We start from the raw sequence: 144,179 nt of genomic DNA, 5'->3' as shown, positions 1-144,179 counted from the left end.
TTCTAAGGTTTCTCCTCCATCTTTACTGATGATACATACTTTGGTGTTATTAAAGTCTGAAGGTATTACGGTGTATGGCTCTGCCTCCTACTGGTCATCTAGTTTGTGAACACGTCTCTTTCTTCTGAGTACTTGTTCTCCTGGTGTCAAGGGAACTGCAGGGGCATGTTGGTTGTAATTTCTTTCCTGCCTTTGTCTTGCTTGGGACAAACTTTTCTCCACACATTCTTGCACTTTGCGGTATTGTTTCTGCCGCTCTGTATCCCAGTTTGCATCTGGTGATGTTATCTCTGGTCTTAAGACTCCCATGTCTAAGTCAATGGGTAACTTGCCAGGTCTTTCTCTCATCAAGTAGGCCAGAGTGCAATTTGTAGCGTTTACCAGTATATGATTATATAGATCTACCAGATCTGGCAACTTCTCTGGCCACTGGTTTCGTTCTTCCAGAGGTAAGGTCTTCAATAAGTCAATTACCACCTAGTTCATCTTCTCACACATGCCATTTGTCTGTGGATGGTACGGCGTTGTTCTGATTTTCTTGCAACTGTGCATGTTACAGAACTCCTGGAACACTTCTGCCTCAAAGGCTGGACCTTGGTCAGTGAGCACTTATTCAGGGTATCTGTGCGGTCGACAAAAGTGCTGCTAGCAACAGAGTCCCGCATCTGAGTGCAGCTTTACAGCAACAGAGTCCAGCATATGAGTGCAGCTCTCTTCCAGCAACAGAGTCCAGTATCTGAGTGCAGCTTTCACCATAGCTGCCACTTCACCAAGCTTTGCAAGAACTCCTCACTGACACCATAGCTGCCATTCCACCAAGCTTTGCAAGAACTCTTCGCTGACACCATAGCTGCCACTCCACCAAACTTTAAAAACATATGTCACATGCACAAGTGTGAACATGTCGGTCAGACAATGCTCACACCACCCAATGGCTGAAACACAACAAGAAAACACAAAATGACAAATTTGCAAAAAATACTCTACAGTAAAAACATGACAGTAATCGGCAATTGCTGTATAACAAATACAGGGTATTTAGTCAATACATTTTTTGCAAAAAAATGTATACCAAGCCGCTTCACCACATCATGGTAACCCTTCACGAAGCAGTCCCTATCTAATGTATTTAAAACCTGAACATGTGAACAGTGTCTAAATGAACAGGATACAGACAGGCTCCTTTACCCAGCTTTGCTAGGCTCGCTAAATCCTGTTCATGACGCAAGTGGGAGCGCCCTGGGTGTGTGAGAGGTGTGCTGTGCAGGCAGGGCCGTTGACTTCAACGGGGGACGGTGTCACAGCGGCGGCGACCCGGTCTATTGCCCTGGGGTGTCCATTAAATAAAAAATGATGAAAGGGGAAGGGGAAAAGTTGTTGGTGATGTGGTAAAAATGAAGATAAAGTTTATAGATGGTTAAATACGTGACGGACTGGGATGCCAAGGGCCCACCAGAAACATTGAGTTTGGGGGCCCCACTTTTCACCTGCATACAAATATTACACTACCCTTGTTCACAAACTTACCTATATCTCTATATAATAGTAAGCTGGGTAGTTTTGTTACTGAATGATGAGATGCTGCTTTTTTTTGTACACAGAGAATAAAGTGAATTATGCCAAGTACTGCCAATATAGTAGGGTTGGGGCTTCAGATCAGCACAGGGGCCCACCGGGAGATTTCCCTGTTCCCCTATGGGCCAGTCCGAGCCTGTACCTGTATGCCTCTTATTAATGGTCTTGCTGCGAGAAATCTTATATTCTGTCTTTATGTTAATGATTTCTTCCAGGCTCCGGGGCATGCGGTGCTGTAAGATATCCCTGCCTCCTCTCTTCATTGTAATACTTACCCCCTCCCATCAGCATCAGTTATGGCCCCAGAATTCTGCTTGTGCGCCTGCACTCCCTCAGAAATACCTACCTCATCCTCCCTTCTGTGGGCACTACATTCAGGGATCTTCTGCCCAGGCACCAGTGAGTGACTGTGACCTCTGGAATGTGCCCCGATAAGATGCTCTCCCCTCTTCCTCCCTGCACAGTCATCACTGGGAACCATGTGTACACGGCCTAAGCTATCCCTCCACTTAACAGCCCCGGGATGCTCCATCCATCTTCTCAGTTTCCATAAGCCCCGTCCTGTCTCCCTCACACATTTGCCTGTCCAGTTTCCACTTGCTGGAAAAGAATAAGGCAAGCTTCCCAGTGCCTTGTTCAGGCTATAGGTACCGGATGTTCCAGGAATATCCACTGAAGATAGTTGTCAACGTACTCATACTGCCAGAACAGTCTGCACTTCTTCTGCCCTCCAGCCCTCTGATCTTGAACTTATATTAAAACTTTATCTATCTCAAATCTAATCTCCAACTCTACCTAACCAGGAAATACCCCCCTTTTTATATGACCCCCCATGCTGGGTTGGTCCCAAACATTTTAACTGTATATTAACCTGCAAACCCATTTCCTATATCTAATATGCCCATAACTGAATCTTTCCCATGTCTACTCTAAACTTTGAGCTTTATCCCACACCTGATGCTCTAAACTTGATCATGTACTTTTCCTGTATGCTAAACATAAACTGCAATATACAGTACATTAATCACAATATATTGCATTAATTGAGTACATTAGTGCCTATAAAACGTTATGAAGTTTCATATATCATAGCAATCACAAAAACGCAGAAAAATCACACACTTAAGCGGCGTCTTAAGATGGAGCGGCATATGACAGCTCCTGTCACACCCTTACAGAAGTAGCTTCAGTTTCTTTTATGTTTACCTGCTTTATGATAATGCCCTTGTAAATAAAAACTCATGAAGTTACTGTCAGAGTAGCCTTCCTTGTAGTTTATCATTCTCTTCCTTGTAGAGAAAGGATGCAACTGAACGTCACTCACACAAAGGAGTTAGGTGTGATTAAAGGGAATCTGTCACCCTTTTTTTGCCCCATGAGCTGCCAGCATTGACATCAGGGGCTTATCTACAGCATTCTGTAATGCTGTAGATAAGCCCCCAACGTAACCTGAAAGATAAGAAAAACACGTTAGATTATACTCACCAGAGGGGGACGGTCCGGTCTGATGGGTGTTGCTGTCTGATCTGACGCCTCCCATCTTCATACGATGCTGTCCTCTTCTTCCCTTCCTGTCGTGGCTCCGGCGCAGGCGCACTGCTCTGCCCTTTAAATGGGATCTCCATGGTGGTTAAAGTTGCAAAACAACACAAAAATTTAATCAATGGTGATAGTGAAGTAGACGGACAAGTCACTGTGTGCTACAAGATAAGCAATCTCCTCTCCCTCAGCCATTACATTAATAATATTACTGATTAAAGGATATTCAGTCATTAAAAACATCATATAAGCTCTCTTCCATAATCAGACAAAATTATATAAACAATAAATATTTTATTAAGGCAAACAATTATATAAGAAAAATTAAATTAAAATCAAGAAGTAATGAAAACAAGGGGACCCCGATGAAAGACACAAAATAATGAAGATAAAAAGACATTACAAGAGGTAGCCACCGTGTCGCAGAATACTACCAAGAAATGATGATAACAGGTACGTATATGCACATATGTATATCCACAAAGTTAATTACAATGCAATTCTGAAAGTTACATATATATAAATTTGGTGCAATGTAATGCACAAAATTAGATCAATAGCAAAGAGATAAAGATACATTATAGTCAGACATAATCTAAAAATATAAATAGAATCTATCACCCCATCAGCCTCCACCCCAGACCCCGATGCGCGTTTCGACCCTACTCTATCTGGGGATTCATTTTGTGGTAGTATTCTGCCATCTGATGGCTACCCCTTTATTGTCTTTTTATTATCATTATTTTGTGTCTCTCATCAGCCTCCTCTTGTTTTAATTGCTACTTGATTTTAATTATTAACTTTTAATTTTAATTGCATAGTTGTGTATCTCAGTAACATATTTATGGTTTACATACTTTTGTTTGATTTCTGACTATTATGGAGTAACACTTATATGATGTTGTAGTCTTGCTTTGTGCGCTCTCATTTATATTGTAATTAGTTTTTTGGATTATAGGTTTCTTTCGATATTCAGTCTCCACCTTGTTAAAAACACCGTTATAAACCGTCCCACTGTCACAAACACAATTCCAGCGGATAGGTCACTGCCTCCAACAAGATCAACACACTTGTATTCTCATACTAACTTGACAATTTTTCTTGACACTGGATGCACAGCAGAAGTCTAGTCGGGCAGCTTCACATCAATAGACACAGAACAAAAGCAGGTTACAATAGCAAAACATGCTCTGTGCTGGACTCAAAGTGGATTTGAAGGCCATGTTTTCATCGTATGGGAAATCACTTCCTTGGGGAGGCAGTTCTGAGGGACGCACACATTGTTATAATTATGGGCTTCCCTAGAGGAGCTGTCCGATTCACACACACATAGAAAATAGAGAATTCCTGGTCACATCAAAATGGATATCATATCTCAAACACAATGCAGAACCCATCACACGCGGATAAGTAGCTGGAGAGCTGGAAAGAAAAGAAAGGCTTGTCAGGAACAAGAGGAAACAACATGGACTAATCAAATGTACGCCGCACTGTATACACCTGTTTAATTCATACCTAAATGTAAATTTTTGGTAGAAATTGAGCTGTGCATTGGATTTATATCCGCACTCTAGGATTAGCTCGTTGTGAATCTTTGCTATGCAAACAATAATCAAATCAGCAGCAAACTCAGACTTCTGTATATCTGGATTAAACAGAAAATTTGGTTGTTGTCACAGAATATTTGTACATGTGAGTGTGCCCTGAAAAATGCCCAACAAAACAAAATATTTTCAAGTTATTACTAGAGATGGGCCAACACAAACAGTAAAGTTTGGTGTCTGTACCGAACACCTACTGTTCAGGCACGGACGCCAAACACGGACTTCACGAGAAAGTCTATGTTAATGTTCGGGTTCAGCTGCCCGAATACCGGGTGTTTGTCGCGCTGTCAATGTGCATGGCAGCGCGGCAAACACCGCTTCTGATCGGCGAGAAAATCATCACCACCGGTCAGAGAGCCATGGTTCCCACGCTGTCAGAAGACAGCGTGAGTGCTCTGTTTACCTCCGGTCACTGGTGTCAGCTGATGGGACTACTACTCACATCAGCATATGTGGCGCCCGCCCCTGAGGGTTCAGTTGCCACAGAGGTACTGCACCTCCTCCTGAGGTGTGGTGCCCTACCATCCAGGTGAGTTGGAGGCTCCTTACCACGCTTCAACACTCACATCCCACACAACACGGTAGTTCAGCAAAGCCACATTGCGGTTCCCTGCTTGGAGTGTAGCAGAGCACCTTTGGTGGCTCCCTGCTTGGAACACGAAATGTGCTGGGAGGCGGGTGGAGTTTAGAATACATAAAAGAGTGGGAAGGTTTAGAATTTCAGTCAGTCAGTCAGTCAGTAGTCAGTCAGTGGGTCGGAGAGTCACTCGGAGAGGAGTGAGGACAGAGGATCCCTGGTAGAGGGATGGAGGAAGGAGATGCTGGAGCGGACCTCAGTGACCTGGGTCTGCTGGCACGGGAAAGGAAAGAAGGAGAAAGACGTTGAACTGAAACCTGATCTTCCATGAGAAGGAGAGATTAGTACGGAACGAAGGAGTAAAAGGGAACAGAGGACGTGGGTTAGAGGAGAACCCTGCCTAGAAGTTCTAAGCGCAAGGCCGGGGCCCGGTCCCCGAGGTTGTATGGACGCTAATGGTTCTGCAGCAGACACCGGTGGAGTAGTGGGCTGTAAATGCACTACTCCCATCTAAGACTTGGGGGCACAACAGCAACATTGATAGTGAGCTGGGACTCAGGAGTAAGGAGTCACCAAAGCAGGCTACAACTGTCTGCCGTACAAGTAGAGTTCTTGGGAACATCTGTCAGGAGGCACTCCAGTGTAACTCAGTACTGGGAGTACTTCACACTTAAAGGCGCTATAAGAGGAGACGTTCAGAGAGGTACATGTTGGCGGAGCGTTGGAAGGGAGCATTCCATCTGACCTGGAGGTTGATTGAGCCTGTGACCCGGAGGACACAGTGCGGAGGCAGGCACCTGTGTGTACTACAGACTGTGAGTAAAGCTTTGGAACTACAAGCCCTGGTGTCCCCCATTGATTCTTGCGCCAACACACCCAGCACTGCTACATCTGGGTACCAGCTACTACACCGCTTGTGCCTCTCCTCTACCCCTACATCTACACTGCCCTGGGGCTACAGCTTCATCTGTGGGGAGCTTCACCATCTTGGCTGCAACACACCACCAGCCCCAGAGGATCTGCATGCAGCGTCGGCTTAAAATCTCCCTTGCTGAACACCACAGGTGGTGTCACGAACTATTCATCAATTCTATATCATTGTTCTTTCACCCCCTTTTTGCCATGGAGCGCCAGGGCCTTGGACCGGGTCACAGCTTCCGTGACAACTCCCATTGAGATCAAAGGGCCCGATGCCGAGTACCCCGATAGCCCTGGCTGGGCGCTCCCCCTACGCCTGCTGCCGCTATTTACAGTGAGAGCAGGAGCGGTGGATGGGAGGCTGCAACCCTCAGCTGCCAGCTTCAGCAAGGTTGTGTTAGGCATCTGGTTTCTGTGTCTGCTCTGCAGGAATCCAGAGCCTCACATCCTGTCCCGATTTTCGGTGTTATCTACCAGGACATCAGACTTGCCTTCGGACGAGTCTGAGACCTACGCCTCTGATGGGCACAAGGTGGTGGATTGGAAGGCTCAGAGGGGAGGGGGCCCTAGGGGGGTAATGTTAGGCATCTGGTTTCTGCATCTGCTCTGCAGGAATCCAGAGCCTCACATCCTGCGGTCTCCTGCTGTCTATATACTGCAGAGAAGATTACTTTGCAGCTGACCACTCCAGAGACTAAGTTCTTCTGTGCTCCTACTGGGCATGCTCACAAGGCGATCTCCCATTGGAGATCAGGAGTCATGTGCCCAGGTCCTGCTCCAGATCTCATTGGTCCATCTTGGAGATCTGGAAGGTCCCGCACGGCAATAAAAAGCGCACATGACCGTTCGGCCATGCGCTAGTATAGACTTTTCAAGCTAAATGTGTGAATGGTGACGGATTTATGACTCTGGTGACTGACTCATTTGAAACCCCTTCCCTCTGATATTACGCATGTGGATAGGGAATTAGTACAGCAGTCAGCGCCAGTCAGTGGCAAGCCTTAGGCCACTGTGCACACCGCACCTCTGCTCTAGCGTCTGACATTGCGCCTGCTTCCTAGCCTTGTCGACTAGCGGCCGTGCCCTATGCCATGCTGCAGTTGCAGCCCTCCTTGACGTCCGCTGTAGCGACGCCGCACACACGGTAGGTCTAGACGGACGCAGCTCCTCTGCCTTGGGTCCTGCTCCTGTGACCAGATACCGTGTGTGCATTTCCCTGTGGTCTGTAACACTAACAGGCTCAGCGTTTTCGTATGTTTATCTTGCGGCGCCTCTGTGTGTGAACAGAGCCCGCTTTGCACACTTCGGGTGAAGTCTGACCCATGCGCATTATACCACCATATTGCTTGTCTGTCATTACCTAGCAGCGGTGTAACACCTACTGCACGGTGGACCCCGAGCGATGAACGCACTTTATTATTTATTTTTATTTAGTGCGTTTCGCCATTCCTAACATTACACTAGTGCCAGGATCTGGCTAGTAATGGCAGATCAGCAGCAACTCCTTCAGTGCATTCGCCAGCTAGAGGGTCGGTTGGCTACTCTTGAGAGTGTTATCGCAGCGGCGAAGTCTTCGAAGGCTGCTGTACAGGCGATCGCAGAGCCGGTTTCACGTCTGTCTATGTCATCCCCTGCGCCGACAGTTTCAAGTCTCCCATTGCCCAATAAATTTTCTGGCGATTGTGCCTCGGGTTTCGTGAGCCAGTGCTCTATCCAGCTGGAGTTACTGGCTGTGCGATTCAATACGGAACGGGCTAAGGTGGGGTTTATTATTTCTCTTCTGTCGGGCAGGGCGTTGGAGTGGGCCACGCCACTGTGGGAGCATGGTGACCCTGAGGTTCGGACCGCTGCTCAGTTCTTAACATCTATCAAGCAGGTTTTCCTGGAACCACGGGTCACGCACGATACCTCGCTTCAGGTCCTTGCATTAACTCAGGGATCCCTCTCGGTCAGCCAGTATGCCGTTTGTTTTCGGAAACTGGCTTCCGAGCTGGAGTGGTCTGATAGAGCCCTCATCCTTGTGTTTTGGAGAGGTTTAGCTGAGCATGTTAAGGACACTCTATCTACCAGAGAGGTTCCTGCAAGTCTAGAGGAGCTGATTGCCATTGCCACCCGCATTGATCTCCGTTTCTCGCAGCGCGGGCTGGAGTGTGCACAATCCAGACGGAGGGTTACTCTGGCTCCCAACCTCTTTGAACCTCTGGAATCACCCGAGCCAGAGTGTTCACTCCCAGAGCCCATGGAGGTGTCTCGCGCCATTCTCGAGGCGCGTCCAGCACTAAGCTCCACTTGCGGCTATCACTGTCAGCACTCTGCTCCCCAGGATAACGGGGCCCCGCAATGGCTAAACTCTGTGCCGCTGAGCAAGACCTTTGTCCCCCCTCGCCTTTGGCCGAAGGTTCTCGCGTGGGCACACGCGTCCAGGACAGGTGGTCACTGTGGCTACATGCAGACCACAAAACTCCTCGCAGGGTCGTATTGGTGGCCGCACAGGGCTTGGGACATTAAAAAATATATTCGGGCATGCGCCTCATGTGCTCGGGATAGCCTCCATAAACAGAGAGTGGAAACGTCCGTCGACACACCGCGGCGTTCCACTTCAACCTATGCTCCGGGCGGTTTTGCCGCTCCCATTGTCTCCCACGTGTCCCTTCTTTAACCTGGCGATGTTGCCACCTCTGATACCTTCCATGTGTCCCGATTTTCCATGTTATCTACCGGGACATCAGACTTGCCTTCGGACGACGAGTCTGAGACCTACGCCTCTGATGGGCACAAGGTGGTGGATTGGAAGGCTCAGAGGGGAGGGGGCCCTAGGGGGGGTAATGTTAGGCATCTGGTTTCTGCGTCTGCTCTGCAGGAATCCAGAGCCTCACATCCTACGGTCTCCTGCTGCCTATCTACTGCAGAGAAGATTACTTTGCAGCTGACCGCTCCAGAGACTAAGTTCCTCTGTGCTCCTACTGGGCATGCTCACAAGGCGATCTCACATTGGAGATCGGGAGTCTTGTGCCTATGTCCTGCTCCACATCTCATTGGTCCATCTCGGAGATCTGGAAGGTCCTGCACGGCTATAAAAAGCACACATGACCGTTCGGCCATGTGCTAGTATAGACTTTTCAAGCAAAATGTGTGAATGGTGATGGATGTATGACTCTGGTGATTGACTCATTTGAAACCCCTTCCCATTCGGCCATGCGCTGGTAAAGTCTCTAGTTGCTACTGTGTGAATGATGATGGATGTATGAACCTGCAAATGACTCATTAAGATCCCCTCCCTCTGATATTATGAATGTGTACAGGGACTTAGATTAGAGTCAGCGACAGCGCGTGGCAAGCCTCAAGCCACTACAGCATCATCCACAGTGCTAGCGTCCGACATTGCGCCTGCTTCCTTGCTTTGTGGACTTGCGGCAGTGTTCTATGACGCGCTGCAGTTGCAGCCCTCTTTGGCATCCGCAGTAGTGACACCGCATGCACGGTAGGTCTAGACAGACGCAGCTCTTCTGTCTAGGGTCCTGCTCCTGTGACCAGATACCGTGTCTGCATTTACCTGAGTCCTGTGACACTAACAGGCTCAGCCTTTTGTGTTTACCTCTGCTGATATCTCTGTGAGCAAACAAAGATTGCTTACAGCACTTGGGTGATGTTCAACCCGTGCGCAATATACCGCCATATTGTGCGTCTGCCATTACCTAGCAGTGGTGTAACACCTACTGCACGGTGGACCCCGAGCAGCGAGCGCACTTTATTATTTATTTTTATTTAGTGCATTCCGCCGTTCCTAACATTATACTAGCGGCAGGGTCTGGCTAATGGCAGATCAACAGCAACTCCTACAGTACATTCGGCAGCTAGAGGGCGGGTTGGCTACTCTTGAGAGTGGTATCTCAGCTGCGAAGTCTACTGAGGCTGCTGTACAGGCAATCGCAGAGGCGGTTTCACGTATGTCCACGTCCTCCCCTGTGCCGACAGTTTCCTGCCTCCCGTTGCCCGATAAATTTTCTGGCGATGGCGCCTCCTGTAGGGGTTTCGTGAGCCAGTGCAATATCCAGCTGGAGTTACTGGCTGTGCGATTCCCTACAGAACGGGCTAAGGTGGGGTTTATTGTTTCCCTACTGTCGGGCAGGGCGTTGGAGTGGGCCACGCCATTATGGGAGCGTGGTGACCCAGAGGTTCGGACCGCTGCTCAGTTCTTAACATCTATCAAGCAGGTCTTCCTGGGACCACTGGTCACACACGATACCTCTCTTCAGCTGCTTGCATTAACTCAGGGATCTCTCTCTGTTAGCCAGTATGCCGTTCGTTTTCGGACACTGGCTTCCGAGCTGGAGTGGTCTGATAAAGCCCTCATCCCTGTGTTTTGGAGAGGTTTAGCGGAGCATGTTAAGGATGCTCTGTCTACCAGAGAGGTTCTGGTAAGTCTGGAGGAGCTGATTGTCATTGCTACCCGCATTGATCTCCGTTTTTCAGAGCGCAGGCTGGAGCGTGCTCAGACTAGACGGAAGGTTACTTTGGCTCCCAACATTTTTGAACCTCCGAAATTACCCGAGCCAGAGTGTTCACCCCCAGAGCCCATGGTAGTGTCTCGCGCCAGCCTTGAGGCGCGTCCGGCACTAAGTCCCACTCGCAGATACCACTGTCAGCACTCTGTTCCCCAGGATAACAGGGCCCCGCAATGGCCAAATTCTGTGCCGCCGGGCAAGACCTTTGTTCCCCCTCGCCTTCGGCCGAAGGTTCTCGCGTGGGCACACGCGTCCAGGGTGGGTGGTCACTGTGGCTACATGCAGACCACAAAACTGCTGGCAGGGTCTTATTGGTGGCCGCACAGGGCTCGGGACACTAAAAAATATATTCGGGCATATGACTCTTGTGCTCGGAATAGCTTCCTTAAAAAGAGAGTGAGGACGCCCGCCGACACACTGCGGCGTTCCACTACTACTTCTGCTCCTGGCAATTTTTCCGCTCCCATTGTCTCCCACGTGTCCCTTCATAAACCTGGCGATCTTGCCACCTCTGATACCTTCCACGTGTCCTGGTTTTCCATGTCATCAGACTTCCCTTGTTCACCCCATAGAATCCCCATGTTCACCCCCATATTAATACATATTAAAAATAAAACCACCACACACACACCTCAGTCCCATTCCCAGGGCGCCCTGCTTCTGAGATGACGTCATCGCGTCAGCTGTTTCACACCCTGAGTGGCGGAAGAAGTGGCCGGACGCCCCTCCTCCACCAATGCTGATTGCGGGAGACAGCAAGCGAGCAGGCACAGTGCGGCCGGCGGACCTCAGGCTGTCTCGGTCTGCGGGCTGGACTGAGACAGCCAGAGAGCCCAGGTCTGCTGTAGATTATATAAACAATATGTTATATATGATGCAATCGAGGGAAGGAAATAGATTAACTCAGTAATAAAACCATAACAAGGGGACATGCATTACATTACATCCAGGGGAAAGAAATCACACCAGAGATTCTTTACTGTAAGAGCAGGGAAGCGATGGAAGACCTACCACAGAGTATTAGAGCAGGACTCAATGTTTAGTAATGTCATTTTGCAGAATTGGGGTCCCCAGGGTCTCCTTAGTGTGCAGACGCTAGAAACTGTTAGATTAATGCTGACTCGTGTCATTTACTTATAATTCCTTCTCAGGGTCCTGACAGCTGATTGCAGAAATAAATATAAGGAGCGTGCGGCAGCATAGCAATACATGCAGCCGCACGCTCCGCTCCGAGTACCAGCAGCAATACCGGGTATTAACATGCGAGACTCGGTCGTATTTCTCGCATGTGTGACCCCGGCCTAAACACGAGGAGGATGAGTGCACGGGACATCGATAACTATCTCCGACCACAGGAAATCTACTGTCTTAGTTCCCTTTCCTGGTCCTGAATAAGACAATCCAACTGGTTCCAACATTTTATAATTTGCTTCTCACGGTAAGGAGATTGTGCTGCAATGTAGCAGCGACACGTAAGGAGCTTGACCCAAAGAGAGAGCTCTGCCCGCGAGCCCATCAGCAGCTCTGTATGTGACTGGATTATAAGACATGATGTAACAGCAGAATAAAGACTGCAGCTTTGAATGTGAGTGGAGTATAAGGCATGATGTAACAGCCCAATAGTGACTGCAGCTCTGGATGTGACTGGTGTAACTTGTGTAAGACATGATGCAACTGCAGCTCTGGATGTGACTGATGTAACTGCAGCTACTGCAGCTCTGGATGTGACGGAATTATGACATGATATAACAGATGGATTATGACTGCAGCTCTGGATGTGTCTGGAGTATAAAACTTGATGTAACCGCAGAATAGTGACTGCAGCTCTGGATTTGACTGGAGAATAAGACATGATGTAACAGCAGAATAGTGACTGCAGCTCTGGATGTGAATGGAGAAGACATGATGTAACAGCAGAATAGTGACTGCAGCTCTGGATGTGACTGGATAATAAGACATGATGTAACAGCAGAATAGTGACTGCAGCTCTGGATGTGAATGGAATATGACATTATGTAACAGCAGAATAGTGACTACAGCTCTGGATGTAACTGGAGTATAAGACATGATGTAACAGCAGAATAATGATTGCAACTATGCATGTGATTGGAGTATAAGACATGTGACAGCAGAATAGCGACTACAGCTCTGGATGTGACTGGAGTTTAACACATGATTTAACAGCAGTATTCTGACTACCCTCCTTTGTCTTACGCTCTAGTCCCGGCTCTCTTGTCCTTGGCTCTCTTGTCCCCAGCTCTCTGGTCCTGGCTCTCTTGTCCCCGACTCTCTGGTCCCCGGTCTCTTGTTTCCCCGGCTCTCTATTCACTGGCTCTCGAGTCGCCAGCTCTCTGGTCCCCAGCTCTCTTGTCCCCGCTCTCTTTTCTCCGCTCTCTGGTCCCCAGCTCTCTTGTCCCAGCTCTCTGGTCCCGGCTCTCTGGTCCCGGCTCTCTGGTCCCCGGCTCTCGTCCCCAGCTCTCTGGTCCCCAGCTCTCTTGTCCCAGCTCTCTTGTCTCCGCTCTCTGGTCCCCAGCTCTCTTGTCCCAGCTCTCTTGTCCCAGCTCTCTTGTCCCCGCTCTCTTGTCTCCGCTCTCTGGTCCCCAGCTCTCTTGTCCCAGCTCTCTTGTCCCAGCTCTCTTGTCCCCTCTCTCTTGTCTCCGCTCTCTGGTCCCCAGCTCTCTTGTCCCAGCTCTCTTGTCCCAGCTCTCTTGTCCCAGCTCTCTTGTCCCCGGCTCTCTGGTCCCCGACTCTCTTGTCCGCCTCTGGTTGTTTTCTTCTGTAGATTCTGTTGATGTCAGAATGTTCTGCACAAACTTTGGTAAAGAATAAAGACAAATTACAGTCGGTGCTTGTTTCTGCTGAGTACTATGGAAGAAAAGAAACATATTTTTTGCAGATTGTCTGTAAATTTATGGATGATCGTAAACCCTGGAGTCCTCCCTCTCCCCATTATTTGTATATGTGTGTGCTGTGGTGTGTGCTCTACGTGCTGTGTTATCTGGTCAGAGGGACGGGCAGAGCCACAGTTGTTAAAGGCTAAATGAAATGTTCTCTGCAGCTGGAATCAGATTAGGAAAAGCACTTATTTATGAAGTGCCTTACCACCTTTCACCACAAGATGGCAATACAAGTCAACTGACTGCAGCAAATAAACTAAATTAAAACTTTTGATGTGTTATAGGTGACCTTCAGTAGTTTTCATCTTTGGGGGTCCAGGTTTAAAACCTCCCACCAATCACTGAAACAAAGGAACAAAAGCACACAGCTAATCCTCAGAGAGCTAACCGAGTTGTGAAATCACAGGGTGCAAAATTGAGCAACAAACTTCCTTTAGGCCTTTTTCACTCATCCAGGTATTTCCAGTAACGGAGACATCAGTATTCATGTGTTTGTGTGTGTAATGCTTGCAGCATACAGTGAGTATGGAAAGTATTCAGACCCCTTTAAAATTTTCACTCTTTGTTTCATTGCAGCCATTTTGTAAATTCAAAAAAGTTCATTTTTTTCTCATTAATGTACACTCTGCATCCCATCTTGACTGAAAAAAGCAGAAATGTAGAATATTATGGGAATTTATTAAAAAAAAGAAAAACTGAAATCTCACATGGTCATAAGTATTCAGACCCTTTGCTCAGATTGAGTAGAAGCACCTTTTGAGCTAGTACAGCCATGAGTCTTCTTGGGAAGGATACAACAAGTTTTTCACACCTGGATTTGGGGATCCTCTACCATTCTTCCTTGCAGATCCTCTCCAGTTCCATCAGGTTGGATGGTGAACGTTGGTGGACAGCCATTTTCAGGTCTCTCCAGAGATGCTCAATTGGGTTTAGGTCAGGGCTCTGGCTGGGCCAGTCAAAAATGGTCACAGAGTTGTTCTGAAGCCACTCCTTTGTTATTTTAGCTGTGTGCTTAGGGTCGTTGTCTTGTTGGATGGTGAACCTTCGGACAAGTCTGAGGTCCAGACCACTCTGGAAGACGTTTTCATCCAGGATATCTCTGTACTTGGCCGCATTCATGTTTCCTTCAATTGCAACCAGTCGTCCTGTCCCTGCAGCTGAAAAACATCCCCATAGCATAATGCTGCCACCACCATGTTTCACTGTTGGGATTGTATTGGGCAGGTGATGAGCAGTGCCTGGTTTTCTCCCCACAAACCACTTAGAATTATCACTAAAAGTTCTATCTTCATCTCATCAGACCAGAGAATCTTATTTCTCATAGTCTGGGAGTCCTTCATGTGTTTTTTAGCAAACTATATGTGGGCTTTCATATGTCTTGCACTGAGGAGAGGCTTCCATCGGACCACTTTGCCATAAAGACCCGACTGGTGGAAGGCTGCAGTGATAGTTGACTTTGTGCAACTTTCTCCCATCTCGCTACTGCATCTGTGGAGCTCAGCCACAGTGATGGGCTTCTTCTTTACCTCTCTCACCGAGGATCTTCTCCCACGATTACTCAGATTGGCTGGATGGCCAGGTCTAGGAATGAATTTTTTTGAATTTGCCAAATGGCTGCAATGAAACAAAGAGTGGAAAATTTAAAGGGGTCTGAATACTTTCCATACCCACTGTATGTGTGGCAACCATTTGCCGCAGCAGTACCACATGTACCAGTGCCTGGGAAGCAGCGGTACTGTAGGTGCTGTTCCCTGTAGCTAGGTGCTGAAGACCAGTCGCATCATTCTCCCCTGCTCTGCTGGCAATCAGCGCTAGCAAGGTAGAATGTTGACAGTTATATTCAACTGATAACAGTGACAGCAGGCGTCAGCTGATGGGACTGCTACCCCCATGGCAAGCTGCATGGTTGCATGGTGCGACCATACAGCCCGACATCCAGCAGAGACACTGAGTACCGTGTCCTACCGCTGCTCAGTGTCTCACGTTGAACTCCTATAACCAGTCTGATTTCACCGCGAGCATGAAAAGTTCTCCTGCTCGCAGTGCCGTCAGAAAGGTCCTGGGAGTTCACGTCCAATGAATTCACTTCACCTATCTGACGTCCACTTAGCACCGTTAGAAATTTTCCTACCGCACTTGTGCTGACATCAGTTAAGTGAACTTAGTTCATTGGCTGTGAACTCCCAGGACCTTTCTGATGGCACCATGAGCGTATGAACTTTCTCATGCTCGCGGTGACGTTAGACAGGTAATAGTTTACCGCAAGTCACTGGGCAGCAGCAACAGACACTGCTCAGTGTCTCTGCTGGATGACAGGCTGTATGGTCACGTTATGCAACCATGCAGCCTTACATCTAGATGCAGCAGAGCTGGACCTGTCATGGGACAGATGGATTATTATCTTTTCTGCGGACAGGTGAGGAAAATTGTTTGTTGTTTTAATTGTCTTGCAGGACATAATAGCGTCACTAGAAGGGGCGATGCAGTAAGTATGGTTTAATTAAGATTTATTAAAGGAGTCCGTGTCATTCTTTTAATTAATGGACTTTATTCTGGTTGCATGTATTTTTATGCAATGACTATGGGGTTAGTATTGGGACATTTTAGACGCCTCTCCATTACTAACCTCTGGGCTCGATGTCACCAGACAATACAAAGGTGACATCAACCACCCCAACTATCACCCCAATTGCCTCTGCTACAGGGCAAGTGGGAAGAGCAAGGCTAATCAATGAGCTGATGTTTTTAGCTTGGGGGGGCAATACCTATGGCTCCTTCCTAGGCTATTAACATCAGCCCACAGCTGTCTGCATATCCTTTGCTGGTTATTAATTATAGGGGGACCCTATGTCATTTTTTTGGGGGGTCCTCCATTTTAATAGCCAGTAAAGGCTAAGTTTACAGTTGTGAGCTGATATTAATAGCCTGGGAAGCTACATGCGTATTACCCTCTTCCTAGACTATAAACATCTGCCCCCAGCCATTGGCTTTCCTTCTGCTGCTTAAGAAAATTACGGGGGAGCCAACACCATTTTTTTCAGAAAAAATAATCTTTTAATAATTATATATATATGTACAGTAAGCTGCACACACTGTACTAATTATATACATCACTGACATCTACTGTATATATATGTATCTATCCTATGTGTAAACTGTATACCTATTCGATCCTATTTCAACCTGTCAGTCTGTAATTTTACTGTATGCGGCAAATGAATTGTTGCCTTTTTAAAGGACATCTGTATGTAAAAATCTGACAGCACTTGCATGGTCCGAGCGCTGTGCAATTTTGTTCTCGCCTCTATAGGCTTGCATTGGCAAGTCTCCGTCGATATACGCGTACAACCATAGCCTGCTGCAATTTACATGCATGCCAACATCCGCACAATCTTGCGTTGAAATTTCTTGTCAATTTTTCTTTTCCGTCCACATCTAGGGAGGTTAGCCACAGTGCCATGGGCTTTAAACTTCTTGATGACACTGCGCACGGTAGACACAGGAACATTCAGGTCTTTGGAGATGGACTTGTAGCCTTGAGATTGCTCATGCTTCCTCACAATTTGGTTTCTCAAGTCCTCAGACAGTTCTTTGGTCTTCTTTCTTTTCTCCATGCTCAATGTGGTACACACAAGGACACAGGACAGAGGTTGAGTCAACTTTAATCCATGTCAACTGGCTGCAAGTGTGATTTAGTTATTGCCAACACCTGTTAGATGCCACAGGTAAGTTACAGGTGCTGTTAATTACAAAAATTTGAGAAGCATCACAGGATTTTTCGAACAGTGCCAATACATTTGTCCACCCTCTTTTTTATGTTTGGTGTGGAATTATATCTAATTTGGCTTTAGGACAATTCTTTTTGTGTTTTTTCATTTAAGACAAATTAAATGAAGATAATAATACCAAAGAATTTGTTTTTGCAATCATTTTCAGGAAGAAACTGAGTATTATCTGACAGAATTGCAGGGGTGTCAATACTTTTGGCCACAACTGTATGTAGTATAATGGTAATACAAGGATCACAAGTGGCATTATACACAGGAGCTCTGTATATAGTGTATAATGTACAGGTAATACATCACCAGTGTAATATTACCAGGTAATACATCACCAGTACATCACCAGGTAATAGATCACCAGTGGCATTATACCCAGGAGCTCCGTATAAAGTGTACAGGTAATACAGTGATCACCAGTGATATTATACACGGGATCTCTATATACAGTGTCAGTGTACAGGTAGCACACTGACTTACCAGTGAAGCCTGTAGTTGAAGTCCTTCATCTTTGCTTTTCATCTTCATCCAACACAGACCATCACTTCTTCCAAAAAGGACTCATCTCCACAGAAAATAACAGTTATCTAGAGCACATTCCCTAATTTTTTCCCAACTTCTATAATTCATATGCTGAATTAGGTGGTGCAGAGCTTCCTTAAAAATTACAGATATGTCATAGCTGCTACTGAATGTGTGGGGTGTCTGTGCGTTCACGTGTCTGTGCTGCTGCGTCACTTCTGCCTTCCTGCTCACCTCCTTATATGTTATTATTATTTATTGTTATAGCGCCATTTATTCCATGGCGCTTTACATGTGAGGGGGGTATACATAAAAACAAGTACAATAATCTTAAACAATACAAGTCATAACTGGTACAGGAGGAGAGAGGACCCTGCCCGCGAGGGCTCACAATCTTCAAGGGATGGGTGATAATACAGTAGGCGAGGGTAGAGCTGGTCGTGCAGCGGTTTGGTCGATCGGTGGTTACTGCAGGTTATAGGCTATATGTGGTATAGGTTATATGTGGCCCACCTTGCACATGCTGGAGAGACTGTACGAGCAGCAGAACGCGATAGTGGAGTTTGAGATGCAGCATGCATGGGTAAGTCGCTCTGCGGAACAACACCACTTCACGAGTGGGTCTCCATATGTGGGACGCTTGTGCTGTGTTGTGCTTGTGACGAGTGTCAGCTTACGCTGAGTCGTTCTTCTTAGAAAGAGTGGACCCTCTGGGCCGTGGCACCCACCCACCTAGGGCGAGCTGACCTAATGAGAACCACCCCCTATACAGGGATTGTCAGGGGCAAGACCAAGGGGGTGAGCTACAACGGCAGCTGGACCAGATGGCCGGCTCAGGGAAACAAGACAAGGCAAGACGAGTTGTTAATTCAAAGAAACTTAATTAAGGAAGACTTCAGGTACAACAGGTGCAAAACGTGGACACACAGAACATAAGGCAAAATGCGTGCAAGAGCACGCCGAGGTCCAAGACTTGAGGAACTCTTCAGGGTGCAACAGAAGCAAACGTGAACACAGAGTTCGTGGAACGGGGTGCGTGCAATGGCACGCTGTGGACCAAGCATGGAACGTGCAGATGGTACGCGGACATCGGACTCCGGACAACAGTCCACGATCAACCAGGGCATCAGGGTTTGTAGCTCAGAGGATGATCGGCAGGATCCGGACATCCAGAAGTCAGCCAAGGTTCCATGCAAGGAAACAAGATAGAGTTAGTGACATGGTGCGTGTCAACGGACACGCCAGGATCAGGTTCACAGAACAGAGACCTGTGCATGCCAAGGGGCATGCCAGGGACGGGTCAGGTTCACAGGACAGTGGCCTGCGCATGCCAAGGGGCGGGTCAGGTTCACAGGACGGTGGCCTGCGCATGCCAAGGGGCATGCCAGGGAGAGGCACAGAGTACGGTGGCATCGGAATCCAAATGCTGGCATCGACCGACAGGGTCCAGGTATCTGGCTACGGACATCAGCTCCGGACATCAGGCCGCAGTCATCTAGGTCCAGACCTCTGGCAGCGGTCGGCAGGTTATGGAATCCGGCAGGCAAACTAGGGAACAGAGAAGAGCAAAAGAGACAAAGGCTTTGTGCAAGAGTAGCACGAAAAGGCACAGTGCGAGAACCAGCGTGAGTGCAAGGAAGCACAAAGACCACAGCTGGGGAGCACCGGCAGGTGGTACTGACAATGGCAGTTGCAAGCGGGCACGACTAGAGGCGGCACCGCTATGGGGCCACGCAGCCAGACCACTATAGCACTGGATGGGGCACGGCTGGGGCACACAGGTGAGCACGGCTAGAGGCGGCACGGCTGAGGCACACCAGGTAGGCACAGGCGACCAGGCACGTACACAAAGGCACGGAGCCACAAGGCAGGGCTAGGCAAAGGGTAAAGGACAGAGCCACATGCGAGACAGCATGGCAAAGCCTAGTAAGAAATGTGCAAGAGCGCACGAAACAGGGACAAGACAAAGAACGAGGCAGAGACCTGCGCATGCGGAGAGCATGCCAGGGACAGGGACAGTCTAGCAGCGGAGCGTAGGCCGAAGCCCAGAGCCGGGCCAAGGAAGGACCTTGGGACTAGACAGGGTACAGAGCGAGGCCTGCACGTGTAGAGACACGCCAGGGAGAGGTTCAGAGCGGAGGCCTGCACGTGTAGAGACACTCCAGGGAGAGGTTCAGAGCGGAAGCCTGCACGTGTAGAGACACTCCAGGGAGAGGTTCAGAGCGGAGGCCTGCACGTGTAGAGACACTCCAGGGAGAGGTTCAGAGCGGAGGCCTGCACGTGTAGAGACACTCCAGGGAGAGGTTCAGAGCGGAGGCCTGCACGTGTAGAGACACTCCAGGGAGAGGTTCAGAGCGGAGGCCTGCACGTGTAGAGACACGCCAGGGAGAGGTTCAGAGCGGAGGCCTGCATGTGTAGAGACACGCCAGGGAGAGGTTCAGAGCGGAGGCCTGCACGTGTAGAGACATGCCAGGGACGGAGACAGAGGCAGGGTACCTGAAGCCACAAAGCAGAGCGAGACATGACACGAGGACAGAAACACGGAACAGAATCAGAGCAAACAAGGACTACAAGGCAAAGCAGAGCAGGGACAAGACATGGCACGAAGGACAAACACTAGGCAAGACACAAGACCAGAGACGGAATACGAGCACGGAGCGTGTGCAGAGACGCACGACAGAGCAGAGTGCAAGGGCACAGAATAGAGGGAGCGCCCCACAGACCAAGCAGCCATGCAGGGACACCACACAATACTCAGGCCCTGAGCATAGGAAGGGGCGGCCTGATATAGGGCATAGCACCTCCTCTTCCAGGTCAGGACCAGGGGAGCACTTCCGGGTTCAGATCCACAGGATAACAGAGCGTTTTCACATCATCAGAGTTCCAGACATGACGAGACGACTGCAGAATCAGTGCTGAAACCTAGACCGGTCACATGATCAGAGTTCTAGACATGACGAGATGATTACCAAACCAGACAGTGCAGGGTCCTAGGAAAGGTCACATGATCAGCGTTCCAGACATGACGAGATGATTGCAGAACCAGACAGTGCAGGATTCAGACAGGGACACCTGATCAGAGATTCTAGACATGATGAGAAGATCACAGAAGACAGAGCAGAAACGCAGGCATCCTGCAGCTCAGACATGAGGTGAGTGTGCACACTGCTCTAGGGAACGAGTAGGATAACAAACAAGATATGCGCATGCACATTGCTCCAGGAGTTCTTGAGAGAAAACAGACAGGGCAGACATGACAGACATGACAGTGCTGTTTTGAGTACTCTACGAACATGGCCAGCACTGATGACACCACCATTGAGACTCTGCCCAGGCTCCACCCAGCCCCGCCTCCACCCCTCAAACTGTCCACAGTCCCACCGCTCTCTCTTGGGAAAATTCCACTTCTCATGTAAGCATCGTTCCTATTCTGCTGTGTTCCGGACTTTGCCCTTACTGTTGCCCTTAAGCCTGGCTTCGTTCGGCCATACTGGTTCCTGTGACATCACCGCCTGTTGGTCCCGCCCGCCGGGTTTAAATAGCTTTCCTGGACGTTACTACCTTGCTTGTATATCTCGTTCTGTACCTGATCTGCTAGCTGGGAGTTGCACGCTGTGCTACCTCCTTCCTTCCTGCTGAATCCACCTGGATTACCTGCTGCCTAACTGCCGCTGCCTGGACCTTCTGACGGTGTCGGCCTGAAGGCTCCTTCCAGCCCTGCCTCCACCGCTCACCGCTACTACAGCACTCACGGTATGCGCTGAAGATCTTGACTGCTGTGTGCGTTCCACCTGAGAGACTATCCCTGCTACCTTTGCACAACCAGTATCTATTACCTAGTGACTTTCTCTGCCACTGCACTGTGCCCGAAGATTCCCCTCCCGCAAGGGAGAGGGCTAAGTGACTGTCCTTGCCTGCATTCTTAAGACTGTGTCTGCTTACATCTACATAGTGCTGGTGTACAACTTGCTATCTACTGGACTGAGTTCTGCTGCTGTTACCACTGCTGTCATTATCTGGCTCCGCCAGCACCTGTGCTGTTCTGTGCTGCTTGTTTAATACAAACTACTTTCACGTATACCTGTGTCTGTGACTCTATCATCTAGCCACTGTCTTCATAGAAACCTACTATACATCGTTACAGGATATACAAGCCACCAATATGGAGACCGCAGGTGTAGAGTCCCTGGAGAAACGTGTAAGCAAGCAGCTTGCTTTGATACGGCAGGATGTGGCAGGCATTAGGACCCAGCTGGACACGCTGGAGCAACGTATCGAACACAACGCCGGGGCAGCAGAGGCACAGTTGCAACGACTGGCAAATCGGATTACGGCGCTGGAACAAGCAGCTCCTCTTCAGGGTGATCGTGTTCTGGCGTTGGAGCAAGCGATTCCTATGCAGCTTGATCGGATTGCTGCTCTGGAACAGGCCCCAGCTGCGCAGGTAGCAGGTGTTGCCCGGGATACTACACCGACCTTCCCGAAGCTTCCACCCTTCCGGTTCGCTGGCGAGAGGGATAAATTCCGAGGATTTTTGAACCAGTGCCGGATCTTCTTTGCTGCTCATGCCCCACAGTTCACTACGGAACGCTCCAAAGTTCTGACCATAGTCATGCTGCTGTCTGGTAAGGCGCTCGCGTGGGCCAACCCTTTGATTGAGACCGACGACCCTCTGCTTAACTCTATGGACAATTTCATTGCCGCAATGACGCAGATGTTTGATGACCCGAACCGAGCTAATACTGCTGAGACGACGCTGCTGACCCTTCGGCAGGGGAAGCGTTCGGTGCTGGAGTATGCATTGGACTTCCGTAGATGGGCTTTAGACACCACCTGGAACGGGGCAGCCAAGCAGGCCATCTTCCGCAGGGGATTGTCCACGGCAGTTAAGGATGAACTGGCACGCGGGGACTCGCCCGTGCTTCTTGGGGACTTCATCAACCACTGCATCCGCATTGACAATCGACTCTCTGAGCGCAGACAGGAGCGCTGGTCTGATCTACGGTTTAATAACACTGTTCCGTTCTCTTCTCCCTCCAGAGATGTCACCAGCAGGAGGAATCCCGAGCCCGAGCCCGAACCGATGCAGGTGGATGCCGTACGTAGAAATCCTCCTGATGCCCGCAAGGAGCATCGCTTTAAGGAAAACCTGTGCTTCTACTGCGGGGGGACCGGTCACTTCATCTCCGAGTGTCCAGTCAGGAGACGTAAGACGGCTGCAGCTATCATTGATTGTAACTCCGAGGCGGGGGAGTCCTGCGTCCTAGATCTGAACAATTCGGGGGGCAGAGACAATCAGAGAGACCTGGACTTTGCCGATATGAATTCGCTGGCATCTCTTCCATTGAACGCAGTGGTGATCTCGATGACATCCGTCGTTTCCTCCTTCGCTACTAAGAAGAATTCCCACTATTACCTATGCTTGAGGGTCTGCTTCCAGGGTCGGTGTGTCGAGAGCGCCGCCATGTTGGACTCCGGGGCCAGTGGAAACTTCATGGATATCGCGTTTGCTAGGAAGCATGGAATCAGGGCAGTGAAGAGGGAGTCATCAGTCTTGATGGAGACAGTAGACGGGTCACCACTTACATCGGGACCGGTAACCATGGAGACTGAGTCGGTGAAGGTATGCATTGGAGAGGACCATGTGGAACATTTGTCCTTTTTACTAATATCTTCTCCTCACTTTCCTATTATCCTGGGGTTACCTTGGCTCCAGGTTCAGAATCCTCGCATCAACTGGGAGACCAGGGAAGTGCAGTTCCCTCCAAGTTCTAACAGCAACCCCGCTATTCCTAAGGTCGCTGCTATCCCCAAGGTAGTAGCTACGACTGAGGGACAATTACCAATGGAGTATCAGGATCTGGCAGAGGTATGTGATAAGAAGAGGGCAGATATGTTACCTCCCCACCGGCCTTATGATTGCCCGATAGAACTGATATCTGGGGCGGAGATCCCATTCGGGCGTATTTACCCTTTGTCTGGTCCTGAATTAAAGGCCTTGAAGGATTTCATCGACGAGAATCTCGCCAAGGGCTTCATCCGACCGTCTACTTCTCCTGCAGGTGCACCAATCTTCTTCGTGAAGAAAAAGGACGGGGGTCTGCGTCCTTGCATGGACTACCGTGATTTAAACAAGGTAACGGTCATGAATCGGCACCCGCTACCCTTAATCTCTGAACTACTGGAGAGGGTGAAGCAGGCTAAGATATTCACCAAACTGGATCTTCGGGGAGCCTACAATCTCGTGAGAATTCGGTCTGGAGATGAGTGGAAGACGGCCTTCCGCTGCCGTTATGGACACTTCGAATCACGGGTCATGCCGTTCGGACTACGAAATGCTCCTGCAACCTTTCAGCATTTTGTTAATGACATTTTCCGAGATGTGCTTGATGTATTTATGGTTGTGTATCTCGATGACATTTTAATCTTTTCCAGTGATCTCGAGGAACATCGGCTCCACGTGAGGACAGTGCTGCAACGCCTGCTGCATAACCATCTTTACATCAAGTTGGAGAAATGCGAGTTCCACAGGGCAACAGTGCAGTTCCTCGGTTATGTCATCTCTCCACAGGGTCTCCAGATGGACGATCAAAAGACCAGAGGGATCCAGGAGTGGCCAGCGCCAGGATCGGTGAAAGAAGTTCAGAGGTTTGTGGGATTCGCCAACTTCTATAGGCGCTTCATCCGTAACTTCTCTGAGATTGTGGCTCCCATCACCCAACTGACCAAGAAGGGGGTACCGTTCCGGTGGACTCCGCAAGCCCAGGAGGCGTTCACACGGCTGAAGGACAAATTTGTGTCGGCTCCCATCTTAAGACATCCAGACCCAGACCTGAGCTTTACTCTTGAGGTGGACGCATCGGATGTCGCCATCGGCGCAGTGTTGTCACAGAGAGGAGGTGAGAAGGCAGTTCTTCATCCTTGTGCCTTTCTTTCTCAGAAGCTATCCCCGGCGCAGAAGAACTATGACGTAGGGAACAAGGAGTTACTGGCGATTGTGGCGGCATTCAAGGAGTGGAGACACTTGCTGCTGGGGTCCTCAACTCCGATTACAGTTCTTACCGACCACCGAAACTTGGAATTCATGCAGTCCGTAAGATGTTTGAACCCACGTCAGGCATGTTGGAGCTTGTTTCTAAACCAATTCAACTTCATCATCTCCTACAGGTCGGGGGCACGGAATGGTAAGGCAGATGCGCTATCTAGGATTGCTGCTCCTGAGGAAGTGATTAAGTCGTCTCCTAGTACTGTTGTGTCTCCCGCTCATTTCATCTCTGCAATCCATCATCAGGATCTTCTGTCTGAGATCAAAGCAGCATATGTAGCAGATCCGTTGCTAAGGCAACCTACCCCCGAAGTAAGCCTAAATTACAATGGAGGAGTGTGGTTACAGGAGAATCGGCTGTATGTACCAGAGGTGACAAGACTTGAAGTCCTCCGACTGATCCATGATTCTAAGATTGGGGGACATCGTGGAATAACGAAGACCCAAGAGTTCCTGGCTCGGTACTTCTGGTGGCCTTCGTACCGGAAGGATGTGGAGGGATACGTGTCATCCTGCGAGGTATGTGCTCGGTTCAAGACGCCTCGTGCGTCGCCTTCCGGGTTGTTACAACCCTTGCCTATACCATCTCGTCCCTGGAGATCCATCTCAATGGACTTTATTGTTGAACTACCGGTCTCCAAGGGTAAGAACACCATTCTAGTGGTCGTGGACCGCCTCACTAAGGCAGCACACTTTATCCCTTGCGCTGGATTACCCACAGCAAAACAGACTGCAGACTTGTTGATTCAAGAGGTGGTCCGTCTGCACGGAGTCCCGGATGAGGTGATCTCGGATCGTGGGGTGCAGTTCACGTCTAGGTTCTGGAGGTGTTTCTGCGCGGCTCTGGATATTAGAGTAAGTCTGTCTTCGGCTTACCATCCACAGACTAATGGACAGACGGAACGTACGAATCAGACCCTGGAGCAGTACCTCCGTTGCTACTTAAGTCATCTGCAGGACGATTGGGTAGATCTGCTTCCCCTGGCAGAGTTCACATATAACAACTCGCAGCACTCCTCGACTAAGCAGTCACCGTTCTTTGCTAATCAGGGTTACCACCCAAGCATCTTGCCGCAGTTCCCCAAGGAGGCTGCAGTGCCTGCTGTGTCTGACCATCTTTCTTTCTTACAGCAGAATTTGGAAGCTCTGAAGACCACCTTGACGACTGCGCAGGAAAGGTATAAGAGAGCAGCAGATCGTACCAGGAGGCCGGCTCCGGTGTATAGGGTGGGAGATACGGTCTGGTTGTCTACCAAGAATCTGAGGGTGAGGGCACCGACTGTCAAGCTGGGGCAGAAGTTTGTAGGGCCATACAAGATCGTGGCTCTAGTGAATTCGGTAGCGGTGCGTCTGAAATTACCCCCTGCCTGGAAGGTTCACCCGGTGTTCCATGTTTCACTACTAAAGCCAGTTGTACCAAATTCTTTCCCAGGGCGTACTTCCTCTCCTCCAGCTCCAGTGCTCGTTGATGGACATGAACAATATGTCGTGGAGAAGATTCTGGATTCACGGATCTTCAGAAGGAAGTTGCAATACCTGGTCAAGTGGCAAGGATACTCTGTCGAGGAGAATTCCTGGGAACCGGTGGAGAATATCTGTGCTCCGCGGCTGCTGGAGCAGTTTCATCTAAGGTACCCGGACAAGCCTGGTCGAAGATTGTCCGGAGGACATTCTTTAAGGGGGGAATAATGTAAGCATCGTTCCTATTCTGCTGTGTTCCGGACTTTGCCCTTACTCTTGCCCTTAAGCCTGGCTTCGTTCGGCCATACTGGTTCCTGTGACATCACCGCCTGTTGGTCCCGCCCGCCGGGTTTAAATAGCTTTCCTGGACGTTACTACCTTGCTTGTATATCTCGTTCTGTACCTGATCTGCTAGCTGGGAGTTGCACGCTGTGCTACCTCCTTCCTTCCTGCTGAATCCACCTGGATTACCTGCTGCCTAACTGCCGCTGCCTGGACCTTCTGACGGTGTCGGCCTGAAGGCTCCTTCCAGCCCTGCCTCCACCGCTCACCGCTACTACAGCACTCACGGTATGCGCTGAAGATCTTGACTGCTGTGTGCGTTCCACCTGAGAGACTATCCCTGCTACCTTTGCACATCCAGTATCTATTACCTAGTGACTTTCTCTGCCACTGCACTGTGCCCGAAGATTCCCCTCCCGCAAGGGAGAGGGCTAAGTGACTGTCCTTGCCTGCATTCTTAAGACTGTGTCTGCTTACATCTACATAGTGCTGGTGTACAACTTGCTATCTACTGGACTGAGTTCTGCTGCTGTTACCACTGCTGTCATTATCTGGCTCCGCCAGCACCTGTGCTGTTCTGTGCTGCTTGTTTAATACAAACTACTTTCACGTATACCTGTGTCTGTGACTCTATCATCTAGCCACTGTCTTCATAGAAACCTACTATACATCGTTACATCTCACCTATCACACATTAACAGTTCCCATCACCAGATCACACATATAGCCAGCAGCTTTTGCTTTGGACAAAAGATTTTTTTAAGCCGCCACCATAACAGGGTAGACACTTTTGGCCAGGCCCTACTCTACTGTAACCTATTAAATATTTATTAAAATATGCAATACACTTTAGGTATATTTTTATTTATTTTTCAATTTTTAAAATGACCAATAATATCACATACAAGGAACAAATACCGCTACACCATGTCCAGACCAGAACAAAGAAAGAAACAACACAAATATAAAGTATAAATAATTATACAGTCAAATAAAAATAAAAATTAATAAATTAATAATTGACCGATGTGTTTCTTCCAAAAAGTGGAGGGCAGACCATCCGGTATGTATGAAAAAACCAACTACTGATGTAAAGAGAACCAGAATAATGGGAATGTATATATAAACACTAAAATAGAGGCAAAATGGGTCATATATAATAATCCCTATATATAGCAACCAAAACACATGGTAGGCACAATAAAACCAAAAATAAAATATAAAGATAAATAGTAAAAGATGATATAAATATACCCAAAATTAGTGAAAAAAAAAAAATAATTATATGTGTGTACATATATAAAAGTGATTAATGTGCACCGAAAAAATTATTATATATATGTGTATAAACAAATAATAGTGAAAAAAAGGAAAAGAAATAATTGATGTGCGCCAAATGGTAGCTATACAAAAACTTGTCCTGAGAAGCGCTATATAGCAAAAATAAACCAGGAACAGAAGCCAAACAGCACATGCGCTAAACAATGGTAAGAAGGCCACAAAAAACACCATAAAAAGCACTATATGGCAGAAATGGGCCAAAACCATAAGTCAGACAGCATGTGCGCTAAATAATGCCGCATAAGTAAAGTGGGCCACAATAAACAAGACCTAATACACCTGGCAATGGCTAACAAAGCGCTTACACAGAGGTAGTGTGCCCAAACTATGCAGCACCATACAGCACAATGCACTGCTTGGAGGACAAATGCGGAGACAATGATCAGAATAATGAGCTGCAAGGATACACCACAATGGGACGTCCATGCAGCAAAAACTGTCCTGAAAATATAACGCAATATCGCGCAGTTAGTTACCTAGAGGGTAAATGACCAGGGAGTGGTGAAGGCGGTGTGCCAAAAAGAACGCGCCCCGACGCGCGTTTCGGAAAAGCTCCTTCGTCAGGAGCTTCGAAGGAGCTTTAGCCATTGCCAGGTGTATTAGGTCTTGTTTATTGTGGCCCACTTTACTTATGCGGCATTATTTAGCGCACATGCTGTCTGACTTATGGTTTTGGCCCATTTCTGCCATATAGTGCTTTTTATGGTGTTTTTTGTGGCCTTCTTACCATTGTTTAGCGCATGTGCTGTTTGGCTTCTGTTCCTGGTTTATTTTTGCTATATAGCGCTTCTCAGGACAAGTTTTTGTATAGCTACCATTTGGCGCACATCAATTATTTATTTTCCTTTTTTTCACTATTATTTGTTTATACACATATATATAATAATTTTTTCGGTGCACATTAAGCACTTTTATATATGTACACACATATAATTATTTTTTTTTTTTTTTTTTGGTGTGGCGATATATATATATATATATATATATATATAGTATACAATGTATAGTGTCAATGTACAGGTAACACACTAACTCACCAGTGATGTCTCTAGGTGAAGTCCTTCATCATTGCTTTTCATTCATCTAGCACAGATCGCCATCACGTCTTCCAGCCAGGACTCGTCTCTGCAGGAAATAACACGGTTATCTAGAGCTCCGCTTGCAGAACACATTACTTATTTTTTCCCAACTTCTACATTACACCATATGAAGAAAAAAAGGCGACATAGTGTCACTCTGCACAGTAACAGGACCACCCCCCCAATTTAAAACAGTATCCTCAAAAAATTAAATACATCACTGCAGTAATAATATCCCTTAATTAGCCCCTATGGTAATAATATCCCCCAGCCTGACCCCCGTGTGTCTCATTCCTGGCTTTAGCCATATGTTCTTCCATCCCGCCCTCATGAGTATCCATTCTGCCCCCATATGATCTCCATCGTATCCATCCTGCCCCATGATCCTGTGCGATCTGTCTCCAATCATGCCCCGTATCTCCACTCTGCCCCCATGTTCAGCATTCTACCCCAGTGCCCAGCATTCTGCCCCCATGTTCAGCATTCTGCCCCCATGTTCAGCATTCTGCCCCCATGTTTAGCATTCTGCCCCCATGTTCAGCATTCTGCCCCCATGTTCAGCATTCTGCCCCCATGTTCAGCACTCTGCCCCCAGGCCCCCTGGATCGCCGCTGTCGCAAAAAAAAAAAAAAAAAGTTCTCCTTACCTGGCCGCGCTCCAGCGGTGGGCAAGGCTTCCTCCGTCCCTCCACGCTGCAGCGCGCTCTAGCCGGCAACTGACACTGACGTCAGACGCTGGTGAGGTACACGCTGCGGCTGACGTCAGCTGCCAGCCTCCGATTGGCTGGCAGCTGTTAACTATTGACATGCGGGCTGCCGGGCCCTCATGTCAATAGCGTTTAGCTGCCGCCCGCAGCGCCGCTAGCCAGGGCCCGGTTTACCTGCCGGTAGGGGCCCAGTGAGCAGAGAGAAGACCGGGCCCGATGCGGGCCCCCTCTAGCCACCGGGCCCCATACGTCAGTCAGGGCAGTAATGCCCTGAGAGCAGGAGAGAAGAATGTCAGCTGTGTGAAGCACCACAGGCAGGGGAACAACGGCTTACAGCAGCGCTTCTTCCCCTGCGGCCGTCCGTGTACACGGAGGACAACATGAACTGTTCTCCTTGTGCTGTGTTCTGCACATTTTGCAAACCATGCCCTCCCACAAACACTGACATGTCTCTGTGTTTTGCACACAGACCGTGTGACTGTGAAAACACGCTGACATGTGAGACACATTTATTTTTATGTGTCTACGTGTATCATTGTCTCCGGTACGTGAGGAAACTGTCACTACAAGTACCGGAGTCACTGACGTGTGAAACTGGCCTAAGCAGGATAAAGCTGATCCGCTAGGAAATCTGAAGGGTGAGCGAAGCCCTCGTCTCATTGTGATAGAAAAACTGCATTCAATAATTTATGGCACCGTCTGTGTACACACAACTGATAAGCCGCGCGGATCTCCACATTTCACAGGCGGCAGAGAATATTGATTATTTTTGCAAATGTTCAATTATTCATTTCATCCATTAAACACAGTTCTCCTGCCGCCTATCACTCAATTAGAGCCTGACTTTCGCTGATAATCCTAGACCGACGTTGTGAGTGTTGTTGTTTCTCGTCACTCCATTCTCTGCAGGCTCCTCGGTGCCAAACAAGACTGGGAAATCATTGCTCCGTTATTGCACCACTCAGCACTGTCCCAAGGCCAGTCTCTGGGCAAACAAGTGACAAACAAGCAAATGATTTGTGCCCGGGCGCATTACACTTCTTCCTGGCAAAAATGTACCAGCGCTGCAGACTGTGACTATTGGGGGGGGTTGAAACATTTAAGGCTGGGATTTGGGCAGTCCTCTAACCTGGTCACCTGGTTGTTGTACTCTGACCCCTCCTTAATATTTCCACTTAGGGCGACATAGCCCCAGACTAGTTTTGAAGAAATGAATTCATTTTGAGATAGTCTGTGCGGAGATGGCTTTGCTATTTGTGTCTACAGGTGGCCATAGGTTGTTAGCATGTACTTAAAGGGGTTGTACCAAGTTTGGAAATTATTCCCCATTCGTTGGATAGGGGATAGCTTTCTAATTGCTAAGGGTCTGAATGGGGATTTCCCCGATCGCGAGATCCAGAGCTCTGAAGGGCCGCATGTGAATGAAGTGGAGCACATTTGCTCTTTTTCTTCTTAGGCCTCCTTCACATGTCTGTATAAGGCCTCTTTCACACATAAGTTTTTTGCCTTCAGGCGCGATCCGGCTTTTTTTTGTAAAACCGGATCCGGCAAAATGCAATGCCGGATCCGGTTTTTCCCCATTGACTTGCATTAGCGCCGGATCGTGCCGGATGGCATTGCGTTTCATCCGTTTTTTGCCGGATCCGGCAACTTGTCTCATTCCGGCGTCTGGAAAAAACGGCTACTGTAACGTTTTTTGTCTCCGGCGAAAAAGCCGGAAGCGCCGGATCCGGCGCTTCCAGCTTTTTGCTACAATGAAAGTCTATGGGCGCCGGAATGCGCCGGATCCAGAAAAAGACGGATCCAGCCACCGGATCCGGTTTTTTTAAGTCTGCGCATGCTCAGATCCAATTGGCCAGCCGCCAGGAACAGAGACGGATCCAGCAAAAAACCGGATCCGTTTCTACAGTACTCCAAAATTTATGCCGGATCCGTTTTTTCTAAAAAAAGCCGGATCCTGCCTGACGGCAAAAAACTGATGTGTGAAAGTAGCCTAAAACCAGAAAATGAAAAACCAGTACTGGTGCCATCAGTGTTTTGGATCAGTGTGCCATCAGTGTCCCATCAATGTTTTGGATCAGTGTGCCATCAGTGTTTTGGATCAGTGTGCCATCAGTGTTTTGGATCAGTGTGCCATCAGTGTGCCATCAGTGTTTTCGATCAGTGTGCCATCAGTGTTTTCGATCAGTGTCCCATCAGTGTTTTCGATCAGTGTGCCATCAGTGTTTTGGATCAGTGTGCCATCAGTGTGGCATCAGTGTTTTCGATCAGTGTGCCATCAGTGTTTTCGATCAGTGTCCCATCAGTGTGCCATCAGTGTTTTGGATCAGTGTGCCATCAGTGTGCCATCAGTGTTTTCGATCAGTGTGCCATCAGTGTTTTCGATCAGTGTGCCATCAGTGTGCCATCAGTGTTTTCGATCAGTGTGCCATCAGTTTTTTTTCAGTATGACAAATGAAAAAGGAATGATAAAGCTACTACTAAACTTTGCAATGTTAATCACATACAGGACACGGCCTGTACACTGATGGCTTCTGTGTGCTGCACGTGTTGTTTTACGGACCCATAGACTTGTATTGGCCTTTGTAATCCATGCTGCTGGTAAAACGCAGACACAACAGCATAGATTATAATGGGTACACGTGGCTTCCATGAATAAACAGATACCAAACATACAACACCGACATGTGAAGGGGCCTAAATGGGAGCACTGCAGACCAGCAGAGAGCAGTGTGCAAAACTTGAGACAACCTTTTTCATTTTTATCATGAGAAATTGAAGCCCTTTCCAGGAAAGTTAATAGTGGAAATCTGAAACACAGAGAAACACAGTATAACAAATGTGTAAGGCTGTGTGCACACGTTTGGAAATGCTGCGGAAAGTTCCGCAACATTTCCGCAACTTCCGGCCGTGAAAAACAAGCGTTTTGCAAGCCTTATTCGCTTGCGGAATGCTTGCGCATTCCAAGAGATTTCAAGCATCGCTTAGATATGTGATTGACAGGTTGGTCACTCTTATCAAGCATAATGCTTGACAAGTGTGACCAACTTTTTACTATTGATGCTGCCTATGCAACATCAATAGTATAAGATAGGATGTTAAAAAAATTAAAAAATATTGAGCATGCTGCGTATTTTTCCGCTATGAGATTCTGCAGCGGAAAAATCCAAAGCATTAGCACAGCAATGCGGAATCCCATAAGATTGCATGGGATGCATTTTTTTGGTGTTTTCGTGGCGATTCCGCAGCGGAAAAACACCGCAAAAACGCAACGTGTGCACACAGCCTTAAAAATTATTCTGCTGTAATAAAAAATATATATAACAGTAAACAGCAAGTGCTAGTAAAAAGATGATAACAAAACAGGGTATTTAGTTGACACGTTTCTTGCAAAAAATGTATACTAAGCCACTCTACCAAACGTCAAGGTATTCCCATCAGAGCAGTCCCTAACCGATGTATTTAAAGCCTGACCATTAGTGTTGAGCATTCCGATACCGCAAGTATCGGGTATCGGCCGATACTTGCTGTATCGGAATTCCGATACCGACTTCCGATATTTTTTCAATATCGGAATTCGGCATCGGAATCGGAAGTTCAAAGTTGATTGACGGCCTGACGTCATCATGATGCGCGGTGTGTGCGCATCATGATGCGCCGTCATTTCGGGCCTTCCGGGGGTCTCTGCCGGCCTGCCGGGGGGGCTGTGTGGACTGCCCGGGGTCGGTACCGGCCTGCCGGGGGACTGTGCCGGCCTGCCGGTGGTCTGTGCACCCTGTGGGGGTCTGTACCGGCCTGCCGGAGGGCTGTGCCGGCCTGCCGGTGGTCTGTGCACCCTGTGGGGGTCTGTACCGGCCTGCCGGGGGGCTGTGCCGGCCTGCCGGGGGGCTGTGCTGATGTCCGGGGGTCTGTGCAAGCATCGTCCGATGGGACTACAAGTCCCATCTGGCGATGCCTGCTACCATGACAGTGATTGACACATTAGCCAATGATGGGACAGTAGTAGTCCCATCATCCGGCTAATGTGTTAAATGTTAAAAAAAAAAAAAAAAAAAAAAAAAAAATACTACATACATACTACATGCTACATACATACTACATATATACTACATGCATGCTACATACATACTACATGCTACATACATACCACATACATACTACATACATGCTACATGCTACATACATACTACATACATACTACATACATACTACATGCATGCTACATACATACTACATACATACTACATACATACTACATACATACTACATGCATGCTACATACATACTACATGCATGCTACATGCATGCTACATACATACTACATGCTACATACATACCACATACATACTACATACATACTACATACATACTACATGCTACATACATACTACATATATACTACATGCATGCTACATACATACTACATGCTACATACATACCACATACATACTACATACATGCTACATGCTACATACATACTACATACATACTACATACATACTACATGCATGCTACATACATACTACATACATACTACATGCATGCTACATACATACTACATGCATGCTACATACATACTACATGCATGCTACATACATACTACATGCATGCTACATGCATGCTACATACATACTACATGCTACATACATACCACATACATACTACATACATACTACATACATGCTACATACATACTACATATATACTACATGCATGCTACATACATACTGCATGCTACATGCATGCTACATACATACTGCATGCTACATGCATGCTACATACATACTACATACATACTACATGCTACATACATACCACATATATACTACATACATACAATACATTCATACAATACATACATAGACATACAGTACATATAACATAGAGTAACATACTTACCAATACTTGTCACATTGTTCCCCGAAGCCATTGTCTTTTCCGGAATAAATATTAACATAACAAACCACAAAAATACTCACCCACGATCCGAAGCAGTCCACGAGTGTGTCCCACGACGATCTTGGGTAGAGAACTGCAGCATCAGATGATGCTGCCGTTCTCTACGGGCTGCAGGAATCCAATGACGGAAGGTAGGTATCCTTCCGCACTGTATTCCTCCGCCACTTAAAAAAAAAAAGTCCCTAGTCTCACTTTATGCCATTGCTGTGTGGGAATTTCCCACACAGCAATGGCATAAAGTGAGACTAGGGACTTTTTTTTTTTAAGTGGCGGAGGAATACAGTGCGGAAGGATACCTACCTTCCGTCATTGGATTCCTGCAGCCCGTAGAGAACGGCAGCATCATCTGATGCTGCAGTTCTCTACCCAAGATCGTCGTGGGACACACTCGTGGACTGCTTCGGATCGTGGGTGAGTATTTTTGTGGTTTGTTATGTTAATATTTATTCCGGAAAAGACAATGGCTTCGGGGAACAATGTGACAAGTATTGGTAAGTATGTTACTCTATGTTATATGTACTGTATGTCTATGTATGTATTGTATGAATGTATTGTATGTATGTAATATATATATGTGGTATGTATGTAGCATGTAGTATGTATGTAGTATGTATGTAGCATGCATGTAGCATGCAGTATGTATGTAGCATGCATGTAGTATATATGTAGTATGTATGTAGCATGTAGCATGTATGTAGTATGTATGTGGTATGTATGTAGCATGTAGTATGTATGTAGCATGCATGTAGTATATATGTAGTATGTATGTAGCATGTAGTATGTATGTAGCATGCATGTAGTATGTATGTAGTATGTATGTAGTATGTATGTAGCATGCAGTATGTATGTAGTATGTATGTAGCATGCAGTATGTATGTAGCATGTATGTAGTATGTATGTAGTATATATGTAGTATGTATGTAGCATGTAGTATGTATGTAGCATGTAGTATGTATGTAGCATGCATGTAGTATATATGTAGTATGTATGTAGCATGTAGTATGTATGTAGCATGTAGTATTTATGTAGCATGTAGTATGTATGTAGCATGCATGTAGTATGTATGTAGTATTTTTTTTTTTTTTTTTTTAACATTTAACACATTAGCCGGATGATGGGACTACTACTGTCCCATCATTGGCTAATGTGTCAATCACTGTCATGGTAGCAGGCATCGCCCGATGGGACTTGTAGTCCCATCGGACGATGCCTGCACAGACCCCCGAAGCCTGCACAGACCACCGGCAGGCCGGCACAGCCCCCCGGCAGGCCGGCACAGCCCCCCGGAGCCTGCACAGACCACCGGCAGGCCGGCACAGCCCCCCGGCAGGCCGGCACAGCCCACCGGAGCCTGCACAGACCACCGGCAGGCCGGCACAGCCCCCCGGCAGGCCGGCACAGACCACCGGAGCCTGCACAGACCCCCTGGCAGGCCGGCACAGCCCCCCGAAAGGCCCGTACAGACCCCAGAGAGGCTGTACAAGGCAAAAACAGGGTTTTTCTTATTCCGATACCGGAAGTCCCATAGACTTGAATGGGACTTCCGGTATCGGAATCGGCGATACCGATGCTTTTTTTAAAGATCGGCCGATCCATTCCGATCCGATACTTTGAAGTATCGGACGGTATCGCTCAACTCTACTGACCATGTGAATAGTAACTATATGAGCAGGATTCAGAAAGGTAATGTCCGATGTGGACACGCTGTGTAAGACAGTTTTATATGTGCATGGCCCACAAGGGAGGGGTGGAGACCTCCCAAAAACTTGCCAAAGCAAGAAACCAATTGAATACAAACACATGGAAATCTGGAAACCTGCAGAAAGGTGTACACATCTATACATACTGATAAAGGTGTTTTCTGGGCATGGGATGCTATATATGTGACTGTGGGCTGCTGAATCATGATGGCATGTAGTGCGCTCACTGTCAGGATTCCCCAGTGTTGCTTGTGCCAATGTCTGGTTATATCACTGTAACAAGGAGGCACGGGGTGGTATTCATGGCCGAGTTTACAAAGACATAGTCAGTGAGCACCCCGACCCCTTGCACACGAACAGACAAGTGAAGTCCCAGTCCTACGGTACAGTCAGTTACCCCCATCACATGATTACTCCAGCCGCTGGGGATGAGCACTCAGGAAAATGCCACAGCCCACTGTTTTGTTCCAACGGCAAAACTTTACTGTTACAACACAATGCTTCCTGCTGTCCCTGCAACTTCAAGAGATGGCACAGTCTGAACAGCTCCCATCCAGGCTGGGAACCATAAAAGTCCTTCTGGGGTCGGTCCCACAACACCAGGGACTGCCCGACAGTCCGTGGCAGCTTGTGTCCCCCAGACTGGGGCATCCTCTGCATCTGGCAGTGAAGAGCGTCCTGCTTTGGGCAAGTCTGCCTGGGCTCTGCTGCAGGAACAGGAAACTCCTTCCCTGTCAGCCTGTTGGACCAGCCCCCTTTTTTAACTCCTCCTATCCCTAAACTAACTATGTGTAGCTATTGTAGGCAACAGCAGGTTCGCAGGATGCAGTGACGAGACGCGAGACTGGTTGAACTTTGAAAAGCAAACTTTTATAATTTAAAGCCGCTAGGGCTATACTAAGGCCGGTTTCACATTTGTGCTTAATAGCGCAGCGACGGCCTGCACACGGCCGCCGCTAAGCCCCGCCCCCTGCCGGCTCCCTGCCCGCCCCTTCCGTTCATCGCCGCCTACTAGTGCACATGGACGCTTGCGATCTGCGCACCCTATCTTTAGCATAGGGTGCGCAGATCGTGCGCTGGCCGTGCGCTAGCAGGATTTTGCCGTGTGCTGCGCACTTTTGAAGGTGCACCCGTGTGCACCGAACGCAGCATGTTGCATTTCGGCGCACACGGCGCACCTTCAAAAGGGCGCAGCGCACGGCCAGCGCACGATCTGCGCACCCTATGCTAAAGATAGGGTGCGCAGATCGCAAGCGTCCATGTGCGCTAGTAGGCGGCGATGACCGGAAGGGGTGGGCAGGGAGCCAGCAGGGGGTGGGGCTTAGCGGCGGCCGTGCACAGGCCGTCGCTGAGTTATAAAGCGCAAATGTGAAACCGGCCTAAGCAACCAAAAAGGATAACTGTGGTCCTCGCAGGGACTCAGTACAATCAAACACTATTTGAAAAGAACACGACTAACCTGGCCGAGGCCGGTTACTATGGGGCCACGGTATGGCCGTCTATGGGTCCTTATACTCTATAATGTCACTTATCCATCCTGACGTCCTTCGGTGTCTCTGTGGAAGCTGCGTTGCAGGTGAAGCTGCTTTGGCTTCTTTGAGGAGGCTGCTGTGACATCTTTGATGAGGCTGCCTTGGCGTCGCAGCCGCTGGGCCCAGCTGCTGAAGATTTGGAGTAGTCTTCGGGTGTTCCAGCGCCCAGGAGGAGTTGGGGCACAACAGGCCCTGATGGAGTCCTGAGATGAAGTAACCCCCTGTTGTAACAGCGGGGTTGCGCTTGTTAGCGAGTTCAATGGGACTCCTGTCCCCAAGCAGGGTTGTGTCGCAGTGCTCAAGAGTGGCGGTTTACTGGTCGCGTGCACAGCCTGGGGCTGTATGCAGAGTGTCTCTGTTGACGAGGAACAGGCCCCAACTGCCGACTGCAGCGGGGTGAAGGCGGCTGTGAGCGGTGATAGACAGGCCGCAACCACGAGCTGAAGTGAAACGGCAGCATCCGTGAGTGGCAGCGGGCAGGCTGCAACCGCGGGCTGAAGGGGGATGGCAGCAGCCAGGAGAGGGAGCGGACAGGCCACGTAGGGCTCGAGCTCAGCGGTAATGGCCGAGGATGACCGGGGGCAGATCGTAACCCGGGATTGGGGTGAAGAGGCAGTCCCCTGTCGGTAAGCTCGGCGCCTCCTTCCTGAGGGCCACTGCATATCTACCCTCTGCTGCTGGTCTCTTCTCTGAACTGTCAGTGTCTTTCCCGTTCTCTCACGCCCCCTCTCACGTCTCCTGCTCCGTGTCTGAAGTATCACCAACTGCCTCCTCTGCACGCTTTCTGTCCCTTTTATACTTGCCCCTCCCCTTGCTGTCCTGTCACTCTCAACAGTCCACTCTCCTCCACTGTTCCCCGGGTACTGTTTCCTTAGGTACTCAGATGGCGGTCCCCTCCCGGACATTCTGTGGGGGTCCTCCTCCCTACACTATTACACATAAAACATTACACATAAAACTTGAGGGAACCATTAGGGTGCCACATGGGCTCAGTGTGTAGGAGAGAGGAGGCAACTGAGGTTCCCCGCCATCTCTTTACATCACCACTTGCATATTTGTGGTCACATGCTGACTAGTTGTGTTTGGCTTCTCTCAATCCACTTCTATGGAGAGAAGTCAAATGCTTCTAGTCTGCATGTGACTCCAAGAATGGAGATATCATGCACACAGCCTCCTGCGGTCCTGTATGGTTATAGCAGACTTTTATCCCAAGCTTGTACAATCCCCTTCCAAGGAATGTGCAGGGATCCACAACTTTCTATTGCCTACTGTGGACCCCAATGAATGATCACACCTTGGTGATCTATCGTGGCCAAGAGCATCAGTGTAAACTCCTGGATGCCCCTTTGACACCATCTGAGCTTTATAGAATGAGGATCTCACATTTTACAGCACCACTATCAGTGAAAAATCTTCTGCAAGATCACCACGATCAAACGATATTCATAAAAAAATAAAATGAAATACACGAGTCTGGAAATAAATAGTCCTGGAGCTTCTAGGACTGAGACCACGCTGAGAGTCATCGGGGGGAAGGTATCGTGACTTTTGTGGCGAACAAAAATCTGCAACTATTTGTGATATTATGCTTCTTATAACAGTCTTAGATAGTAGGTATGAAAGTTGTCATGATTATCGACGCATATAAGTTTAATCCAGATTTATACATTTGTGAGTTTTAAAAAAAAGTTGCAAATAAAGTTATAGTTTTAATTATAGTAGATGGGGTAGAAAAAAAATATTGGAGATGTAGCTGTAACCAGACCTGTTATTTTTAAAGGGAATCTCACCAGGTTTTTGCTATGTAATCTGAGTGTAGCAAAATGTAGAGGCAGAGACCCTGATTCCAGCAATGTGTAACTTGCTGGTCTGCATGCTATCATTTTTATACAATCACTGTTTTCCTTTCTGCAGATGTAGCAGAGCTCAGAATGCTGAGTTCTGTATAACCCCGACCCCCACCACTGATTGGAAAATTTCTATGCAAAATATGCATTGACAGAAAGCTGCCAATCAGTGGTAGGGCCATGGTTTGACTAGGAGGCACCTATTGCTGCAGTAATAATCTCCTACTCATAAAACACTGATTTTATTGAAACAGCAACACACAGCCCAGTAAGTTACACATCACTGGAATCAGGGTCTCTGTCCGTACGCTGCTCTCATATTAAATAGCAAAAATCTAGTGACAGATTCCATTTAACCCATTCCCGACCTTGAACGTACCCAGTACATGTCATGGTTGTGAAATACAGGAGCTGTGTGGGGGCGGTCCCCGCTGGGTGTCAGCTGATATCACAGCTAACACCCCTCTCATTGCAAGGAGCAATGCGTGTCCCGGCAATTTAACCCCCTAAATGCTGCAATCTATATCATTCGCAGCATTTATAAGGCAGGCAGAAAGAGTGGGCTCCCTCTGTCCCCCAATCTGAGCCCCGCAACGTCGTCGTTCCATAGTGACCCTATGTCGTCATGATGATATCCGGGTCACCAGGCTACGCTTAGCTCCTTAGCCAATTAGCAAATAAAAAAGTTTAAAAAGATTTAAAAAAATTGTTAAAATATGTTTTTAAAAATCAGAAAATACTTTGGAAAAAAGTAAAATATATTGTACAGACAAATTTGTAATTTTATGTAAAAAAAAAAATAAAAAATACACATTTGGCATTTATTGCCGCTTCCAGAAAAATCTCGGCCAATAAAGTGGTCACCCTGTTTAACCCTTTCAGTGAACGCCATAAAAAAACTGTGCAAAAAAACAATACCATCAAACAAAGAGTGGAATAAAACGCGTTTAAAAAGGCAAATGTAATTAAATAAAAATGGTACTGCTGAAAACGTCATCTTGTCCCACAAAGAAAAAACAAGTTATCACACGGCTCCATCAGTGGAAAAATAAAAAAGTTATAGCTCGCAGGATGAAAAGATGCAAAAATAATTATTCTTTAAAATAGTTTTATTGTGTAAAAGCGCCAAAACATAAAAAAAAAAGCTTTTTAAAATGTGGTAACGCTGTAATCATACTGACCCAAAGAATAAAGCTGCCTTATCAATTTTATGACATGTGGAAAGGCATAAAAAACAAAACAATTCTTGAACTGCTGTTTTTTGTTCATTCTGCTGCAAGGAGGTGGCGGGGAACCTCACGTACCTCCTCTCTCCCGGGCGCTGTTCACACAGTCATCTGTGGCACCTCATGGATTATTAATATATGTGTGGTTCTCTAATGTTATTGATGTAATATTTAATGTTTACATATTGTGATGTTATGTACTGTTTATAGTCTTAGGGATAGAATAGGATCTTAGGTAGTATAGGACCATAGTTGGGTAGAACAGAGGGGGGCATTATAGAGTCAAAGACTAGAGACAGAGTATAATAGAATAGGTTAGGAGATTGGCAGCCCAGGGGTTAACTAGATGGGAGGGGCAGCACAGAGCAGGGGAATTTAGTCGGGATACTTCCTGGTTGTGTCAGACCCCAGCAGGCAAGGGCAGGACATGTGAGCAGTGAGAGAGCAGAGGACTATAGGCTGTAGGGATAAAGCTGTTGTAGCAGTAAGGGGTCCCATGCTGAGAATAGTATTGACGGGCACCAGCTGGACAAGATCATCCCTAAGCAGTAGCCGGGTTCTAAGTCCGGGGTGGGAGTAGCTAAGATGGCATTCCTGGCACCTTTCCCTATTGGAACTGGACAAGGGGCTGATAAGGAGCTGGTGACGGGAGAGAACAGATGGGACACAGACTGTCTAAAAGATACAGCCGAGATTGCAGGGCAGAGGAAGTTGCTAGTGAGAACAGGGCCTGTTCGGATGACAGGGAAAGAGAGGAAGATGACCCTGTATGTTACATGTGCTGCCTATAAGAAGAAAATGCTGCTGCCCAGTAAAGTTGTGTTGTTTGAAAAGTCTTGTGACTCTGAGATATTTTGTGAAGCTGGACCTGAGAAGAACTTGATATAAACACCAACAAGAAACAGTGTAACAAGTCCAATAATTAAAATTTGAAGTAGAAATATTTATTATAAACAGATGAGGCACAATAATGCTAAAAAGTGACACTACAAAAATAGCAGTATATAGTGAGCCACAAGTAAACAGGTAATAGATATATAACTGAGGTGACCCATTGGTAGAATAGGAATAAGCAGTTTATAGACAAAAATGGTATATAGAATTGCCATCCAAATAAAGGGAACAATCCCTGGCTGAACACACCAATAGTGAAAATACTGCCTAAACATTGACTAATATGATCACATACCTAATGAAAAAATGCAGCTCAGTATACACAGCCGTGCCCCAACGCGCGTTTCGGAGAAGTTCCTTCCTCAGGGGGCGTGTGCTAAGGCCGATATCTGCGCAATTTATAGGATAGTCACAAAGACCATTAATTATGCCCAGTATGTGTAAGACCTTCCCCCCCAATCCCAACATGGCGAGCACCGCTGGCGCTGACACACAACGGGGCCCCGTGATGTCAGACAGTGGGCGGAAGGGAGGAGGAGAAAGGTGACATCATCCTGCACGTCAACCCGCTCCTGCGCAGACCGCATTAATGCAGCGGCGGCCATCTTGGAAAGGGGCAGAACAATAATAAACAACCCAAAGCATAATAAACATGTATCACCGTATTATATAATGCGATCAGAAATTATGAAGGATGTTCTAGCGGTAAACAAGATTATTTATATGCAGAATATAAGCAAGTATGGACAATAGATCATATAGGGTCACATTATATAGAGTACAAATAAGGGCACATTTATATACTTGAAAACCTTTAGGACCCACAAATTTTCTATATGAAAATGACAATTGCCCTGAAAGCATTAACCAAACAAGAATTATATGAAACAGTAAGGTATTAAATACAATGCATAAAAGGCAGGATATATATAACACTAGTATCTAATTAAGTTTATTAATATTATAAGATAATAAGGAATCATAGAATTATATCCATAGGCTTTTTGGACTAAATGTTGAATAAAGAACCACGGGCCGGAGCTTCAAGGAGTTGGTAGACAGACATGGGGAATGAATGTAGGGAACAACAGAAGGCTGGTATATATCACATCCATCACAAAACTGCACAGACGTCGGCCACATTGAAAAACACCAGGTCACTAAAATAAAAACAGAACATATAATTAAAACACACACTAAAGGAAGTGTCACATAGGTGGACATAGGCCTAAAGAAAGGGAGCAAAGGAGAGGCATTCATTAAGCCCATATGGATGGACTGTCTTAAGCTGCCATATCCATTTAGATTCAAGCTGACCAAGTCGCTTGGATAAACTACCACCCCTGATATCAATTCTTAGGGCATCAATGCCTCTAACTTTCAACTGGGTAGCATCACAAGCATGATGATCCTTGAAGTGGCGTGGAATGGTCTTCAGGGTGGTGGAGTCCTCATGTGTGCGCGCTGCCTGGATCCCCAACACATGCTCCCTTACCCTTTCTTTAAATTGGCGTGTAGTAAGGCCGACGTAAATCAAAACACAGGGGCAAGTAGCATAGTAGATGACGTATCTAGTGGTACAGGTAATGCGTTGGCGAATAGTATACGTCTTAGTACCACTAGAATCAGAAAAAGAGCTGCTACGTAATATGTTGGGGCATGCCACGCAGCTGCCACATGGGACACAACCCACCCTGGGAGTAAGAACATTCAAAAATGTAGTCGGCTTCTCTGCAGAATAATGGCTGTTAACCAGATGATCTCTGAGATTTTTAGCACGTCGAAACGACATAGATGGTTTGTCTGTCAAAAAACTTCATAATCGGATCAATCTGTAAAATAGGCCACGCTTTCATTAATGCCTGACGTACAGAGTCATATCTGGAACTAAATGTTGTCACAAATCTAACGGTCTGATTTGTGTTCACAGGTCTAGTAAGATGAGAACGGTATAATAACTCCTGGCGGGGAGTATATTTAGCCCTATTAAAGGCCTTCTTAATAGACCTGTGACTGTAACCACGTGCAAGAAAGCGATGGCGCAGGATTTCTGCTTGCCGGAAAAAATCATTATCTGTAGAACAGATCCTACGGAGCCTTAAGAATTGACTCACAGGGACAGCTCGGATAACATGTTTAGGGTGGCTAGAATCCGCATGTCAGTCTGCAACACCCCAGCATGGTCCTTCCTAATGGTAACATCAAGGAAATCCAGCGATTTAGTACTATGTATAAAAGTAAGATGAATGTTGCGGTCATTGTTGTTCAGGAGGATCATTAACTGATCAAGGTCGACGGGCGTGCCTTGCCAGACGAAGAATATATCATCAATGTACCGCGTCCAAAAGGGGACACGGCACATTGAGATACCCTCATCTGACATAAAGAGGTCCCTCTCCCACAGCCCCAGGAATAGACCAGCATAGGAGGGCGCATAGGCCGCTCCTCCCATGGCGGTCCCCTGGAGCTGCAGGTAGAAGGACCCCTTGAACACAAAAAAATTGTGTGTGAGGGTGAACTCTAGTAGTTCCAGCAGGAGGTCCCTCAGCCCCAATGTAAGGTTAGATGTACTAAGAAAAAATTTGACAGCCTTAAGGCCGTCTGTATGTTTAATAATCGTATAGAGGGACTCTACGTCTTCTGAAACTAAAAGAGATTCACCCTCCAGGCAGAACCCGTCGACCCTGCGCAGCAGATCACCAGTATCCCGGAGGAACGAGGGAAGATTCATTACTAGAGGTTGGAGGTGGAAATCAATCCATCTGTTAACGTTTTCAAGAAAATTCCCCCGTCCTGAGACAATAGGTCTCCCAGGTGGCATAGAGGAATCCTTGTGAATTTTTGGAAGGAGGTACAGGGTAGAGATCCGAGGCTCGGGTACCAGTAATGCACTAAAGAGATCCTTGGTGATAATGCCGTCCTGTACCGATCTTTTCAAAATGGTTTCCAAGTTGGCGGAATATGCTGAGAGAGGGTTATTAGTGAGTTTTTTTATAACAGATGTTATTATTGAGTTGTCGAAAAGCCTCTCTCTCATACATATCCACCGGCCACAGGACGACATTACCACCTTTATCTGCTGGTTTGATTAAAATCCCCGGTAAATCCTGAAGTGCTCTCAGCCTGCACCTCTCTTCATTAGTCAAATTGTCATTTACTATAAAACTAGGAATCTTATATAGTTCTTCCGTAACTAGTCGTACAAACATGTCTATGTTTGCACAAGAAGATAACGGGGGAAATTTCTTGGATCTCAGACGGATAGAGGGAGGAATCTTACCTCCATCACTCTTGTTTCCAGACGCCAATTCCTCCAATATGTCTAATGCCGCTTGTTCCTCCTCTGTGGGAAATAGGGATCGAGTGTCATTAGAATGAAAATACCGCCTGAACAACAATGACCGCGCAAATAGGTGGAGATCCTTAATGGTATCAAATAAATCAAATCTAGAAGTGGGAGACAAAGAGAGCCCTCTACTGAGGAGTCGCACATCAACATCAGAAAGGCAAAAGTAACTAAGATTAATCACCTTATTGTCATATTTAGATGTAGAGGACCCCAAATTCCTTTTGTAGGGATGAAAAGTATGGTCCCATAATCTTGCCACCTCATTGTTTGTAGTAGATGCAGTAGAAGCCGAAGACAGATCCGAACGTCCACTCAAAGAAGAAATGGATAAGGCAGAAGAAGCCTTACGTATGGAGGAATGGTTATTGATATTATGTTTCCACATATACATACTAATATGATCACATACCTAATGAAAAAATGCAGCTCAGTATACACAGCCGTGCCCCAACGCGCGTTTCGGAGAAGTTCCTTCCTCAGGGGGCGTGTGCTAAGGCCGATATCTGCGCAATTTATAGGATAGTCACAAAGACCATAATTATGCCCGGTATGTGTAAGACCTTACCCCCCCAATCCCAACATGGCGAGCACCGCTGGCGCTGACACACAACGGGGTCTTACACATACCGGGCATAATTAATGGTCTTTGTGACTATCCTATAAATTGTGCAGATATCGGCCTTAGCACACGCCCCCTGAGGAAGGAACTTCTCCGAAACGCGCGTTGGGGCACAGCTGTGTATACTGAGCTGCATTTTTTCATTAGGTATGTGATCATATTAGTCAATGTTTAGGCAGTATTTTCACTATTGGTGTGTTCAGCCAGGGATTGTTCCCTTTATTTGGATGGCAATTCTATATACCATTTTTGTCTATATACTGCTTATTCCTATTCTACCAATGGGTCACCTCAGTTATATATCTTTTACCTGTTTACTTGTGGCTCACTATATACAGCTATTTTTGTAGTGTCACTTTTTAGCTTTATTGTGCCTCATCTGTTTATAATAAAGATTTCTACTTCAAATTTTAATTATTGGACTTGTTACACTGTTTCTTGTTGGTGTTTATATTATATTTATACAGTGTGTCCTGCACTGTCCCATGATGTGCTGGAATCTTCATGGTGGTCACCAGTACATTCATTGGTAATATGTGGTTGACCAGGCTTTCCGGCTCATTTTGCTACCATTTGTTCTGAGAAGAACTTGGCAGTGTTTTGTCACACATACAGCAGAGAGGATGTGGGAACAGTTAAGCCCGTTACTGTTATGATTGAGTCACTGTAGGAGGCAAAAACAGAAATGCTAGCTAAGTCCTGAAAACCAGAGAAGTTGGCAACTATCAGATTGCAGACCCCTGAAACTATCAAGACAACTAGCAGTAGCCGTGGGGGGTTCCTAATGACGGTGAAGCAAGATGAAAACACTTACACAGACAGAAAGACAGGCTGAGCAAAGACGGGGCCCAAAACCTAGATAGGAACGGATAGGAAGGCTGCTGTCTGCAATCTGCCAAAACCCTATCAGAGACAAAAGCCAACAAGCTGATATAAAAATGGCCCTGAAGCAACTAAGCTTCAAAAACTAAATCAGCACTCAGGTACCTTCAGAAGACAGAGCTCACGGAACACTGCACACTCCAGCAGGGAGTGGCAGAATCCAAAAGCAAGAAAAACAAAAACAAATCTTAGATGCAAAGGCAAAACAGAAAACTTAGCTTTAGGAGAGCAGGAATCAGACTGGTGTCCAAGAGTCCACAGAGAAATCACCCGCAGGGCAGAAAGGGCGTAGGCTGCCTTAAATCCAGTCAGTGACTCCACTCAGCCAATCGTCTTCATTAGTCCAAGGTGTCTGATAATCAGGCTCACTACCTTCCTTCACTAGAATAGGGAGTTCACCAGGCCTCAGTGACGGAGGGGAAAATGAACTCACAACAGTACCCCCCCTTGAGGAGGGGTCACCGAACCCTCAACAACGCTACCAGGGCGATCAGGGTGAGCCCGATGAAAGGCATGCACCAATCTTTTGGCATGAATATCAGAGGCAGAGACCCAGGAATTATCCTCCTGACCATAACCCTTCCACTTAACCAAATACTGGAGTCTCCGTCTAGCCAGACGGGAATCCAGAATTTTCTCTACCTCATATTCCAAGTTACCTTCAACAATACAGGGTCCGGAGGTGCCACCTCAGGCACAACTGGCTCAACAAACCTCTTCAACAAGGACTTATGGAACACATTATGGATCTTAAATGTGACAGGAAGAGCCAAACGAAAAGAGACCGGATTAATAATCTCCAAAATCTTGTAAGGTCCAATAAATCTAGGCTTAAACTTAGGAGAAGCCACCTTCATAGCAATATTTTTTGATGATAACCACACCATATCACCAATCTTAAACTGGGGACCAATGGTCCTATGTCGAATGGAAAACCGCTTGGCCTTTTCCTGGGAGAGAGATAACTTATCCACCACTTGGTCCCAGATCTGGTGCATTCTCTCCACCACAGTGTCAACACCTGGGAAGGCAGAAGGCTCCACCTGCCCTGAAGAAAATCGAGGGTGAAAACCAAAGTTACAAAAAAAAGGTGACATCAAAGTGGCAGAACTAGCTCTATTATTTAAAGCAAATTCGGCCAAGGGCAAAAATGAAACCCAATCATCCTGATCAGCGGAAATAAAACATCTCAAATACGACTCCAAGGTCTGGTTTGTTCTCTCTGTCTGCCCATTGGTCTGAGGGTGAAAAGCAGAGGAGAAGGACGACTGAATTCCCAACTTGGAACAGAACGTCCTCCAAAATTTAGACACAAATTGAACTCCTCTGTCAGATACAATGTTCTCAGGAATCCCGTGCAAGCGAACCACCTGTTGCAAAAACAGAGGCACCAACTCAGAGGAAGATGGCAACTTAGGGAGTGGTACAAGATGAACCATCTTAGAGAACCTATCACAAATCACCCAAATAACAGTCATTCTTTGAGAGACCGGCATATCAGAGATGAAATCCATTGAAATATGGGTCCATGGCCTCCTGGGGACCGGCAAAGGCATCAACAACCCACTAGAGCGAGAACAAGATTTAGACCGGGAGCAAGTCCCACAGGACTGCACAAAATTCCTGACATCATGAGACAAGGTGGGCCACCAAAAAGAGCGACTCACCAGATCTCTAGTACCAAAAATACCTGGATGACCAGCCAATGCAGAGCAATGAACTTCAGACATCACTCTCTTCTTCCACTGGTCAGGAACATACAACTTTCCACTGGGGCAACGCTCAGGTTTGTCCTCCTGGAACTCTTGCAGAGCAAGTCTCAAATCGGGCGAGATGGCAGAAAGAACTACCCCTTCGTCTAAGATGGTGGCAGGCTTGGTCACCACAGGAGAATCAGCAAAGAAACTCCTAGAGAGGGCGTCTGCCTTGACATTCTTAGTTCCAGGAAGGAAAGAGACCACAAAATCAAAACGTGTAAAAAACAAGGCCCACCTAGCCTGTCTAGGGTTCAAGCGTTTAGCCGACTCTAGGTAAATCAAATTTTTGTGGTCAGTGAGGACCACAACTTGATGTTTGGCTCCCTCCAACCAATGTCTCCACTCCTCAAATGCCCATTTCATGGCCAACAGTTTCCGATTCCCCACATCATAGTTACGTTCAGATGAAGAGAACTTACGGGAAAAGAAAGCACAGGGATTCATTTTAGATGTTACCGGATCCTTTTGGGACAACACCGCTCCTGCACCAATCTCAGAAGCATCCACCTCTACCTGGAACGGGAGTGAGACATCAGGTTGCCGCAGAACCGGGGCGGAGGTAAATCTACGCTTCAGCTCCTGAAAGGAAGCAACCGCCTCCGGAGACCAATTCAACACATCCGCACCCTTCCTGGTCATGTCAGTCAATGGTTTGGCAATACTAGAAAATTTTGCTATAAATTTCCGATAAAAATTAGCAAAACCCAAAAACTTCTGGAGGGCCTTCAAAGAAGTGGGCTGAACCCAATCATAAATGGCCTGTACCTTGGCCGGGTCCATTTCAATAGTTGACGGCGACAAAATAAATCCCAAAAAAGAAATTCTCTGTACTCCAAAAAGGCATTTTGATCCTTTGACATACAGAGAATTCTCTCTCAAGATCCGGAACACAGTCTGAACATGTTCCACATGAGAATCCCAATCCTTGGAGAAGATCAAAATATCATCCAGATAGATAATCAAAAATTTATCGACAAAGTCTCGGAAAATATCGTTCATGAAGCACTGGAAGACAGAAGGGGCATTAGTGAGCTCAAAAGGCATCACCAGGTACTCAAAATGTCCCTCCGGAGTATTAAACGCCGTCTTCCATTCATCCCCCTGCTTAATGCGGATAAGATTATACGCCCCCCTGAGGTCAAGCTTGGTAAACCAGCAAGCACCTCTGACTCTAGAGAATAGATCCGAAATCAGGGGTAACGGATACTGATATTTAATAGTAATTTTATTGAGGGCACGATAATCAATACAAGGCCTTAAAGAACCATCCTTCTTGGCCACAAAAAAACCCGGCACCTAAGGGTGAAGAGGATGGTCTAATATGACCCTTCTCCAACACCTCCTTAATATAGGACCGCATAGCCTCGTGCTCGGGTACAGATAAATTGAAGAGCCGACCCTTAGGAAATTTACACCCCGGGTTTAGTTCAATTGCACAGTCATAACTCCTAGAAGGAGGCAAGGACGCAGACTCATTCTCACTAAATACATCATAGTAGTCCGCCAAATAGTCAGGAACCTCATGCGACTGAGGAGAGGTGGAAAAAACCGGAGCCTCACTAAAGGTACACCGGCAACCCCAACTCACCACAGACACAGACTTCCAATCCAAAACTGGATTATGAATCTGCAACCAGGGAAACGCCAGAACAACGGCATCATGCAGACCATGCAACACCAAAAATCTGCAATTTTCTTGGTGGTCTGGGGCGACCCGCATGACCAACTGGGTCCAAAACTGAGGTTTATTTTTAGCCAGAGGGGTAGCATCAATCCCCCTCAAAGGGATAGGCATCTGCAGAGGTGTCAATGGAAATCCACAATGTTTAGCAAAATCCAAGTCCATTAGGTTTAGCGCTGCTCCCGAATCCACAAAAGCCTTGGCGGAAAATGTGGACAGGGAACAGATTAGAGTAATCGCCAAAAGAAACTTAGGCTGAACCCCACCAACAGAAAACGTGTGTGCAAAGCGTTTCTCACGTTTCGGACAAACAGAAATAACATGTGAGGCATCTCCACAGAAAAAACACAGCTTATTACGCCTTCTGAATTCCTGATGTTGCGCCTTAGACAAAACTCTATCACATTGCATAGGTTCAGACGTCTGTTCAACTGGTGGCAACACCTCTCGTGTAATCCTGCGTTCACGTAAACGCCGATCAACCTGAATAGCTAAAGACATAGAATCGTCCAGACCAGAGGGAACAGGAAATCCCACCATAGTATCTTTTACAGCTTCTGACAAACCCTTCCGAAAGAGAGCAGCCAAGGAACTATCATTTCAGGTAGTAAGGACCGCCCACTTTCGGAACTTTTGACAGTACAACTCTGCAGATTCTCGACCCTGGTTCAATGCTAACAGGGTCTTTTCAGCCTGATCAATAGCATTAGGTTCGTCGTACAGCAACCCCAAGGCTTGAAAAAATGCGTTCACATTAGTCAGAATAGGGTCATTTGGTTTCAAAGAAAACGCCCAATCCTGGGGATCGCCGCGCAGCAAAGAGATGACAATTTTAACCTGCTGCGCGGGGCTCCCTGACGAGTTAGGCTTCAAAGCAAAAAATAATTTACAATTATTTTTGAAACTCAAAAATTTAGATCGATCCCCAAAAAATACATCAGGTGTGGAGATCTTTGGTTCAACAGCATGTGATCGAGCAAGATAGGCGGAAATTCCTCGCACTTCAGCAGCGAGCTGCTCAACACGATCAGACACTTGCTTTATCTCCATTGAGAGAAAAAAAAAATTCCCCCTACGGCCTCAGAGATATAGAGGAAAGAATATACACTTTTTTTTTTTTTTTTTTTTTTAAACACAATTCTTTCCTGCTATTGAGTACCCCAGGATCTGCGGTTGGGCGGGTGATTCTGTTATGATTGAGTCACCATAAGAGGCAAAAACAGAAATGCTAGCTAAGTCCTGAAAACCAGAGAAGTTGGCAACTATCAGATTGCAGACCCCTGAACCTATCAACACAACTAGCAGTTGCCGTGGGGGTTCCTACGATGACCTAGACCCCTCGATCACAGCCGGAGAGATAAATAGGCCTAAAGAAGGAAAGGGGAAATCTAACTGCCCCAGAGCAGACCCCAAAGCAATAGGCAGCCCCCCACATATAATGACGGTGAAGCAAGATGAAAACACTTACACAGACAGAAAGACAGGCTGAGCAAAGACGGGGCCCAAAACCTAGATAGGAACGGATAGGAAGGCTGCTGTCTGCAATCTGCCAAAACCCTATCAGAGACAAAAGCCAACAAGCTGATATAAAAATGGCCCTGAAGCAACTAAGCTTCAAAAACTAAATCAGCACTCAGGTACCTTCAGAAGACAGAGCTCACGGAACACTGCACACTCCAGCAGGGAGTGGCAGAATCCAAAAGCAAGAAAAACAAAAACAAATCTTAGATGCAAAATGCAAAACAGAAAACTTAGCTTTAGGAGAGCAGGAATCAGACTGGTGTCCAAGAGTCCACAGAGAAATCACCCGCAGGGCAGAAAGGGCGTAGGCTGCCTTAAATCCAGTCAGTTACTCCACTCAGCCAATCGTCTTCATTAGTCCCAGGTGTCTGATAATCAGGCTCACTACCTTCCTTCACTAGAATAGGGAGTTCACCAGGCCTCAGTGACGGAGGGGAAAATGAACTCACAACACGTTACCACGACTATCACCCTGGCTGCCTTACACTGCCTCCCAAAAATCAGAATAGAAAGCGATCAAAAAATAATATGTGACAAAAAATGAATAAAAATGTCTACTCACATGACTGTTGGGTGAAATATGGAAAAATTATAGCTCTCAAAATATGACGATGCAAGACTTCTTCAAATGTCTTGGTGATTTCTGTACAGGAATAACCATTACTGGTGAGATCCGTGGTCCATGTCCGTGTGTGCTTAAGTGACATTCGTGTGCAGTCCGTGTGCCATCCATGTTTACTGTTCGTGTGTCAGTGTGACCATGTGATATATCTGTGTTATTTACAATATGACTATGGGGTTAGTAATGTGGGTGTCTTATAGATGCCTGTCCATTACTAACACCTGGGGTTGATATCATCTGACAATACAAAGCTGACATCAACCCCAACCCTATTAACTCACGTGCCACCACCATAGAGCAAGTGGGAAGAGCAAGGCTAAGCACCAGGTTTGACACATCTTACGGATGCGCCTTTTCTGGGGTGGCTGAGAGGCTGATATTGGTAGCCTGGAGGGGGCGATATCTATAATCCCTTCCCAGGCTATTAAAATCAACCCACAGCTGTCTGTTTAGTCTTTTCTGGTTTGAGTTTATAGTGGGACCCTATGTCGTTTTTTTTCTGGGGTCCTCCATAAATTCACCAGGAAAGGCTCAGCAAACAAGTGTGAGTTGTTATTAATAGCCTGGGAACCTCATGGGGTATTGTCCCTTGTCACAAGTTATTAACATCATCCCCCAACCTTTCTCTCTGATGGTTATGAAAATTGCGAGGGTGCCTAAGCAGTTTTTTTTTACTTAATTGTATTATTTTACAAAGAAGGGACACAGCTGCTGCTGAGTACAACTCCTAGCACTGTTTCCTGGTTGCACTGACATCAGTGCGATCAGGAGAAAAAGATGAGAGCTGAGATGCCTCCAGCAGCCGGCCAGCGCCAGGGAATAGCGCAAACTGTACTGCTTTTTCCCTGGCACTGGTACTTGTTACGCTGATGACAACTGTTGCCATTGTCTCCTGGTCGCGTGGACCTCAGTGTGAGCAGGAGTTAATGATGAGATCCTTTAGCAGCCAATCGGCGCCAGGAAACAGCATGAACTGTACTGCTTCTTGGACAATCGAAAAAATTGGAGTCCGGCTCAACAGGACTGGATTTTTCTCTTCTTTTTCTTTTTCAAAAGAAAATATAGTGCATATAAAAGAAAATTTTCATGGTCGATATGACCCGGTCGACATGACCCAGTCAACGCATTTTGACTGCACTAAGCAGTCTTACTCATGACTTATAAGTCATGAGTAAGACTGCTTAGTGCAGTCGAAATGCGTTGACTGGGTCATGTCGACCATGAAAATTTTCTTTTGTATGCACTATATTTTCTTTTGAAAAAGAAAAGAAAAATCCAGTCCTGTTGAACCAGATTCCAATTTTTTCTATTGACCTTGATGGGAGGCCAGGGAGAGGCCTGTGTTTGAGCCCCAGGTGGATAAGCATAGAGCAACTGGGTAAGCTGGAATTAAGTTTTTGTACTGCTTCTTCCCTGGTGCTGGTACTTGTCACACTGATGACACACAGATGTCATCTGTGTATCATCAGTGTGCAGCATGCATTTTGTCTGGGCTGCGCAAAAAAAACTGACATGTCTGCAGGTTTTACCTTTTACTAGAGTTGAGCGACTTTTGTTTTTTTATGGTCGAGTTTCGTTTCGTGAAACCCGACTTTTCCAAAAGTCGGGTCGAGCAAGATCGGCCGATTATAGGGAAAAGTCGGGGTCGTCCCGAAACACGAAACCCAATGTAAGTCAATGGGGAATAAAAGTCGGCAGTGAGAGGAGGACAGGAAACACACCTACAGTGCTCATTTGAATGCCAAAAGCATCAATTCTTCTTACTTAAGCTGGTCAACCTTAATTAACTTCATAACACAAGTTACGCACTGAAAAATGGGGGTTATTTGGCTAAAGTTGTGGGGGGGTAGGGCTGGCTCCAGGTTTTCATGTGCCCTGGGCGAAAGAGCGCCCCTTTAACACATAATACCACAACTCATCATGCTCCGATACGGCAGAGAAATAGCGGTATAGTACAATGAAAAATACTTCACTTTTTACATCTCATGACGAGGCCCATCCATTTCTCCATACAGAATCATTGGTCCCATATAATGTTTGAAACAGTATATGATGAGCTCCACATAATGCTACAGTATATGTTGGTCCCCATGGATGAAGCTCCACTGTCTTATGGGCCCAAATAATGCTCCAAACATAATGGGCCCCATTTCTAATGCTCTAGTGTATAATGGGCCTTGTAAATGCTGCTCCAGTGTCTGATGTCCACCTTTGGAATGTTCCAGTGTATGGTGGGCCCCATCTATCATTCTCCAGAGTATAGTGCTCCCCAAAAATTGCTGTCCCAACATTGAAAACAATGAAATAAGTCTCCTCGCTAGGGAATCCCTGTACTAGTCTGGACTCCTCGTCGTCCCCATCTTCCATCTCACTGCACAGTATTTCAACCTTGCAAGTGCTGTGATCCTGAGCAAGCAGGGGGGCCCACTCGTTGGCGACGGCACTGGCACAGGGCCCCTGATAGTACGGTGGTGTGTCTGATGGCGGGTGGGCCGAACCTGCACTTTCATCTGCAGCTTCCTCTTTGTCACCGTGTAAGATGGAACTGTATATGGGAAGGGTAACCTGAGTTTCATCAGGGTCAGATTCAGGCCGGGTAGCGTGCGAGGGGAATGTAGTGGTCTGGGTCAATGTACCAGCAGATTCATCGAGCAGTGGCTGGGCATCAGTGCACTTGTGTCGCCCCCAGGAGTACGGTCGCCACAGTGGCATTACCTTCCTCCTAGGGAGTGTGATGTCATGCTTGGGAGCAACGAAGGATCTCTCTAGCAGGTTAACTGATTGGGCGGCGTTATTCCCATGAGTCATGACCCTCCAAACAGCGTTCATGAAGGCAAAGTATTTGTTTTACGTGGGCAGTATGGTTGCAAAGCTGAACCTTAAAGGAATGTCCAGAAGGGCACCACCAGGAGTGGAGCCTACGGTGTAATTTGACTCAACACGGGCAACCTCAACCATGCCAGCTACAGAACAGATGCACACATTGCAAGCTTAATTCCGTTAACGAACGAGACTCCGTCATGCCCCGCGGTCCGAGTCCGGCTTACTAGAGGGACACGTGAGGCTCTGGCACATGAGATTGGCCAATAACTGGTGTGTCATGCCCTTACATGTCCGTGGCTGCATGTGCGCTACACTGAAAAGGCCAGCGTTTGTCGCTTACAGGTGCAGATAACCCGCTGAACAACGTTAGTGATGGGGATCACCGATTACAATTATTACTCGCGAACGATGATTTCCCAGTAAGTGCAGGTCAACCGCAGTTCCGGAATTAGGCCTAACCGTCATTCCTGAAAAAAATGAAAAACTTACGTGTGCAAACCACAGGTGCTGTAGCTTGCTTAACAGCTCGCCAGCCGTTCTCAGGCCCAGTATGGGTTACACGTGTTTGCACAAAGGTGAGAAAGGGTACCGTATCCCCGGATAACATGTATGGATAGCGTACACATTCAAAAGATATGTCTATACATCAGGAGGCAGGCTCAGACGGTGTTAGGCCCAGTATGGCTTGCACGTGATTGCACAAAGGTGAGAAATGGTACCGTATCCCCGGATAACATGTATGGATAGTGTACACATTCAAAAGATATGGCTATACATCAGGAGGCAGGCTCAGACGGTGTAAGGCCCAGTATGGCTTGCAAGTGATTGCACAAAGGTGAGAAAGGGTACCGTATCCCCGGATACCATGTATGGATAGCGTACACATTCAAAAGATATGTCTATACATCAGGAGGCAGGCTCAGATGGTGTAAGGCCCAGTATGGCTTGCAAGTGATTGCACAAAGGTGAGAAAGGGTACCGTATCCCCGGATAACATGTATGGATAGCGTACACATTCAAAAGATATGTCTATAGATCAGGAGGCAGGCTCAGATGGTGTAAGGCCCAGTATGGCTTGCAAGTGATTGCACAAAGGTGAGAAAGGGTACCGTATCCCCGGATAACATGTAAGGATAGAGTACACATTCAAAAGATATGTCTATACATCAGGAGGCAGGCTCAGACGGTGTAAGACCCAGTATGGCTTGCAAGTGAATGCACAAAGTTGAGAAAGGGTACCGTATCCCCGGATAACATGTATGGATAGCGTACACATTCAAAAGATATGTCTATACATCAGGAGGCAGGCTCAGATGGTGTAAGGCCCAGTATGGCTTGCAAGTGATTGCACAAAGGTGAGAAAGGGTACCGTATCCCCGGATAACATGTATGGATAGCGTACACATTCAAAAGATATGTCTATACATCAGGAGGCAGGCTCAGACGGTGTAAGGCCCAGTATGGCTTGCAAGTGATTGCACAAAGGTGAGAAAGGGTACCGTATCCCCGGATACCATGTATGGATAGCGTACACATTCAAAAGATATGTCTATACATCAGGAGGCAGGCTCAGACGGTGTAAGGCCCAGTATGGCTTGCAAGTGATTGCACAAAGGTGAGAAAGGGTACCGTATCCCCGGATAACATGTATGGATAGCGTACACATTCAAAAGATATGTCTATACATCAGGAGGCAGGCTCAGATGGTGTAAGGCCCAGTATGGCTTGCAAGTGATTGCACAAAGGTGAGAAAGGGTACCGTATCCCCGGATAACATGTATGGATAGCGTACACATTCAAAAGATATGTCTATACATCAGGAGGCAGGCTCAGACGGTGTAAGGCCCAGTATGGCTTGCAAGTGAATGCACAAAGGTGAGAAAGGGTACCGTATCCCCGGATAACATGTATGGATAGCGTACACATTCAAAAGATATGTCTATACATCAGGAGGCAGGCTCAGGTGGTGTCAGGCACAGTATGGATTTGACGGCCCAGACTACACAGCGGAGGAGCAGGGAGAGGTAAAGATTGCAAATGCTGGGGCCCTGCCCAAGCAAGGGGGGCCCACTCGTGGGCGTTGGTACTGGCACTGGGCCCCTCATAGTACGGCGGTGTGTCTGACGGTGGGTGTGCACCACCACCGTCAGAGACACTTGATTGCACTATGAGGGACCCTGTGCCAATGCCCGCGCCCAAGAGTCGGCCTACCCACCTGTCCAGGGCAACGGCACTCGCGTGTCGTGTGCTAGGTGGTGACCCCGGCCATGGGGGGGGAGGCAGCACAGTTAGGGAGTTTTAGAAAGTGGCATATGTTGATGTTGGACATTCAGCTGATGCAAAAGGCGAAATAGGTCAAGTCCCAGGAAGAGGTGGACCAAAGCAAGCCATTTTTCTGTCACCCTATGTGTCATCAGGGGAAGGTGGGACAAAATCCTTGGAAACCCATGCATGGTTCATTTTAATGAAGGTTAGATCATCCACATTTTGGGTTGACAGACGGGTCCTTTTTTCTGTCAGGATTGATCCAGCTGCACTGAAGACTCTTTCCGATAGCACACTTGCAGCTGGGCAAGGGAGCTCCTGTAAGGCATATTGTGCCAATTCAGGCCAGGTGTCCAGTTTAGCAGCCCAATAGTCAAAGGGGAATGACCTGTGTGGGAGAACATCGATATGGGAGGAAAAGTAGTTTGTAACCATAGTTGACAACTGCTGTCTCCTGTCACTTTCCATCGATGCTGTATTACCAGTTGTGTGAGCGGTACTTGAAAAATCAGTCCACAACATTGTCATGAAACCCCTGTCTCCAACGCCACTTCTGCTGTATGCACCATGAACACCTCTGCCAAGCTGCCCCCGGCCCGTACGGCTCGTGTGAGAACCATCACCGCTGCTGTGTGCTGGGAATGCCTCAAGCAACCGATTTACCAGAGTTGCTTGTTTATTAGCCAATATTAGGTCAAGGTTCTCCTGTGGCATGATGTTTTGTAATTTGCCTTTATAGCGTGGATCCAGGATGCTGGCCAACCAGTAGTCGTCATCGTTCATCATTTTGGCAATGCGGGGGTCCCTTTTTAGGATCCGCAAGGCATAATCTGACATGTGGGCCAATGTTCCCGGTGTCAATGATGCACTGCGAGTGCTGGTTGGAGGAGCACTTTCTGGCAAATCCACATCCCTCCAGTCACGCACAAACCCTGTACCAGACCTTGAACGCCAACATTTTCACTTGCCCCACGAGATGCATCCTCCTCCCCTAAGTAATCATCCCCATCATCATCCTCCTCCTCCTCTTCTTCCTCCAACTCGTCCAGGAGAGGTCCCTGAGCAGACAATGGCTGAATGTCATCAAGGATTCCCTCCACCTCTTCCTCCTCGTCAACATTGGCTGCAGACGCCTGCTCCTTAAGGTGCGTCAAAGTTTGCATGAGCAGACGCATAAGTGGGATGCTCATGCTTAGGATGGCGTCGTCTGCGCTTACCAGCCGTGTGCATTCCTCAAAACACTGAAGGACTTTACAGAGGTCTTTCAGCTTCGACCACTGCACACCTGTCAACTCCATGTCTGCTCTCAAAGTGCCTGGCCGTGTATCCTCCCACAAATGCATTATGGTCTGCCTCTGCTCGCACAGCCGCTCCACCATGTGCAGGGTGGAGTTCCACCTTGTTGCAATGTTGATAATAAGGCGGTGGTTGGGAAGGTGGAGCAATCGCTGCAGCTTCTGCATACGAACGGAGTGTACAGGCGACCGGCGAATGTGCGCGCACAGTCTTCGCACCTTATGGAGCAGGGCTGTTAACTCCGGATAATTTTTGAGGAAGCACTGCACCACCAGGTTCAAGGTGTGAGCCAAGCAAGGTATGTGGCTGAGTTTTGAAAGGGCTATGGCTGCCACAAAATTACGGCCGTTATCACTAACTACCTTGCCTGCCTCAAGATGTACACTGCCCAGCCATGACTCAGTTTGTCGCTTCAAGTACTCGGCCAGCACCTCGGCGGTGTGTCTGTCACCCAAACACATCATCTGCAACACAGCCTGCTGACGCTTTCCATTAGCTGCTCGATAGGGGGACACCTCGTGTGCAACAGTGGCAGCTGCAGATGGAGTGCTCGTACGACTGCGCTCTGTGGACGAGCTTTCGCTTCTGGAGGAGGAGGAGGAGGAGGAGGAGGGTGGAACGCCTACAGCCAACTGTTTCCTATACCGTGGGCTAGGCAGCACTGTCCCACCACCGCTGTCCCCTGTGGACCCTGCATCCACCACATTAACCCAGTGTGCAGTGATGGACACGTAACGGCCCTGGCCATGCCGACTGGACCATGCATCAGTTGTAAGTAGAGTTGAGCGAAACGGTTCGAAAAAATTCAAAAGTCTCCGACTTTTGGCAAAGTCGGGTTTCATGAAACGAAACCCGACCCTAGGATGAGGTCGGCCACGAGGTCGGCGACTTACGCGCCAAAGTCGCGTTTCAAAAGTTTGTTTTGCGCTCTTTTTCAGCCAATCAGGATCCACGGACACTGTGGGCAACGTGATGACATAGGCACGGGTCACCACCATCTTTCAGAAAGGCATGCAAGTGATTGGCTTGCTTTGGTGGGCGTCACAGGGGGTATAAAAGGGCGTGCACGCCGACCGCCATCTTACTTCTGCCGATCTTAGTATAGGGAGAGGTTGCTGCTGATTCTGTAGGGAGAGCGATATGCAGGGAAGAAGACAAAAAAACTGCTTCTGCTGCTAGCGATTTGGCCTGCACAACACACCAGTCACTGTGTGTGCAGTGCAAGGGGAGGCTATATAGTGGTGTATCAGTGGTGTTGGTTGTTGGGCTGCCTTCTAAGGCTTCCTGACATTCCTGCATTGCTGTTTACCCACTGCTCCACAAACTGCTTTTTTAAAAGCAATCCAATCTCCCTTATCCTCTAGTCACTTTTGTCACAGCTGTGCCATCGAGCCTGTCACATAGCGCTCAGATATTCATTGGGCCTCACACAATCCAAAAGTGTCCAGTGTCCAAAAGTGTGTGCAGAGATTCAAAATCTCCCTTATCCTCTAGTCACTTTGGTCACAGCTGTGCCATCGAGCCTGTCACATAGCGCTCAGATATCAGTGGGGCTCACACAATCCAAAAGTGTCCATCCAGTGTCCAAAAGTGTGTGCAGAGATTCAAAATCGCCCTTATCCTCTAGTCACTTTGGTCACAGCTGTGCCATCGAGCCTGTCACATAGCGCTCAGATATCAGTGGGCCTCACACAATCCAAAAGTGTCCATCCAGTGTCCAAAAGTGTGTGCAGAGATTCAAAATATCCCTTATCCTCTAGTCACTTTTGTCACAGATGTGCCATCGAGCCTGTCACATAGCGCTCAGATATTCATTGGGCCTCACACAATCCAAAAGTGTCCAGTGTCCAAAAGTGTGTGCAGAGATTCAAAATTTCCCTTATCCTCTAGTCACTTTGGTCACAGCTGTGCCATCGAGCCTGTCACATAGCGCTCAGATATCAGTGGGCCTCACACAATCCAAAAGTGTCCATCCAGTGTCCAAAAGTGTGTGCAGAGATTCAAAATCTCCCTTATCCTCTAGTCACTTTGGTCACAGCTGTGCCATCGAGCCTTTCACATAGCGCTCAGATATCAGTGGGCCTCACACAATCCAAAAGTGTCCATCCAGTGTCCAAAAGTGTGTGCAGAGATTCAAAATCTCCCTTATCCTCTTGTCACTTTTGTCACAGCTGTGCCATCGAGCCTGTCACATAGCGCTCAGATATTCATTGGGCCTCACACAATCCAAAAGTGTCCAGTGTCCAAAAGTGTGTGCAGAGATTCAAAATCTCCCTTATCCTCTAGTCACTTTTGTCACAGCTGTGCCATCGAGCCTGTCACATAGCGCTCAGATATCAGTGGGCCTCACACAATCCAAAAGTGTCCAGTGTCCACAAGTGTCTGCAGAAATTCAAAATCTCCCCTGTCCTATAGACACCTTGTACCTTGTTTTACATTACTATATAGTTTGTTGGATTTTGTCTACATTTCTACCAAAAATGAGGAAGGCTGGTGGAAGAGGCCGTGGAATTGGGCGGGGGTTGGCAGCTGGTAATGATGGTGTTGGTGGTGGATCTGATGGTAGTGGCAAGAGCAAAATAGGACCGAATGCAGGAGGTGCTGACCCTGCGTCATCGTCTGGCTACATAAGGCCTCGAACGCTTAGTTTTCTAGGAGTTGGCAAACCGCTTTTAAAGCCAGAGCATCAGGAAAAAGTTTTGACTTACATTGCTGACTCAGCCTCCAGCTCTATCGCCTCCTCTTCTTCAGTTGTAAAAAGTAAAAGCACTGAGTCGTCATTGGAGGCTCATGTTCATGAACCACACCTTTCCTTGTGTCCTTCACCCCAACCAAGATTGAAGGATGACGCAGGCCATACTACTGATTACTCCATGGAGCTGTTTTCACATACCATGCCTGGATTATCAAGTCAAATGGTGAATTACCCAGGCCAAGATGAATCTGACATGGAGTGCACTGATGCACAGCCGCTGATGGATGATTCTGCTGGTACATTCACTCAGAGCACTACATTGTCCTCGCAGTGTACAGAGCCAGATTCTGACCCTGATGAGACTCAGGTGCCCCTTCCCGCACACTATACCACCATACACGGTGACACAGAGGAAGGTGCACATGACATAGAAGAGGAGGTGATGGATGACCCAGTTGTTGACCCAGATTGGCATCCATTGGGGGAAGAGGGTGCTGCTTCCAATAGCTCAGATGAGGAGCATCCACAGCAGACATCGACATTGCAACAGCTGTTATCTGGCATGCCCGGAGCACTCCAAAGACAGGTTCCAAACATCAAAAGAGTTGCTGGACAGCTTGTCCAGAGGGTCAAAAGATCACAGCGTGCTAGGCCGCAAAATGTCTGCCAAAGTAGGAAGAGTGCAGTGTGGCACTTTTTTTAACAAAATCCTCATGATCAGGCCAAGGTTATCTGTAAGAAGTGCGCAAAGACCTTTAGCCGAGGGAAAAATCTGAAAAATTTGAATACCAGTTGCATGCTTAGACATTTAACCAGCATGCACTTGCAAGCGTGGACACAACACCAAACCTCAAGTGCCACATGTGCAACTGATCACAACGAAGGTAGTCAGCAACGCTACATTGTTTCCCCCACTGTAAGCCCACCGGTTAGCACAGCAGCAAATGTTGAGGTGTCGTTGCAAGACCACAGCAGTCAGGGAATCCCACAGTTATATCAACGAAAAACTGATTCTAGGCTATCAGAAAGAACACCAACTCCATCACCATCATCAACCCTCTCTCAGTCCGCCCTGTCCACCACTACTTCCACCATATGCAGCTCTCAAGTCCAGCTCACCCTCCCAGACACTATGAGTAGGTCAAGAAAGTACTCAGTCTCTCATCCGCGTACACTGGGTTTGAACGCCCACATTGCCAAACTAATCTCGTTTGAGATGATGCCCTTTCGGTTGGTGGAAAGCACAGTTTTCCGCGAACTCATGGCCTATGCAGTACCACGCTATGACCTACCCAGTCGCCACTTCTTCTCTCGCAAAGCCATCCCAGCCCTCCACCATCATGTGAAAGACCGCATTGTCCATGCACTCAAGCAGTCAGTGAGCGGAAAGGTGCACCTCACAACTGATGCATGGTCCAGTCGGCATGGCCAGGGCCGTTACGTGTCCATCACTGCGCACTGGGTTAATGTGGTGGATGCAGGGTCCACAGGGGACAGCGGTGGTGGGACAGTGCTGCCTAGCCCACGGTATAGGAAACAGTTGGCTGTAGGCGTTCGACCCTCCTCCTCCTCCTCCAGAAGCGAAAGCTCGTCCACAGAGCGCAGTCGTACGAGCACTCCATCTGCAGCTGCCACTGTTGCACACGATGTGTCCCCCTATCGAGCAGCTAGTGGAAAGCGTCAGCAGGCTGTGTTGCAGATGATGTGTTTGGGCGACAGACACACCGCCGAGGTGTTGGCCGAGTACTTGAAGCGACAAACTGAGTCATGGCTGGGCAGTGTACATCTTGAGGCTGGCAAGGTAGTTAGTGATAACGGCCGTAATTTTGTGGCAGCCATAGCCCTTTCAAAACTCAGCCACATACCTTGCTTGGCTCACACCTTGAACCTGGTGGTGCAGTGCTTCCTCAAAAATTATCCGGAGTTAAAAGCCCTGCTCCAGAAGGTGCGAAGACTGTGCGCGCACATCCGCCGGTCGCCTGTACACTCCGTTCGTATGCAGAAGCTGCAGCGATTGCTCCACCTTCCCAACCACCGCCTCATTATCGACATTGCAACAAGGTGGAACTCCACCCTGCACATGGTGGAGCGGCTGTGCGAGCAGAGGCAGGCCATAATGCATTTGTGGGAGGATACACGGCCAGGCACTTTGAGAGCAGACATGGAGTTGACAGGTGTGCAGTGGTCGAAGCTGAAAGACCTTTGTAAAGTCCTTCAGTGTTTTGAGGAATGCACACGGCTGGTAAGCGCAGACGACGCCATCCTAAGCATGAGCATCCCACTTATGCGTCTGCTCATGCAAACTTTGACGCACCTTAAGGAGCAGTCGTCTGCAGCCAATGTTGATGAGGAGGAAGAGGAGGAGGGAATCCTTGATGACATTCAGCCATTGTCTGCTCAGGGACCTCTCCTGGACGAGGTGGAGGAAGAAGAGGAGGAGGAGGATGATGATGGGGATGATTACTTAGGGGAGGAGGATGCATCTCGTGGGGCAAGTGAAAATGTTGGCGTGGCAAGGTCTGGTACAGGGTTTGTGCGTGACTGGAGGGATGTGGATTTGCCAGAAAGTGCTCCTCCACCCAGCACTCGCAGTGCATCATTGACACCGGGAACATTGGCCCACATGTCAGATTATGCCTTGCGGATCCTAAAAAGTGACCCCCGCATTGCCAAAATGATGAACGATGACGACTACTGGTTGGCCAGCATCCTGGATCCACGCTATAAAGGCAAATTACAAAACATCATGCCACAGGAGAACCTTGACCTAATATTGGCTAATAAACAAGCAACTCTGGTAAATCGGTTGCTTGAGGCATTCCCAGCACACAGCAGCGGTGATGGTTCTCACACGAGCCGTACGGGCCGGGGGCAGCTTGGCAGAGGTGTTCGTGGTGCACACAGCAGAAGTGGCGTTGGAGACAGGGGTTTCATGACAATGTTGTGGACTGATTTTTCAAATACCGCTCACACAACTGGTAATACTGCATCGATGGAAAGTGACAGGAGACAGCAGTTGTCAACTATGGTTACAAACTACTTTTCCTCCCATATCGATGTTCTCCCACACAGGTCATTCCCCTTTGACTATTGGGCCGCTAAACTGGACACCTGGCCTGAATTGGCCCAATATGCCTTACAGGAGCTCGCTTGCCCAGCTGCAAGTGTGCTATCGGAAAGAGTCTTCAGTGCAGCTGGATCAATCCTGACAGAAAAAAGGACCCGTCTGTCAACCCAAAATGTGGATGATCTAACCTTCATTAAAATGAACCACGCATGGGTTTCCAAGGATTTTGTCCCACCTTCCCCTGATGACACATAGGGTGACAGAAAAATGGCTTGCTTTGGTCCACCTCTTCCTGGTACTTCACCTGTTTCGCCTTTTGCATCAGCTGAATGTCCAACATCAACATATGCCACTTTCTAAAACTCCCTAACTGTGCTGCCTCCCCCCCATGGCCGGGGTCACCACCTAGCGCATGACACCGTGCGAGTGCCGTTGCCCTGGACAGGTGGATAGGCCGACTCTTGGGTGTGGGCACTGGCACAGGGTCCCTCATAGTGCAATCAAGTGTCTCTGACGGTGGTGGTGCACACCCGCCGTCAGACACACCGCTGTACTATGAGGGGCCCAGTGCCAGTACCGACGCCCACGAGTGTGCCCCCCTTGCTTGGGCAGGGCCCCAGCATTTGCAATCTTTACCTCTCCCTGCTCCTCCGCTGTGTAATCTGGGCCGTCAAATCCATACGGTGCCTGACACCGTCTGAGCCTGCCTCCTGATGTCTAGACATATATTTTGAATGTGTACGCTATCCATACATGTTATCTGGGGATACGGTACCCTTTCTAACCTTTGTGCAATCACGTGCAATCCATACTGGGCCTAACACCGTCTGAGCCTGCCTCCTGAGACATATATTTTGAATGTGTACGCTATCCATACATGTTATCTGGGGATACGGTACCCTTTCTAACCTTTGTGCAATCACGTGCAATCCATACTGGGCCTAACACCGTCTGAGCCTGCCTCCTGAGACATATATTTTGAATGTGTACGCTATCCATACATGTTATCTGGGGATCCGGTACCCTTTCTAACCTTTGTGCAATCACGTGCAATCCATACTGGGCCTAACACCGTCTGAGCCTGCGTCCTGAGACATATATTTTGAATGTGTATGCTATCCATACATGTTATCCGGGGATACGGTACCCTTTCTAACCTTTGTGCAATCACGTGCAATCCATACTGGGCCTAACACCATCTGAGCCTGCCTCCTGAGACATATATTTTGAATGTGTACGCTATCCATACATGTTATCTGGGGATACGGTACACTTTCTTACCTTTGTGCAATCACGTGCAATCCATACTGGGCCTAACACCGTCTGAGCCTGCCTCCTGAGACATATATTTTGAATGTGTACGCTATCCATACATGTTATCTGGGGATACGGTACCCTTTCTAACCTTTGTGCAATCACGTGCAATCCATACTGGGCCTAACACCATCTGAGCCTGCCTCCTGAGACATATATTTTGAATGTGTACGCTATCCATACATGTTATCTGGGGATACGGTACCCTTTCTAAACTTTGTGCAATCACGTGCAATCCATACTGGGCCTAACACCGTCTGAGCCTGCCTCCTGAGACATATTTTGAATGTGTACACTATCCATACATGTTATCTGGGGATACGGTGCCCTTTCTAACCTTTGTGCAATCACGTGCAATCCATACTGGGCCTAACACCGTCTGAGAATGATAGATGGGGCCCACCATACACTGGAACATTCCAAAGGTGGACATCAGACACTGGAGCAGCATTTACAGGGCCCATTATACACTAGAGCATTTGAAATGGGGCCCATTATGTTTGGAGCATTATTTGGGCCCATAAGACAGTAGAGCTTCATCCATGGGGACCAACATATACTGTAGCATTATGTGGAGCTCATCATATACTGTTTCAAACATTATATGGGACCAATGATTCTGTATGGAGAAATAGATGGGCCTCGTCATGAGATGTAAAAAGTGAGGTATTTTTCATTGTACTATACCGCTATTTCTCTGCCGTATCGGAGCATGATGAGTTGTGGTATGTGTTAAAGGGGCGCTCTTTCGCCCAGGGCACATGAAAACCTGGAGCCAGCCCTCCCCCCCACAGTCTGTAGCCAAATAACCCCCATTTTTCAGTGCGTAACTTGTATTATGAAGTTAATTAAGGTTGACAAGATTAAGTAAGAAGAATTGATGCTTTTGGCATTCAAATGGGCACTGTTGGTGTGTTTCCTGTCCTCCTCTCACTGCCGACCTTTATTCCCCATTGACTTACATTGGGTTTCGTGTTTCGGGACGACCCCGACTTTTCCCTATAATCGGACGATCTTGCTCGACCCGACTTTTGGAAAAGTCGGGTTTCACGAAACGAAACGCGACCCTAAAAAACCAAAAGTCGTTCAACTCTAGTTGTGAGGTGCACCTTTCCACTCACTGACTGCTTGAGTGCATGGACAATGCGCTCTTTCACATGATGGTGGAGGGCTGGGATGGCTTTGCGAGAGAAGAAGTGGTGACTGGGTAGGTCATAGCGTGGTACTGCATAGGCCATGAGTTCGCGGAAAGCTGCGCTTTCCACCAACCGATAGGGCATCATCTCAAACGAGATTAGTTTGGCAATGTGGGCGTTCAAACCCAGTGTACGCGGATGAGAGACTGAGTACTTTCTTGACCTACTCATAGTGTCTGGGAGGGTGAGCTGGACTTGAGAGCTGCATTTGGTGGAAGTAGCGGTGGACAGGGCGGACTGAGAGAGGGTTGATGATGGTGATGGAGTTGGTGTTCTTTCTGATGGCCTAGATTCAGTATTTCGTTGATATAACAGTGGGATTCCCTGACTGCTGTGGCCTTGCAACGACACCTCAACATTTGAAAAAACAAAAAGCAAAAAACACAAATATCCTGAACTAAAAAGTAAAAAATGTATACTGCAAATAATGCAAAAAGGTAATAATAATAAGGGTATTTAGTAAACATAATTTTGATCAAAATAATGTACAAGCCATCCCGCCACGTCACGGCAACCCTTGTGGGACAGTCCCTACTCTAGTATTTAAAACCTTTTCACTTGCCAAGTGGTGTGAATGTGAACAAGGGTCGAGCGGCTGAACCACTAGTAACAGTTTAGGCCAGACTGGATGGCTTTCCCAGCTCAGAAAGAGGGCGGTCACACCCATATATGCACTGAATGCACAATGAAATGAATAAAAAACAAATCTGAACTGAGAAAAGTAAGTTAATGTGTATGCACAATGTAAGTGCATATTAACACATGACCATTAACCAGAGAAAACAAAAAGCAAAAAACACAAATATCCTGAACTAAAAAGTAAAAAATGTATACTGCAAATAATGCATAAAGGTAATAATAATAAGGGTATTTAGTAAACATAATTTTGATCAAAATAATGTACAAGCCATCCCGCCACGTCACGGCAACCCTTGTGGGACAGTCCCTACTCTAGTATTTAAAACCTTTTCACTTGCCAAGTGGCGTGAATGTGAACAAGGGTCGAGCGGCTGAACCACTAGTAACAGTTTAGGCCAGACTGGATGGCTTTCCCAGCTCAGAAAGAGGGCGGTCACACCCATATATGCACTGAATGCACAATGAAATGAATAAAAAACAAATCTGAACTGAGAAAAGTAAGTTAATGTGTATGCACAATGTAAGTGCATATTAACACATGACCATTAACCAGAGAAAACAAAAAGCAAAAAACACAAATATCCTGAACTAAAAAGTAAAAAATGTATACTGCAAATAATGCATAAAGGTAATAATAATAAGGGTATTTAGTAAACATAATTTTGATCAAAATAATGTACAAGCCATCCCGCCACGTCACGTCAACCCTTGTGGGACAGTCCCTACTCTAGTATTTAAAACCTTTTCACTTGCCAAGTGTTTTTTAGACACCTCAACATTTGCTGCTGTGCTAACCGGTGGCTTACAGTGGGGGAAACAATGTAGCGTTGCTGACTACCTTCTTTGTGATCAGTTGCACATGTGGCACTTGAGGTTTGGTGTTGTGTCCACGCTTGCAAGTGCATGCTGGTTAAATGTCTAAGCATGCAACTGGTATTCAAATTTTTCAGATTTTTCCCTCGGCTAAAGGTCTTTGCGCACTTCTTACAGATAACCTTGGCCTGATCATGAGGATTTTGTTCAAAAAAGTGCCACACTGCACTCTTCCTACTTTGGCAGACATTTTGCGGCCTAGCACGCTGTGATGTTTAGACCCTCTGGACAAGCTGTCCAGCAACTCTTTTGATTTTTGGAACCTGTCTTTGGAGTGCTCCGGACCTGCCAGATAACAGCTGTTGCGATGTTGATGTCTGCTGAGGATGCTCCTCATCTGAGCTATTGGAAGCAGCACCCTCTTCCCCCAATGGATGCCAATCTGGGTCAACAACTGGGTCATCCATCACCTCCTCTTCAATGTCATGTGCACCTTCCTCTGTGTCATAGAATCATAGAATCATAGAATCGTAGAGTTGGAAGGGACCTCCTGGGCCATCTGGTCCAACCCCCTGCTCAAAGCAGGATTCGCTAAATCATCCCAGTTAGATGTCTGTCCAGCCTCTGTTTGAAGACTTCCATGGAAGGAGAACTCACCACTTCTCGTGGCAGCCTGTTCCACTCATTGATCACTCTAACTGTCAAAAAGTTTTTTCTAATATCTAATCTGTGTCTCCTCCCATTCAGCTTCATCCCATTGCTTCTAGTCTTTCCTTGTGCAAATGAGAATAAAGTTGATCCTTCTACAATGTGACAGCCCTTTAGATATTTGTAGACAGCTATTAAGTCTCCTCTCAGTCTTCTCTTTTGCAAACTAAACATTCCCAAATCCTGCAACCTTTCCTCATAAGACAGGGTTTGCAGACCGGTCACCATTCTGGTCGCTCTTTTCTGAACTTGCTCCAGTTTGTTGATGTCTTTTTTAAAATGTGGTGCCCAAAATTGGACACAATATTCCAGATGAGGTCTGACCAAAGAGGAGTAGAGGGAAATAATTACTTCACGTGATCTAGACTGTATGCTTCTGTTAATACATCCTAGAATTGCATTTGCCTTTTTTGCTGCTGCATCACACTGTTGACTCATATTCAGTCTGTGATCTATTAGTATACCCAAGTCTTTTTCACATGTGCTGTCACTTAGCCCTATTCCTCCCATTCTATATATGCTTTTTTCATTTTTATTGCCCATTTTATTACCACCGTGTATGGTGGTATAGTGTGCGGGAAGGGGCACCTGAGTCTCATCAGGGTCAGAATCTGGCTCTGTACACTGCGAGGACAATGTAGTGCTCTGAGTGAATGTACCAGCAGAATCATCCATCAGCGGCTGTGCATCAGTGCACTCCATGTCAGATTCATCTTGGCCTGGGTAATTCACCATTTCACTTGATAATCCAGGCATGGTATGTGAAAACAGCTCCTTGGAGTAATCAGTAGTATGGCCTGCGTCATCCTTCAATCTTGGTTGTGGTGAAGGACACAAGGAAAGGTGTGGTTCATGAACATGAGCCTCCAATGACGACTCAGTGCTTTTACTTTTTACAACTTCAGAAGAGGAGGCGATAGAGCTGGAGGCTGAGTCAGCAATGTAAGACAAAACTTTTTCCTGATGCTCTGGCGTTAAAAGCGGTTTGCCAACTCCTAGAAAACTAAGCCTTCGAAGCCTTATGGAGCCAGACGATGACGCAGGCTCAACACCTCCTGCATTCGGTCCTATTTTGCTTTTGCCACTACCATCAGATCTACCACCAACACCATCATTACCAGCTGCCAACCCCCGCCCAATTCCACGGCCTCTTCCACCAGCCTTCCTCATTTTTGGTAGAAATGTAGACAAAATCCTACAAACTATATAGTAATGTAAAACAAGGTACAAGGTGTCTATAGGACAGGGGAGATTTAGATTTTCTGCAGACACTTGTGGACACTGGACACTTGGATTGTGTGAGGCCCACTGAATATCACAGCGCTATGTCACAGGCTCGATGGCACAGGTGTGAAAAAAGTGACTGCAGGATAAGGGAGATTTTGAATTTCTGGGAGATTTTGAATTTCTGCAGACACTTGTGGACACTGGACACTTGGATTGTGTGAGGCCCACTGAATATCACAGCGCTATGTCACAGGCTCGATGGCACAGGTGTGAAAAAAGTGACTACAGGATAAGGGAGATTTTGAATTTCTGCAGACACTTGTGGACACTGGACACTTTTGGATTGTGTGAGGCCCACTGAATATCACAGCGCTATGTCACAGGCTCGATGCAGCAGGTGTGAAAAAAGTGACTACAGGATAAGGGAGATTTTGAATTTCTGCAGACACTGGACACTTTTGGATTGTGTGAGGCCCACTGAATATCAGAGGGCTATGTCACAGGCTCGATGCAGCAGGTGTGAAAAAAGTGACTACAGGATAAGGGAGATTTTGAATTTCTGCAGACGCTGGACACTTTTGGATTGTGTGAGGCCCAATGAATATCAGAGCGCTATGTCACAGGCTCGATGCAGCAGGTGTGAAAAAAGTGACTACAGGATAAGGGAGATTTTGAATTTCTGCAGACACTTGTGGACACTGGACACTTTTGGATTGTGTGAGGCCCAATGAATATCTGAGCGCTATGTGACAGGCTCGATGGCACAGCTGTGACAAAAGTGACTAGAGGATAAGGGAGATTTTGAATTTCTGCAGACACTTGTGGACACTGGACACTTTTGGATTGTGTGAGGCCCACTGAATATCACAGCGCTATGTCACAGGCTCGATGCAGCAGGTGTGAAAAAAGTGACTACAGGATAAGGGAGATTTTGAATTTCTGCAGACACTGGACACTTTTGGATTGTGTGAGGCCCAATGAATATCAGAGCACTATGTCACAGGCTCGATGCAGCAGGTGTGAAAAAAGTGACTACAGGATAAGGGAGATTTTGAATTTCTGCAGACACTTGTGGACACTGGACACTTTTGGATTGTGTGAGGCCCACTGAATATCAGAGCGCTATGTCACAGGCTCGATGCAGCAGGTGTGAAAAAAGTGACTACAGGATAAGGGAGATTTTGAATTTCTGCAGACACTGGACACTTTTGGATTGTGTGAGGCCCAATGAATATCAGAGCGCTATGTCACAGGCTCGATGCAGCAGGTGTGAAAAAAGTGACTACAGGATAAGGGAGATTTTGAATTTCTGCAGACACTTGTGGACACTGGACACTTTTGGATTGTGTGAGGCCCACTGAATATCAGAGCGCTATGTCACAGGCTCGATGGCACAGGTGTGAAAAAAGTGAATTGTAGAATTGGGCAGAATAGGAATCTCCCTAGAGTGTAGGTCTGTAAGAACGGAACAAGTCCTCCACTTATCCTTCCACAGTGACACACAGATGGCTTCACTGTGGCTGTGATAACAGCCGTTACACGGTACTGTGTGAGGAGCGTACACCGCTGTATGGTGTGAATAAATGCACGCTCAGTACCTTAGCAGGACAAAAAAAAAATTGGGATTGCTTTTAAAAAAGCAGTTTGCAGAGCAGTGGGGAAACAGCAATGCAGCTGTCAGGAAGCCTTAGAAGGCAGCCTAACAACCAACACCGCTGATCCACACAATATAGCCTCCCCTTGCACTGCACACACAGTGACTGGTGTGTTGCACAGGCAAAATCGCTAGCAGCAGAAGCAGTTTTTTTGTCTTCTTCCCTGCCTAACGCTCTCCCTACAGAATCAGCAACCTCTCCCTATGCTAAGATCGGCAGAAGTAAGATGGCGGTCGGCGTGCACGCCCTTTTATAACCCCTGTGACGCCCACCAAAGCAAGCCAATCACTTGCATGCCCTTCTGAAAGATGGTGGCGACCCCTGCCTATGTCATCACATTGCCCACAGTGTCCGTGGATCCTGATTGGCTGAAAAAGAGAGCTAAACAAACTTTTGAAACGCGACTTTGGCGCGTAAGTCGCCGACCCCGTGGCCGACCTCATCCTAGGGTCGGGTTTCGTTTCATGAAACCCGACTTTGCCAAAAGTCGGCGACTTTTGAAATTGTTCGACCCGTTTCACTCAACTCTACCTTTTACCTTATAAGTGCGCACCACCAATAAAAAAAAACTGTGCAAAAAACAATACCATCAAACAAAGAGTGGAATAAAACGCGTTTAAAAAGGCAAATGTAATTAAATAAAAATGGTACTGCTGAAAAAGTCATCTTGTCCCACAAAGAAAAAACAAGTTATCGCACGGCTCCATCAGCAGAAAAATAAAAAAGTTATAGCTCGCAGGATAAAAAGATGCAAAAATATTTATTCTTTAAAATAGTTTTTTTGTGTAAAAGCGCCAAAACATAAAAAAAAACTTTTTAAAATGTGGTAACGCTGTAATCATACTGACCCAAACAATAAAGCTGCCTTATCAATTTTTTGACATGTGGAAAGGCATAAAAAAAGCAAAAGAATTCTTGAACTGCTGTTTTTTGTTCATTCTGCTGCAAGGAGGTGGCGGGGAACCTCACATACCTCCCCTCTCCCGGGCGCTGTTCGCACAGTCATCTGTGGCACCTCATGGATTATTAATATATATGTGGTTCTCTAATGTTATTGATGTAATATGTAATGTTTACATATTGTGATGTTATGTACTGTTTATAGGCTTAGGGATAGAATAGGATCTTAGGTAGTATAGGACCATAGTGGGGTAGAATAGAGGGGGGCATTATAGAGTCAAAGACTAGAGACAGAGTATCATAGAATAGGTTAGGAGATAGGCAGCCCAGGGGTTAACTAGATGGAAGGGGCAGCACAGAGCAGGGGAATTTAGTCAGGATACTTCCTGGTTGTGTCAGACCCCAGGCAAGGGCAGGACATGTGAGCAGGGAGAGAGCAGAGGACTATAGGCTGTAGTGATAAAGCTGTTGTAGCAGTAAGGGGTCCCATGCTGAGAATAGTATTGACGGGCACCAGCTGGACAAGATCATCCCTAAGCAGTAGCCGGGTTCTAAGACCGGGGTGGGGGTAGCTAAGATGGCATTCCTGGCACCTTTCCCTATTGGAACTGGGCAAGGGGCTGATAAGGAGCTGGTGACGGGAGAGAACAGATGGGACACAGACTGTCCAAAAGATACAGCCGAGATTGCAGGGCAGAGGAAGTTGCTAGTGAGAACAGGGCCTGTTCGGATGACAGGGAAAGAGAGGAAGACGACCCTGTATGTTACATGTGCTGCCTATAAGAAGAAAATGCTGCTGCCCAGTAAAGTTGTGTTGTTTGAAAAGTCTTGTGACTCTGAGATATTTTGTGAAGCTGGACCTGAGAAGAACTTGGCAGTGACCGTATTTGTTTTGTCACACACACAGCAGAGAGGATGTGGGAACAGTAAAGCCCATTACCACGACTATCACCCTGGCTGCCTTACACTGCCTCCCAAAAATCAGAATAGAAAGCGATCAAAAAATGATATGTGACAAAAAATGAATAAAAATGTCAACTCACAAGACTGTTGGGTGAAATATGAAAAAATGATAGCTCTCAAAATATGACGATGCAAGACTTCTTCAAATGTCTTGGTGATTTTTGTACAGGAATAACCATTACTGGTGAGATCCGTGGTCCATGTCCGTGTGTGCTTATGTGACATTCGTTTGCAGTCCGTGTGCCATCCATGTTTACTGTTCGTGTGTCAGTGTGTCCATGTGATATATCTGTGTTATTTACAATATGACTATGGGGTTAGTAATGTGGGTGTCTTATAGATGCCTGTCCATTACTAACACCTGAGGTTAATATCATCTGACAATACAAAGCTGACATCAACCCCAACCCTATTACCTCACGTGCCACCACCATAGAGCAAGTGGGAAGAGCAAGGCTAAGCACCAGGTTTGACACATCTTTCGGATGCGCCTTTTCTGGGGTGGCTGAGAGGCTGATATGGGTAGCCTAGAGGGGGCGATATCTATAATCCCTTCCCAGGCTATTAAAATCAACCCACAGCTGTCTGTTTAGTCTTTTCTGGTTTGAGTTTATAGTGGGACCCTACGTCATTTTTTTCTGGGGTCCTCCATAAATTCACCAGGAAAAGCTCAGCAAACAAGTGTGAGTTGTTATTAATAGCCTGGGAACCTCATGGGGTATTGTCCCTTGTCACAAATTATTAACATCATCCCCCAACCTTTCTCTCTGCTGGTTATGAAAATTGTGAGGGTGCCTAACCAGTTTTTTTTTACTTAATTGTATTATTTTACAAAGAAGGGACACAGCTGCTGCTGAGTACAACTCCTAGCACTGTTTCCTGGTTGCACTGACATCAGTGCGATCAGGAGAAAAAGATGAGAGCTGAGATGCCTCCAGCAGCCGGCCAGCGCCAGGGAATAGCGCAAACTGTAATGCTTTTTCCCTGGCACTGGTACTTGTCACGCTGATGACAACTGTTGCCATTGTCTCCTGGTCGCGTGGACCTCAGCGTGAGCAGGAGTTAATGATGAGATCCTTTAGCAGCCAATCGGCGCCAGGAAACAGCATGAACTGTACTGCTTCTTGGACAATCGAAAAAATTGGAGTCCGGCTCAACAGGACTGGATTTTTCTCTTCTTTTTCTTTTTCAAAAGAAAATATAGTGCATACAAAAGAAAATTTTCATGGTCGATATGACCCGGTCGACATGACCCAGTCAACGCATTTCGACTGCACTAAGCAGTCATGAGTAAGACTGCTTAGTGCAGTCGAAATGCGTTGACTGGGTCATGTTGACCATGAAAATTTTCTTTTGTATGCACTATATTTTCTTTTGAAAAAGAAAAGAAAAATCCAGTCCTGTTGAACCAGATTCCAATTTTTTCTATTGACCTTGATGGGAGGCCAGGGAGAGGCCTGTGCTTGAGCCCCAGGTGGATAAGCATAGAGGAACTGGGTAAGCTGGAATTAAGTTTTTGTTCTGCTTCTTCCCTGGCGCTGATACCTGTCACACTGATGACACACAGATGTCATCTGTGTATCATCAGTGTGCAGCATGCATTTTGTCTGGGCTGCGCAAAAAAAACTGACATGTCTGCAGGTTTTACCTTTTACCTTATAAGTGCGCACCACCAATGAATACAATGCGTGTGTATATATCCGCATTTGCAGTTCTTTAAAAACAGACCACATAAAAACACCTGCTGTTGATTTGTTCATTCTGACTCCCAAAGATTGCAGTAAGGCTCAGTTCACATTTATCCTGCGCTCTAATCATAGTTTCCGCTTAAAGCTCTGAAATACGTGACTCAGACAAGATCTCAGGTAGAAGATTCCCTATAATGAGGCAGCTGGAGACACTGTGGATGGAGTCTGACCTGTGATCTGGAGGTGTCTATCTTTTTAGGATTGCATAAAAGCGCGGTCAACCACAGTCTTGTCCACTTATGAAAAGAAGGACAACACTGAAGAGAGGCTATACAGAGTCCAGAGAAAATCTGCTGCCTCATTATAGTGAGTGGATCCCTTGGGAATTTCATCTGAATCACGTCACTTGGGGATTTAGATGGAAACCCCAAAGTAAGAACTCAGCGTAGAGCACAGGATAAATGTGATCCAAAATGTTATGTAAAATGTTTCCAACAAAAGCTTCAAATCAAATCACAAAGAAAGCAAGTCCCCACTTAAGTCAGTTATCCATTAACAGAAATAATAGGGGACTTCCATGTTACCTGTAGTACAAAGGCTCTGAAAAAGAGACATGGCTCCTCCCAAAAGAAATTCAGCAAAGGTACTGGGCAATAAAATTATAGTTTGCAATTTTCACTCTGCAACATCCAATGCTGCTTATGTATGGAAAATGCCCATGGAGTCAAAATTGTCACTACACCTGTAGATAAATTCCCAAAGGGGTATAATTTCCAATGTAAGGTCACTTGAGGGGGGATTATGCTCTTCTAGCAATTAGGGGCTCTATATATGGAGTCTGCAAACTGTTCTAGGAAAATCTGCGCTCCAGGAGGCAAATAGCAATCCGTCCCTCCCGAGTCTCTCCGTATGGCTTAGCAGTACTGTACTGCCAATTATGGGGTATTTCTACATTCAGCAGAAATTGTGGGACAAATTTTGGTGCCATTTTTAGTTATTTCTCTGTGCCGAAATGTAAAATTTGGGGTAAAACAAAATTTTGTTGGTAAAAATATAATTATTTTTTCTTCACTAACCAATAGTCTAAAATTCTGTGACATACCTGTGGCGTCAGTATAACCAGTGCACCCCTAGATTAATTCATTGAGAGCTGTAGTTTGTAAAAAGGGGTCACTTATGGGGTTCTCTTGTGTTCTGCCAGTCGGTCATGGAACCTGCAAACCATAACAGTAAAATCTGCACTATAATATGGGGCCCCATCCCTTCTCAGCTTTGCACTGTGCTTGAAAAGTATTTCCCGATTACATGTAGGATATTGGTGCACTCAGGTGAATTTTTTACAACAAACTTATGTCCATTTTTTTCCATTAGCCATTAGAAAAAGTAAAAACTTGGGGCTAAAACAACATTTTAGTGGTAAAAATGTCATTATTCTTTCTTCACTGCCCAATGGTATAAAAATCTGTGTAGCACATGTCGTGTCAATATGATCACTGCACCGCTAAATTAATTAATTGGCAATGTAGTTTCTAAACTGAGGTCACTTATGGGGGGTTTCTGCTGTTCTAGAACATTAGGGACTCTTCCAGTGGGTCATGGCATGCACAAACCATTCCAGCAAAATCTGAACCCCAACATGTCGCTCCTTCCCTTCTGAGCTTTCCATTGTGCCTAAAAAGTAGTTTTCCTCCACATTTGGAGTATCAGTGTACTCAGCAGAAATTGCTCAACAAATTTTGCGGTCCATTTTCTCCTGCTATCCTTGTGAAATTTAAAATGAAAAAATGTGGGTAAGGCGCAGCGCACGGCCTCCGCTAAGCTCAGTCCCCGGCCGCGCCTCCTCCGGTCATCTCCTCCTATGGGTGCATGATGCTGCATGCGACCAGTGTACCCTATATTTAGCGTTGGGTACGCTGGTACACTTTTGATGGCGAATGAGTCCTTTTGGCGCTGCGCCGAGCGTACAACAATGCAAAACAGTGCGTTCGGCGCACGTCAGCGCAGCGCCAAAAGGGCGCATTCGCCGTCAAAAGTGTACCAGCGCACGACCAGGGTACCAAACACTAAATATAGGGTACACTGGTCGCATGTAGCATCATGCGTTCATAGGAGGAGCTGACAAGGGGGAGGCATGGCTGGGGACGGAGCTTAGAGGCGGCCGTGCGCTGCGCCCGGTAGCGCTAGTGTTAAACTAGCCTTAGACAACATTTTTGTAGGAAAAATATATTTTTTTCATTTTGACAGATCAAAGTTGCAAAATTCTGTGGAGCACCTGTGGGTTCAAGGATCTCATTAAACTTCTAGATAAATTCCTTGAGGGGTCTATTTTCCAAAAATGGGATCATTTGTGCGGGTTTCCACTGTTTAAGCACATCAGGGGCTCTTAAAATGCAACATGATACCTGCATACCATTCCATTAAAGTTTGGGTTCAAAAATGTTACTCTTTCCTTTATGAGCCCTGCTGTGTGCCAAAACAGTAGTTTTCTCCCACATATGGGGTATCAGCGTACTCAGGAAAAATTGCACAACTTATTTTCTTGTCCATTTTCTCCTGTTACCCTTGTGAAAATAAAAACTTTGGTGTTGAAAAAACATTTTAGTGGAAAAAATTTTATTTATTTTTTTATTTTCATGTCTCTATGTTATAAACTTCTGTGAAGCACCTTGGGGGTTCAAGGTCCTCACCTCATATCTAGATACCTTCCTTGAGGGGTTTAGTTTCCAAAAATGGGTGGTTTCTACTGTTTAGGCCTATTAGCATCAGCTAATGATTCCAGCAAATTTTGCATTCAAAAAGTCAAATTGTGCTCCTTTCCTTCCAAGCCCTACCATGCGCCCAAACAGTAGTTTTCTCCACATATGGTGTATCGTGTACTGATAAATTGCATAACAAATTGTATGGTGCAATTTCTCCTGTGACCCTTGATAAAATAAAAAAATGGGGCTAAAGCAACATTTTTGTGCTAAAAATGTGATTTTTTTTTAATTTTCACAGTTCAACATTACAATCTTTTGTGAAGCACCTGGAGGTTTAAGGTGCTCACCACACATCTATATTAGCTTCTTCAGGGGTCTAGTTTGGGGTCACATGTAGGGGGTTTCCATTGTTTAGGCACATCTCAGGCTCACCAAATGCGACATGGCGTCCACACTCGATTCCAGCCAATTTTGCCTTCAAAAAGTCAAATGGCACGCCTTCCTTTCCCAGCCCTGCCATCTGCCCAAACAGTAGTTTTCTTTCACAGTATCTTCATTCTCAGGAGAAATTGTACAACAAATTTTGGGATCCATTTTCTCCTGTTACACTTGTGAAAATACGGCAATAAAAAAAGTGTATCTAAAGTAACATTTTTGTAAAAAAAAAGTTAAATGTTCATTTTTTTCTTCCAAAAATAAAATTCTGTTAAGTACCTTAATGGTTAATAAACATCTTGAATGTGGTTTTGAGCATCTTGAGGGGTGCCGTTTTTAGAATGGTGTCACTTTTGGGTATATTCTGTCATATAGTCCCCTCAAAGTGACTTCAAATGTCATCTGGTAAATAAAAAAATGTTTTTTTAACACCTTAACGACCACCGATATGCCTTTTCACGGCAGCAGTTAAGGGTACTTAAACCGCAACGCAGCTTTTTAACGATGCTTAGGTTTAAGCGTATAGCGCCCCCAGAGTTGGATTTTCTCTGTGGTCTCGGCTGCTGGGGTAGCCGAGACACCACAGAACATGATTAGGGCCGGTTTTTAATGACCCCGGTGTTGTGATCGCCGTTATTAACCGTTAACTGGGTTAGGCTTGTGGTTAGGATCATGGTTAGGGTTGGGATTAGGGTTAGGGTTGTGGCTAGTGTTATGGTTAGGGTTGAGATTAAGGTTAAGGGTGTTGGGGTTAGGGTTGTGATTAAGGTTATGGTTAGGATTGTGATTAGGGTTAGGGGTGTGTTGGGGTTAGGATTGTGATTAGGGTTATGGGTAGGATTGGGATTAGGGTTAGGCGTGTGTTGGGGTTAGGGTTGGCATTAGAATTGGGGGGTTTCCACTGTTTAGGCACATCAGGGGCTATCCAAATGCGACATGGCGTCCGATCTCAATTCCAGCTAATTCTGCATTGAAAAAGTCAAACAGCTCTCCTTATATTCTGAGCTCTGCCGTGCGCCCAAACAGTGGTTTACCCCCACATATGGGGTATCGGCGTGTTCAAGAGAAATTGCACAACAAATTTTGTGGTTCATTTTCTCTTTTTTCACTTGAGAAAATAAAAAAAATAGTTCTGAAGTAAAGTGTTTGCAAAAAAAAGTTAAATGTTAATTTTTTCCTTCCACATTGCTTTAGTTCCTGTGAAGCATGTAAAGGGTTAATAAACTTCTTAAATGTGGTTTTGAGCACCTTGAGTGGTGAACTTTTTAGAATGGTGTAACTTTTAGGTATTTTCTGTCATGCTCTCCCCTCAAAGTGACTTCAAATGTGAGGTGGTCCCTAAAAGCATGGTTTTGTAAATTTTGTTGTAACAATGAGAAATTGCTGGTCAACTTTTAACCCTTATAAGTTCCTAAGAAAAAAAAAATTGTTTCCAAAATTGTGCTGATGTAAAGTAGACAAGTGGGAAATGTTATTTATTAAGTATTTTGTGTGACATATTTCTCTTATTTAAGGTCATAAATAGTACAATTTAGAAAATTTATAAATGTTAAATTTTTTTTGCCATATTTCCGTTTTTTTTTCATAAATAAACGCAAGTCATATTGAATACATTTTACCACTATCATGAAGTACAATATGTCATGAAAAAACATTCTCAGAATCAGCGGGATCTGCTGAAGAGTTCCAGAGTTATAACCTCATAAAGTGACAATGGTCAGAATTGTAAAAATTGGCCCGGTCATTAAGCTGCAATTAGGCTCTGTCACTAAGGGGTTAAATTCTGTTGGAAAAATGACAAATCGCTGCTCAACTTTTTACCCTTATAACGTCCTAACAAAAAAAATATGCTTCAAAAATTGTTCTGATGTAAAATAGACATGTGGGAAATATTATTTATTAACTAATTTTTGTGACATAACTCTGGCTTCATGGCGCAAAAATTAAAAGCCTGAAAATAGCGACATTTTCAAAATTTTCACAAAATTTTCGATTTTTTCAGAAATTGAATTAATTTTATCACTATCATGAATTACAGTACGTCACAAAAAAAACTTCTCAGAATCAGCGGGATCCGTTGAAGCGTTTCAGAGCTTATAACCCCATAAAGTGACAATGGTCAGAACTGTAAAGATTGGCCTGGTCAGGAAGGTGAAAACAGGCTCGGGGGTGAAGGGGTTAAACATGTATCACTTTGATAAGTTTGGTTTCAATGAAAGCAATGCAGTGACAGGAAAAATTGACTTTAAAAATTACCCATTATCTATAAATTGGGAATCATCTCTGGAGTCCAGCCTGTCAGCGTCAAATACAAGAAACATATATAATATCATCAAATATTCACACCTATAGACTGCTGTGGTTCATTAATGTCAATATTGCTGCTGTGCCGTAACACCCGTCCTCCCTGGGCTCTACATGTCAACTGGAAGTTAGATTTGAGGTTTGCCAGATGCTTAAAGAACGCTACCAACGAGAAAACGAGAAAACCAAGTGTAAAATTTGGTGGATGAGGAATAATGCTACTGCCACTAATTTTAGGATTTGGACCAATGTTTCCATTAAAAGGTTATGTAACACTAGAACAAAGATGTTTTACACTATTGTATAACTTCAACTTTGTAAGAACCATTGGAGTGAAACTTTTTAGTGTTCCAACATTCTAAGACAAACTTGGTGTGGAGGAACTCAAGCGAATGCACAAACCCGTGACCTCAACCCCTTTCGACAACTTTGGGATCCAACATTAGGGTATGACCTCAGAAATGCTCTTCTGGTTAAACGCGCAAAAATTCCCACAGACTCCTGCAAAATCTTGTAGGAAACCTTCCCAGGAGAGAGTAAGCTGTTAAAACAGTTAAAAAGTTGACCCGAGTCCCCACTTGGTTTTGTAATGGGCATTATCAGGCTCATGCGGTATAGTTGTGATTGGGGCTGTACATACATCTGGCCATATGGTGAACTACGATATAAATGGGATTGATTTATGATGACCTTGAGGTTGGATAGTTACTAAAATTTTGCTTCCCTTAATTAATTTTAACTAATGGTTGGTAAATTAGCTTCTGGCTTTGCATTTGCTACAAATCAATGAACATTAGGAGCCGTAATCAGAAGCTCACAGCGGCTCGTACTGTTAGCAATTCTTGGATTCAAATTTTTCTTCCAAGGATTGAACTGCTCGTCTGTGTTTGTAAGTATCTATTTAATTGGTATACTTATTTCACAAGCACAGCGTTGGCTCTAGACATATTTCTCTTGCTTTGCGGCGTAATTAACAAAATGAGGATAGATGAAACCTCAATGGCCTCAATCTTCCATCTATTACATGTAATTGTCAGTAGAAAAGTTTTTGCTGAAGAAGGAAATTGCACACACTGTATTATTATAGCAGACATTCATCTATTTCTGCTGAGGAAAGACTGACGGCTTGTCCTTACACTCGCCAGTTTCAAATGGCTGTGATATCAAAGTATTGAAATATACAGGGGTGAACTTAGCCTGTTGTGTTTCTGGCCTACCTCTGGTTACTAGTGAAGGTAGTGGAGCTGGTTATATTGACAGAGGGGTCGCGAGTTCTCTGGTGGTTACAGGAGGTAATGGAGCTGATCTAATTAACAGAGGCCTGCCACCTGATAATGAGGAGGACGATTGGACATTTGGAGTTTCTGACTGGATTTAAGACAGCCGACTCCCTCTATCCCTGCTGGTGATTTTTTCCTGCCTCCTGAGGTCTAAGTTTCCAGCTCAGTCCATGCATGCTCAGCTAAGCGTTCTTTTGTTATTGTTCACATTTGATTTGGTTTTGTCTATTTCAGTTTTGTGTGGTCAGCCAGCTCCGGCTGGGGCTGTGTTGAATTTCCATCTTTATGTTACTGCTTGTGCCAGTTTATTTTTGTCCCTTATTAGATTGGCCTCTCTTTGCTCTGCTTTCAGAATATACCAGAGTGCTGATATAGTGGGTGAAGTCTAGTGACTTCAGTATTTTTTCGATCAGACGTGTTGGGCATTTTTTGCAGGGTTTTTGCGTGATCGCAGACAGTGTCTTTCCTTTCCTGTCCTGTCTAGTTAGTGTGGGCCCCATCGTTTGCTCAGTCTATTTTCCTATCTGCATTTGTGTTTTCATCTTGTCTCACCGAAAATATATGTTTGGGGCTATCTATTCATTTGGGGTCTGCTTTGGAGCATTTTAGATTTCCCCTTTCTTGCTTTAGGCTTATTTAGTTCTCCGGCTGTGTCGAGGCATCTAGAATCATCATAGGTACGCTCCACGGCTACTGCTAGTTGTGTGGATAGGATCAGGGGTCTGCAATCCGCTTAGTTACCAACCTCTCTGGTTTTCTGTGGCTTAGTTTGGTCTTGCTTTCCTCCTCAGTGACCCAATCATAACAGAATAACAGAATCACCAGCCTAAACCGCAGATTCTAGGGTACTCAAAAGCAGGAGAGAATTGTAAAAAAACAAAAAAAAAAGGTGTCAGAATTTTTTTATATATATATATATTTTTTCCTCTTTTTCTCTGGGGCGATTTTTTCTTTAATGGAGATTAAGCAATTGTCTGATCGTGTTGAGCAGCTCTCTGCTGAAGTGCGGGGAATTTCCGCCTATCTCGCTCAATCACCTGCTGTTGAACCAAAAATCCCTACTCCTGAGGATCGGTTTTCTGAGGATCGGTCTAAATTTTGGAATTTTAAGAATAATTGTAAACTATTTCTTGCCTTGAAGCCTAACTCATCGGGGAGCTCTGTGCAGCAGGTTAAAATTGTCATCTCCTTGCTGAGCGGCGATCCCCACGATTAGGCTTTTTCTCTGACACCTGGAAATACTATTCTGACTAATGTGGATGCATTTTTTCAAGCCTTGGGGTTGTTGTATGATGAACCTAATGCTATTGATCAAGCTGAGAAAACCCTATTGACATTGAACCAGAGTTATACTGTTAAAAATTCCGAAAGTGGGCGGTCCTTACTACATGGAATGATGGTGCGTTAGCAGCTCTCTTTCGGAAGGGTTTATCAGAAACCGTAAAAGATGTTATGGTGGGATTTCCTGTTCCCTCTGGTCTTGATGATTCTATGTCATTAGCCATTCAAGTTGATCGGCGTTTACGTGAACGTAAAACTACACGAGAGGCGTTGCCGATTTTTGAACAAATGTCTGAACCCATACAATGTGATAGGGTTTTGTCTAGGGCGCAACGTCAGGAGTTTAGAAGGCGTAACAAGCTGTATTTTTGTGGGGACGCCTCTCATACTATTTCTGTCTGCCCTAAAAGAGAGAAAAGTTTTGCGCACACATTTGCTGTGGGCAGTGTACAACCTAAGTTCCTTTTGGCAATTACTCTGATCTGCTCCTTATCTACATTTTCCGCTAAGGCTTTTGTAGATTCAGGAGCAGCTTTGAATCTGATGGATTTGGACTTTGCTAAACATTGTGGTGTTCCTATGATACCCCTGCGGACTCCTATCCCTTTGAGGGGTAGTGATGCTACTCCTTTGGCGGAGAATAAACCCCAGTTTTGGACCCAGGTGATAATGCGGGTCGCACCGTCCACCAAGAAAAATGTAAATTTTTGGTGCTGCACAATTTGCATGATACTATTGTTCTGGGTTTTCCCTGGTTGCAAACTCATAATCCTGTTTTGGATTGGAAATCTGTGTCTGTGGTGAGTTGGGGTTGTCAGTGTGTTCTTAGTGACACTCCTGTTTTCTCCACCTCTCCCCAGTCTCATGATATTCCTGATTATTTGGCTGATTTTTCTGATGTATTTAGTGAGATTAAGTCTGCGTGTTTGCCTCCTCATAGGAGTTATGACTGTGCAATTGAGTTGATGCCCGGGTGTAAATTTCCCAAGGGTCGGCTTTTCAACTTATCGGTACCCGAACATGATGCTATGCGATCTTTTATCAAGGAGTTGTTGGAAAAGGGTCATATTAGACCATCCTCTTCACTAGAGATGAGTGACTTTGCCCTTTTTCGGGTCGAGTCGGGTTTCACGAAACCCAACTTTCGCAAAAGTCGGGTCGAACAAAATCGGCCGATTATCGTGAAAAGTCGAAGGCCGACTGTAACACGAAACCCAATGCAAGTCAATGGAGAAGCAAAGTCAGCAGGGAGTGGAGGACAGGAAACAAACCTACAGTGCCCTTTTGAATGCTAAAAACATCAATTCTGATTAATGAAGCTTTTCAACCTCAATTTACTTCATAATACTAGTTACGCACTGAAAAATGGGGGTTATTTGACTAAATTTGTGGGGGGTAGGGCTGGCTCCAGGTTTTCAAGTGCCCTGGGCCAAAGAGCGCCCCTTTAACACATACCACAACTCATGATGCTCCGATACCGCAGAGAAACAGCGGCATAGTACAATGAAAAATACTTCACTTTTTACATCTCATGACTGATATCCATTTTTAATAGCTCCAAAAACGGACAGTATATTACTCCATACAGTATTATGGCAACCGCATAGTGCGCTATACAGAGTAATGAGGCCCATATATTTCTCCATACAGAATCATTGGTCTCATATAATGTTTGAAACAGTATATGATGAGCTCCACATAATGCTACAGTATATGTTGGTCCCCATGGATGAAGCTGCACTGTCTTATGGGCCCAAATAATGCTCCATATATAATGGGACCCATTTCTAATGCTCTTGTGTATAATGGGCCCTGTAAATGCTGCTCCAGTGTCTGATGCCCACCTTTGGAATACTCCAGTGTATGGTGGGCCCCATATATCCTTCTCCAGAGTATAGTGCTCCCCAAAAATTGCTGTCCCAACATTGAAAACAATTAAATAAGTCTCCTCAAATAAGTCTCTGTACTAGTCTGGGCGTACAGACGTGATGTCATTGCGCTCGCTGATCAGAATATCACTGCCAGGAAACGCGGAAGACGTCATGGTGGTGGAGCAGGGAGAGGTAAGTATTTCAACTTTGCAAGTGCTGTGATCCTGAGCAAGCAGGGGGGGCCCACTCATTGGCGACGGCACTGGCACAGGGCCCCTCATAGTACGCTGGTGTGTCTGACGGCGGGTGTGCACCCCCACCGATAGAGACACTTGATTGCACTATGAGGGACCCTGTGCCAGTGCCCGCGCCCAAGAGTCGGCCCACCCACCTGTCCAGGGCAATGGCACTCGCACGGTTGCGTGCGCTAGGTGGTGACCCCGGCCATGGGGGGAGAAGGCAGCCCAGTTAGGGAGGTTTACAAAATGGCATATGTTGATGTGGGACATTCACCTGCTGCTAAAGGCGAAAATGGTCAAGTCCCAGGAAGAGGAGGACCAAAGAAAGCCATTTTTCTGGCAACTTATGTGTCATCAGGGTAAGGTGTGACAAAATCCTTGGAAACCCATGCATGATTCATTTTATTGAAGGTTAGATCATCCACATTTTGGGTCGAGAGACGGGTCCTTTTTTATGTCAGGATTGATCCAGCAGCACTGAAGACTCTTTCCGATAGCACACTTGCAGCTGGGCAAGCGAGCTCCTGTAAGGCATATTGTGCCAATTCAGGCCAGGTGTCCAGTTTAGCGGCCCAATAGTCAAATGGGAATGACCTGTGAGGGAGAACATCGATATGGGACGAGAAGTAGTTTGTAACCATAGTTGACAAGTGCTGTCTCCTGTCACTTTCAATCGATGTAGTATTACCAGTCATGTGAGCGGGACTTGAAAAATCAGTCCACAATAGAGTTGAGCGAAACAGGTCGAAAAATTTCAAAAGTGGCCGACTTTTGGCAAAGTCGGGTTTCATGAAACGAAACCCGACCCTAGGATGAGGTCGGCCACGAGGTCGGCGACTTACGCGCCAAAGTCGCGTTTCAAAAGTTTGTTTTGCGCTCTTTTTCAGCCAATCAGGATCCACGGACACTGTGGGCAACGTGATGACATAGGCAGGGGTCACCACCATCTTTCAGAAGGGCATGCAAGTGATTGGCTTGCTTTGGTGGGCGTCACAGGGGGTATAAAAGGGCGTGCACGCCGACCGCCATCTTACTTCTGCCGATCTCAGTATAGGGAGAGGTTGCTGCTGATTCTGTAGGGAGAGCATTAGGCAGGGAAGAAGACAAAAAAACTGCTTCTGCTGCTAGCGATTTGGCCTGCACAACACACCAGTCACTGTGTGTGCAGTGCAAGGGGAGGCTATATAGTGGTGTATCAGTGGTGTTGGTTGTTGGGCTGCCTTCTAAGGCTTCCTGACATTCCTGCATTGCTGTTTACCCACTGCTCCGCAAACTGCTTTTTTAAAAGCAATCCCAATTTTTTTTTTTGTCCTGCTGAGAAGAAAAAAAAACTGCTTCTGCTGCTAGCGATTTGGCCTGTACAACACACCAGTCACTGTGTGTGCAGTGCAAGGGGAACCTATATAGTGGTGTATCAGTGGTGTTGGTTGTTGGGCTGCCTTCTAAGGCTTCCTGACATTCCTGCATTGCTGTTTACCCACTGCTCCGCAAACTGCTTTTTTAAAAGCAATCCCAATTTTTTTTTTGTCCTGCTGAGAAGAAAAAAAAACTGCTTGTGCTGCTAGCGATTTGGCCTGCACAACACACCAGTCACTGTGTGCAGTGCAAGGGGAGGCTATATTGTGGTGTATCAGTGGTGTTGGTTGTTGGGCTGCCTTCTAAGGCTTCCTGACATTCCTGCATTGCTGTTTACCCACTGCTCTGCAAACTGCTTTTTTAAAAGCAATCCAATCTCCCTTATCCTCTAGTCACTTTTGTCACAGCTGTGCCATCGAGCCTGTGACATAGCGCTCAGATATCAGTGGGCCTCACACAATCCAAAAGTGTCCAGTGTCCACAAGTGTCTGCAGAAATTGAAAATCTCCCTTATCCTCTCGTCACTTTTGTCACAGCTGTGCCATCGAGCCTGTGACATAGCGCTCAGATATCAGTGGCCCTCACACAATCCAAAAGTGTCCAGTGTCCACAAGTGTCTGCAGAAATTCAAAATCTCCCTTATCCTCTAGTCACTTTGGTCACAGCTGTGCCATCGAGCCTGTCACATAGCGCTCAGATATTCATTGGGCCTCACACAATCCAAAAGTGTCCAGTGTCCACAAGTGTGTGCAGAAATTCAAAATCTCCCTTATCCTCTAGTCACTTTGGTCACAGCTGTGCCATCGAGCCTGTCACATAGCGCTCAGAGATTCATTGGGCCTCACACAATCCAAAAGTGTCCAGTGTCCACAAGTGTGTGCAGAAATTCAAAATCTCCCTTATCCTCTAGTCACTTTGGTCACAGCTGTGCCATCGAGCCTGTCACATAGCGCTCAGATATTCATTGGGCCTCACACAATCCAAAAGTGTCCAGTGTCCACAAGTGTGTGCAGAAATTCAAAATCTCCCTTACCCTCTAGTCACTTTGGTCACAGCTGTGCCATCGAGCCTGTGACATAGCGCTCAGATATTCATTGGGCCTCACACAATCCAAAAGTGTCCAGTGTCCACAAGTGTGTGTAGAAATTCAAAATCTCCCTTATCCTCTAGTCACTTTGGTCACAGCTGTGCCATCGAGCCTGTCACATAGCGCTCAGATATTCATTGGGCCTCACACAATCCAAAAGTGTCCAGTGTCCACAAGTGTCTGCAGAAATTCAAAATCTCCCTTATCCTCTAGTCACTTTGGTCACAGCTGTGCCATCGAGCCTGTCACATAGCGCTCAGATATTCATTGGGTCTCACACAATCCAAAAGTGTCCAGTGTCCACAAGTGTGTGCAGAAATGCAAAATCTCCCTTATCCTCTCGTCACTTTTGTCACAGCTGTGCCATCGAGCCTGTGACATAGCGCTCAGATATCAGTGGGCCTCACACAATCCAAAAGTGTCCAGTGTCCACAAGTTTCTGCAGAAATTCAAAATCTCCCTTATCCTCTAGTCACTTTGATCACAGCTGTGCCATCGAGCCTGTCACATAGCGCTCAGATATTCATTGGGCCTCACACAATCCAAAAATGTCCAGTGTCCACAAGTGTGTGCAGAAATTCAAAATCTCCCTTATCCTCTAGTCACTTTGGTCACAGCTGTGCCATCGAGCCTGTCACATAGCGCTCAGATATTCATTGGGCCTCACACAATCCAAAAGTGTCCAGTGTCCACAAGTGTGTGCAGAAATTCAAAATCTCCCTTATCCTCTAGTCACTTTGGTCACAGCTGTGCCATCGAGCCTGTCACATAGCGCTCAGATATTCATTGGGCATCACACAATCCAAAAGTGTCCAGTGTCCACAAGTGTGTGCAGAAATTCAAAATCTCCCTTATCCTCTAGTCACTTTGGTCACAGCTGTGCCATCGAGCCTGTCACATAGCGCTCAGATATTCATTGGGCCTCACACAATCCATAAGTGTCCAGTGTCCACAAGTGTGTGCAGAAATTCAAAATCTCCCTTATCCTCTAGTCACTTTGGTCACAGCTGTGCCATCGAGCCTGTCACATAGCGCTCAGATATTCATTGGGCCTCACACAATCCAAAAGTGTCCAGTGTCCACAAGAGTGTGCAGAAATTCAAAATCTCCCTTATCCTCTAGTCACTTTGGTCACAGCTGTGCCATCGAGCCTGTCACATAGCGCTCAGATATTCATTGGGCCTCACACAATCCAAAAGTGTCCAGTGTCCACAAGTGTGTGCAGAAATTCAAAATCTCCCTTATCCTCTAGTCACTTTGGTCACAGCTGTGCCATCGAGCCTGTCACATAGCGCTCAGATATTCATTGGGCCTCACACAATCCAAAAGTGTCCAGTGTCCACAAGTGTGTGCAGAAATTCAAAATCTCCCTTATCCTCTAGTCACTTTGGTCACAGCTGTGCCATCGAGCCTGTCACATAGCGCTCAGATATTCATTGGGTCTCACACAATCCAAAAGTGTCCAGTGTCCACAAGTGTCTGCAGAAATTCAAAATCTCCCTTATCCTCTCGTCACTTTTGTCACAGCTGTGCCATCGAGCCTGTGACATAGCGTTCAGATATCAGTGGGCCTCACACAATCCAAAAGTGTCCAGTGTCCACAAGTGTCTGCAGAAATTCAAAATCTCCCTTATCCTCTAGTCACTTTAGTCACAGCTGTGCCATCGAGCCTGTCACATAGCGCTCAGATATTCATTGGGCCTCACACAATCCAAAAGTGTCCAGTGTCCACAAGTGTGTGCAGAAATTCAAAATCTCCCTTATCCTCTAGTCACTTTGGTCACAGCTGTGCCATCGAGCCTGTCACATAGCGCTCAGATATTCATTGGGCCTCACACAATCCAAAAGTGTCCAGTGTCCACAAGTGTGTGCAGGAATTCAAAATCTCCCTTATCCTCTAGTCACTTTGGTCACAGCTGTGCCATCGAGCCTGTCACATAGCGCTCAGATATTCATTGGGTCTCACACAATCCAAAAGTGTCCAGTGTCCACAAGTGTGCAGAAATTCAAAATCTCCCTTATCCTCTAGTCACTTTGGTCACAGCTGTGCCATCGAGCCTGTCACATAGCGCTCAGATATTCATTGGGCCTCACACAATCCAAAAGTGTCCAGTATCCACAAGTGTGTGCAGAAATTCAAAATCTCCCTTATCCTCTAGTCACTTTGGTCACAGCTGTGCCATCGAGCCTGTCACATAGCGCTCAGATATTCATTGGGCCTCACACAATCCAAAAGTGTCCAGTGTCCACAAGTGTGTGCAGAAATTCAAAATCTCCCTTATCCTCTAGTCACTTTGGTCACAGCTGTGCGATCGAGCCTGTCACATAGCGCTCAGATATTCATTGGGTCTCACACAATCCAAAAGTGTCCAGTGTCCACAAGTATCTGCAGAAATTCAAAATCTCCCCTGTCCTATAGACACCTTGTACCTTGTTTTACATTACTATATAGTTTGTTGGATTTTGTCTACATTTCTACCAAAAATGAGGAAGGCTGGTGGAAGAGGCCATGGAATTGGGCGGGGGTTGGCAGCTGGTAATGATGGTGTTGGTGGTGGATCTGATGGTAGTGGCAAGAGCAAAATAGGACCGAATGCAGGAGGTGTTGAGCCTGCGTTATCGTCTGGCTACATAAGGCCTCGAACACTTAGTTTTCTAGGAGTTGGCAAACCGCTTTTAAAGCCAGAGCATCAGGAAAAAGTTTTGTCTTACATTGCTGACTCAGCCTCCAGCTCTATCGCCTCCTCTTCTTCAGTTGTAAAAAGTAAAAGCACTGAGTCGTCATTGGAGGCTCATGTTCATGAACCACACCTTTCCTTGTGTCCTTCACCCCAACAAAGATTGAAGGATGACGCAGGCCATACTACTGATTACTCCATGGAGCTGTTTTCACATACCATGCCTGGATTATCAAGTCAAATGGTGAATTACCCAGGCCAAGATGAATCTGACATGGAGTGCACTGATGCACAGCCGCTGATGGATGATTCTGCTGGTACATTCACTCAGAGCACTACATTGTCCTCGCAGTGTACAGAGCCAGATTCTGACCCTGATGAGACTCAGGTGCCCCTTCCCGCACACTATACCACCATACACGGTGACACAGAGGAAGGTGCACATGACATAGAAGAGGAGGTGATGGATGACCCAGTTGTTGACCCAGATTGGCATCCATTGGGGGGAAGAGGGTGCTGCTTCCAATAGCTCAGATGAGGAGCATCCACAGCAGACATCGACATCGCAACAGCTGTTATCTGGCAGGCCCAGAGCACTCCAAAGACAGGTTCCAAACATCAAAAGAGTTGCTGGACAGCTTGTCCAGAGGGTCAAAAGATCACAGCGTGCTAGGCCGCAAAATGTCTGCCAAAGTAGGAAGAGTGCAGTGTGGTACTTTTTTGACCAAAATCCTCATGATCAGGCCAAGGTTATCTGTAAGAAGTGCGCAAAGACCTTTAGCCGAGGGAAAAATCTGAAAAATTTGAATACCAGTTGCATGCTTAGACATTTAACCAGCATGCACTTGCAAGCGTGGACACAACACCAAACCTCAAGTGCCACATGTGCAACTGATCACAACGAAGGTAGTCAGCAACGCTACATTGTTTCCCCCACTGTAAGCCCACCGGTTAGCACAGCAGCAAATGTTGAGGTGTTGTTGCAAGGCCACAGCAGTCAGGGAATCCCACTGTTATATCAACGAAAGACTGATTCTAGGCCATCAGAAAGAACACCAACTCCATCACCATCATCAACCCTCTCACAGTCCGCCCTGTCCACCGCTACTTCCACCATATGCAGCTCTCAAGTCCAGCTCACCCTCCCAGACACTATGAGTAGGTCAAGAAAGTACTCAGTCTCTCATCCGCGTACACTGGGTTTGAACGCCCACATTGCCATACTAATCTCGTTTGAGATGATGCCCTTTCGGTTGGTGGAAAGCACAGCTTTCCGCGAATTCATGGCCTATGCAGTACCACGCTATGACCTACCCAGTCGCCACTTCTTCTCTCGCAAAGCCATCCCAGCCCTCCACCATCATGTGAAAGACCGCATTGTCCATGCACTCAAGCAGTCAGTGAGCGGACAGGTGCACCTCACAACTGATGCAAGGTCCAGTCGGCATGGCCAGGGCCGTTACGTGTCCATCACTGCGCACTGGGTTTATGTGGTGGATGCAGGGTCCACAGGGGACAGCGGTGGTGGGACAGTGCTGCCTAGCCCACGGTATAGGAAACAGTTGGCTGTAGGCGTTCGACCCTCCTCCTCCTCCTCCTCCTCCTCCAGAAGCGAAAGCTCGTCCACAGAGCGCAGTCGTACGAGCACTCCATCTGCAGCTGCCACTGTTGCACACGATGTGTCCCCCTATCGAGCAGCTAGTGGAAAGCGTCAGCAGGCTGTGTTGCAGATGATGTGTTTGGGCAACAGACACACCGCCGAGGTGCTGGCCGAGTACTTGAAGCGACAAACTGAGTCATGGCTGGGCAGTGTACATCTCGAGGCAGGCAAGGTAGTTAGTGATAACGGCCGTAATTTTGTGGCAGCCATAGCCCTTTCAAAACTCAGCCATATACCTTGCTTGGCCCACACCTTGAACCTGGTGGTGCAGTGCTTCCTCAAAAATTATCCGGAGTTAACAGCCCTGCTCCAGAAGGTGCGAAGACTGTGCGCGCACATCCGCCGGTCGCCTGTACACTCCGTTCGTATGCAGAAGCTGCAGCGATTGCTCCACCTTCCCAACCACCGCCTCATTATCGACATTGAAACAAGGTGGAACTCCACCCTGCACATGGTGGAGCGGCTGTGCGAGCAGAGGCAGGCCATAATGCATTTGTGGGAGGATACACGGCCAAGCACTTTGAGAGCAGACATGGAGTTGACAGGTGTGCAGTGGTCGAAGCTGAAAGACCTCTGTAAAGTCCTTCAGTGTTTTGAGGAATGCACACGGCTGGTAAGCGCAGACGACGCCATCCTAAGCATGAGCATCCCACTTATGCGTCTGCTCATGCAAACTTTGACGCACCTTAAGGAGCAGGCGTCTGCAGCCAATGTTGATGAGGAGGAAGAGGAGGAGGGAATCCTTGATGACATTCAGCCATTGTCTGCTCAGGGACCTCTCCTGGACGAGGTGGAGGAAGAAGAGGAGGAGGAGGAGGATGATGGGGATGATTACTTAGGGGAGGAGGATGCATCTCGTGGGGCAAGTGAAAATGTTGGCGTGGCAAGGTCTGGTACAGGGTTTGTGCGTGACTGGAGGGATTTGGATTTGCCAGAAAGTGCTCCTCCAACCAGCACTCGCAGTGCATCATTGACACCGGGAACATTGGCCCACATGTCAGATTATGCCTTGCAGATCCTAAAAAGGGACCCACGCATTGCCAAAATGATGAACGATGACGACTACTGGTTGGCCAGCATCCTGGATCCACGCTATAAAGGCAAATTACAAAACATCATGCCACAGGAGAACCATGACCTAATATTGGCTAATAAACAAGCAACTCTGGTAAATCGGTTGCTTGAGGCATTCCCAGCACACAGCAGCGGTGATGGTTCTCACACGAGCCGTACGGGCCGGGGGCAGCTTGGCAGAGGTGTTCGTGGTGCACACAGCAGAAGTGGCGTTGGAGACAGGGGTTTCATGACAATGTTGTGGACTGATTTTTCAAGTACCGCTCACACAACTGGTAATACTGCATCGATGGAAAGTGACAGGAGACAGCAGTTGTCAACTATGGTTACAAACTACTTTTCCTCCCATATCGATGTTCTCCCACACAGGTCATTCCCCTTTGACTATTGGGCCGCTAAACTGGACACCTGGCCTGAATTGGCCCAATATGCCTTACAGGAGCTCGCTTGCCCAGCTGCAAGTGTGCTATCGGAAAGAGTCTTCAGTGCAGCTGGATCAATCCTGACAGAAAAAAGGACCCGTCTGTCAACCCAAAATGTGGATAATCTAACCTTCATTAAAATGAACCACACATGGGTTTCCAAGGATTTTGTCCCACCTTTCCCTGATGACACATAGGGTGACAGAAAAATGGCTTGCTTTGGTCCACCTCTTCCTGGGACTTGACCTATTTCACCTTTTGCATCAGCTGAATGTCCAACATCAACATATGCCACTTTCTAAAACTCCCTAACTGTGCTGCCTCCCCCCCCCCATGGCCGGGGTCACCACCTAGCGCACGACACCGTGCGAGTGCCGTTGCCCTGGACAGGTGGGTAGGCTGACTCTTGGGCGCGGGCACTGGCACAGGGTCCTTCATAGTGCAATCAAGTGTCTCTGATGGTGGTGGTGCACACCCGCCGTCAGACACACCGCTGTACTATGAGGGGCCCAGTGCCAGTACCGACGCCCACGAGTGGGCCCCCCTTGCTTGGTCAGGGCCCCAGCATTTGCAATCTTTACCTCTCCCTGCTCCTCCGCTGTGTAGTCTGCGCCGTCAAATCCATACTGTGCCTGACACCGTCTGAGCCTGCCTCCTGATGTATAGACATATATTTTGAATGTGTATGCTATCCATACATGTTATCTGGGGATACGGTACCCTTTCTAACCTTTGTGCAATCACGTGCAATCCATACTGGGCCTAACACCGTCTGAGCCTGCCTCCTGATGTATAGACATATATTTTGAATGTGTACGCTATCCATACATGTTATCCGGGGAAACGGTACCCTTTCTAACCTTTGTGCAATCACGTGCAATCCATACTGGGCCTAACACCGTCTGAGCCTGCCTCCTGATGTATAGACATATATTTTGAATGTGTACGCTATCCATACATGTTATCTGGGGATACGATACCCTTTCTAACCTTTGTGCAATCACGTGCAATCCATACTGGGCCTAACACCGTCTGAGCCTGCCTCCTGATGTATAGACATATATTTTGAATGTGTACGCTATCCATACATGTTATCTGGGGATACGGTACCCTTTCTAACCTTTGTGCAATCACGTGCAATCCATACTGGGCCTAACACCGTCTGAGCCTGCCTCCTGATGTATAGACATATATTTTGAATGTGTACGCTATCCATACATGTTATCCGGGGAAACGGTACTCTTTCTAACCTTTGTGCAATCACGTGCAATCCATACTGGGCCTAACACCGTCTGAGCCTGCCTCCAGAAACCACTGGAGCCATAGGCGGAGGAGGACATGACTTGGGGATGGGTGGACCTTTACTCCTGCAGCTTTTTTGGTATAGTGTAGATTTTTAATCAAGAGTGATGTTGCTTTAAGAGTAAGAAGCACAGTATGTATGTGCCTGGGTGGGTTACTGTGAGGAGGGTGTTGCTTATATAGATCAGGAAATCTGTGTCTCTTCCTCTTTCTTGGACAGGATGAACAGGAGGAAGCATTTCCCGCCCACCCGCCCTGTTTATAATCATTGTCCTAAAACGTTTTGATTATTGCTTGTATGATGAATGCTTTATTGTATTTTTGAAATTACCATTGTATATTTTGTTCCAGGCTCAATTTTATCATGGCTATAAAGAGTTAACAGCATTAACCTCCTAAGCCCAAGGGAAGGGCCATCCTTCAGCCATGGTTGCCTAGAGGTTTCCTCCACAGGGGGTTTTTCCTCTCCTGAGTGCTGTAGGATGACTCTTCGTGAGTCGGAGGTTTGCCAAGTTAGTCCCCTTAATGCTTTTGCAGGGACTTCTAGCTTATAAGTTTACTAAAGTGATTTATTAAAAAAAAAAAAAAAAAAAAAAAAAAAAAAAGTGGCAAATGTGAATTTATAACCCGTCACAGCTTTGCGGTTTAGGAGTCAGGTGGAAGTTGCAGGCAAGTTAAGGTGGACTCATTTTAACTAATAGAGGATGTAAAACCTCATGGTGGTGAACAGGCTCGGCTTTGGTGGCCAGCCTCAAGGACGTTGTAATGGTAACGTCAATCAGGGGCGGTACAGTGGTTAAGCACAGGAGTGAGGATAATAGGGTCATTGGTGCCCTGAAAGTTTACTGGCTCTGCTTGAATGGCAAGCCAGTGCGTGCCGCCCCTTTATGGCTGTCTGTCCTGGTTCTGTATGTCAGACAGCTGGGGATATCACAGTACTTGTCAATCCCAATGTACTAGCACTTCACCTGACTCCTACTGTGATTGTGTTAATCCTGTGATTTAAATAAAGCTGTAGCCATTTTGACAACCAAAATAATGTGTTGTGTATTTATTCTAGTGCCTAGGTTTACTGTAGTTATGGTGGTTTTAAGATGGAGTGGGGGTCCGTCCCATATCCATAAGTCATGATGTATAGACATATATTTTGAATGTGTACGCTATCCATACATGTTATCTGGGGATACGGTACCCTTTCTAACCTTTTTGCAATCACGTGCAATCCATACTGGGCCTAACACCGTCTGAGCCTGCCTCCTGATGTATAGACATATATTTTGAATGTGTACGCTATCCATACATGTTATCCGGGGAAACGGTACCCTTTCTAACCTTTGTGCAATCACGTGCAATCCATACTGGGCCTAACACCGTCTGAGCCTGCCTCCTGATGTATAGACATATTTTGAATGTGTAAGCTATCCATACATGTTATCTGGGGATACGGTACCCTTTCTAACCTTTGTGCAATCACGTGCAATCCATACTGGGCCTAACACCGTCTGAGCCTGCCTCCTGATGTATAGACATATATTTTGAATGTGTACGCTATCCATACATGTTATCTGGGGATACGGTACCCTTTCTCACCTTTGTGCAATCACGTGTAATCCATACTGGGCGTGAGAACGGCTGGCGAGCTGTTAAGCAAGCTACAGCACCTGTGGTTTGCACACGTAAGTTTTTCATTTTTTCAGGAATGACGGTTTAGGCCTAATTCCGGAACTGCGGTTGACCTGCACTTACTGGGAAATCATTGTTCGCGGGTAATAATTGTAATCAGTGATCCCCATCACTAACGTTGTTCAGCGGGTTATCTGCACCTGTAAGCGACAAATGCTGGCCTTTTCAGTGTAGCGCACATGCAGCCACGGACATGTAAGGGCATGACACACCAGTTATTGGCCAATCTCATGTGCCAGAGCCTCACGTGTCCCTCTAGTAAGCCGGACTCGGACCGCGGGGCATGACGGAGTCTCGTTCGTTAACGGAATTAAGCTTGCAATGTGTGCATCTGTTCTGTAGCTGGCATGGTTGAGGTTGCCCGTGTTGAGTCAAATTACACCGTAGGCTCCACTCCTGGTGGTGCCCTTCTGGACATTCCTTTAAGGTTCAGCTTTGCAAACATACTGCCCACGTAAAACAAACACTTTGCCTTCATGAACGCTGTTTGGAGGGTCATGACTCGTGGGAATAACGCCGCCCAATCAGTTAACCTGCTAGAGAGATCGTTCGTTGCTCCCACGCATGACATCACACTCCCTAGGAAGAAGGTAATGCCACTGTGGCGACCGTACTCCTGGGGGCGACACAAGTGCACTGATGCCCAGCCACTGCTCGATGAATCTGCTGGTACATTGACCCAGACCACTACATTCCCCTCGCACGCTACACGACCTGAATCTGACCCTGATGAAACTCAGGTTACCCTTCCCATATACAGTTCCATCTTACACGGTGACAAAGAGGAAGCTGCAGATGAAAGTGCAGGTTCGGCCCACCCGCCATCAGACACACCACCGTGCCAGTGCCGTCGCCAACGAGTGGGCCCCCCCTGCTTGCTCAGGATCACAGCACTTGCAAAGTTGAAATACTGTGCAGTGAGATGGAAGATGGGGACGACGAGGAGTCCAGACAAGTACAGGGATTCCCTAGCGAGGAGACTTATTTGATTGTTTTCAATGTTGGGACAGCAATTTTTGGGGAGCACTATACTCTGGAGAATGATAGATGGGGCCCACCATACACTGGAACATTCCAAAGGTGGACATCAGACACTGGAGCAGCATTTACAGGGCCCATTATACACTAGAGCATTAGAAATGGGGCCCATTATGTTTGGAGCATTATTTGGGCCCATAAGACAGTGGAGCTTCATCCATGGGGACCAACATATACTGTAGCATTATGTGGAGCTCATCATATACTGTTTCAAACATTATATGGGACCAATGATTCTGTATGGAGAAATAGATGGGCCTCGTCATGAGATGTAAAAAGTGAGGTATTTTTCATTGTACTATACCGCTATTTCTCTGCCGTATCGGAGCATGATGAGTTGTGGTATGTGTTAAAGGGGCGCTCTTTCGCCCAGGGCACATGAAAACCTGCAGCCAGCCCTCCCCCCCCACAACTTTAGCCAAATAACCCCCATTTTTCAGTGCGTAACTTGTATTATGAAGTTAATTAAGGTTGACAAGCTTAAGTAAGAAGAATTGATGCTTTTGGCATTCAAATGGGCACTGTTGGTGTGTTTCCTGTCCTCCTCTCACTGCCGACTTTTATTCCCCATTGACTTACATTGGGTTTCGTGTTTTGGGACGACCCCGACTTTTCCCTATAATCGGACGATCTTGCTCGACCCGACTTTTGGAAAAGTCGGATTTCACGAAACGAAACGCGACCCTAAAAAACCAAAAGTCGCTCAACTCTAGTCCACAACATTGTCATGAAACCCCTGTCTCCAATGCCACTTCTGATGTGTGCTCCACCAACACCTCTTCCAAGCTGCCCCCGGCCCCTATGGCTCATGTGAGAATTCATCACCGCTGCTGTGTGCTGGAAATGCCTCAACCAATCGGTTTACCAGAGTTGCTTGTTTGTTAGCCAATATTAGGTCAAGGTTCTCCTGTGGCATGATGTTTTGGAATTTGCCTTCATAGCGTGGATCCAGGATGCTGGCCAACCAGTAGTCATCATCGTTCATCATTTTGGCAATGCGGGGGTCCCTTTTTAGGAACTGCAAGGCATAATCTGACATGTGGGCCAATGTTCCCGGTGTCAATGATGCACTGCGAGTGCTGGGTGGAGGAGCACTTTCTGGCAAATCCACATCCCTCCAGTCACACACAAACCCTGCACAAGACCTTGCCACGCCAACATTTTCTCTTGCCCCACGAGAAGCATCCTCCTCCCTAAATAATCACCCCCATCATCATCCTCCTCCTCTTCCTCTTCTTCCTCCACCTCATCCAGCAGAGTTCCTGGAGCAGACAATGGCTGACTGTCATCAAGGCTTCCCTCCTCCTCTTCCTCATCATCCTCGGCTGCAAACGCCTGCTCCTTAATGTGCATGAAAGTTTGCATGAGCAGACGCATAAGTGGGATGCTCATGCTTATGATGGCGTCGTCTGCGCTTACCAGCCGTGTACATTCCTCTAAACACTGAAGGACTTTACAGAGGTCTTTCAGCTTCGACCACTGCACACCTGTCAACTCCATGTCTGCCCTCAAAGTGCCTGCCCGTGTATCCTCCCACAAATGCATTACGGCCTGCCTCTGTTCGCACAGCCGCTCAACCATGTGCAGGGTGGAGTTCCACCTTGTAACATCGATAATTAGGCGGTGCTTGGGAAGGTGGAGCAATCGCTGCAGCTTCTGCATACGACTGGAGTGTACCGGCGACCGGCGGATGTGCGAGCACAGTCTTCGGACCTTCTGGAGCAGGCCTGTTAACTCCGGATAATTATTGAGGAACAACTGCACCACCAAGTTCAAGGTGTGAGCCAAGCAAGGTATGTGTCTGAGTTTTGAAAGGGCTATGGCTGCCACAAAATTCCAGCCGTTATCACTAACTACCTTGCCTGCCTCAAGATGTAGACTGCCCAGCCATGACTCAGTTTGTCGCTGAAAGTAGTCGGCCAGTACCGCCGCGGTGTGTCTGTCGCCCAAACACATCATCTTCAACAAAGCCTGCTGATGCTTTCCACTAGCTGATCGATAGGGGGACACCTCGTGTGCAACACTGGCCTCTGCAGATGGTGTGCTCGTGCGACTGCGTTCTGTGGACGAGCTTTCGCTTCTGGAGGAGGAGGAGGAGGGTCGAACGCCTACAGCCAACTGTTTTCTATACCGTGGGCTAGGCAGCACTGTCCCACCACAGCTGACCCTGTGGAACCTCCATCCACCACATTAACCCAGTGCGCAGTGATGGACACGTAACGGTCCTGGCCATGCTGACTGGACCATGCATCAGTTGTGATGTGCACCTTTCCACTCACTGATTGCTTGAGTGCATGTACAATGCGGTCTTTCACATGAAGGTGGAGGACTGGGATGGCTTTGCGAGAAAAGAAGTGGCGACTGGGTAGGTCATAGCGTGGTACTGCGTAGGCCATGAGTTCGCAGAAAGCTGCGCTTTCAACCAACCGATAGGGCATCATCTCTAACGAGATTAGTTTGGCAATGTGGGTGTTCAAACCCAGTGTACGCAGATGAGAGGATGAGTACTTTCTTGTCCTACTCATAGTCTCTGGTAGGGTGAGCTGGACTTGAGAGCTGCATATGGTCGAACTAGCAGTGGACATGGCGGACTGAGAGAGGGTTGATGATGGTGATGGAGTTGGTGTTCTTTCTGATGGCCTAGATTCAGTCTTTCGTTGCAATAACAGTGTGATTCCCTGACTGATTTGCCCTTGCGATGACAACTCAACATTTCCTACTAGTGGTGGGCTAACCGGTGGGCTTGCAGTGGGGGAAACAATGTAGTGTTGCTGACTACCTTCTTTGGGAGCAGTTGCACATGTGGTACGTGAGTTTTGGTAGTCCGTCCACGCTTGCAAGTTCATGGTGGTTAAATGTCTTAGCATGCAACTGGTATTCAAAGTTCTCAGATTTTTCCCTCGGCTAAAGGTCTTTGTGCACTTCTTACATATAACCTTTGCCTGATCATTAGGATTTTGTTCAAAAAAGTGCCACACTGCACTCTTGCTACTATGGAAGACATTTTGAGGCCTTGCACGCTGTGCTATTTTGACCGTCTAGCCAAGCTGTCCTGCAACTCTTTTGGTTTTTGTAACCTGTTTTTGGACTGCTCTGAGCCTGCCAGATAACAGCTGTTGTGATGTTGATGCCCGCTGCGGATGCTCCTCCTCCTCTTCTGAGATATTGGCAGCGGCACCCTCTTCCCCCAATGGATGCCAATCTGGGTCAACAACTGGGTCATCCATCACCTCCTCTTCAATGTCATGTGCACCTTCCTCTGTGTCACCGTGTATGGTGGTATAGTATGCGGGAAGGGGCACCTGAGTTTCATCAGGGTCAGATTCTGCCTCATTACACTGCGAGGACAATGTAGTGCTCTGAGTGAATGTACCAGCAGAATCATCTATCACTGGCTGTGCATCAGTGCACTCCATGTCAGATTCATCTTGGCCTGGGTAATTCACGATTTGACTTGATAACCCAGGCATGGTATGTGAAAACAGCTCCATGGACTAATCTGTAGTGTGGCCTGCCGCATCCTTCAATTTTGGTTGGGGTGAAGGACACAAGGAAAGGTGTGGTTCATGACCATGAGCCTCCAATGACGACTCAGTGCTTTTATTTTTTAAAACTTCAGAAGAGGAGGCGATAGAGCTGGAGGCTGAGTCAGCAATGTAAGCCAAAACTTGTTCTTGAAGCTCCGGCTTTAAAAGCGGTTTACCTACTCCCAGAAAAGGGAGCCTTCGAGGCCTTGTAGAGCCAGACGATGACACAGGATCAACACCTCCTGCATTAGGTGCTATTTTGCTTTTGCCACTACCAGCAGATCCACCACCAACACCATCATTACCAGCTGCCAACCCCCGCCCACTTCCACGGACTCTTCCACCACACTTCCTCATTTTTGGGGAAAATGTACCCAAAAAAACACCAACTATATGGTACTGTAAAACAAGGTACAAGGTGTATATAGGAGTGGGGAGAATTTGAATCTCTCTAGACTTCAGGACACAGTTGGATACTGTCAGGCCCTGTTTATATTACACCGCAATGTGACAGGCAGATTCTGGATGGTGTAAGAAAGGTGTATAGAGGACAGGGGAGAATTGGAATCTCTCTAGACTTCAGGACACATTTGGATTCTGTCAGGCCCTGTTTATATTACACCGCAATGTGACAGGCAGATTCTGGATGTTGTAAGAAAGGTGGATAGAGGACTGTGGAGAATTGGAATCTCTCTATACTTCAGGACACAGTTGGATTCTGTCAGGCCCTGTGTCTATAACACCGCAATGTGACCGGCAGAAATTGCCTAGTGTATGACAAACTACAAGGTGTATATAGAATTGGGCAGAATTGGAATCTCCCTAGAGTGTAGGTCTGTAAGAACGGACAAACTCCTCGGCTTTTCCTTCAGAGTCACACACTTAGATAGCTTCAATTTGGCCGTGATAACAGCCGTTACACGGTACTGAGAGAGGAGCATGCACGTACACCACTGTACGGTGTATGTAAATTTGTCAAGCTCCGTGTTTTTGTATACGGACTGACACACGCTGTCTCTCTCTAGTTTTGAATGTAATCAAACAGCAAATATACTAAACTGTTTGAAAAACGGACAAAACTATAAGGTGTAGGTCTGTAAGAATGGACAAACTCCTCAACTTTTCCTTACAGAGTTACACACGTAGATAGCTTCAATTTGGCCGTGATAACAGCCGTTACACTGTACTGAGAGAGGAGCGTACACGTTCACCGCTGTACGGTGTATGTAAAATTGTCAAGTTCCGTGTTTTTGCATACGGACTAACACACGCTGTCTCTCTCTACTTTTGAATCTAATCAAACAGCAAATTTACTAAACTGTTTGAAAAATGGACAAAACTATAAGGTGTAGGTCTGTAAGAACGGACAAACTCCTCGACTTTTCCTTACAGAGTCACACACGTAGATAGCTTCAATTTGGCCATGATAATAGCTGTTACACGGTACTGTGTGAGGAGCTTACACCATTGTACGGTGTGTGAAAAATTGAACACTCACTACCTCACCTGGACAAAAAATACTACACCCCCCTTCAGGAAGATCCCACCAAAAAATGCAAAGAGGAATTAACAAAGATCATCTATGGGTTTGACTCTATGTCATTCTCCCTACTGGATCTAATACCAGACAACCCCAAAATAGGTACCTTCTACATGTTACCTAAAATACACATCCTGCACTATTAAACCTCTAGCATACTTCCGCTACATTGATGACCTACTAATAATCTGGAAAGGCTCAGAGGAGGACTTGCTTACCTTCCACAACAACTTCAACAAGTTCCACCCAACCATCAAACTCACCCTCAACTTTTCAAAATCCCAAATCCATTTTCTGGACACAACTATATATATCAAAGACAATACCGTACAAACGACTATTTACCATAGACCCACAGGACGTCCGGCATACCTGAGGTGGAACAGCTTTCATCCGAGACACACAAAAAAATCAATAATCTACAGTCAAGCTCTAAGGTACATTCGGATCTGTTCAGACAATGAGGATAGAAAACTACAACTCAGAAAAACATTCCTACACCAAGGATATCATCCACTTGTAATTGATGAACAGATCCACAGAGCTACAAGGATCCCAAGAAGCAGCCTCCTGGATTACAAACAGAAGGTGGAAAACAACAGGGTGCCGCTTGTGGTCACGTACAACCCTCACATGAACATTTTAAGGAAAATTGGCGCTGACCTCCAACCCATATTCCACAAAGACCACAGACTGAAAGCAATATTCCCGGAACTGCCACTGCTCTCCTACAAACAGCCTCCCAACCTAAGGAATATCCTTATCAGAAGTACCCTCGCATCACCTTCAGAGACAGGCACAGTCCCCTGTAACAGTAAGAAATGCAAGACCTGCACCCACATATCACCAACACATAAAGTCCCCATACCCAACACAAATCAGGACTATAAGATCATGGACTCTTTTTCATGTACATCCTCCAATGTCGTGTACATGATACAGTGTACAAGGTGCAATGCAGGGACATACATCGGGGAACTAAGTAAAAACTACAAACAAGGATGAATCTGCATAGACATACGATAAAAAATGAGCTGGACACACCTGTAGGGATACACTTCTCTAGACTTGGACACAGCTTGGCAGATCTAAAAGTCCTAACATTGAAAGGTCATTTTAATAGTGACAGATAGAGTTGAGCGACTTTTGCTTTTTTAGGGTCGCGTTTCGTTTCGTGAAACCCGACTTTTCCAAAAGTCGGGTCGAGCAAGATCGTCCGATTATAGGGAAAAGTCGGGGTCGTCCCGAAACACGAAACCCAATGTAAGTCAATGGGGAATAAAAGTCGGCAGTGAGAGGAGGACAGGAAACACACCTACAGTGCCCATTTGAATGCCAAAAGCATCAATTCTTCTTACTTAAGCTTGTCAACCTTAATTAACTTCATAATACAAGTTACGCACTGAAAAATGGGGGTTATTTGGCTAAATTTGTGGGGGGGAGGGCTGGCTGCAGGTTTTCATGTGCCCTGGGCGAAAGAGCGCCCCTTTAACACATACCACAACTCATCATGCTCCGATACGGCAGAGAAATAGCGGTATAGTACAATGAAAAATACCTCACTTTTTACATCTCATGACGAGGCCCATCTATTTCTCCATACAAAATCATTGGTCCCATATAATGTTTGAAACAGTATATGATGAGCTCCACATAATGCTACAGTATATGTTGGTCCCCATGGATGAAGCTCCACTGTCTTATGGGCCCAAATAATGCTCCAAACATAATGGGCCCCATTTCTAATGCTCTAGTGTATAATGGGCCCTGTAAATGCTGCTCCAGTGTCTGATGTCCACCTTTGGAATGTTCCAGTGTATGGTGGGCCCCATCTATCATTCTCCAGAGTATAGTGCTCCCCAAAAATTGCTGTCCCAACATAGAAAACAATCAAATAAGTCTCCTCGCTAGGGAATCCCTGTACTTGTCTGGACAGGTGCTGTAGCTTGCTTAACAGCTCGCCAGCCGTTCTCACGCCCAGTATGGATTGCACGTGATTGCACAAAGGTTAGAAAGGGTACCGTATCCCTGGATAACATGTATGGATAGCGTACACATTCAAAATATATGTCTATACAGCATGAGGCAGGCTCAGACGGTGTTAGGCCCAGTATGGATTGCACGTCATTGCACAAAGGTTAGAAGGGGTACCGTATCCCCGGATAACATGTATGGATAGCGTACACATTCAAAATATATGTCTATACAGCATGAGGCAGGCTCAGACGGTGTTAGACCCAGTATGGATTGCACGTCATTGCACAAAGGTTAGAAGGGGTACCGTATCCCCGGATAACATGTATGGATAGCGTACACATTCAAAATATATGTCTATACAGCATGAGGCAGGCTCAGACGGTGTTAGGCCCAGTATGGATTGCACGTCATTGCACAAAGGTTAGAAAGGGTACCGTATCCCTGGATAACATGTATGGATAGCGTACACATTCAAAATATATGTCTATACAGCATGAGGCAGGCTCAGACGGTGTTAGGCCCAGTATGGATTGCACGTCATTGCACAAAGGTTAGAAAGGGTACCGTATCCCTGGATAACATGTATGGATAGCGTACACATTCAAAATATATGTCTATACAGCATGAGGCAGGCTCAGACGGTGTTAGGCCCAGTATGGATTGCACGTCATTGCACAAAAGGTTAGAAGGGGTACCGTATCCCCGGATAACATGTATGGATAGCGTAACATTCAAAATATATGTCTATACAGCATGAGGCAGGCTCAGACGGTGTTAGGCCCAGTATGGATTGCACGTCATTGCACAAAGGTTAGAAGGGGTACCGTATCCCCGGATAACATGTATGGATAGCGTACACATTCAAAATATATGTCTATACAGCATGAGGCAGGCTCAGACGGTGTTAGGCCCAGTATGGATTGCACGTCATTGCACAAAGGTTAGAAGGGGTACCGTATCCCCGGATAACATGTATGGATAGCGTACACATTCAAAATATATGTGTCACGTCCGCCATGTCTGCCATGTCTGTTTGTCTCAAGAACTCCTGGAGCGATGTGCATGCGCATGTTTTGTCTGCTGTCCTGCATGTTCGCTAGAGCTGTGTGCAGACTCACCTCATGTCTGAGCTGCAGGATCCCTGCGTTTCTGCTCTGCCTTCTGTGATCTTCTCGTCATGTCTGGAGTCCTTGATCATGTGATGTTTCTTAAGATCCTGCACTGTCTGGTTCTGCAATCATCTCGTCATGTCTAGAATCCCGGATCATGTGTTCTTCCTAGGATCCTGCACTGGTTGGTTCGGTGATCATCTCGTCATGTCTGAAACCCTGATCATGTGACGTTTCCTAAGATCCTGCACTGTCTGGTTCTGCTATCATCTCGTCACGTCTAGAATCCCGGAAGTGCTCCCCTGGTCCTGACCTGGAGGAGGAGGTGCTATGCCCTATATCAGGCTGCCTCTTCCTATGCTCAGGGCCTGATTATTGTGTTGCTTCCCTGCAAGGCTCTGGGTCTGTGGGGTTGCTCCCTCTATTCTGTGCCCTTGCACTTTGCTCTGTAGTGCGTCTCTGCACACGCTCCGTGCTCGTATTCCGCCTCTTGTCTTGTGCCATGTCTTGTGTTGTCTCTCGTGCCATGTTTGTCTTTGCCTTGCTTTGCCTTGTAGTCCTTCTGCTGTTCTTTGTCTTAGTCTGTTTTGCTATGTCTCGCCTTAGCTATGCTTTGACTTGTAGTCCTTCCTGCGTTCTCTGCCTCGCCTGTTTTGCCATGTCTTGCTTTTGCTATGCTTTGACTTGTAGTCCTCCCTGTGTTCTCTGCCTTGCTATTCCTTGCTTTGTGTTCCTCCCTATGGTCTCAGTCTTTGCTTGCTCTGCCTCGCTCTCTCCTATGGTGCTCTGTAGTGCTCCCTGGCACACGCACCATTTCTCCTCTCCTTAGTGCTCGTTTCTATGTCTAGTCCCAAGGTTCTCCCTTGGCCCGGCTCTGGGCTTCGCCTACGCTCCGCTGCTAGACTCTTTCCTATTATGCTCTCTTGCACGTTTCTAGGCTAGTCCCAAGGTTCCCCCTTGGCCCGGCTCTGGGCTTCGGCCTACGCTCCGCTGCTAGCTCTGTTCTTGCTCTGATCTGCTTCCGTTCCTGGTTCTGTACTCTGCTTAAGCCCTGCCTTGTTTCTCGTCTTGTCTTCCCCTGCTCTGTTTCTGCCTGTATTCCTTGCCTTGTTCCCTGCCTTGTCCTTGCATTGAACCCCGGCGTGGGTTCCCCTTGGCCGTCTCCTGTGCCGTGGTAAGTGCCACGTGTTTGTGTACAGCCATGTGTACTGGCCAGTGTGGCGTGCCCCCTGCGTGGCTCCTAGCACGCACCCTGCCTTGAACCCTGGCGTGGCTCCTAGCACGCACCCTGCCTTGAACCCTGGCGTGGCTCCTAGCACACACCCTGCCCTGAACCTGGCGTGGCTCCTAGCACGAAGGTTCCTTTGCCCCCTCCTGTGCCTTAGTCGTGCCTCGTGCTGGCGTTACAGCCGTGTGCATTGGCCAGTGAGGTGTGCGTCCCTGCGTAGCTCCTAGCACGCAGCCCTGCTCTGAACCCTGGCGTGTCTCTACACGCACTCTGTCTTGTGCCTTGGCGTGTCTCTACACGCACTCTGTCTTGTGCCTTGGCGTGTCTCTACACGCACTCTGTCTTGTGCCTTGGCGTGTCTCTACACGCACTCTGTCTTGTGCCTTGGCGTGTCTCTACACGCACTCTGTCTTGTGCCTTGGCGTGTCTCTACACGCACTCTGTCTTGTGCCTTGGCGTGTCTCTACACGCACTCTGTCTTGTACCTTGGCGTGTCTCTACACGCACTCTGTCTTGTACCTTGGCGTGTCCCCTACACACGCACCTCGCTTTGAACCCTGGCGTGTCCCCTACACACGCACCTTGCACCTAGTCTTGAACCCTGGTGTGTCCCCTACACACGCACCTAGCCTTGGACCCTGGCGTGTCCCCTACACACGCACCTAGCCTTGGACCTTGGCGTGTTCCCTAAACACGCACCCTGCTTGGATATCTGTCGTGCCTCCTTGCCTGAACCCTGGTTTGCCTGCCGGATGCCCGGAACCTGCCGACCGTTGCCAGAGGTCCGGAACCAGATGACTACGGCCTGATGTCCGGAGCTGACGTCCGCAGCCTGATCCCTGGACCCTGTCGGTTTGCCAGCAGTCCGGAGTCCGATGCCATCATGCCATTACCTGTGCCTAGGCGTGCCATCTGGCACGTACCATGTTATGGACCTTGGCGTGCCCACGCGCGCACCTTGCACATTTTGCTTGTTTTCTCTGTATGTGATCTTGTGTTATTCTAATGAAGATACCTTGCACCTACGTCTAGTCTCGTCTTGCTTCCTGCTCGTCCTTGTTGTCAGACACTCGTCTAGTGTCCCCTGAGCCGGCCGTCTGGTCCCAGCAGTCGTGGTGGCTCACCCCCTTGGTCTTGCCCCTGACACTCCCTGTATAGGGGTATAATACTTATGTATGGTATAAGGACTTCAATGGCGTAGGGCAATGACGGCAGAGACACGCTTAGTGAAGCAAGTGATTTATATACAATTGTGCACAACAAACGTGGAAATACGTAACGGGTTCAGAGCACAGACATACAGCAGCACATAGCAAAAGGTTCAGCAAGGATGGTAAGTTATTAAGAGTCACTGAGTACGGAATATAACTGGGTATTGCAGGCAAAGTCCAGAGTATAACAAATGTCCAGCAGGATAATGTTCAGCGGGCACCGGGTAACAACTACTAACCAGTATAGCAAACAGAAGTCCAGTTGTAGCGAGCCTCTGGTATGATGAGTCCGGTGGAGATCCAGTAAGGGGACCTTCAGTGGGCACAAACACTAACCGGGTACGGTAGCCAGAAGTCCAGCGGTATCCAGAGGTCCAGAGAGGTGAAGTCTCAAGCAGGAAGCAGGGTTGTTCCAGAGTCACAAGATCTGGGAGAGTGGCAGGGCAGGAGCACACCAGGAATCAATATACTCAAGCGATTTGCTTGTGCTTAGGGGCGGGTTTTTATGCAGCTGGGGAGGAAGTGATGTAAACGAAAACTCCATCTTAACTAAGGGCAGCTAAGAGGAAGTGATGCGACAGGACCGAAAACTCCATCTTAACCAAGGGCAAAAGTTCATTCAAAACAGACCGGAAAGTCCTAGGATCCTGACAAGGGGGTGGATTCTCACAAGGTCAGCTCGCCATCGGTGGGTGGGTGCCACGACCCAGAGGGTCCACTCAAAAAATGGGCTCAGCAGGAGCTGAGTCCGTCACAATATGTCTATACAGCATGAGGCAGGCTCAGACGGTGTTAGGCCCAGTATGGATTGCACGTCATTGCACAAAGGTTAGAAGGGGTACCGTATCCCCGGATAACATGTATGGATAGCGTACACATTCAAAATATATGTCTATACAGCATGAGGCAGGCTCAGACGGTGTTAGGCCCAGTATGGATTGCACGTCATTGCACAAAGGTTAGAAGGGGTACCGTATCCCCGGATAACATGTATGGATAGCGTACACATTCAAAATATATGTCTATACAGCATGAGGCAGGCTCAGACGGTGTTAGGCCCAGTATGGATTGCACGTCATTGCACAAAGGTTAGAAAGGGTACCGTATCCCTGGATAACATGTATGGATAGCGTACACATTCAAAATATATGTCTATACAGCATGAGGCAGGCTCAGACGGTGTTAGGCCCAGTATGGATTGCACGTCATTGCACAAAGGTTAGAAAGGGTACCGTATCCCTGGATAACATGTATGGATAGCGTACACATTCAAAATATATGTCTATACAGCATGAGGCAGGCTCAGACGGTGTTAGGCCCAGTATGGATTGCACGTCATTGCACAAAGGTTAGAAGGGGTACCGTATCCCCGGATAACATGTATGGATAGCGTACACATTCAAAATATATGTCTATACAGCATGAGGCAGGCTCAGACGGTGTTAGGCCCAGTATGGATTGCACGTCATTGCACAAAGGTTAGAAAGGGTACCGTATCCCTGGATAACATGTATGGATAGCGTACACATTCAAAATATATGTCTATACAGCATGAGGCAGGCTCAGACGGTGTTAGGCCCAGTATGGATTGCACGTCATTGCACAAAGGTTAGAAGGGGTACCGTATCCCCGGATAACATGTATGGATAGCGTACACATTCAAAATATATGTCTATACAGCATGAGGCAGGCTCAGACGGTGTTAGGCCCAGTATGGATTGCACGTCATTGCACAAAGTTTAGAAGGGGTAACGTATCCCCGGATAACATGTATGGATAGCGTACACATTCAAAATATATGTCTATACATCAGGAGGCAGGCTCAGACGGTGTCAGGCACAGTATGGATTTGACGGCCCAGATTACACAGCGGAGGAGCAGGGAGAGGTAAAGATTGCAAATGATGGGGCCCTGGCCAAGCAAGGGGGGCCCACTCGTGGGCGTCGGTACTGGCACTGGGCCCCTCATAGTACAGCGGTGTGTCTGACGGCGGGTGTGCACCACCACCGTCAGAGACACTTGATTGCACTATGAGGGACCCTGTGCCAGTGCCCGCGCCCAAGAGTCGGCCTACCCACCTGTCCAGGGCAATGGCACTCGCACGGTGTCGTGCGCTAGGTGGTGACCCCGGCCATGGGGGGGGGAGGCAGCACAGTTAGGGAGTTTTAGAAAGTGGCATATGTTGATGTTGGACATTCAACTGATGCAAAAGGCGAAATAGGTGAAGTACCAGGAAGAGGTGGACCAAAGCAAGCCATTTTTCTGTCACCCTATGTGTCATCAGGGGAAGATGGAACAAAATCCTTGGAAACCCATGCGTGGTTCATTTTAATGAAGGTTAGATCATCCACATTTTGGGTTGACAGACGGGTCCTTTTTTCTGTCAGGATTGATCCAGCTGCACTGAAGACTCTTTCCGATAGCACACTTGCAGCTGGGCAAGTGAGCTCCTGTAAGGCATATTGGGCCAATTCAGGCCAGGTGTCCAGTTTAGCAGCCCAATAGTCAAAGGGGAATGACCTGTGTGGGAGAACATCGATATGGGAGGAAAAGTAGTTTGTAACCATAGTTGACAACTGCTGTCTCCTGTCACTTTCCATCGATGCAGTATTACCAGTTGTGTGAGCGGTATTTGAAAAATCAGTCCACAACATTGTCATGAAACCCGTCTCCAACGCCACTTCTGCTGTGTGCACCACGAACACCTAGGATGGCGTCATCTGCGCTTACCAGCCGTGTGCATTCCTCAAAACACTGAAGGACTTTACAAAGGTCTTTCAGCTTCGACCACTGCATGCCTGTCAACTCCATGTCTGCTCTCAAAGTGCCTGGCCGTGTATCCTCCCACAAATGCATTATGGCCTGCTTCTGCTCGCACAGCCGCTCCACCATGTGCAGGGTGGAGTTCCACCTTGTTGCAATGTCGATAATGAGGCGGGGGTTGGGAAGGTGGAGCAATCGCTGCAGCTTCTGCATACGAACGGAGTGTACAGGCGACCGGCGGATGTGCGCGCACAGTCTTCGCACCTTCTGTAGCAGGGCTGTTAACTCCGGATAATTTTTGAGGAAGCACTGCACCACCAGGTTCAAGGTGTGAGCCAAGCAAGGTATGTGGCTGAGTTTTGAAAGGGCTATGGCTGCCACAAAATTACGGCCGTTATCACTAACTACCTTGCCTGCCTCAAGATGTACACTGCCCAGCCATGACTCAGTTTGTCACTTCAAGTACTCGGCCAGCACCTCGGCGGTGTGTCTGTCGCCCAAACACATCATCTGCAACACAGCCTGCTGACGCTTTCCACTAGCTGCTCGATAGGGGGACACATCGTGTGCAACAGTGGCAGCTGCAGATGGAGTGCTCGTACGACTGCGCTCTGTGGACGAGCTGTCACTTCTGGAGGAGGAGGAGGAGGGTCGAACGCCTACAGCCAACTGTTTCCTAGACCGTGGGCTAGGCAGCACTGTCCCACCACCGCTGTCCCCTGTGGACCCTGCATCCACCACATTAACCCAGTGCGCAGTGATGAACACGTAACGGCCCAGGCCATGCCGACTGGACCATGCATCAGTTGTGAGGTGCACCTTTCCGCTCACTGACGGCTTGAGTGCATGGACAATGCGGTCTTTCACATGATGGTGGAGGGCTGGGATGGCTTTGCGAGAGAAGAAGTGGCGACTGGGTAGGTCATAGCGTGGTACTGCATAGGCCATGAGTTCGCGGAAAGCTGTGCTTTCCACCAACCGAAAGGGCATCATCTCAAACGAGATTAGTTTGGCAATGTGGGCATTCAAACCCAGTGTACGCGGATGAGAGACTGAGTACTTTCTTGACCTACTCATAGTGTCTGGGAGGGTGAGCTGGACTTGAGAGCTGCATATGGTGGAAGTAGCGGTGGACAGGGTGTTAGGGTCGGCGGAACGCACCAGATATAAATAATGGAAGGCGCGTTCGCCGCCCGGGGTCCACCGTGCGGTAGATGACAAGACCGCTGCTGGACAATGGCAGATACGCTAGAAGTGCGATACAGCGCTCGGGTTAACGTCACCCGAGAGCCTGAGAGCGGACTCTGTTTAGTCACAGAGACGCCAAAGTATGAACTAGACGTAAAGGCTGAACCTGTTAGCTGCACAGGTCAGCCGGCGTGTGGCGTCGCAGCCGCGAACACCAAAAGCTGCTACTACTGCAGCGCGGCCGTAACTGAAGCCGCTAAGCGACGATGCCGGAGGAGCCGGGCACCGACGGACGCTAGTGTAGGTGAGGAAGGCTCAGTGGCGTGTAGCCTGCCACAATCTGGAGCTGACTAACCCAACATACTGTCACCATTCGTAATATCCGAGGGAAGGGGTTTCATAATAAGTCAGACACCAGTCCATGCATCCATCACCATACACACAGCATAATATGCTACACTAGCGCATGGCCGAGCCGCCATGCAGGCTTTTTATAGCCATGCGCTTCCGGGACCTTCCAGTACTATAGGAAGGACCAATCAGATCCGACATAGGACCTTCACATGTGACCCCTGCTCTCCACTGAGAGGACAAGTTGCGGGCATGCCCAGTCGCACGGCGTGAGGACTTAGCCTCTAGAGCAGTTCCCTGCAAAGCAGGTTGCGTTATCATTGTTGCACCAGAGGTGGCAGCAACATCCAGGCTCACAGAACGAGTCTGCGGGGAATGCCTGGTTCGCCGAGATTGCTGAGCAGGAGTCCGAGCGGTCGGAGGAGAATGGGAGACCGCAGGATGTCTGGCTCTGGATTCCCGCTGTGCAGTGCCAGGAATCCGACGCCTAACATTACCCCCCCCCTAGGGCCCCCCCTCTCTGAGCCTCACTGCGCTCAAAGGCCGCGATCAGGAGCGGTGCGTGAATATTTTCCACCGGCTCCCAGGTCCGAGCCTCGGGCCCATGACCCTTCCAGTCCACCAAATAAAATTTTTTGCCACGGACAAACCTGCGCCCCACTATGGCGTTAACCTCAAACTCATCAGACGATAAGTCTGATGACCCGGCAGATGACTCAGAAAACCGGACCATGTGAACTGGTTTGAGGAGGGACACATGGAACACGTCCGAAATGGCCAAATCTGGAGGTAGAGCCAGGCGGTAGACCACCGAGCTAAGTCGCTCGAGGACCTTGAATGGTCCAATGTATCGCGGTGCGAACTTGGGAGACTCAACCCGCAGTTTAATGTTTCGGGTGGAGAGCCATACCATGTCGCCAGGGGAGAAGCTTGGCGCAGGCCGCCGATGCATGTCGGCGGACGCCCTCATCCTTTCTTTAGATGCCCGGATAGCATCCTGAGTGCGATCCCAAATGTCCCGGGCCTCCACTGCCCAGTCTGCCACCCTGGAGTCAGTGGAGGACACTGGCATCGGGACAGGGACACGTGGATGTTGGCCATAGTTTAGGAGAAAGGGCGTCTGACCAGTGGAATCAGCCACCGCATTGTTTAGGGCAAATTCTGCCCAAGGTAGCAAGGATGCCCAGTCATCCTGCCTGGCAGAGACAAAATGTCGTAAATAGGTGACCAAGGTCTGATTGGCTCTCTCGACCAAGCCATTCATCTCGGGATGGTAAGCGGAGGATAGATTTAGCTCGATGCTGAGTAAACTGCAGAGCTCCCTCCAAAACCGAGACGCAAACTGGGGACCACGGTCACTCACGATTTTGTCCGGCATGCCATGTAGACGGAATACGTGTTTAATGAACAAGGTGGCCAGACCTCGAGCGGAAGGCAGGCGTGCGAGTGGCACCAGATGCACCATTTTGGAAAAATGGTCGGTGACCACCCAGATGACCGTACTGCCACCAGACTTGGGCAGGCCAACTATGAAGTCCATGCCAACCATCTCCCATGGTCTATCCGCCACTGGCAGGGGAAACAACAGCCCCGCCGGCCTCTGTCTAGAGGGTCTGTTCCGAGCACACGAAACACATGCCTGCACGTACTCCTTGACATCTCGAGCCATATGTGGCCACCAATATGACCTTGCCAGGAGTTCGGTGGTCCGTTTTTTACCAAAATGGCCACCCACTCTGGAGGCATGTGCCCAGGCGAGGACCTCCGGCCGTAGCTGAGGAGGCACCAAGGTCTTGCCCGGTGGTACCGACTCGAGCGCAACTGGAGCCACGGTCGTAAAACTCTCCGGCGGGAGAATTAACCGAGGCTCAGCTTCTCCTTCCTCCGCTGAGACCACTGAACGTGAGAGAGCATCCGCACGGACGTTCTTCTCTCCAGAGAGGTAGTGGAGGGTGAAGCGGAATCGTGAGAAGAAGAGCGACCACCTGGCCTGACGGGAATTCAGGCGTTGGGCCGTCTGTAGATAGACCAGGTTTTTATGGTCCGTATATACCAGAAAGGGAAACCGGGCTCCCTCCAGGAGATGTCTCCATTCAGAAAAAGCCAACTTCATGGCTAGCAGCTCCCTGTCGCCGATGGAGTAATTTTTCTCCGCCGGTGAGAAGGTCTTGGAATAGAAGAAGCAGGGGTGCTTCCGACCTTGAGCATCCTTTTGATAAAGGACTGCTCCTGCACCGACGGAAGAAGCGTCTACCTCAAGGATAAACGGCTTATCCACATCGGGACGATGTAATATGGGAGTGCCAGCAAAATGTGATTTTATAGCCGAGAAGGCCTTGGAGACATGTTCTGACCAAGCATTGGGGTTAGCTCCTTTCTTGGTGAGAGCAACCAAAGGAGCCACCAGTGTGGAAAAGTGTGGTATGAACTGGCGGTAGTAATTCACGAACCCCAAAAAGCACTGCACCGCTTTGAGGGAATGGGGTTCCTGCCAGTCCATTACCGCTTGTAGTTTGGCCGGATCCATGGCCAGCCCCTGGGCCGAGATGATATATCCCAGGAACGGCAAGGACTCCTGCTCAAACTGGCACTTCTCCAGCTTGGCAAATAACGAGTTCGCCCGCAGACGGTCAAAGACCCTGCAGACGTCTCTCCGGTGGGTGGTCAAATCTGGCGAAAAGATGAGTATGTCATCCAGATAGACCACCACCGAGGTAGAGAGCATGTCGCGGAAGACGTCGTTGACAAAATCTTGGAAGACAGCTGGGGCATTACAAAGGCCAAAGGGCATAACCAGGTATTCGTAATGGCCATCCCTGGTATTAAAAGCTGTCTTCCATTCGTCTCCTTCGCGAATGCGGATCAGGTTGTATGCACCCCGCAGATCTAGTTTAGTAAAGATCCGGGCCCCCCGCAACCTGTCAAATAACTCAGAGATCAACGGTAGGGGGTATTTGTTTTTAACCGTGATAGCATTGAGACCTCGGTAGTCGATGCAGGGGCGTAGCTCTCCGTTCTTCTTCTGTACGAAGAAGAACCCGGCACCAGCCGGTGACACCGATTTTCTGATGAAACCCCTAGCCAGGTTCTCCCGGATATGCTGGGACATAGCCTCCGTCTCAGGGAGTGATAAAGGGTAAACACAGCCTTGGGGAGGCTCTGTGCCTGGCAGGAGATCAATCGGGCAATCATAGGAACGGTGCGGTGGGAGCGTCTCCGCAGACTTCTTAGAGAAGACGTCCGCGTAATGGTGGTAGGGTTTGGGGAGCGAGGAGAGATCCGCAGGTACTTCTGTGGAAGCCACCTGAACGCTGCCCCTCAGGCACCTTCCCTCACAGTCCTTGCCCCAGCCCAGTATCCTCCCTGAAGCCCAGTCAATATGCGGGGAGTGGCAACGAAGCCAGGGAACTCCGAGGAGCACCTGATCGATGCCATTGGGCATAATTAGCAGGGACAGAGTCTCCCGATGTGAGGGTGAAATAGAGAGTCCGAGTGGGGCTGTCTGATGGGTCACCTGAGATGGTAACGGTGCCCCATTTACCACCCTGATGGTCAGAGGTTGGGGGAGTATCACCAGAGGGATAGCGTGTCTCTGGGCAAAAGTCGAGGACATAAAGTTCCCCTCGGCCCCGGAATCCAGGGTGACCTCTGCCTCCCAGGAGGAGGACCCACTATCTAATGTACCCTGGAACACCGGTTTGGGTGAAAAGGGTCCCACCTTGGATTGACCACCACCTACGGCCACTGAACGTGGTCGTCTTTTCGGCCGCTGAGGGCATGTGCCAGCCGAGTGGCCCAACTGTCGGCACTGATAACAGCGCACAGAGGTTCGCATCGGACGCAACTTAGTGCCGGTGCGAGACACCTCCATAGGCTCAGAGGAGAGGTGCTCCTGTGCGGGAAATTTCAGCGGCTCAGTAAAGGTGGGAGCCAAATTAACCCTACGTTTGGATTGCGCTCGTTCCAACCCGCGCTCCGTGTAGCGGAGATCAATGCGGGTGGAAACGGCGATCAACTCCTCCAAACTGGTGGGAATCTCCCTAGTAGCTAGAGCATCTTTTACGTGCTCAGCCAGGCCTCTCCAAAACACCGGGACCAACACTTTGTCCGGCCACTCTAACTCGGAAGCCAGTGTCCGAAACTGGACAGCATGATGGCTAACCGAAAGTGACCCTTGTGTTAAAGATAACAGTTGGAGAGCCGTATCGTGGGTGACCCGTGGTCCCAAGAAGACTTGCTTCAGAGCCGCGAGGAACTGAGCAGCCCCCTGTACCACGGGATCACCACGTTCCCACAATGGCGTGGCCCACTGTAATGCCCGGCCAGACAACAGAGAGACAATAAATCCCACCTTAGCCCGCTCCGTAGGGAACCGTGCAGCCAGCAACTCCAGCTGGATGGAGCACTGACTAACGAATCCCCTACAGGATACACTATCACCCGAAAACTTATCGGGGAGCGGGAGGCGAGACATTGTCGGCAGGGGCAAAAGTGTGGGCGCACGTGAGACAGCCTCAGCGACTGTCTGAGCAGCAGCTAGCGCAGCATTCGCAGCTGAGTTGGTGCTCTCAATAGCCGCCAACCTGCTCTCCAGCTGCCGAATGTAGCGCTGCAGCTGCTGCACGTCTGCCATTGCCAGCCAGACCCTGGCGCTAGTGTAATGTTAGGGTCGGCGGAACGCACCAGATATAAATAATGGAAGGCGCGTTCGCCGCCCGGGGTCCACCGTGCGGTAGATGACAAGACCGCTGCTGGACAATGGCAGATACGCTAGAAGTGCGATACAGCGCTCGGGTTAACGTCACCCGAGAGCCTGAGAGCGGACTCTGTTTAGTCACAGAGACGCCAAAGTATGAACTAGACGTAAAGGCTGAACCTGTTAGCTGCACAGGTCAGCCGGCGTGTGGCGTCGCAGCCGCGAACACCAAAAGCTGCTACTACTGCAGCGCGGCCGTAACTGAAGCCGCTAAGCGACGATGCCGGAGGAGCCGGGCACCGACGGACGCTAGTGTAGGTGAGGAAGGCTCAGTGGCGTGTAGCCTGCCACAATCTGGAGCTGACTAACCCAACATACTGTCACCATTCGTAATATCCGAGGGAAGGGGTTTCATAATAAGTCAGACACCAGTCCATGCATCCATCACCATACACACAGCATAATATGCTACACTAGCGCATGGCCGAGCCGCCATGCAGGCTTTTTATAGCCATGCGCTTCCGGGACCTTCCAGTACTATAGGAAGGACCAATCAGATCCGACATAGGACCTTCACATGTGACCCCTGCTCTCCACTGAGAGGACAAGTTGCGGGCATGCCCAGTCGCACGGCGCGAGGACTTAGCCTCTAGAGCAGTTCCCTGCAAAGCAGGTTGCGTTATCATTGCTGCACCAGAGGTGGCAGCAACATCCAGGCTCACAGAACGAGTCTGCGGGGAATGCCTGGTTCGCCTAGATTGCTGAGCAGGAGTCCGAGCGGTCGGAGGAGAATGGGAGACCGCAGGATGTCTGGCTCTGGATTCCCGCTGTGCAGTGCCAGGAATCCGACGCCTAACATTACCCCCCCCTCCTAGGGCCCCCCCTCTCTGAGCCTCACTGCGCTCAAAGGCCGCGATCAGGAGCGGTGCGTGAATATTTTCCACCGGCTCCCAGGTCCGAGCCTCGGGCCCATGACCCTTCCAGTCCACCAAATAAAATTTTTTGCCACGGACAAACCTGCGCCCCACGATGGCGTTAACCTCAAACTCATCAGACGATAAGTCTGATGACCCGGCAGATGACTCAGAAAACCGGACCATGTGAACTGGTTTGAGGAGGGACACATGGAACACGTCCGAAATGGCCAAATGTGGAGGTAGAGCCAGGCGGTAGACCACCGAGCTAAGTCGCTCGAGGACCTTGAATGGTCCAATGTATCGCGGTGCGAACTTGGGAGACTCAACCCGCAGTTTAATGTTTCGGGTGGAGAGCCATACCATGTCGCCAGGGGAGAAGCTTGGCGCAGGCCGCCGATGCATGTCGGCGGACGCCCTCATCCTTTCTTTAGATGCCCGGATAGCATCCTGAGTGCGATCCCAAATGTCCCGGGCCTCCACTGCCCAGTCTGCCACCCTGGAGTCAGTGGAGGACACTGGCATCGGGACAGGGACACGTGGATGTTGGCCATAGTTTAGGAGAAAGGGCGTCTGACCAGTGGAATCAGCCACCGCATTGTTTAGGGCAAATTCTGCCCAAGGTAGCAAGGATGCCCAGTCATCCTGCCTGGCAGAGACAAAATGTCGTAAATAGGTGACCAAGGTCTGATTGGCTCTCTCGACCAAGCCATTCGTCTCGGGATGGTAAGCGGAGGATAGATTTAGCTCGATGCTGAGTAAACTGCAGAGCTCCCTCCAAAACCGAGACGCAAACTGGGGACCACGGTCACTCACGATTTTGTCCGGCATGCCATGTAGACGGAATACGTGTTTAATGAACAAGGTGGCCAGACCTCGAGCGGAAGGCAGGCGTGCGAGTGGCACCAGATGCACCATTTTGGAAAAATGGTCGGTGACCACCCAGATGACCGTACTGCCACCAGACTTGGGCAGGCCAACTATGAAGTCCATGCCAACCATCTCCCATGGTCTATCCGCCACTGGCAGGGGAAACAACAGCCCCGCCGGCCTCTGTCTAGAGGGTCTGTTCCGAGCACACGAAACACATGCCTGCACGTACTCCTTGACATCTCGAGCCATATGTGGCCACCAATATGACCTTGCCAGGAGTTCGGCGGTCCGTTTTTTACCAAAATGGCCACCCACTCTGGAGGCATGTGCCCAGGCGAGGACCTCCGGCCGTAGCTGAGGAGGCACCAAGGTCTTGCCCGGTGGTACCGACTCGAGCGCAACTGGAGCCACGGTCGTAAAACTCTCCGGCGGGAGAATTAACCGAGGCTCAGCTTCTCCTTCCTCCGCTGAGACCACTGAACGTGAGAGAGCATCCGCACGGACGTTCTTCTCTCCAGAGAGGTAGTGGAGGGTGAAGCGGAATCGTGAGAAGAAGAGCGACCACCTGGCCTGACGGGAATTCAGGCGTTGGGCCGTCTGTAGATAGACCAGGTTTTTATTGTCCGTATATACCAGAAAGGGAAACCGGGCTCCCTCCAGGAGATGTCTCCATTCAGAAAAAGCCAACTTCATGGCTAGCAGCTTCCTGTCGCCGATGGAGTAATTTTTCTCCGCCGGTGAGAAGGTCTTGGAATAGAAGAAGCAGGGGTGCTTCCGACCTTGAGCATCCTTTTGATAAAGGACTGCTCCTGCACCGACGGAAGAAGCGTCTACCTCAAGGATAAACGGCTTATCCACATCGGGACGATGTAATATGGGAGCGCCAGCAAAATGTGATTTTATAGCCGAGAAGGCCTTGGAGACATGTTCTGACCAAGCATTGGGGTTAGCTCCTTTCTTGGTGAGAGCAACCAAAGGAGCCACCAGTGTGGAAAAGTGTGGTATGAACTGGCGGTAGTAATTCACGAACCCCAAAAAGCGCTGCACCGCTTTGAGGGAATGGGGTTCCTGCCAGTCCATTACCGCTTGTAGTTTGGCCGGATCCATGGCCAGCCCCTGGGCCGAGATGATATAGCCCAGGAACGGCAAGGACTCCTGCTCAAACTGGCACTTCTCCAGCTTGGCAAATAACGAGTTCGCCCGCAGACGGTCAAAGACCCTGCAGACGTCTCTCCGGTGGGTGGTCAAATCTGGCGAAAAGATGAGTATGTCATCCAGATAGACCACCACCGAGGTAGAGAGCATGTCGCGGAAGACGTCGTTGACAAAATCTTGGAAGACAGCTGGGGCATTACAAAGGCCAAAGGGCATAACCAGGTATTCGTAATGGCCATCCCTGGTATTAAAAGCTGTCTTCCATTCGTCTCCTTCGCGAATGCGGATCAGGTTGTATGCACCCCGCAGATCTAGTTTAGTAAAGATCCGGGCCCCCCGCAACCTGTCAAATAACTCAGAGATCAACGGTAGGGGGTATTTGTTTTTAACCGTGATAGCATTGAGACCTCGGTAGTCGATGCAGGGGCGTAGCTCTCCGTTCTTCTTCTGTACGAAGAAGAACCCGGCACCAGCCGGTGACACCGATTTTCTGATGAAACCCCTAGCCAGGTTCTCCCGGATATACTGGGACATAGCCTCCGTCTCAGGGAGTGATAAAGGGTAAACACAGCCTCGGGGAGGCTCTGTGCCTGGCAGGAGATCAATCGGGCAATCATAGGAACGGTGCGGTGGGAGCGTCTCCGCAGACTTCTTAGAGAAGACGTCCGCGTAATGGTGGTAGGGTTTGGGGAGCGAGGAGAGATCCGCAGGTACTTCTGTGGAAGCCACCTGAACGCTGCCCCTCAGGCACCTTCCCTCACAGTCCTTGCCCCAGCCCAGTATCCTCCCTGAAGCCCAGTCAATATGCGGGGAGTGGCAACGAAGCCAGGGAACTCCGAGGAGCACCTGATCGATGCCATTGGGCATAATTAGCAGGGAAGGAGTCTCCCGATGTGAGGGTGAAATAGAGAGTCCGAGTGGGGCTGTCTGATGGGTCACCTGAGATGGTAACGGTGCCCCATTTACCACCCTGATGGTCAGAGGTTGGGGGAGTATCACCAGAGGGATAGCGTGTCTCTGGGCAAAAGTCGAGGACATAAAGTTCCCCTCGGCCCCGGAATCCAGGGTGACCTCTGCCTCCCAGGAGGAGGACCCACTATCTAATGTACCCTGGAACACCGGTTTGGGTGAAAAGGGTCCCACCTTGGATTGACCACCACCTACGGCCACTGAACGTGGTCGTCTTTTCGGCCGCTGAGGGCATGTGCCAGCCGAGTGGCCCCACTGTCGGCACTGATAACAGCGCACAGAGGTTCGCATCGGACGCAACTTAGTGCCGGTGCGAGACACCTCCATAGGCTCAGAGGAGAGGTGCTCCTGTGCGGGAAATTTCAGCGGCTCAGTAAAGGTGGGAGCCAAATTAACCCTACGTTTGGATTGCGCTCGTTCCAACCCGCGCTCCGTGTAGCGGAGATCAATGCGGGTGGAAACGGCGATCAACTCCTCCAAACTGGTGGGAATCTCCCTAGTAGCTAGAGCATCTTTTACGTGCTCAGCCAGGCCTCTCCAAAACACCGGGACCAACACTTTGTCCGGCCACTCTAACTCGGAAGCCAGTGTCCGAAACTGGACAGCATGATGGCTAACCGAAAGTGACCCTTGTGTTAAAGATAACAGTTGGAGAGCCGTATCGTGGGTGACCCGTGGTCCCAAGAAGACTTGCTTCAGAGCCGCGAGGAACTGAGCAGCCCCCTGTACCACGGGATCACCACGTTCCCACAATGGCGTGGCCCACTGTAATGCCCGGCCAGACAACAGAGAGACAATAAATCCCACCTTAGCCCGCTCCGTAGGGAACCGTGCAGCCAGCACCTCCAGCTGGATGGAGCACTGACTAACGAATCCCCTACAGGATACACTATCACCCGAAAACTTATCGGGGAGCGGGAGGCGAGACATTGTCGGCAGGGGCAAAAGTGTGGGCGCACGTGAGACAGCCTCAGCGACTGTCTGAGCAGCAGCTAGCGCAGCATTCGCAGCTGAGTTGGTGCTCTCAATAGCCGCCAACCTGCTCTCCAGCTGCCGAATGTAGCGCTGCAGCTGCTGCACGTCTGCCATTGCCAGCCAGACCCTGGCGCTAGTGTAATGTTAGGGTCGGCGGAACGCACCAGATATAAATAATGGAAGGCGCGTTCGCCGCCCGGGGTCCACCGTGCGGTAGATGACAAGACCGCTGCTGGACAATGGCAGATACGCTAGAAGTGCGATACAGCGCTCGGGTTAACGTCACCCGAGAGCCTGAGAGCGGACTCTGTTTAGTCACAGAGACGCCAAAGTATGAACTAGATGTAAAGGCTGAACCTGTTAGCTGCACAGGTCAGCCGGCGTGTGGCGTCGCAGCCGCGAACACCAAAAGCTGCTACTACTGCAGCGCAGCCGTAACTGAAGCCGCTAAGCGACGATGCCGGAGGAGCCGGGCACCGACGGACGCTAGTGTAGGTGAGGAAGGCTCAGTGGCGTGTAGCCTGCCACAATCTGGAGCTGACTAACCCAACATACTGTCACCATTCGTAATATCCGAGGGAAGGGGTTTCATAATAAGTCAGACACCAGTCCATGCATCCATCACCATACACACAGCATAATATGCTACACTAGCGCATGGCCGAGCCGCCATGCAGGCTTTTTATAGCCATGCGCTTCCGGGACCTTCCAGTACTATAGGAAGGACCAATCAGATCCGACATAGGACCTTCACATGTGACCCCTGCTCTCCACTGAGAGGACAAGTTGCGGGCATGCCCAGTCGCACGGCGCGAGGACTTAGCCTCTAGAGCAGTTCCCTGCAAAGCAGGTTGCGTTATCATTGTTGCACCAGAGGTGACAGCAACATCCAGGCTCACAGAACGAGTCTGCGGGGAATGCCTGGTTCGCCGACATTGCTGAGCAGGAGTCCGAGCGGTTGGAGGAGAATGGGAGACCGCAGGATGTCTGCCTCTGGATTCCCGCTGTGCAGTGCCAGGAATCTGACGCCTAACACAGGGTGGACTGAGAGAGGGTTGATGATGGTGATGGAGTTGGTGTTCTTTCTGATGGCCTAGAATCAGTCTTACGTTGATATAACAGTGGGATTCCCTGACTGCTGTGGCCTTGCAACGACACCTCAACATTTGCTGCTGTACTAACCAGTGGGCTTACAGTGGGGGAAACAATGTAGCGTTGCTGACTACCTTCGTTGTGATCAGTTGCACATGTGGCACTTGAGGTTTGGTGTTGTGTCCACGCTTGCAAGTGCATGCTGGTTAAATGTCTAAGCATGCAACTGGTATTCAGTTTTTTCCCTCGGCTAAAGGTCTTTGCGCACTTCTTACAGATAACCTTGGCCTGATCATGAGGATTTTGTTCAAAAAACTGCCACACTGCACTCTTCCTACTTTGGCAGACATTTTGCGGCCTAGCACGCTGTGATCTTTTGACCCTCTGGACAAGCTGTCCAGCAACTCTTTTGATGTTTGGAACCTGTCTTTGGAGTGCTCCGGGCCTGCCAGATAACAGCTGTTGCGATGTCGATGTCTGCTGTGGATGTTCCTCATCTGAGCTATTGGAAGCAGCACCCTCTTCTCCCAATGGATGCCAATCTGGGTCAACAACTGGGTCATCCATCACCTCCTCTTCTATGTCATGTGCACCTTTCTCTGTGTCACCGTGTATGGTGGTATAGTGTGCGGGAAGGGGCACCTGAGTCTCATCAGGGTCAAAATCTGGCTCTGTACACTGCGAGGACAATGTAGTGCTCTGAGTGAATGTACCAGCAGAATCATCCATCAGCGGCTGTGCATCAGTGCACTCCATGTCAGATTCATCTTGGCCTGGGTAATTCACCATTTGACTTGATAATCCAGGCATGGTATGTGAAAACAGCTCCATGGAGTAATCAGTAGTATGGCCTGCGTCATCCTTCTATCTTGGTTGGGGTGAAGGACACAAGGAAAGGTGTGGTTCATGAACATGAGCCTCCAATGACGACTCAGTGCTTTTACTTTTTACAACTGAAGAAGAGGAGGCGATAGAGCTGGAGGCCGAGTCAGCAATGTAAGACAAAACTTTTTCCTGATGCTCTGCCTTTAAAAGCGGTTTGCCAACTCCTAGAAAACTAAGCGTTCGAGGCCTTATGTAGACAGACGATGACGCAGGGTCAGCACCTCCTGCATTTGGTCCTATTTTGCTCTTGCCACTACCATGAGATCCACCACCAACACCATCATTACCAGCTGCCAACCCCCGCCCAATTCCACGGCCTCTTCCACCAGCCTTCCTCATTTTTCGTAGAAATGTAGACAAAATCCAACAAACTATATAGTAATGTAAAACAAGGTACAAGGTGTCAATAGGACAGGGGAGTTTTAGAATTTCTGCACACACTTGTGGACAGTGGACACTTGTGGATTGTGTGCGGCCCACTGATATCTGAGCGCTATGTGACACGCTCGATGGCACAGCTGCCTGTGACCAAAGTGATGAGAGGATAATGGAGATTTTGAATCTCTGCGTACACTTGTGGACAGTGGACACTTGTGGATTGTGTGCGGCCCACTGATATCTGAGCGCTATGTGACACGCTCGATGGCACAGATGCCTGTGACCAAAGTGACGAGAGGATAATGGAGATTTTGAATCTCTGCGTACACTTGTGGACAGTGGACACTTGTGGATTGTGTGCGGCCCACTGATATCTGAGCGCTATGTGACACGCTCGATGGCACAGCTGCCTGTGACCAAAGTGACGAGAGGATAATGGAGATTTTGAATCTCTGCGTACACTTGTGGACAGTGGACACTTGTGGATTGTGTGCGGCCCACTGATATCTGAGCGCTATGTGACACACTCGATGGCACAGCTGCCTGTGACCAAAGTGACAAGAGGATAATGGAGATTTTGAATCTCTGCGTACACTTGTGGACAGTGGACACTTGTGGATTGTGTGCGGCCCACTGATATCTGAGCGCTATGTGACACGCTCGATGGCACAGCTGCCTGTGACCAAAGTGACGAGAGGATAATGGAGATTTTGAATCTCTGCGTACACTTTTGGACAGTGGACACTTGTGGATTGTGTGCGGCCCACTGATATCTGAGCGCTATGTGACACGCTCGATGGCACAGCTGCCTGTGACCAAAGTGACGAGAGGATAATGGAGATTTTGAATCTCTGCGTACACTTGTGGACAGTGGACACTTGTGGATTGTGTGCGGCCCACTGATATCTGAGCGCTATGTGACATGCTCGATGGCACAGCTGCCTGTGACCAAAGTGACGAGAGGATAATGGAGATTTTGAATCTCTGCGTACACTTGTGGACAGTGGACACTTGTGGATTGTGTGCGGCCCACTGATATCTGAGCGCTATGTGACACGCTCGATGGCACAGCTGCCTGTGACCAAAGTGACGAGAGGATAATGGAGATTTTGAATCTCTGCGTACACTTGTGGACAGTGGACACTTGTGGATTGTGTGCGGCCCACTGATATCTGAGCGCTATGTGACACGCTCGATGGCACAGCTGCCTGTGACCAAAGTGACGAGAGGATAATGGAGATTTTGAATCTCTGCGTACACTTGTGGACAGTGGACACTTGTGGATTGTGTGCGGCCCACTGATATCTGAGCGCTATGTGACACGCTCGATGGCACAGCTGCCTGTGACCAAAGTGACGAGAGGATAATGGAGATTTTGAATCTCTGCGTACACTTTTGGACACTGGACACTTGTGGATTGTGTGCGGCCCACTGATATCTGAGCGCTATGTGACACGCTCGATGGCACAGCTGCCTGTGACCAAAGTGACGAGAGGATAATGGAGATTTTGAATCTCTGCGTACACTTTTGGACACTGGACACTTGTGGATTGTGTGCGGCCCACTGATATCTGAGCGCTATGTGACACGCTCGATGGCACAGCTGCCTGTGACCAAAGTGACGAGAGGATAATGGAGATTTTGAATCTCTGCGTACACTTGTGGACAGTGGACACTTGTGGATTGTGTGCGGCCCACTGATATCTGAGCGCTATGTGACACGCTCGATGGCACAGCTGCCTGTGACCAAAGTGACGAGAGGATAATGGAGATTTTGAATCTCTGCATACACTTTTGGACACTGGACACTTGTGGATTGTGTGCGGCCCACTGATATCTGAGCGCTATGTGACACGCTCGATGGCACAGCTGCCTGTGACCAAAGTGACGAGAGGATAATGGAGATTTTGAATCTCTGCGTACACTTTTGGACACTGGACACTTGTGGATTGTGTGCGGCCCACTGATATCTGAGCGCTATGTGACACGCTCGATAGCACAGCTGCCTGTGACCAAAGTGACGAGAGGATAATGGAGATTTTGAATCTCTGCGTACACTTTTGGACACTGGACACTTGTGGATTGTGTGCGGCCCACTGATATCTGAGCGCTATGTGACACGCTCGATGGCACAGCTGCCTGTGACCAAAGTGATGAGAGGATAATGGAGATTTTGAATCTCTGCGTACACTTGTGGATAGTGGACACTTGTGGATTGTGTGCGGCCCACTGATATCTGAGCGCTATGTGACACGCTCGATGGCACAGCTGCCTGTGACCAAAGTGACGAGAGGATAATGGAGATTTTGAATCTCTGCGTACACTTGTGGACAGTGGACACTTGTGGATTGTGTGCGGCCCACTGATATCTGAGCGCTATGTGACACGCTCGATGGCACAGCTGCCTGTGACCAAAGTGACGAGAGGATAATGGAGATTTTGAATCTCTGCGTACACTTGTGGACAGTGGACACTTGTGGATTGTGTGCGGCCCACTGATATCTGAGCGCTATGTGACACGCTCGATGGCACAGCTGCCTGTGACCAAAGTGACGAGAGGATAATGGAGATTTTGAATCTCTGCGTACACTTGTGGACAGTGGACACTTGTGGATTGTGTGCGGCCCACTGATATCTGAGCGCTATGTGACACGCTCGATGGCACAGCTGCCTGTGACCAAAGTGACGAGAGGATAATGGAGATTTTGAATCTCTGCGTACACTTGTGGACAGTGGACACTTGTGGATTGTGTGCAGCCCACTGATATCTGAGCGCTATGTGACACGCTCGATGGCACAGCTGCCTGTGACCAAAGTGACGAGAGGATAATGGAGATTTTGAATCTCTGCATACACTTTTGGACACTGGACACTTGTGGATTGTGTGCGGCCCACTGATATCTGAGCGCTATGTGACACGCTCGATGGCACAGCTGCCTGTGACCAAAGTGACGAGAGGATAAGGGAGATTGGATTGCTTTTAAAAAAGCAGTTTGCGGAGCAGTGGGTAAACAGCAATGCCAGCGTGTCAGGAAGCCTTAGAAGGCAGCCCAACAACCAACACCACTGATACACCACAATATAGCCTCCCCTTGCACTGCACACACAGTGACTTGTGTGTTGTGCAGGCCAAATCGCTAGCAGCAGAAGCAGTTTTTTTGTCTTCTTCCCTGCCTAACGCTCTCCCTACAGAATCAGCAGCAACCTCTCCCTATACTAAGATCGGCAGAAGTAAGATGGCGGTCGGCGTGCACGCCCTTTTATACCCCCTGTGACGCCCACCAAAGCAAGCCAATCACCTGCATGCCCTTCTGAAAGATGGTGGTGACCCGTGCCTATGTCATCACGTTGCCCACAGTGTCCGTGGATCCTGATTGGCTGAAAAAGAGCGCAAAACAAACTTTTGAAACGTGACTTTGGCGCGTAAGTCGCCGACCTCGTGGCCGACCTCATCCTAGGGTCGGGTTTCGTTTCATGAAACCCGACTTTGCCAAAAGTTGGCGACTTTTGAATTTTTTCGACCCGTTTCGCTCAACTCTAGTGACAGAGAAAGGAAGATTTGGGAGTTTAAATTTATAAATATGTTCCAATTGCTAACAATAGGACTGAATTTGACACCTGGGTTCATGACTCATTACATGAACACAGTTCACACCTCCACAAGAAGGTCTTCAGATCTCTAATAGAACACTTGGACCTCATCTGCATGTGTAACAAAAACCTTAATTTGATTTCCTTGGCCTGTCTATAGCTAGCATCATCTCATGTCCTGTTGTAATTCCTATTTAAATGTTGCCATCTTTTCTCAGTAATTCACTTGTAATCCAGCCTGATGAAGGGGCCTTTTGAGCCCTGAAAGCTTGCTTGCAAATATAATTTATCTGGTTAGCCAATAAAGGTATCACACCTTGAATACTTTTCTCAAATTTTTTTGGGGACATAAGTATTTACATCTATTTTTCTGGCTAACACGGTACCACAATTTTATTTTGTATTGTACATCGTATGAATCTCACTATAGATTTGAGGACGATGAACTATTGTCTCAGGCCCAGTAGAGAGTACACCTCAATGTAACAGGCTGAAATTGGATTGTGTATGACAAGGTGGAGGGGGTCTACAGGATTGGTGAGAATTTGAATCTCACTAGAGATTTGAGGACGCTGAACTATTGTCTCCGGCCCAGGAGAGATTACACCTCAATGTAACAGGCTGAAATTGGATGGTGTATGACAAGGTGGAGGGTGTCTATAGGATTGGTGAGAATTTGAATCTCACTATAGATTTGAGGACGCAGAACTATTGTCTCTGGCCCAGTAGACATTACACCTCAATGTTACAGACTGAAATTGGATGGTGTCCGACAAGGTGGAGGGTGTCTATAGGATTGGTGAGAATTTGGATCTCACTATAGATTTGAGGACATAGAACTATTGTCTCTGGCCCAGTAGAGATTACACCTCAATGTTACAGACTGAAATTGGATGGTGTCCGGCAAGGTGGAGGGTGTCTATAGGATTGGTGAGAATTTGGATCTCACTATAGATTTGAGGACGTTGAACTATTGTCTCTGGCCCAGTAGAGATTACACCTCAATGTTACAGACTGAAATTGGATGGTGAGTGACAAGGTGGAGGGTGTCTATAAGATTGGTGAGATTTTGGATCTCACTAGAGATTTGAGGACGCTGACAATGATGCTCTCAGTCCAAGTATGGATGCAGGCAGCCTAATAAGCAGGACTGCTGCACAGTGCACACACAAAAGGGTGGAAAAATGAACCCTTGGTAACTGTGCAGAAAAGAGGAAGAAAAGTATTTTTGCTTTTAAAAAAGCAGTTTACACAGCAGTATGCAAACAGCAATGCAGCTATCAGGGAGCCTTATAAGGCAGCCTAATAACCAACAGAGCTGATGCACAAAAATATATCCTCCCCTGTCACTGCACACAAAGTGTTGTGTTGTAAGTGGAAATCGCTAACAGCAGAAGCAGTTTTTTGGCTCTTCTTCCCTGCCTAACGCTCTCCCTACAGAATCAGCAGCAGCAGCAGCTCTCCCTATGCTAAGATCGCCATAAGTAAGATGGCGGTCGGCGTTCACGCCCTTTTATAGCCCCTGTGACACCACACAAAGCCAACCAATCACGTGCATGCCCTTCTCAAAGATGGTTGTGACCGATGCCTATGTCATCGCGTTGCCCACAGTGTGCGTCCTCCATCATTGGCTGAAAAAGGGCGCTGGAAGTATCTTTTGAAACGCGACTTTGGTGCTCTGGTCGCCGACCTCGTGGCTGACCTCACGGTATGGTCGGGTTTTGTTTCATGAAACCCGACTTCAGCGAAAGTCGGTGACTTTTGAATATGACCGACCCGTTTCGCTCAACTCTAGTACTTACTATTCATCCTATGGGCAACTATAGTCATTTTGCCATCAGGTCAGATTAATACCGAGGATCTGAGAGGCCAGTTGTACCTTTTTAACAACCTCCCCTTTTCTGTTCATCAATTATAGGGCACTTCCTTCACTGTAGTACCCCTTTGTTTTTGTTGTTTTACCAATTTGCCTTTTTACAATTTTACCTAATAAAGGTTTTAATATCCATCTTGCTACCTTGCTACACAGATAATCCCTTAATTAGCCCCTATGGTATATCCTGGCCCCCGTGAGTCAAATTCCTGGCTCCAGCTGTATGTTCTCCTATCCTGCCATCATGAGTATCCATTCTGCCCACATGTGATGTCCCATGATCCTGCCCCATCTGTCTCCATCGTATCCATCCTGCCCCATCATCCAGCCCCATCTGTCTCCAATCCTGCACCATCTGTCTCCATTCTGCCCCAAGATCCTGCCCCTGCTCCATTCTGCCCCCTCCAGGCTCCATTCTGCCCCCTCCATGCTCCATTCTGCCCCCTCCATGCTCCATTCTGCCGCACCGTGCTCCATTCTGCCGCCCCGTGCTCCATTCTGCCGCCTCGTGCTCCATGCTGCTCTGTTGCAAATTTTAGGCCGCACCCCAGACCACACCCATTTCACAACTAGTCACACCCATATTCACATCCCAATTAGCACTGCTGATAACACAGTGGCTGGTACTGAGGAAAAGAAAGAATGAACAGAGAGAGTAAAAAGAAAGAACAGAGAGAGAAAAAGAAAGAACAGAGAGAGAGAAAGAAAGAGGGGAAAGAAAGAACAGAGAGAGAAAGAAAGACAGAACAGAGAGAGTGAAATAAGGAACTGAGAGGGAAAGAAAGAAAGAGGGGAATGAAAGAAAGAACAGAGAGAGAAAGAAAGAGGGGAAAGAATAAGAACAGAGAGCAAAAGAAAGAAAATAGAGAGAAAGAAAGAGGGGAAAGAAAAAAACGAGAGAAAAAAAGGGTAAAGAAAAAGAACAGAGAGAGAAAGAAAGAGGGGAAAGAAAGAACAGAGAGAGAAAGAAAGAGGGGAAAGAAAAAGAACAGGGAGGGGAAAGAAAGAACAGAGAGAAAGAAAGAGGGGAAAGAAAGAAAGAACAGAGAGAGAGAAAGAAAGAGGGTGAAAGCAAGAACAGAGAGATAGAAAGAAAGAGGGGAAAGAAATAACAGAGAATGAAAGAATGAACAGAGAGAGAGAAAAAAGAAAGGAGAGACAGAAAGAAAGACAACAGAGAACAAAAGAACAGAGAGAGAAAGAAAGAATAGAGAGTGAAAGAAGGAAAGAGGGGGAAAAAGAACAGAGAGAGAAAGAAAGAAAGATTAGAGAGGGAAAGAAAAGAGAGAAAGAAAGAAAGATTAGAGAGGGAAAGAAAAGAGAGAGAAAGAAAGATTAGAGAGGGAAACAAAGAACAGAGAGAGAGAGAGAGAAAGAAATAGAGATAGAAAGAAATATTCTATAAAGATACTATAGCAACCTGGCTCCCATTGTAGTGCCCACCTGAGCCTCCTGGTGCAGGACATATCATTATCTGCTCACATGACTGGCATCCCCAAGTCCAAGGCGATCGCGCAGTCCATGCCGTCGTCGGAGGACACGGTGATGGATTTGAAGAATTCCCTGAAGTGCCTCCATAGTTCCATCACAATCTCCTCCAGAAATTACCTCATTTCCGGTCAGCTTCCAGCACGTCATTTCCGGTGGAACGTCATGTGTGAGTTTTAAAGTGCTTATCGGGGGCTCCGCTGTGTACTCCTGTGTCCGCGGGAAAAGTAAACTCCCAGCCGGGACAGCGGGGCAGACTCTCAAAATCAGGACTGTCCCTCTGGATCCGGGATGGTTGGGAGGTATGAATGCTCCCCACCATACACTGACCTCGAAGACACATGGCCCCGCACACCTCATACACACACAGTTCCACTTTGAATGCCTTGTACACACACGGCTCCACTGAGTACACACATGGCTCCTCTCCGTAAACCTTGTACACATGTGGCCCTGCTCCGTACACCTTGTACACTAGCGGCCATGCTACGTATGCCTTGTACACACATGGCTCCTCTCCGTAAACCTTGTACACATGCGGCTCCGCTCCATACACCTCGCACTCATGCGGCTTTGCTCTGTACACCTTGGACACATGCGGCTCCGCTCCGTACACCCCATACACACACGACTCTGCTCCGCTCCGTACACTTTATACACACAGGACTCCATTTTGTGCACCCCATACACACGCGGCTTTGCTCCGTACACCAAGTACACATGCAGCTCCGCTCCGTACACCTCATACACACACGGTTCCGCTTCGTACACCTCGCACACACACAGCTCCACTCAGTACACACATGGCTCCACTCTGTAACCCTCGTACACATGAAGCTCTGCTCCATACACCTCATACACACACGGCTCCGCTCCATACACCAAGTAGACACATGGCTCAGCTCCGTACACATACGGCTCCACTCCGCACTTCTTGTACACACACGCAGCTCTGCTCCGTACCCCTCGTACACACATGGCTCTGCTCTATACACCTTGTAGACACACAGCTCCACTCTGTACACCTCATACACACACGACTCTGCACCGTACACCTTGTACACATGCGGCTCTGCTCCGTACACCTCGTACACACATGGCTCCGCTCCGTACACCTCGTAGACACCCAGCTCCGCTCCATACACCTCGTAGACACACGGCTCTGCTCCATACACCTCATACACACACGGCTATGCTCTGTACACATCTCCGCTCCGTACACCTCGTACACACACGGCTCCACTCCGTACACCTTGTAGACATATGGCTCTGCTCTGTACACCTTGTACACACACTGCTTCGCTCCGTACACCTCGTACACATGCGACTCTGCTCCACACACCTTGTACACACACAACCCTGCTACATCCATCATGTAAACCCCTCCTGACCCCACACATAAACTTCCCCTCATCCAGCACCATGACAACCAGCACAGCAGAGTCCTGCATACACCGAGGCCACTGATCATGTGACTCCTGACTCCTCCCCTCCTGAGACCTCATCACAGGTCCTGTGGACACAGAGCAGCCATATATGTGGTGTGTGGCTCTGCAGATTGCGGTGGGTGTCTCTGGGAGGGCGAGGATGGGATGCATGAGGGGGCGTGGTGGCGTATCTGTGCAGTGCAGGAAAGGCAGGGATAGTCCCCGAGCCCACAAGTTCAGTTACTACAACTGCACAGGGAGGCAGCGCCACCTGAGGCAGAGTGCCCCTGGTAATATATGTATTATGGACAGAGAACCTAGACATCAGCAAAATACAAGACTTGAAGGGAATCTGTCAGTAGAATCATCCCTACTAAGCCATATATATGGGCATGCAGGTCATTGAAAGATGACCAAAATGATACCTTGACATCTGCGATCTGATGTTTTATTGCAGAGAAATCCATGTTTTTTAATATGTAAATGAGCTGTTAAGATCTAAGAGTGGAAACTAGATCTTGAGAATCTGCCTCCAGAGTTTATCATTGCTAGTGTGAGATATGTAATGACTGACATTCTGCTCTCCTGATTGACGTGTCTCAAATTGATATTGCTCCTTTCATTTAAAATAAACTCTGGAGGCAGATACTCGGGGAGATCTATGTCCAGCTCATAGATCTTAGCAGTTCATTTGCATATTAAGATAAACGTGGATTTCTCAGGAACCATTCATCAAATTTCAGACATCAAGTTATAATTTTTTTCAGCTTTCTATCACCTATATGCACATAAAGATGGAGGGTTGATCATACTAACAGATTCCCTTCAAATATCTTATCACACATCTATTGGATAGATAACTGTTAGATAGATGTAGGTTCTACCATAGAGCCTCTCGGAGATGCCCAAAAATGTGGAACTTGATTTCTACTTTCACCCATGGCCATATAATGAGCATGTGCATGGTCAACCCACTCAGGTAGCTGTTCATAGCCATTGGGTATATTGGGTATATTTAGGTTTCCTCAGCGTCATATGTCTGAATGGACATATGTGTGATCTGCAGATACATTCATCTCCTCCATGATCAGGCCTCCTGATCTGTTGTCAGAAGCAATGACTCAACTCTTCCTGAACACAAAAACAGGCTGGTTTCACACGTCCTGATATTTCTGGTACCGGAAAAAATGGTACCGGAGATATGCGTGTCCGTGTGTCCATTTGTCACATCCGTTTGGCATCCGTGTGCTATCCCTGTGTCCGTGTGTACCATCCGTGTGTAATCTGTGTGCTGTTCATGTGTGTTTTTAAAGTTATAGGGTTAAAATTGAATCAAATTTTTTCAAAACTAGGCTCTTGCATGTATCCACACGGATCACACATGGATGGTACACACGGACACACGGTTAGCACACTGATGTGACAAATGGACACACGGACACAGATATCTCCGGTACCCTTTTCTCCAGTACCGGAAATATCAGGACGTGTGAAACCGGTCTTACAGCCAGGAGAGAACCTGGGAGACCTCAATTCTAAAGATTGGTGGAATTTCCAGCTCTTAGACACAAATAGCTTTACCAGTAACTCATTTATGCACAGCTGGGCTCCACATCGATCGCCAGAACTAGGAACGCAGGTCTTCCTTTCTCACTTGGCCACATGATTAGTATGCTCCTACCAATCCATTCAGGTAGCTGAGCACAGAGCAACACAGAACTTGGCTACCTTCTTGTATCTGTAAGGGACACAATGGAGTGTCCGTAAGAGTACAGATATATACGTGTATATATATATATAATTAATGTCGGATGTTATGTACCCTTTCCCTTTAACCTTATTCGCATTTATTGCACATGCCAGGTAAATGTCTATTTATTGTACCTGTTATATGTATTTAACATTGGACACTGTTATATAGATAGGGAAAGTATAGTACCCTAGTTTGCCCACTAGATGGGGTTAGAGATGCTCAGCTTGTAAATAGTTAAAGTAGGAGGGGCTAACAGCTTTTAAGCCAGGGAGCATCTGGAATTTGAATCAGTTGGGCAGGAGCGCCCTGACAGGGTTGTTGGCTCTATAACGTTAACCCCTTAACGACCAGGGGTATTTTTGGTTTTACATTTTCATTTTTCCCTCCCCTTCTTTCCAGAGCCATAACTTTTTTATTTTTCCGTTTATATGGCCATGTGAGGGCTTATTTTTTGCGGGACGAGTTGTACTTTTAAATGACATCATAGGTTTTACCATATCGTGTACTCGAAAACGGGAAAAAAATTCCAAGTGCGGTGAAATTGCAAAAAAAGTGCAATCCCACACTTGTTTTTTGCTTGGCTTTTTTGTTAGGTTCACTAGATGCTAAATCTGACCTGCCATTATGATTCTCCAGGTCATTACGAGTTCATAGACACCAAACATGTCTATGTTCTCTTTTTTCTAAGTGGTGAAAAAAAATTCCTAAGTTTGCTAAAAAAAAAAAATAAAAAATTGCGCAATTTTCCGAGACCCGTAGCGTCTCCATTTTTCATGATCTGGGGTTGGGTGAGGGCTTATTTTTTCCGTGCCAGACTGACGTTTTTAATGATACCACTTTTGTGCAGATACGTTCTTTTGATCGCCCGTTATTGCATTTTAATGCAATGTCTTGGTGACCAAAAAAATGTAATTCTGGCGTTTTGAGTTTTTTTCTCGCTACGCCGTTTAGCGATCGGGTTAATGCTTTTGTTTTATTGATAGATCGGGCGATTCTGAACGTGGCGATACCTAATATGTGTATGTGGGATTTTTTTTTACTGTTTATTTTGATTGGGGCAAAAGGGGGGTGATTTGAACTTTTAGGTTTTTTAATTTTTTTTATTTTTAAACATTTTTTTTTTCTACTTTTGGCATGCTGCAATAGCCTCCATAGGAGGCTAGAAGCTTGCGCAACCCGATCGGCTCTGCTGCATACGGGCGATGAGCAGATCGCCCATATGTAGCAGATTTACTGCTGTGCTTTCAGTGCCGACCACCGGGTGGCGCTGAAAGCCATATGCCTGGAACAACCATAGAGGTCTCATAGAGACCTCTGGTTGTCCAGGCAACATGACGCCGACCCCCGATCACGTGACGGGGGTCGGCGATGAGGTCATTTCCGGCCCGGCGGCCGGAAATGCTATTTAAATGCCCGCTGTCAGCTTTGACAGCGGCATTTAACTAGTTAATAGGCGCGGGCGGACGGCGATTCCGCTCGCGCCTATTGCGGGCACATGTCAGCTGTTCATAACAGCTGACATGTCCCGGCTTTGATGCGGGCTCAGCGCCGGAGCCCTCATCAAAGCAGGGGATATGTCTAATGACGGACTGTGTCCGTCATTAGACATTAAGGGGTTAAAGTCAAGAGCCAAGTCATACAAAATTTGGGCCAGTATCTCATCGGGGAGTAACGCCAGGAGAAGTTCTGACAGTGCAGAATTACTGGGTCTGCAGTTGCCAGAAGAAGACTAAGCAGTACGGGCAGGTTACTCAGAATGTGGCGGCTTATTTCATCTGTGGATATTATTGAGACCAGGGCTAAATGTTTAAGAGGGTCCCCTACTGGAGTAAGGCTGAGCAGAGTTGATGCTGAAAGACCGGAGAGCACGGCCGTCCCGGAAGTGAGCTTAGTGGGAGAGAGGGAAAGACAGGGACAGAGGAGAAAATGTCCATTGCCAACCCTGATGCTTATGCTGGAGTGAATATGTATAAATGAAACAGTAAAGTTGAAGTATTGAACAGGACTGTGACTCTGTTTGCTCCACATCGTCGACTGGAGATGCAGGTATGCTGACAGAATGCTGTCGTGTCTATGTGAGGGGAGGCCAGGACACCGTTGCCCCGGAGTCCTTAGCCACGACTACGGTCCTGGCCGAACCTTACATATCTTCAGTGATATAAACCTAAATGGTGCATCAGGGCATATGCATGATCTGTCGCTTCATTCATCTCCTCCATACACAGATCTGCTGTTCTGTTGTTTGAAGGAACAAATTAACTTTTCTTGAACGCAGTTTTGCAGCCAGGAGAAAATCAAGGAGCTCATGAGACACAAGCCCTAAATTCTAAAGCTTGGTTGGGGTTTCCAGCAATATGATGAAAAAGATCTCACAGTTGTTAGCTATTTATCGATTAGGTGATAGCTTGTTTGTACACTGTTGGGCCCACCATTGATCACCAGTATAGAGGATCTGTGTCCTCTTTTCCCTTGGCCGCATCATGATCAGCAGGCATCCGACCGTTCCATTTATGTAGCCAAGAGTAGCACAGCACAGCTCTTGGCTATCTACTCCATGCACAAGTCTCCCATTTTGTTGTCAGAGGGAAACATTCAACTCCTCCTGAATGCAGTGTTACAACCAGGAGAAAAATGGCAAAACCATGAGATGCAGCTTGCTAATTTTAAAGATCGTTGGGTTCTCCAGCCATGGGACCCTGATCTAACTGTTACCACCAATTGGGTAGGCAAGTGATAACTTGCTTTGTTTTTAGTTTAATTTAATTAATTTGCTCACATGGCACAGTCCCATGGGTGCAGAGTTATTGGGTCCTACTTGTATATAATTTTTTCTCATCTATTCAAGAAACAAAACCCCGAATTGTTTAACCCCAATCCTACCAGTAATGAAAATATATATTCTTCTTATTCTAACTGGTTTTTAGATTATTTCCTTATGGGGTTTGCAGTTATCATGTTTGCTTGTTTTGTCAAGAAGACAAGGAATACAGTTCAGTGCCAGTCCCCACTGCAGGTGTGTTGCCTCTGTTTGCCGCTTATGACCTCAAGGTTTTTGAAATTTTGAAAATATTTTTTCCCGCAAGAAAAAGAAAAGTGTAAAAGATTTTTCCACTATGTATAATAGGTTTCGGTACCTCCAATGGGATCCCCATGCTGCACACTCGGTGGAGAGGTTGCATTTGTAAGGGGGTTCTCAGCACCTCTATACTGCAGTACCTGATGGGACCCTATTCTCAAGTAAATGCAGATCCCATGTGTCAAGATATTGTAGGAGGATTTCAAGGGACAATGGGCTCCTACACTATCCCTCTAGCTAGGAGGACCCTAGGCAATACCTGTCCCCCAGGTTACCCTGATGGAGGCCTCTCAAGCTCAAAGAAAATAGGTTTCCTGAGAGCCCCAAAAACTTCACTTTAATGGGTTGTCTTAACTTGGGAAAAAATAAAAGTCCTTGTAAAGACAAGCAACTTTGCAATTTACCGTATTGGGATTTTTAATTGTACAGTTTGCTGAATGTTGACCAGTTTACCAGCCAGTTTCCTAGGCAAGAAGCATGCCAGCAAGCTTGTTGCTATATAGTTGGCATCTCATACCTTGCTATGCTTATATATGAACGTTTATCTGTTTCCCAGGAAGGTATGGGACAGACGTGTAAGCAATAACACAAACCTGACAGACAGGAAAACAAACAGGAATAAAAGAAAACCGCAATCATATAAATACAATCACAAAACGAGTGGGAATCAAGGAAGGAGTAGGAAATAAGATACCAAATGGGAAGATTAGGAGAAACACAAAACTAAATACATGCAGAAATCTACTGAAAGCAATTCCAACTGCCTGCTCCTAACTGTGAACTGTCCCTCAACTCCAAGCCAAGAAGTGGTAAGCTATCACTGGCAAGGAAAGAAACAAGGAGGAGGATTCTTAAAAGCTAAAATTGGCATCTTCAATTAGAAGTGCAAACAAGTCCACAAATCTTTCCAGGTTTCTTCAGATCTCACAATACAAACTGCATACTTAATTAAAGAGAATTCTTATACCTGGGGAGGCTGGTGTACTTACTGTGAATGTTCAGGTTGGGCTGCTTGTATAATCCTTTATGACAGTTAAAACTCAAATGTTGCTCATCCAGATTGATCGGTCCTCAGTGTTTTCCCTCCTTGTTGCTGCTGAATTTCTGCCCATCTAGCGTCATTGACAGTACTTCATCGTCCTTCCTTCCTGCTCCAAATCTCTGCCCACCTAGTCTGATTGACAGCTCCTTGGTGTCCCTCTTCCCTGCTGAGATCTCACACAGCTCAGTGCAAGCTGAAGCTGCCAGGCAGGCTTGGTAGCGGAGACTGAGTACAATTGAACTCATGACTTTTCTCACTTTAGGTGGTGTCATAACATGCTAATTTTATTACCTGGTTTATACAGTAACTTCGTGGATTTTCACAGAAAGCATACCAGTTTTATGAGGTCTAAGAGATCCATTTATTAATCTTTATGGTTTCTATAGTGAAATCTGTCAGATCCACTTTTAGATAGTTTTTCCCAAGATAGAAAGTTATCCTTTATCTTTAGGACAAATTGGTAGGGGTCTGAACACTAATCCTGAGGATGGGTCTCCTTGTGCTCAGTGCAGCATAGGTCGACCATGCACCCTTCCACTGTATTCATTGTCTATACGACTGCCAGAGATGGCTGAGAACAGCATAGTTTCATAGATGATGAATGGATCGGAGATGTACATGCTCCATTCAGACCGGGCTCAGTGTAGCCCTGTCCTCAGGATCGCAGTGGGTCCGACTACTAGGACTGGTGATAATTTACTATCGTGGGAAAAACCTTTACATTCAGTGCAGAACAGGATATCAGAGTTATCAATTAATTTCTGTCCATTAATAATATAATGATAATTTCCAGGCACCTTTCAATACATCCACTTGTGCTGCCCTCCACGCTCACGCACGCACACTGTGACTGCGTATTATTACCACGCATCGTACCAGGAGCGTTTCTGATATAATGCACATCCATACAAAGGACAATTCTCCTCTCCGATTTATAGCACAAGGGAGAAGGATTAATCTTCTGCCGTACAATAGGACTTCTGTCGCTTTACATATATACTGTCGGAGGTCTTATCCTCCCCATCTATCTATGTCACACATGTCCGCATTGCAGCTCCACATTTGATGGCCCTTTCACCAAGCTGTCACCTCACATAGTCCATAGATTTTCCTTCTTTTTGTGAGAAGTAATGTAATAGAATCCATCCATCCATAGAATCCAAGAATAGAATATCCAAGAGAAGTTGCCTTCATATCATGTTTAAAGGGGTCTTTCACACTGTTTTTTTTGGGATGGGCTTGCCATAAGTAGAAATATTAAAAACTTCTTTTCTCACCCTTCCCAGGTCCAGGTGTGCCTCCGGTGCTGCTAATGGTCACTGTTGGATGCAGTCGTGATGTTACAAGACTGCTGCAACCAATTATAGTATCAGAGGTCTTGTTGCGACTACATCGGGCAAACTCCTCTAATGTGGTATTCTAAAAGGCCATATAAGTGGCAAATGCAAAAACAGAACTGTATGCTTTGCAACACACACACACCTACCATTATACTGTTCATCCTGAGCTTTCTACTTCATCCATATAATGCTAGAACTATGGGATCTATTAGCACCATGCTTAGCTTTGTACATGTGCCCTTTGATTTCTTTTGATAAGAACGGAGATGTAACTGAAAGTTCCCATGGGGTTTCAGTGTAAAATCTTACATCTTGGGCTTATAACACAGATTCCTTCTTATGTGGCATAGGCCATAGGCGTCTTTTGGCCCATCATTACACAAGGCCCAGCAGTGGAACCAACAAGAATGTTAGAAGAATACAGATACTTAAAGAGGTCCATTCACCAGTTTGAGCATGTTAAACTGTCTACATCATGGAGTAAAATGTAGTTTTTATTTTTACAATTTCTTGTGGAGAAAGGATAAATTAGCTTGTAAAGTTTAGGTTATACCTTATGTAAAGTTCAACAAAGCATTTTCAGAGATTTGTCTCTGGGGGAGTGTAATTCTTCGCCTACATGAGGCTGACCAATCATAAGAAGTAATAGACAGGGAAAAAGAACACACCCTTCTCTCCTAACTGATCTCTGAAGCTACTGTGAAGAGATACAGCAGAGCTGAGTTATGTGTCATTACAAACACTTCTCATCTCAAAGTGCTATCAGCTCTCCCCCTTCCCCCACACTAACTGCTGTGAAATAAGATCTTAAAGTCTTTGTAATGATACATAAATCAGCTCTAACCCTAAGCTCTGACATAAGATGGGATTAGAAGAAAAATTTACAGGCTGATTAAAAAATAACCAGTGATCGGATTCCTTCCCAAAGGTATCGGTTTAATCTGCATAACAGAGCCATTAAAAACCAATTTATTTTCCATCTGAATTGTTTTTATATATCAGCAATAAAAATTGACAAGACCAAAAACAGTTTCCCTTGTTAATAATGGAAATATATCTGTAAAAATCGTATCTGTACGCGATCCAGTTTTTTTCACTTATTGAAGACCCATAGACTTCAATAGGTGAGTCTCATCCGAAATATGAGGGACACCAATGCATGGAATTTTTTTCATTCGGTCCGTGTAAAAAAAAAATGGTCATCTGAGCACCTCTATGAGTAATATTGGTATGATTGCTCTCAGTTTTTTCCCTGGACATCATTCGGACTGAGAATATGATCGTGCAAACGAAGCCTGAGAGACCGGTGCTATGCTAGGCAAGCATTTTTTGAGATTCACGAATCCCATGAGATCATCAGCCATCAGCTGACGTCAATCCATGGGTGGCATCCTCTGACTTGCCACACTAGCAAAACCAGTCCACTTCAAGTACTCCAATGACCCTACCATTAATTCCTCAAACTTTCTGCCATTTCTACTCTCGAATGAAAGAGGAAGAGATGGTGAGACAGGAAGTTACATCTCTTCAAAAATCCTAACAGTAAAACTTTTCCTACACCTTAGATAACTGGTGGCTGAATGATCATTTAGCTGATGGTTCGGCTGGCAGCTATCTCTCAAATTCTCCAATACACAGGAGCACTTGCGCTCCTGTTCTCTCTAAGAACGAGCCTCTGCCAGACTCCTCTGTTGATGGCTTTCTCAGTTAGAAATTGGGCATGCCCGTATCCTTATCTTCCCAACATTATATGTTGGGAGAGATACAGAGGCCCCTATACACATTAGATTGTTGGTAGAATTCATCCATACAGGCAGCATCGTCCATTGTTAGTCTATTGTGTAAGGAGGCCTTAAAACACCAAGCACACTATTGTGTATGGAGGCCATAAAACACCATGCACACAAACGGACTTCTATTTCTAAAATAGCCTAATTCCATCAACATAATATATACAACTAAGAAGAGATTAAGGCACATCCACAGCTTTCATTACAAAGAATTAGGACATCTTTATTCCAAATTCATTAATACTCCACCTCAATACATGGTGCAAACACTCTGATGCATTTCTGTCATTTTCTTAGCCCTTAGTCACAGAGTATAGCACAATATGAGAGAGGACAAGTTGATCAATAATTATATCCAGAATATCTCATATGAGCATCTACAATACATAATTTCGTATATATAATATTATAGTTGCATATAATATAGTCTTGGTCCACAGTTGGATCGGCAGTCGCAATCAATATACCCTTTGTATTACGAGCCTCAGGAAACGTAACAACTACTATGGTGGTTGAGGGTGGCCCCCTTCCTGCAGTCATATGTCCCCTTTACTTAATACTCCAGGGGGATTCATCATCCAAAATGATGGCATCACCTTGTCAACTGTAGCCCACATGGTTCACTATAGGTAACATGACCATTGTGGTTTAGGGTTAGGAATCCACAGTGGGGTCTGCACCAGGGTGGAGGTTCCCAATGACCAATATTATGGTTAATTATGATTATTTTTGAGCTGATTACAAGTCTTAAGTGTTAAAACCCTTTAAGAAGTAATAGTATTGTAGAGTGTTTGATGGTGATGAAGATCCTTGTAGAAAATGACAGCACAGAGGAGCTTACACATAGGAGTCACTCATCATGTCGGATGATTTATCAGGTGGCAGGACTGCATGGACATGGAGATTAATCAGACCCGGAGAACAGAACCATGTGACACATCACATTTCCTTTGTGGATTTTTATGAAAGCATTGGAGTCTTTCTACAAACATGCATATGTACAGTATTGAAGGAATTGAGGGTAAACTGATTAAATTTGCTGATGACACAAAGCTAGGAGGGATAGCTAATACTAGAGAAGAGAGAGAGAGGATTCAAAAAGATTTAAATAAACTGGAGAAGTGGGCAGCAACTAACAGAATGGTTTTTAACAGGGAGAAATGCAAAGTACTACATCTGGGCAATAAAAATGAAAAAAGCATATATAGAATGGGAGGAATAGGGCTAAGCAACAGCACATGTGAAAAAGACTTGGGTATACTAATAGATCACAGACTGAATATGAGTCAACAGTGTGAAGCAGCAGCAAAAAAGGCAAATGCAATTCTAGGATGTATTAACAGAAGCATACAGTCTAGATCACGTGAAGTCATTATTTCCCTCTACTCCTCTTTGGTCAGACCTCATCTGGAATATTGTGTCCAGTTTTGGGCACCACATTTTAAAAAAGACATCAACAAACTGGAGCAAGTTCAGAAAAGAGCGACCAGAATGGTGACCGGTCTGCAAACCCTGTCTTATGTTGAAAGGTTGCAGGATTTGGGAATGTTTAGTTTGCAAAAGAGAAGACTGAGAGGAGACTTAATAGCTGTCTACAAATATCTAAAGGGCTGTCACATTGTAGAAGGATCAACTTTATTCTCATTTGCACAAGGAAAGACTAGAAGCAATGGGATGAAACTGAATGGGAGGAGACACAGATTAGATATTAGAAAAAACTTTTTGACAGTTAGAGTGATCAATGAGTGGAACAGGCTGCCACGAGAAGTGGTGAGTTCTCCTTCAATGGAAGTCTTCAAACAGAGGCTGGACAGACATCTGACTGGGATGATTTAGCGAATCCTGCTTTGAGCAGGGGGTTGGACCAGATGGCCCAGGAGGTCCCTTCCAA

General features: G+C 47.4%; 1 long non-coding RNA gene across 1 annotated transcript; it reads right to left on the bottom strand.

Moving 5' to 3' along the window:
- Positions 1–42,016: 42,016 nt before the first annotated feature.
- On the bottom strand, positions 42,017–108,590 carry LOC141083822 (uncharacterized). Its single transcript, XR_012230831.1, has 3 exons — positions 106,240–108,590; positions 45,269–45,331; positions 42,017–43,148 (listed from the first exon to the last, which is right to left on the bottom strand). It is a non-coding gene; the product is annotated as an uncharacterized lncRNA (long non-coding RNA).
- Positions 108,591–144,179: the final 35,589 nt, after the last annotated feature.

Source organism: Dendrobates tinctorius, unplaced genomic scaffold (assembly GCF_039654945.1).
Source record: "Dendrobates tinctorius isolate UK_male_01 unplaced genomic scaffold, ASM3965494v1 ptg000021l, whole genome shotgun sequence".
In the NCBI taxonomy this organism is placed as follows: Eukaryota; Metazoa; Chordata; class Amphibia; order Anura; family Dendrobatidae; genus Dendrobates; species Dendrobates tinctorius.
This window is presented reverse-complemented; position numbering and strand designations above follow the sequence as displayed.